This window comes from Oryctolagus cuniculus, chromosome 11 (genome assembly GCF_964237555.1).
Source record: "Oryctolagus cuniculus chromosome 11, mOryCun1.1, whole genome shotgun sequence".
In the NCBI taxonomy this organism is placed as follows: Eukaryota; Metazoa; Chordata; class Mammalia; order Lagomorpha; family Leporidae; genus Oryctolagus; species Oryctolagus cuniculus.
In genome coordinates, this window is record NC_091442.1 from 46,692,117 (window position 1) to 46,836,295 (window position 144,179).

Here is a 144,179-nt window from a genome sequence, read left to right on the forward strand (position 1 = left end):
TGCATGTGGCTACTCCTGGTTTCTTTTTCTATTCTAAAATTCACTCATTTGAGAGACAGAGAAATAGAGACAGACAGAGCTCCTGTCTGCTAGTTGACTCCACAAATGCCGGCCATGGCTAGGGCTGGCCCAGGGCCAAAGCCAGGAGCTGATAACAATCCACACCTCCCAGATGGGTGGTGGGAATCCAACACAGCTGCCTCCCAAGGTGTGCATTCCCAGGAAGCTGGAGTCAGGAGCCAGAACCAGGAAACAGAAACTCAATCCCTCTGATATAGGACTTAGGTATCCTAACTGCCAGGCCAAATGCTTATTTCTGTCTCTCAAATTTGTTAAGAAATACCACAATGGGTCAGGTAGCAGGTGGTTGGCACGACAGTTAAGTTGTCACTCAGGATGCCCACATCCCATATTAGATCACCTGTCTTAAGTCCTGGATGTGCCACTTCTAATCAACCTTCTTGCTAATATGCATTCCGGAAGGTAGCAGATGATGACTACAATACTTGGGTCCCTGCCACCATGCAGGAGACATGGATTGAGCTTTGTGTTCATGGCTTCTGTCTGGTCCAGCCCTGGCTGTTGCAAGCACTGGGAGAGTGAACCAATGGATGGAAGATATCTCTCTCTCTCTCTCTCTCTCTCTCTCTCTCTCTCTCTCCCCCCAACCCCTGTCCTTTCCAAATAAAATGAAAATAAGCAATTTAAAGAAGAAAAGAAAGAACAAGGGCTTGAGGTGTGGCATAGCAGGCTAAGCCTCCATGTGCAGCACCAACATCCCATATGGGTGCCGGTTTGTGTTCTGGCTGCTCCTCGTCTGATCCAGCTCCTTGCTTATGGCCTGGGAAATCAGTCGAAGATGGTCCAAGTCCTTGGGCCCTTGCACCTGAGTGGGAGACCTGGAAGAAGCTCCCGGCTCCTGGCACAGCTCTGGCCATTGCAGCCAATTGGGAAGTGAACCATCAGATGAAAGACTTCTCTCTACTCTGTCCTTGTGTCGTGAGGTCAGACGGCAGGACAGAGCCAATTCTTGGACATCTGTTTCTTAGATGCCTGCAGTTGGTTGCCAGCTTCTATCATCATATTTGTGCAGTGACTTTGCCAAGTACATGGAGGAGATATGATAATCTGAATTTTATTGTTGATGAAAATAGGACTCCTATGTGAATAACAATAACCCCAAACTTTATTTTGTACAAGTTAATCCTGGACAGAGCTGGCACAGGATGACAGGCTAATCTTCTAGTGGGCATTCCCTGCTCCTTGATCTGATCCAGTGTTACTCACTGGGTCGCAACACCAAGGTATTGCAAAGTGAGCTGTGTCTTTGAAACACTCCAGACTTGCATTGTGATCTTCCTCTACCAAGCACAGAGACTTTGTCTGGAGTTGTTTTCTGTCTCTCTGATAGAGAGAGAGAGAGAGAGACAGAAAACTCCAGGGCCTTCTGTTTCTAACTTCATAAGCATGCCTATAAATTTCACATAGCATTGTTTGGTATCACGGTTCACTGGAGTTTTATTGAAACGGAATACAGATGTGGGAAAGTGCCATACCCGAAGCTCCATGTACCTGTGCAACAAAAAGCACAACAGCATATACATCAGGAATGTATGATACCAATCTCCAGGCAGTTTTCCCAGCATCGGCCCTGCCACTCTTGTCTGGAAAGTGTTGGGTAACATCCGATGTGTTCCAGCAGTTCAAAGTGGGTGATCCCCAGAGCTACTCATTCCAAGCCCTGGCCCGGCTTCTCTGTATGTGTTATCTCTTCCTCCAGAGGCAGCTCAGACCTGCAGTCCTCCTCTCTAGGTGGTCTGTCAATGCCAGAACCTTCTAGAGTTTCTCTTCTTCACCATGCCAAGATGTGAACGTCACGTGTTGCTATTCCCATACAGTTTCTGGTTTTCACCTATTTCAACAAAATTTAAATCTGTCAGCATTTGATCATGCCCTGCACCAGTGGGTGGTATTTGGATTTTCAAACGTAGAAGGAATATTCGACTCTAAAGTCAATAAACAAATTCCCCACTGCTCCTCCAACTGGGTTTGTGTAACTGTGTCAGCCAAAATTGAGTGTGCACGTGAGTGCATGGAGCGTACGTGGTGAGAGATGGTTTCCACACACACTGAGGGTAAGTTTTGAGCGCTTTATGGTTTTTATTTATAATCAGAGGAGCCAACCGTCTAAGGAATCAGCACCTCATACTTTACTGCAAGAAACTAAAGTCAGGAAGATCTGGGTATGTGTGGGACGGGCTTCACCAAAAGGCAGTGAGGATCGTTCCTGGCTCTGACCACAGGAAAGAGTTGAGGAATGCGTCCCCAGTGGTGCGAGCACGTCTCACACATGGATCTCAATCATGACAAACCCTTCTCCCCAAACACTGTAGCTCTGTTTGCAAGGTTGGAACTTTCTGTCCATGAGTTGGTGCCATACTGATAATTCTGAAATTGTTTTCAACGTGTGAGCTTTATTTGTGCTCATATATAAAATCCAAGCTTATTTCAGTTTATTTGACAACTCTCCTTTAGTGGTTATTTAGTGTCTTTAATTTTCCCTATTACAAAGGTATGATCGTCAGGTGTATAAACATTCCTGGCATGCTGTTCCATCCTATAATTTCTTAACTTAAAAAAATATTTTCTTTGAACCATTTGACCTGTTTTTGTCGCTTGTGTTCCTCCGTTAACTCTCATTATCTGATCCTGGTACTAATTAGGCTTGTAGCACTAAGTAAAGCTCCAGCCTTCTAAACACGGCTGCAAAAGTTCAGGTGCACATATTAGAAAGTGAGACAACAATGCATGAAAGGTCATAATTTTCATCAAAATCAAGTAGTGGGGAGGGACAAATGACTAAAATGGAGAAAAGTTGAATTATTCAAGTGGATTGTTTATTTCTTGAGCTGGTTGCCATAAATCCAATTGTTTGTTTGTTTGTTTTTTTCCAAGTGGTTATTAACATACACACACAGTGTAAGTGTTGGGGAAAGTCAATTTTATATGCGATTTTGAGTGTGATATGTGTTCCATATCATGCAAATAAAGCATTTTTAATACTAATTTTAAAAGTTTTGGTAAAAGAAAGAAAACAGGCATTTGTTTTTAATTTTTATCTTCTGCTTTTTTTTGGGCCAATGGACATCAATCTCACTTCTGAGTTCTATCAATAGGTTCATTTTGTCTGGTTTCCATGTCCTGTAACAGGTTTCCATTCAATAGTACAAGTTTATAAGTTCATAAAGATTCTGGCTCAAAACAAGCAAACAACAAACAAAACAAAATCCATTCTCCTCTGAAAGGAACCAGGGATCTCTGGAGAAATGGTTGGACAATGAGGAGCCAAAGTGAGCCTTGAAGGAAGGAAATACTCAGAGGATGAGAGGGGATGGGCTACATTCACCTGCTCAGGCTTCCGTAACAAAATGGTGCAGCCTCAGTGGCTTCAATGGCACAAACCTGTTTCTCGGAATTCTGGAGGCTGGAAGTAAGCATTGCCTTCTGGGGAGGCCTTGCTCCTGGTCTTGGACTTGCAGCCTGCTCAGTGTGTCTTCATTTGGTCTTCTCCTGTGTGCTGCACACACTCCTGGTCCAATTGAATTAGAGCCCTATTTGTATGACCCCATTTAAATGGAATCACCTCCCTAAAAGCCCCCTCTCTCCAAATACAGTCACCTTGGGAGTTAGAACTCCCACATATGAATCTTGTGGGTCACAATTTAGCCTATAACACACACCAGCACGAGGGGGCTCCCAGTGGCCAAGCCTGGAACCCTTGGAGCATCAAAATAACGATAGCAATAGAACGTAGGCTTGAATAAAAATAAGAATCCATGCACTCATTCTGATGTAATGATGAATGGATACTTTTTTTAAGATTTATTTAATTTATTTGAAAGAATTACAGAGAGAGGAGAGGCAGAGAGAGAGAGAGAGGTCTTCCATCCACGGGTTCACTCCCCAGATGGCCACAACTTCCAAAGCTGCACTGATCCGAAGCCAGGAGCCAGGAGCCAGGAGCCAGGAGCCAGGAGCTTCTTCCGGGTCTACCCATGTGGGTGCAAAGGCCCAAGGAGTGGGGCCATCCTCTACTGCTATCCCAGGCCATAGCAGAGAGCTGGATCGAAAGAGGAGCAGCCAGGACTAGAACCGGTGCCCATTTGGGATGCCAGCACTGCAGGCCAAGGCGTCAACCCACTGTGCTACAGCACTGGCCCCGAATGGATACATTTAACAGTAAGGGAGCTAGAGAACTCTTCCTCCCAGTGGATCAACATGTAAGTGACTATGAAGGTAGGTAATCACAGCTGTCACTTAGTGATTGATTGATTACCTGAATTGATACCAAAATCAGGTAAAAATGTCTGATAGGTGATAGCAGTAATGAGTAAAATTTTAATGAGGCATATTAACATGGTCTCTCAGTATCATCTCCAAGTTAGATAAGGATATTTAGGGGAAAAATAGTACTTTATGGTGGAGAAACCACTTGGACTGCAAGTTCAAAGCTAGCTGATGCTGTATTGGGCCATCAATATCGTGTACCTCCTAATATGAAACATCAAGTCCTGTGAAAATCTGCATAAACCGAATCCTATCACTAGGGGGTATCAGACAATCTCAAACTGAGCAAATTCTACAAAACAGCTGACCTGGACACTTCAAAATTGACAACACCGTGAAAGACAAGGATCAAGGACCGAGGAATCACTCTATAAAAATAAAATTGAGGCCGGCGCCGCGGCTCAATAGGCTAATCCTCCGCCTTGGCGGCGCCGGCACACCGGGTTCTAGTCCCGGTCAGGGTGCCGGATTCTGTCCCGGTTGCCCCTCTTCCAGGCCAGCTCTCTGCTGTGGCCCGGGAGTGCAGTGGAGGATGGCCCAAGTGCTTGGGCCCTGCACCCCATGGGAGACCAGGAGAAGCACCTGGCTCCTGCCATCGGATCAGCGCGGTGCGCCGGCCGCAGCGCGCCGGCCACGGCGGCCATTGGAGGGTGAACCAACGGCAAAGGCAGACCTTTCTCTCTGTTTCTCTCTCTCTCACTGTCCACTCTGCCTGTCAAAAAAATAAATAAATAAAAATAAATTAAAAAATTAAAAAATTAAAAAAATAAAATTGAGACATGACAATCAAATGCAATACAAGATCATGGGCTGGATTCTGGGCAGCAAACACACGTGCACATACAAAACATACATGCACATGAGTGCACACAAAGATTCTAAAGCGATTGAGACATCTGATCAAGTTTAAATATGGACCATGCATTGGGGAACAGTATTGTACAAATGTTAAGTAGCCTAATTGCAATAATTTTGTGGTCATGTAGGAAAATGTCCATGTTCTTAGGACATGCATTACAATATTTAGGGATAAAGAAAAACAATATGATTTACTCTCAAATGACCTGGAAAAATGTGTGTGTGTGTGCATGTGTGTGTATAGATGGAAGATGGATGGACTGATAGGTAGATTAAGGAGGTAGGTACTTAGATACAGAGGTAAGGTAGATAGATAATAAGTCAATAACAGATAGAGATAGATAATGGATGATAGATGATAGTTAATGCAAGTGGAACAACATGTGAGCTGCTTGTGAATTTGACTACAGGATTTATAAGAAGTTTTGGTACACTTTTTGCAATGTTTTGCAAATCTTATGTACCAAGAGAAAAAGTCGAAAGCAATTTGTGCGCAGAGATACAAAGTGACTCACATGGCTGAAAATGGCAAAACAGGGACTGGAGCCGGGATAAGGTGCTGTTCTGCTTCCCAGTTTCACTCTCCATGCAGATGATGGCAGTGGTGGACATAGCCAAGACTGGTTTTCACATCTGCCTCAGTTTCCCCACCCAGTAACTCTGGCCACCCTGAAATACTCTCTCCTTTCTGTTTTGTGCATACTGAGAAAAGTAAGTTCTTCTTACTGCAAACCTGATCACCACATTCTAATCACACTTCCAGGAGGGCTCCCTGCAGACAACCTCACCCACAGAGGGTAGAGTGATGGTCCATCTTACACGAAATTCACCAACACGATGGTTGTTTCCTACCTTCCTGTGTGTGCACCCTGACTCGTCGTAGATTGAAAGGAAGATTCAGAATACACTAGAATCACATCACTAGAGATGCTGCTTCCTCCGGTTCACTTGGACAGTCCTACGGCCCAGTCCATGTCTGTGCTTAGCACGTATCAACTTCCTAAAATAAAACACAGAGTTAAGCAGTCGGTACAATCTGAGAGCAGTTTTGGTAAAGCTTTTGCCAAATATATTGACCATCGCTGATCACTGTTCTGTCATTTTCACTTTATTCTTTAAGTTCTTTGGATCCTGAAGTTCTCTTTCAACTGCAATCCCTAAACGCTTTCCTCTCCAAATTTAATTAGCCAGTATGTGTGCAGCTAGTGAGTCAGCATGGTTTACCGTCAAACCAGTCTAGATTGAAAATATTCAAAAGATAAAGTTTTGTTGGCTTGGGAAAGAGAACATGAGAGGCTGAATAAACCAATTATCTGGACTTTCACAGTTTTGTTTAAGCCCAGGGTTGGCATGGGCCTAACCCAACAGAAGCCGTCTTAGGTATGTACTTGTGTCAAAACTCATCAAGTGGACCATGCAGGACTTGTGCTTTTTACTCTACATAAATTTTAACGTCAGAGAGGGAAAAGAAGGATGAGGAGAGAGAAGAAGAGGAGGAAGGTAAAAGGAAGAGAAAGAAGAATTTGAACAAATGAGCTCTAGCCCATGATATGAATGCTAAAATATGTAGGGATGAAGGATGTTGGTGTGTATAACTCGCTTGGAATGCATCCAAAAAGTACGATGGACTGGTGGATGGGTAGAAGAATGGATCTGTGCTTAAGCAAACAGGCAAATGCAAATAAATGTTCATTCCAGGATAATAGGTGCCGGGTAGATTATTCTCTATAATTTTTAAAGCTTTTCAGTATGTCTAAAATGTCTGTTTTGAGGAAAACAGAGATGTTCTATTAGGGTAAAATATTGAAAGTTCATCCCTTTGGGCTCTCACAGCACCAAGCCATGTGTGTCGTTTGTCCAAAAGCAATCTCAGTTCCACAGAGCTCATCCCTAATATCAGATTTTTCTGTCTTTCTCTGCTCAATTTTTTTTTTTTTGGAGGACAGGCAGAGTGGATAGTGAGAGAGAGAGACAGAGAGAAAGGTCTTCCTTTTTGCCGTTGGTTCACCCTCCAATGGCTGCCACGGCTGGCGCGCTGTGGCCGGCGCACCGCGCTGATCCGAAGGCAGGAGCCAGGTGCTTCTCCTGGTCTCCCATGGGGTGCAGGGCCCAAGCACTTGGGCCATCCTTCACTGCCTTCCCGGGCCACAGCAGAGAGCTGGCCTGGAAGAGGGGCAACCGGGACAGAATCCGGCACCCCGACTGGGACTAGAACCCAGGGTGTTGGCGCCGCTAGGTGGAGGATTAGCCTATTGAGCCGTGGCGCCGGCCTCTGCTCAATTTTATTATGAAATTCTGCTCAAACCCAGAGATCTTATGATATTGTGACTTTTAATTAGAACCATAACCCATATCCCTTCTGCTGATAAATTTCATTTTTATGATGCCACACTAGTAAGAATAAAATTCCCTAAGCCGGCGCCGCGGTGCGCTGGCAGCAGCGCGCCAGCCGCGGTGGCCATTGGAGGGTGAACCAACGGCAAAGGAGGACCTTTCTCTCTGTCTCTCTCTCTCACTGTACACTCTGCCTTTCAAAAAAATAAATAAATAAATAAAACTCCCTTAAATACATGAACCACTGGGCAGCATGTCTCCCTGCCATATTCCTGGTGACTGGAATAAAACCTGTAACCCAATGGGGAGGAAGAAAGATTGGCACTAAAAATTAAACAAAAACAAGAAAAATGGGGCTCCTGATAAGGTCTACATGCTATCTGTTAACCAGGGTAGATCAATAATCACAGCTTGTGTCTAGCTGAGATGTCAAACCAATAGAGACATATAAAATCATTCAAACATATTTATTGGCAGGCATTCTATTGTGTACAGGTAGCTTTGTGAGGGTCACCTCTTCGGCTGTGCCATCAAACAGACTGAATTCAGACCCTGTCCTGCCACTCAACGACCACGTATTTCATTATGGGTATGCATTAATTTTCTCACCTGCAAAATGGAAACAGTAAGAATTGGCTGAGTGTTGTTTTAAAGGCCCATGAGTTATTTCCATGAATCACGAGGCAGAACCAAGCACTGAGTAAGAATTCAGAACTGGGGGCCAGTGCCGTGGCTCACTTGGCTAATCCTCTGCCTGCAGTGCCAGCATCCCATACATATGGGCGCTGGGTTCTAGTCCCGGTTGCTCCTCTTCCAGTCCAGCTCTCTGCTGTGGCCCGGGAAGGCAGTGGAGGATGGCCCAAGTGCTTGGGCCCCTGTACCCACATGGGAGATCAGAAAGAAGCACCTGGCTCCTGGCTTTGGATCGGCGCAGCACCGGCCATAGCGGCCATTTAGGGGGTAAACCAACAGAAGGAAGACCTTTCTCTCTGTCTCTTTCTCTCTCACTGTCTAACTCTACCTATCAAATTAAAAAAAAAAAGAATTCAGAACTGATGATTGTTTATATATAATTATTTTTTAGTAATATCAAAGTTCTGACCCACAGATGAGTCATGGTGAATTTCTAAGATGACCACTTAGAATCAGGATGTCCTGGGCTGTGTGTTTAGCCATCTCCAGGGGCAGAATTGGGGAATGCAACAGATCTGCAGACAATGGCCATATGGCACAGCTGACAGACCTGCCCTAGCATCTTCCCCACACGCCTTGGTTGTGCAGTGTGGAAGATGGTCCTTTGTACCGCCCAACGACATTCTTTGCAATGATCACTAACAGCTCAGATTCACAAACAGACACCTGACTGGATAAAGTTTGTCCTTAGCGTTTATTTCCCATCTTCCCTTTCAGTCCCCCCTTCTCTTTCCTTCCATAGTTCTTGCTCTGAATACCTGATACATGGAGGAGAAACACTGATTATTCAAAACAGGATTCCTGGAAAACTGGGGCTATGCATTCTATGTTAGCAATCTTCAAACTAGGATTCCAGCCTTCCTGGAGGGACGTACAACACCTTCCCACAACAGCTCAGGCAAGAGCAGGGCAAGAAATCAACTTCCTAAGAAACACAAAGAAATGCAAGTGGAATTAGTCTGGCTGCAAATACAGTGTTTTGCCAAATTTTGCTTTAAATATTTGTCAGTCAAATTACTAGGAACTGTATGCTACTATAGATTCAATGATTTTGTGAACATGTTAAAATTTATATGGATGAAGTTGAATGTGTTTCCCTTTGATTATTGTGGATAGCCTTGCCTATTATCCTGCTGGACTATGGTTGTTTTTACTTCTTTATTTGTTGAACTCTTTACTTAGTGGGGCAAATAAACCTTTCACTATAATGTCAATTAAAAATACACTGCCTCAAAAAATAAAATCAACTTCCTTAAATTTATTCTCATCACTGTATTTCCCTAGATCAAATGAAATTCTCATCTCAATACCCTGTATCCCACTTCCCTATCCATGCTGCCCTGCTCCAAGGCAGAGAGCTCACCAAGGCATCAAGCTGAAAAGGAACTTCCCTTATGATTGAGCAGTCACTAAAAAATTGGTGCGGGGGGCGGGGGGAGATGTGGCTGTGTGGGTTAGCATTAAGAGGGCTTTCTCTTCACATTCAAACTTCCTGCTCATGCACACTGCACCCTGCGAGGCAACAGGTGATGGCTCAAGTACTTGGGTCTTTGCCACCCACATGGGAGACCTGGGTTGATTTCTGCTTCCTGGCTTTGGCCTTGCCTAGTCCCAGTTATTGTGAGCATTAAAGGAACCAATAAGCACATAAAGCATCTTTATATATCTCTCTGTTTCTCTCTCTCTCTCTCTCTCTCTCTCTCTTCCTCTCTCTTTTTCTCCTCTCCTTCTCTCTGCTTTTCAAATAGAAATGAAAATAAATAATAAATACATTTTAATAGCAATTGGGGTGGACCCCTGTCTTGCTTTGGCATATATTTTTTCTAAGATTTAGTTACTTATTATTTGAAAGTCAGAGTTACACAGAGAGAAGGAGAGGCAGAGAGAAAGGTCTTGCGTCTGCTGATTCACTCCCCCCAAATGGCTGCAACAGCCAAAGCTGGACCAATCCAAAGTCAGGAGACAAGAGCTCCTTCCAGGTCTCTGACACAGGTGCAGGGGCCCAAGGATTTATGCCATCTTCTGCTGCTTTCCCAGGCCATAGCAGAGAGCTGGATTGGAAGTGGAGCAGCCTGGACTCGAACCGGCATCTACATGGGATACTGACATTGCAGGCGGTGGCTTTACCCACTACACCACAGCACCGGCCCCAACCTTGTCATATCTTAAGTGTGAAACATGTTGTTCAAAACCTTTCTGGAACCTTCTAGAGAGATTAGAATCACAGATGATACAAGAGCATGACACCCTGGTGGAGCTGTGTGATGCGACAAGTGTTTCAGCATGGATGGACATACCAACTTTGACTATCCAAAAGAAAATAAAAAACCTCTTCCCGCAGAGCTCAGGATTGTGTTTGCTGAGTAGAGCTCCAGGGACCATATTTTGCACAATGCCCAGAATCCAAGGAAAGCTGACTTCCTGGGTTCTTTGCCTCTGATGCTGATCTGCAGACGAGGGAGGGATCTAGGACCCAAGCCTATTGATGTATTGCTCTAACTTGATAGACTAGGGTTAGCGTTAGTCTCTATGAACACACAGTTGTATGTGTGAGTTAAGAGACTGTAATCATTAGACAGGCACAAAATAAGGTCTAACTCTTTTGACAGAAGGATTTGTTCTTATTTCACCTGGTTTCCTGCAGTGCTTGGTCCTCAATGAACCGTCATGAATGAATTAATGGATGGATGAATGAATGGATGGATGGATGGATGAATGATCAACCTAGCAGTCAATGTACCAGAGTCCCTATCACACATCCCACATCCCAACTCATCAGACAGTAACTGAAAAAAAAAAGTTTTATAGTCCGGGTCAATTTTACTTGGGTTAAAACAAGATTCCACACTTTTAGCCCATGGATAAATGGTCCCCATTCATCTTTGTTGCAAGGAAGGTGTTCTATTTCTATTAACTAGGAATTTTCTGAGGATGCTCCATCATCACTCAGTCAAAATTTCTCCAGGATCAGCTGGGAGTCACTGCCAGCAGAGATGGCTGTCAACATTGGGCACTAAGCACATGCACACTGAAGTCACACAAGAGCTAGAAACTGCTGGCTGAGAGTGGAGGTGATGTGGGTTGGGAGTAAAACAAGTTTCCTGAGATCCTATCTGCCACAGTGTTGAGCTGTGTGGACTTTAGGGGTTGGCAAATAACCAGGAGGAGTGCTTGCCTTCTTGTTTGTTTCATTTTGTGTTTTCCTAAATGCCAGCACAGAGTAGAGAGAAGACTCGGTGCAGCTTGAAAATCACTTCTGACCTCACGGCACGCTAGGGGAGCGGTGAGAAGCGAGTGAGGCTTGCATCTGGGGTTCTGGTTGGCCTCCCTAAATTATTTTGTGAACTCAGGTGTGTTTTTAAGCTTTTCCAACCCTCCATCTCCTCATCTATAAAGTGAGACTAAGCAGTGTAGCTTTCCCCGGATGCTTGGCAGCCAGTATCTGAGGCACAGCCTGGGTTTGTCTCATTGGAATCTTGCAGCTCCTCCAGTACCCACTTAACCTTCTTGGACCCTCCTGTACCTCAACTGGGCAAACTCTGAGGACAGCCACAGAATGCACGCAGCAGAATCTAGCACATCACGGCTGCTACTGTTAATGATCTTAAGAGTAGTGGGATCATCACTATTCTTGTAATTTCATGTATCATGAATTAATACCAATGCTTGCCCTGGCAGTTCTAAACTACATCAAGACTCAGTGTGGCGGAGGGAGGGAGAAGATGCAGCTGACACCCAGACCTGGTCCTGCAAAACCAATATTAGGAGCACACTTGATCATTTTTTTTGCATCTTGCTTAGCAAATGGAAGTGGCCTCTGACTGTTGCCTCTTCCATTCTCCTCTGTCCTTTGGAGGCTGCTCATCTTCCATTTCCAGATAGATTCTACAAAGCAAGCCTCGTGCCAGTGCCTGCCCTCGTTCCTCTGCCGAAGTGATTTCAGTTTCCCCTAAAATATTAGATTTTCCCCCTCTCTCTTATTTACTATGCACAGATGCAGAAGGAGAATTACTCAAGTTTTGCAATAAAAATAAGCTTGGCCTTGCCAGCACCTGCTTTCCGCTGTTTAATAACGCTGAGCTCTCTTCCTCTCTGTTTACTCTTCTACAAATTATTTTTGTTCTCAGTTGACAAAGATAAATGACGGGATTAATATATATTGAAGAAGTCCCTGCGAACAGTATGCCAGCAATGAGGAGGGATGGGTATTATTTCCCCCAGGTAAGGCAACACAGCAAACTGGATTAGGAGTAATTTGCTGTGGGGCTTATAGCTGATCATGATCCATTAGCGGTACAGCATTTATGAAAATTGCTTTTTCTTAAGTAAAAATTAGAATGACTTTCATTACCTTGTCAAGACTGAGCCAAGCCAACTGCATTTTTCCCCTAAGGGAACAGCAAATACCAATGGCGAAGCTTAGATTTTTTTTTTAATTTAACCTCACAGCACTCTCCAAACTGTTGAAAGTAACAAGGAAAATAATGAGCAGCCAGGAACTTTGCAAGGCGCAGAGATGCTGTTGGACAGTGCGAGCTGAAAGTAGCAAAGGAAATATTCGTAAGAAAAGTGAGGGCAGCGGTCTAGCATTGGGCTTTTGGATGATTCTTTTTAGAAGCATGCAAATCTACAAGGAGCCTTCAAAAAGTTCATGGAAATGCATATTATGGAAAACATCCAGTATTTTTTTTTGCCGGAATACACTTATCATTTAATTCCGCGAAGCCATGAATTTTCTTGAAGTCCTCTCATGTGTCATTTAAGTAGTTGTTTTTTATTTTGTTTTTTTTGGTTTTTGTTTTTTTGGCACAATGTGGTCTGAATGAAGACTTTCAGGATCTTGCATTTTTGTTTGAATCTTATGGAATCCAGAATTCATCTAAGCATCTCCATCATCAAGGCCACAACTCACACAGTCGCTATGATGTGTGGTAAACACTTGTGTGCATTTCTGGGCTGTTCTGTGACTCAGCACTTTCCCCTTTGTCAGACATTCACTGTGTGAAATCTAAAATAATCATGAAGACTTTCTAATATTGGGATCCCTTTTTTAAAAAAACTGCATTAAGAATGATAATACAAGGTGTCAAAGAAGCTCATTATTTATGGTTAGGTGTGCAATTTTTTTTGGTCTTTCCTATTTTATTTTGGATTTTTTGTTGTATGTTGTATGTATGTATGTTGTATGGATAAAATTGTGTCTTTTAATATTTTATTTCCAGTTTTCATTGTGAGTGGGTGTTTCTATCCAGCTAAAACCTGCAGAGTGAGATAGAGAGAAGGCAGGGACCAGTTGGACCCCACATGATACTGAGCCAAACTCAGTCTTGCCAACATCAAAGGCAGCCGTGGATTTGGTACAAGATTATTTCATGGCTGGTTGCAAAGACATGGGTCTCCTACAGGAGAATTGGGGTGTGGATTGCACGCATGATTCAAAAGACTGAAAGAAACACTTGTGTATTCAGAGCCTTTGGGTGAAACTTGACTAACACACATTTATTATCCACCTGGGAACTGGCCATCTCTAGAGGGGTGATAGAAGCCATCCGTCATCTACATGAAAAATGCAGACTCCTCAGCTTTCTTTAGGCCCTGACACTTTGCTGGGCCACAGACTGATCAGTTCCTCAGTTACTATTTCTGTGGAGTGGACGATAAGTGTTTGCTAGGGCACCCTTAGGAATGGTGATGGTGACCACCTCGTACAATGCCTTGCTCCTGCCTCTCTCCATATTTATCCAGCTCACAGGTGCGTAACTCCAAGTCACCAACATCTGCCCTGGCACTTGGAATCAGGTGAATACAGATTATGGAGACCTTGTTCGAGAGACTCAGTCAACAAAAGGAACTGGATGGAAGGATTATATGGACTACAAACCCCACAATATTTAACTTTATTTTGTCTTTTTTTTTTTTTTTTTTTTTTTTTTTTTTGGTGTGGGGACATCCAATTGAACCAATGGGTCCTTGGCATATCACCTGAAGTCAGATTTCAAACAGGCTTTGCCTGTAATTAGTCTTCTCTTGCCCAGTTATCCACAACTGAATCTTCCATGCCTACCCTAAGTGATTGGGCCAATACCCACATGAAGCAGAAGTCTTCATGTTCTGATTCCCTACATCTCCCCCCTCCCTGGTCCTCCAGGGGCCGCTCTCCTGGGCTCTCATTGCCAATTTGGGTGGACTCAGTGCTGAGCTGAATTCTCCATGGCTCTCTATGGCTTCTTCTCAACCTAGCCAGTCAGGGTTTCCTACTCCCTCGCACTTCCCTGGGCCTGCTAAGTGAATCGTGACGTTTACTGGACTCACACTCTGATAATAAACATAAATGCAGTGTCCGTGGATAATTGAATCAGAGGATGTTTAGTTGAGTGCAAAAGGCATTGAAATCCAGCCATCTAAGGGGTCCTGAAAAACTCTGTGGGAAAATATGAATATTATGGAAAAACTATGTATGGATTAAATGATTTTTAAAAACCAAAACAAACTTATCTTGCAATTCCAGTGTTTCACAGATTGTTGAAGCTTCACACTTTAAGTGCTTCCATATAGGAACTCCATAGCTGTTGTCTTCTGTCTTGCCTCCTCTTCATTCCTTCTGGTGACAGAACTTCTTTTGTCCTTTGGTGGTAGGGGAGGACACCTGGCTTGAGTAGGACTCAAGGGTTAACTCTTGAGCTAGTCCTGGACAAGGACAGCCCATGGTCAGAGATTTAGGTTCTTGGGTATCCAAGCCACAAAATCAAAGCTAAAGCCACTGGTAGTCTTCTCTCCCATGGTGTAGAAAGACTAACTCAATGAATTCAATACAGAGGGGCAGAGGGGATGGACAGGGGGAGGTGAAAGGGATTGGTGGGCTGCTGGACCCTTCCATGCCTGAACTTCCCCTTTGTGTGACCCAATGAATTTTGCTTCTGCTTCTACAAACTTAAATTGAGTTTCTCTCTCTTGTGGTTGAAAGAATCCTAACCAATACCCAATTTGACATCTATTTATTAAACTCCTATTGTGCATCTCATATAGTCCTACCTGTGTTGGTAACAGAGCCACCTAAGTTATGTTTTCTTAAAGCCTGGCACTTTAATGGCCCTTTGTGAACAGCCACCTGGGACTCCAGGAAGTGATTCTCTACATTTTAACAGAGCAGGGAACCGAGGCTCAGAGGGTTTAGGTGAGTGCCCCGTGTCACACAGCCAGCAAGGAGGCTGAGCCGAATCTTGGGTTCCTAACCCTGAACTCCTGGTGCTACAGAGCCAATTTGTTATAACAGACACACTCCACTGTTAAAGAACTCTTAGTCTCCTTGTAGAGCAATAACTTTAGGTACAGCACATAAAGAATGGTGCAGACCACACAACCTTTTACAACTGAGTACTCACAGTGTGACAGTGGCCGTCCTAGCGAGGGGTTGCCCCAGCTGGCTTTTAGCCCAGGTGAAAGAATGGACAAACTTGGAAAGGCGAGATCAAGAGGAAAGAGGGGGAGGCTTGGGATAGCAGGGGCTTGTCAAGAACACAGAATCCCAACCTTTCCTGCCCTGGACTTTTTAACTGGGGGTCTGCGTTGTTTTCAATGTATTCATTTATTTGAGAGGCAGAGAGAGAGAGAGAGAGTTCCCATCCATTGGCTCACTCCCCAGATATACACAACAGCTCAGGGTTGGCGAATGAAGCTAGGAGGTGGGGACGCAATCCAAGTCTCCCAGGTGGGTAGCATTAACCCAATCACTTATGCCATCACCACTGCCTCCCAGGAAGCTCCAGCAGGAAGCTGGAGTCAGAAGCCAGAGCCAGGAATGGAACCTAAGTACTCTGATATGGACCACGGGTATCCTTGCCAGCTTCTCAAACACCAGGCAGAGCACCTGCCCCTCAAGGTCTATATTCTAACCAAATCTCAGAAGGCAGGCTTGGGCATCAAAGATGGACATGCTGTGTCCTGATGCTCCCAGCTTCTCCCTGCATGAGAGCCACCAGGCCCACAGCTCAACAGCTATCCTGCCCCCAGCTGACTCCTTCATCTTCCCATTGGTCACAAATGCCCACCTCCATGACCCATCCACTGACCTCCACCCTGGGTAAGTCTTCCAGTTACCTTTCCCCCTGGCCCATGGATTTGTCTAGGTAACAAACAAGTGTAATGAATATTTGTGTAAGTTCTTAAAAAAAAAAGATTTATTTGAGAGAGAGAGAGAGAGAGAGATCTTCCAATCACTAACTCAATCCACAAATGGCCACAATGGCCAGGTCAAAGCCAGTACCCCCATCCAAGTCTCCTACGTGGGTGGCAGGGACCCAACCAGTTGAGTCATAATCTACTGCTTTCCAGGTGCATAACCAGGAGGCTGGATTGGAAGAAGAGCAGCTCAAACTAGAACTGGCACTCCAATATGGGGTGATGGCATCTCTGTCAGTGGCTTAACCTCCTGCACAACACCAGCTCCCCAGGTTAAATTCTTAGGCAAGGGGCTGGAGCTGTGGTTCAGTCGGTTAAGCCTCCGCCTGCGGCACCAGCATCCCATATGGACACCGGTTCCTGTCCCAGCTGCTCCACTTCCCATCCAGCTCTCTGCTGTGGCCTGGAAAAGCTGTAGAAGATAGCCCAAGTCCTTGGGCCCCTGCACCCACATGGGAGACCTGAAAGAAGCTCCTGGCTTCAAATCGGCGCAGCTCCAGCTATTGAGGCCATTTGGGGAGAGAACCAGTGGATAGAAGATCTCTCTTTCTTTCTCTCTCTCTCTCTCTCTCTCTCTCTCTCTCTCTCTCTCTTTCTCTCTCTCTCTCTCTCTCCCTCTCTCCCTCTCTCCCTCTCTGTGTCTGTAACTCTGCCTTTTGAATAAATAAATAAATAAATAATATTTTTTAAAAATTCTTAAGCAATTGTGGAGATAAGACTTGCCTGTAAGATTCATCACATGATGCATCTACATTATAGGTTCTCAACAAATATTTATTTAATAAAGTAAGAATGAGTACATGGATGGATGAATACGAATAAAGGCTCCAGTGTGTGCAGATATCTGAGATGTAAGAGACAAGTAAATGTGCATTTTCATTTTTCTGCAGATACCACAAGCGCACAAACTCACTTGACATAGATGAGGGTCCTTCAAATAGTTCATGGACAATGGAATAAAAAGAAAATGTGGGTGCAAAACTGAAAACCATGTATAGAAGGACATTCAAAAAGTTTGTGGAAAATGCATATTAAGAAAAAATATACATGATTCCTATTTTTGCATCAAAAAATTATCTTTTAATACAATTTTTTTTTATTTTACCCTGAAATTTCCATAGCACTTGCACATCATAAGCTAGGCTCTTGGCTGGGTGCTGCGTGACACACCAAGCCACATGGCCACCTAGTGCTGGGACTCAGAAAACTGCTTCACAAATCAATGTGCCCTTCCACCACTGGTATACCCAGTCTCAATCACCCAGCACCAGTCAGCATATGTAAATGGTCAAGATGTGCAGTGTGTTCTCTGGGGTCCTGTCCACCAAGACCATAACAGAGACCATGTATACCTTGACCCAGCCATATGTGGAGGATGTGCTACTGTCACAAGGCACCACTGGGAGATGACAGCTGGCCATGGGCGGTGGTCATCACCAGATCAGTCCCTGAGAGTCTACTTTGGCTTGAAACAGAGAATAAGGTCTTCAGAGAATATTCTGGAAGTTTTCAAGGATTCAAACCAGCGCCCATATGGGATGTCGGCACTGCAGGTGGCAGCTTTACCTGCTACACCACAATGCCGGTTCGAGGCAAAGGAGTCTTGCTTCACACAAGTCTACCTGGGATGGCCCTATGCGGAGTCCTATCCAATGTCCATTCTTTGATTTTTTTCCTTTTGTGCAGATTTTGCCTTATTTATGTTTACCTTATTATACTAAGAATGTCTCATATTGCCCCCTCAAAAATTTTTATCTTTATCAAGGAATGTCATGAGGGCAAAAGAATCAATTTTAAAAATCTGTAGAATTTAAAGAATCTGGGTTGACAGAACCTTGCTGTGACCCAGCTCCACCGCCTGGGATTTAAGGTCATGTTCAGCAAAGTGCTAGAGAAACTGAGGAAGAGAATGAAGACCAGAGCCAACCTTGCCGCTGTTCCCTGGAAAGTCAGTGACTCTGAACAGTGGGCTTCGTTTTAATTGGCTTTCTTGACCGCTCCCCTGGCCATGAACTCCCAGAGGACAGGGAGATGTGTTCACCTGCAGGTGCCCCACAGCCAGAAGCAATACTGGGCACCTGGCACAACCCACACATGCTGGCTATCAAGGGGGCTCCTGGGTAGGAGCATCTATCTGCCACTGTGAAAACCAGTCTCCATCTGGGGTGGTGGGAAAGTTCTACACCTTGGTCAGATGGTGAATCCAGGGTAGGTGCACTCATCAAAGCTCATGAACTGATTTGCCATGTGTGAATTGTGTCTCCACGCAGTTGATGTAAAGATGAGCACACACACTTTGCCCCTTCTGTGCACCTGCGGCTGTCAGGAGTCTGTCCTCTCTCAAGCTAGCAGGGACATGCTGGCCAATCTGCAGGGGCAGGAGAATCAGTGGAATTGGGAAGTCTTCCCGTATGCCTGCACTCTGAAAGCTAAGAAGCATTGATAAGCTACAGATGAGCCAATTTTAGGATTCTGAATCTGTGGAGTGGATATTGAGGAGATATTGAGATTTTAGTGTGCTGCAATTACCAGGATCAGGACAGCTGGTGGAACCTCCACAGGGTGTCAGGGTGAGAACATAGATCTGTAGCTTGGAAAGCAGAAGCAAAAAAAAGTGGACACAGGTCCAGCGGTGTCCCCCATTTAATTCCTCCTCCTGTCCTGCTAGGTCTCTCATCTCCTTGAACCATGCAATAACCCCCCACAGTGGCTGGCCTTCTTACCCTAAATCCCACCCATTGACCTGAGCCTCATTGCCTTAGCACTTCACCGTGGTTTGAACCTGGTATTTGTGGTACTTGAGTCTGCTGCCTGACTTTTATCACTTGGCATACTATCCTCCAGGTCTAACAAAAGATAGGATTTCCTGGTATTCTGGTATTTATGACACTTTTAAAAATCCGCTCATTCCTTGATGGACACTCAGTTAATTGCATATCTTGGTCATGGTGAGAGAATGTGGGAGGGTAGGTATCTCCACTACATACTCATGTCGATTCCTTTGAATGCATACCTAGTGCTGGGGTTGCTGGCTCAGATGGGAGTTGTATTGTCAACTTTCTGAAGAACTGCCCTACTGCTTACCAAAGTGGCTGCACGAATTTGCATCCCCACCAACAGTCCATGGAGGTTCCCTTCTCCACTCCTCGTCCATTGTTACTTTTCTTTTCTTTTTTTTAAAGATGTATTTATTTATTTATTTGAAAATCAGAGTTATACAGAGAAGGAGAGACAGAGAGAGAGAGAGGTCTTCCATCCACTGGTTCACTCCCCAGTTGGCCGCAACAGCTAGAGCTGCTCTGATCCAAAGCCAGGAGCCAGGAGCTTCTTCCAGGTCTCCCATGTGGGTGCAGGGGCCCAAGGACTTGGGCCATCTTCTACTGCTTTCCCAGGCCATAGCAGAGAGCTGGATCGGAAGTGGAGCAGCTGGTACTCAAACCGGTGCCTATATGAGATGCTGGTACTGCAGGCGGTGGCAGCTTTACCCAATACACCACAGCGCCGGCCCCTCCAACCCTTACTTTTCATCCTTTTGCTAGTGGCCATTCTAATGGGTGTGAGGTGCTATCTCATTGTGGTTTTCATTTTCATTCCTCTGATGATGAGGGTATTGAGCATTTTCTCATGTATCTGTTGTCCATTTGTATGCCTTGTTTTGAAAGCTGCATATTCAGGTCTTTCACACATTTTTTTAAATAAGGTTATTTGCTTTCTTGTTATTGACTAGGTTGAGTTCCCTCGTGTATTTTGGGTGTGAGCCCTTTATCCTGTGTATCATTTGCCAATGTTTTCTCCCAATTCATGGGTTGTCTTTTCATCCTACTAAAGTATTTCCTTTGGAGTACAGCAACGTGTTAGTTTGATGTGATCCTGATTGTCTACTTGGACTTTTCATTGCCTATGCTTTTGGGGTCCTGCCCAATAAATATCACATGACCTCACTTATATGCGGAATCTAAAAACGTTGAGCTCATGGAAGGTAGTGAGTAGAACAGTGCTTCTCAGGCAAGTTGGGAGGGAGTAGACAAGGAAAGACAAGATGTTGGTCAAAGGGCACAAAATTCCAACTACACAGAGGAGCAAGTTCTGGTGATTCATTGCATAGTGCGGTAACTAAAGTTAATCACAATGCGTTGTTTATTTCAATACAGCTGAAAGGAACGGATTCTGAATATTTTCACTACAAAGAAATCATCTGAGATGACAAATGTGTTAATTAGCCTGCTTTGACCATTCTACAGTGGATACATGGATGCACATTTCACATTGTAGCCCATAAAAACAGGCAACTAGTATTTGTCCATCACAAATAAAGCTTTAAAATAAAGCTGATATGGAAGACCTACTCATTCAAACATTTCAGCAGCTTTCTAGGCACTGAGAGGCAGGCACGGTGCTTGCTGTGGTGGATGCTGGGGCCCAGCTGTGGTCAGGTGGAATCCTGTGTCTTTCTCAATGACCTGCCTGGGTGGGCAGCTTCTCCCTGGGCTGGCGCAGCTCCCCTCTGAATTGTTCGGGCAGTCTGGTTGGTGGCTGCTGCCAGAGTTGGGGGCACACACCTGCCTTGATTTGTCATTCCCTTTGCCTCCCATAATTCCACCTGCTCGCAAACTCCCATTTGCTTTTGGCATTCCAGAGGGCAACTTCACCCTTGCCCAGGTACAGCAAGAGAGGAAAGGAACTGAAATCAAATGGCATCCTTTGATGGGACACAAGGATAAAGAGTTAAGTTTCTGTTATTGCCCTCTGCGGCCTCAGACCCAGTGACATCCTCCAGAAAGACAGGCACAGGGGGCTTCCTTGTGGCTCCTCCTCCGGGATCATTCTTTAGTGGTAAAGCAGTCTCCCACTCCCCTCTAAGAGGAGCAGCAAGGAGCAGCAGAAAGAGCAGAGTGCAGGCAGTGAGAAGGGGCGGGAAGCAGCCAGTTCAGGTAAGAAGACAGCACCGCTGGTGTGCACTGGGAATGAGTTGCAGACTCCCCTCCTTGGTGGTAGGGAAGCCGTCAGGACATCCACTGTGGCTGCAGGTGCAGAGCAGAAATAAGCCGTCTTCCCGCCCCTTAGCAAAGCCTGAACCCCCTCACTTGGGAACAGAGCTCTGGAGCTCCTATCCACTTTTGCCTTTCATCACGGAGTAGATTCGTGTGAATAGAATGTTCTAAGGCTGTAGCTACAACACTAAGAAGGGGTTTTTCTCAATGTTGGAGAGTTAACCTTTGCTCCAGCTTGAATTCCCTGGCTACAGATTGAGCCCTGATACCCAGGCCGGATTCCTGTCCTCTCCATAGTCAGTTTCATCAGCCCCACTGACTAAGACTCTGTATGGGTATGGGCGGCAGTGGACAGCGGGGCCAAGAGGCCCTTTCTGGCCCCCTAAGATTGCATCGCATGATGTGGGTGTTTGGTCTAGAGGTGAAGGCACTGGTTTGAACACACCTGCTCCACATTGGAGCACCTGGCTTGGGTCCCTGACTCCAGTTTCCTGATGATGCAGGCAGTGATGATGGCTCAAGTTCAAGTAGAGATTGTGGGAGACCTGGATTGGGGTCTCAGATGCCAGCTTCAGCCTTCCTGCTGTTGAGGGCATTTGGGGCGATAACCTACAGATGACAGCTCACTCATTCTCTCCCCCCAGCTCCTGTCAACTACAAACATTTTTTAAAATTTTTAAATATTGCACAATATGTAGATGAATTTCCATTCTAGTGACCAAAAAGAAATCATGAAATGAATTCCTAGTGCACCAGGTCCACCTCCAGGTAGCACCTGCACAGCCAGCCTGGGGTGGGGGGTGGGTCAGCTTCCACAGGACATTGAGATCAGGGTCTCTCCCAGCATCCTGCTGAGGCACCCCAAAAAACCCCAGGGAACTGCTGATGCATTGCTTTACCAGACATAAGAGTTTGAGCAAATTTCAGAATTGCAAAATAAAAAAAAAGCAGCTTCCGGGTTTGTCCCCTTTAATCCACGCTAACCAGTGCCGCTCCATCAGTCTCCCTAGCACCACTGGCCTTTGCCTCCTCACTGGCCCTCTTTCATGTCCAGGGTCAAGCCCGAGCTCGCCAGCCTCTCATTCTTGCTGGTCCCTGCACACCAATGCCTCACACCACTGCCCACCAAACCGTCCAACGTTGCTTCCCAAATTCATCAGTTCACCAGGATTCTCTGCCTTTGCTCATAATCATTTCCCAGCATGTAGAAAACTTGACTCTCTTGAGACCAGCTCTGTGGTGTAGCAGGTAAAGCCGCTACCTGCAGTGCAGGCATCCCAGATGGGCACCGGTTCGAGTCCCGGATGTTCCATTTCTGATCCAGTTCTCTGCTTTGGCCTGGGAAAGTGGTAGAAGATGGCCCAAGTCCTTGGGCCCCTGCACCTGTGTGGGAGACACAGAACAAGCTCCTGGCTCCTGGCTTCAGATTGGCATGGCTCCGGCTGGTGTGGCCATCTGGGGAGTGAACCAGCGGATAGAAGACCTCTCTCTCTCTCTGCCTCTCCTTTTCTCTCTGTGTAACTCTGACTTTCAAATAAATACATAAATCTTTGAAAAAAAGAAAAGAAAACTTGACTCTCCTAGCAGCGTATCTCTGCCCTTCCTCTTTCCATGTCCCCACAGAGCCCCCATCGCCAGGACACATCCAGCTCTGGGTGGCACTTCCTGACCCAAATCCCCCCCATCATTATTAATTGTCAGTTTCTGCCTCAGGGTTATTGCATTTGCATAGCTGTGCCATCTCCTTAACTCCTTCTCTTCACCAGATTTTTTTCAAAGACTTATTTATTTTATTTGAAAGAGTTACAGAGAGGCAGACAGAGACAGACACAGAGGTCTTCTATTCACTGGTTCATTCCCCAACTGGCCTCAATGGTTGAAGCTGCACTGATCAGAAGTCAGGAGCCAGGAGCTTCTTCCCAGTCTCCCACATTGTCGCTCCCCTTCTTCGTGGAGGAACGACACAGGACCCTGCGCTGTTCTTTTGTCTGCTCGGCCCTTCCCAGGTTTGCTGCTGGTCCTTCCCGGGTTGGCTGCAGTCCCTCCACCTCCGTGGAGGGGCGGGGGCGGGCCCCCCCGCCACTTTCCCCACTTCCGCGGGGGAGCGGCACACCGCCGGCCGGCTCTCTCGGGGGCTGCTCAGGTGTTCCGGATGTTCCCCTTAGATGTTCCTGGTGCATGTTGTCTCTCTCCTCCTTTATAGTCCTCTTCTACCAATCCCAACTCTGCTACCCACACACCGAGTACGCTGCTCTCCTCCAATCAGGAGCAGGTCCTGCAGTTTATTGGTTGAACTGGAGGCAGCTGCGTAGAAGCTGTTTACTCCTCTCCCAACGCCATATTGTGGGAGAGCAGATGCATAGAATAAGTCTTAATTCCAGTAATTTAGTCTAGTCCGAGTTGCTCCCCACACACATGGTTGCAGGGGCCCAAGGACTTGGGCCATCTTCTACTGCTTTCCCAGGCCATAGCAGAGAGCTGGATCGGAAGTGGAGCAAGCAGGACTCGAATCAGTACCCATATGGGATGATGGCACTGCAGGCAGCAGCTTTACCCACCACTCCACAGAACTGGCCCCATTCATCTGCTCTTTCTACAGTCTCAACCCCTCCTTTAGTCCCAGTGTAATTGTCCATCACCCTATTTTTCTTCCTTCCAGTACATATTAACGTGAAATCTTGTTTTTTTGTTTGTTTGTTTGTTTTTTTGTTTTGTCTACCAGTGCCTATTTTCAAAGACTTATTTATTATCTAGCCTGCCATGCCCTACTTGACTGTGACTTCCATGGAATCCAGGACTTTCTCTGTCTTGCTCCCAGCCCCCGGGCAGTGCAAGCACACAGCCGAGCCTCCCTCAGTATAATGTAGTGAGCCAATGTATGAAGGTGATTATTTGTAGTACACTCCCCCATTCTCCAAGTGGCACCCTGGAGCTTATAGTCCAGTTCACAGTCTGGGTTGCTATCTGTTTATTCATCATCTCTCAGAGGAGTCCCCTCCTTTTCCCAGTTGGATGGCCAAGCCTTAGATGTGACTTCACTCTTGCATGGCAGGTGCCTAGAAGGCAGGCATGGCTGGGATAGGACCCTGACTGTGGCCCAGGAGGTCTAACCCTGTGCTTTATGGCCAAAGGATGATCCTCATTCTGCCCAGTGTGAAGGGAGAATATTTTGAAGACCAAGGAGCTTCCATGTTTGAAATAACATTGAAGGGCCAGTTAAAGAGGGTTAAGCAGCCACCTGTGATGCCAGAATCCAGTATCGGAGCTCTGCTTTGAGTCCTGACTGCTCTGCTTCTGATTCAGCGCCCTCCTAATGTGCCTGGGAGAGCAGTGGAAGACAGCTGAGTGCTTGATTTCCTGCCACTCATGTGGGAGACCCAGATGGAGCTCCTGGCCCCTGGCTGCAGCCTGGTCCAGCCCCAACCATTGTGGTCATTTGGGGAGTGAACAAGCAGATGGAAGCACTCTCTCTCTCTTCTCTGTCCATGTCACTCTTTCAAATAAATAAAATAAATATTTTTTTAAAAATGACACTGAGTCACTAAATGTTGCACATTAAACCTCTAAGTAAGTCCTTTTCTAGATCAGTGATCAGACTAGGACCAGGGAAGCCAACTCAGCCAGAAGTGATTTTCCCACAACAGGGAAGCTTGGAATGCTTTTTAGGTTTTAATTAAATGGTTCCATTTAAAATGGCTACAGAAGCACCCACATACTCTTCCGGAATTTTCCCTCTCGACTTACAAGTCTCATATAGTTCCTCTCTGATTCCTGACCAACACCTGATTTAGAGCAAACTTGAATTCTCTTACCCCAAATCCTACAAAGCACAAGTGGCTGCTCCACAGTGGGATTCAGAAGGGAACGGTACATGGGAGCCAGTGCACCTGCAGAGAAGTGGTAGGACAAGGTAGCTCCCTGGGCTACCTGATGGTCAAATGCAAGGTAGCCGGTCAGCTCCTGGCCGCCCAGCCACGTGGGCCTGGCAGGGTGCCCCCTGCCACCTCAGAACGTTTTCAGACCTGTGTGCATCTCAGACTGTAGGTGGCAGCCTCAGGGTTAGCGCCAAGTCTTGGCGGTCAGGCTGTTGAGCTCGGCATTGGTATCCTGCTGCTTTCTGTCACTGAAAAACCACAGCTCTTTCTCTGTTGACACGTAATAATTGTGTGTACTTATGGGTGCAGTGTGACAGTCTGACGCATGCATATATTATGCAATGAACAAATTAAAGTATTTGGTATAGCCACCGCCTCAACATTGGTCATTTCTCTATGATGAGAGCATTCAAAAACCCCTCTTCTAGCTGGTTCAGGATACGCAGTCCACGGTTAACTGGGGTCCAGATTCCTGCACCATCAAAGACAGAGCATCTCCCTGAGACTTGAACTGGGTGGTCAGCATCTCCTGATCCTCTTCCTTGCTCCCCTCCTGTCTGCCTGTAACTCCTCTTCCACTCCTAGGCAGTGAGAACACACAGCATTTGTCTTTGCCATCTGGTTTATTTCACTTACGTCCCCCAGGTCCATCCAGGTTGTGGTTACGTGGACATCCTCAGATCCAAACTCCAAGACCAGATTTTTCCTCCGTGAGCCCAAGGGGCATTGCACAGACTGGACATATCCACCCGTGTCCACTTGGGGGCCCCATAGAACAACTTCTGGGTTCCGGTGCACTTGGATAAAATGAAAACACCCCATGGGCTCCCTGCCAGCTCCAGCCAAAAGGAATCAGCAGCTTCCTGGCCTGTCTGCATTTGTAGCTTTTGCAATTACAATGATAAAGACAAGCTGATGATCTTGTTACTGAAATCCAAGGGACTTTCAGCCGACAGTTTTCTAGCCAGAGAAACCATCTAGGAGTTAGACAAATGTGTCATCCCCTTTTCAGGGAAGGATCTGACCCCTTCCTGACCTGGAGAATCTGCTTGGAGAGTGGGGGCATCCCCCCTCCATTGCCTTTAAAGGAACAGACACACTGTAGGGTGCACCAGGCACCAGGCACTCATCGTAGATGAGAGTGGTCAGAAATCCAGTTTCTGGAGCCAGTGTTGTGGCACTGGGTATTTCCACCTGCAGCACCAGCATCCATTTGAGTTCCAGTTCCCCAGCTGCTCCACTTCTGATCCATCTCCCAGCTCATGGCCTCCTAAAAGCAGCAAAAGGTGGCTCAAGTGTTTTGAACCCTGCCACCCATGTGGGAGACACGGATGAGGCTCCTGGCTCCTGGCTTTGGCTTGGCCATTGCAACCATCTGGGGACTGAACCAGCATATGTAAGTGCTCTCTCACTCTCTCTCTCTCTCTCTCTCCCTCTCTCCCGCTCTCTTTCTGTAACTCTGCCTTTCAAACAAATAAGTAAATCTTTAATCTAAATGATGTCTCATCTGCAGTCCAAAAAATTCTGAAGGACTCCAGTTGCTACAGAAGTCACATACACTTGTTTTTTTTGTTTTTAGCGTTTTTGTGTGTGTGTGTGGTTTTTTTTAGGAGGCAACTGAGCTACTAATGTCGTCAGGACTTCTTCATGGCCTGGGAGACATTTATTAATGATTATGCACTTCAGTTTTTTAAAAAGATTTATTTATTTATTTATTTAAAAGTCAGAGTTACACAGAGAGAGAGAGAGAGAGAGAGAGAGGTCTTCCATCCACTGGTTCACTCCCTAGTTGGCCGCAATAGTCGGTGCTGAGCCAATCCGAAGCCAGGATCCAGGAGCTTCTTCCAGGTCTCCAATGGGGGTGCAGTGACCCAAGTACATGGGCCATCTTCTACTGCTTCCCAAGGCCACAGCAAAGAGCTGGATCAGAAGTGGAGCAACCGGGTCTCGAACCAGCACCCATATGGGATGCCGGCACTGCAGATGGCAGCTTTACCTGATATACCACAGCACCGGCCCCTGAACTTCATTTTTACAGTTTTGTATCATTTCGCAGACTTTGCTTGCACATCTCAGTTTATCTCATGGAAGAAGATGAGGCATTTGGCCAAGCAGTTAACACACTGCTTGGGACATTTGCATCCCCTACTGGAGGGCCTGGGTTCAAATCCTGCCTCTGCTCCTGCTTATAGCTTCCTGCTAATGCTCACTTTGCGAGACAGCAAGTGGTGACTCAAGTAGTTCAGAAATTTGGATTCAATTCCTGGTTGCTTGGCACTTGGGGTGTCAACCAGCAGATAAGAACCTATCTCTCTTTCTTTCTTTCTCTCTCTCTCTCTCTCTCTTTCTCCATCCATCCATCTCTCCATCTCAAAATGAAATGAATCGTTTTTTAAGTAGGCTGACTTTTACAAAAAACTACCCGTGTCAAACATAGAATGACCAATTTCTTGCTATGTGTTGCCACTCCTTGGATACACCCCAGAGAGCTGAGCCGGTTTCCTTTAAGCGTTTGTATGCTCTCCTTTCAACAGAGCAGGCTGCTGAAACAGCCAGAGCAGAGCCGTGGGATGTCAGCACTTGAACCTGCGCAAAGCCGTCCCTTGTTTGGGACCTGGGGCTGTACAGACCTTGCCCTGCTGCAGCTGGCCCGAGAAGTTCCCCAGGAGCTAAGGTGGAGCCCTCTTATTGGGGGTCCTTGCACATTTTTTTCTGGGAATAAAAACAAACATGAGATAACTCCACTTAAACTCTTGTGCTGGGTCCCAGGCATGCAGTGCCCTGCCAGGGTCTCAGGCTTCCCTTCCCCAGCTTGGACAAACAACTTTCCGCTGTGGTGTGACGGCCAGACCCTCTGGGTGCAGAACGAAATCCTCGAGGTAAGCCGAGCCTGATCTCCTGCTAAGCCCAGATAATTGCCTTCGGGTTGCACGGGGAGGCTGCAGCTCACTGAACAGGGGCCGCCTGGAAGCGAGCTTTGGAAGTGCTCACCTCCTCTGCGGGCAAGTCTGTTTTTGGCACCTGTGCTGTGGCAACCTCCCCTTGGCTTCTGTGGTGTCCCAGCAGCTGCCAGCCCTGGGAAGCTCAAGCATTGTCACCGAGGAACTCCAAGACACCTAGTCGTCTACACTCGCTGTGGAGGCGGGGCTTCCCCGGGGAAATCCAGACTTGGAACTGCCCCCACCCACCCACACACACACTTCCTATGTGTGCCACACAGTGCCCCTGTCTGTCTGTCTGAATTGATCTAATCTACGTCCACCTGGGTACTCACTGGGCAAGGGATGAGCTCCAGTGGCTCGCTGATATGTAGTTGGCTGCCACCCTCAGCTGGGATAAGACTTTAGGTCTCTTCACTGGGAAGCTTCAGGCAGGCAGCTTCAAGGGATGGCAGTAAATAAATAGAAAGCCAGAGCTCACTGAAATGGCCATGATACAGTGGGTTAAACGCACCTGGTGCCGAAAATTAATTTTGAGGACTAACACGTGCAACTGAGAATGCAATTTAATTCTCTTAGAAAATACGCAGGTGGGGACTAGTATGTTTCAGTTAAGTTCTGTTTTCAACTTCTTAAATGTTTATTTGTTTCTCGTATACTTGAAAGGTAGAGAGAGAGAGAGAGAGGAATCTTCCATCTACTGGTTCACTCCCCAAATGGCCACAACGTCTGAGGCTGGGACCAGATTAAAGCCAGGAGCTCAGAACTCCATCAGAGTCTCCTGCAAGGGAGGCAGAGGGGCCCAAGCACTTGAGCCATCACCTGTCGTCACCCCTCCCCCCACCAAAGATGCAGTAGCAGGGAGCTGGATCAGAAGTGGAGTGGTGGGGCCGGCGCTGTGGCACAGTGGGTTAAAGTCCTGACCTGCAGTGCCGGCATCCAATATAGGCACCAGTTCGAATCCCAGCTGCTCTACTTCTGATCCAGCTCTCTGCTGTGGCCTGAGAAAGCAGTGGAAGATGGACCAAGTCCTTGGGCCCCTGCACCCATGTGGGAGACCTGGAAGAAACTCCTGACTCCTGGCTTCAGATCAGCTCAGCTTCAGATGTTGCAGCCTTTAGGGGAGTGAACCAGCAGGTGGAAGACCTCTCTCTCTGTCTCTACTTCTCCTTATAACTCTGTCTTTCAAGTAAATAAAATAAAATATTTTCTCAAAGAAGTGGAGTGGTATTAAACCTTGGAGAGACTGGGCAAACTCTCCAGCGTCACAGAGCTGGGATGGCACAGAGACAGGGCCCACAGGAAGGCTCATCTGACTGCCTGTCAAGGAAAGGAGATTGATTTTGCAAGAAAAGCCCAGTCCGGCAAAGCAACACCTGTTTGCCGACGTCTCTGTATTGGAGATGCCTGCCATAGTGTACCTGGCAATGCCAGAAGGAACTGTTGATCCAGCAAAACTATGTCTCTGCACCTGCTACAACAAGGGAGACAGTGCACGGCAGGGGGTGGGGGTAGTCAGGAAAGCTACTTACTAGGTCTGGAGGTGCAGGTGGGAATCTTAGGGCAGATCTTGAAAGACCAGGAGCTGTAAGGATTGGCAGAATTTTTGGATTTGTCACTGTGGGTTGAGGGGGTCTAGTGAGCTTGGGGACATGCAATGAGCCAGGTGAGCTGCTTTGTGAGTCAGTGTGTAGCTGGATTGGAGTCTTAATTCCCAGGAGCAGACGTCTCCTGGCTGTGTCCTCTGCTTGCACGCAGTATTGTAGGTGAGTTTCAGTTCTCAGGCACCCGGGTCAAAATGCAGACCACTGTCATGAAAGGCCTGCCCCCAGGTGGCTGGGACCCCAGCGGGCAGCCACCAAGTTTCAAAGGATGAATAATTGTATTTCCATGTCTGCAGGCCAAAGGCAGCTGGGCCTACTGTTAGATATGAGACTTAGCCTCAGGGTTCCTTCCGTCTGGAAGATTCCTCCATTTCTCTTCTCTCCAACTCACAGAGTCAGCCCCATGCTATATCCAGAGAAGAAAATATCTGCTGAGGTCTGGAAGAGATACCTGACCTCCTGTTCACAGCTGCCTTTCCAAGACATGCAACCACCCCATAGATGCATAGATATACCCGTGAATGTGGTATGCCCCTGCAGTGGAATACTACTCAGCCTTGAAAAAGAGACGGATCCCTGCCATTTGTGACAGCATGGATGGACCTGGAGGGCTGTATGTGAAGTGAGATCAGACTGTCACCGGAAGACAAAAATGTCTTCACTCATTTGATCTCACATGTAGAATCAAAACGGAAAGTTCTAGTTGTGTGAGATGAGCAAGTGCCAGGATTTTACTCTCCAGCATAGCACCTGTAAATACATTGCTGTCCACATGCTAAAACACAGATCTTAGCTTTTTAGAAGATTTTATATAAATATATAAATTAATAAAATATAAAGAATGGTTTTATTTATTTGTTTGAAGGAGAGATCTTCCATCTGCTGGTTCACTCCCCAAATGGCGGCAATGGCCAGTGCTGGGCCTGGCCAAAGTCAGGAGCCAGGAGCCAGGAGCCAGGAGTCAGGGACAAATCAGTTCCCTACATGGGTACAGGGGCCCAAGCATTTGGGCCATCTTCTGCTGCTTTCCCAGGCTGTAGCAGAGAGCTGGATCAGAAGTGGAGCAGCCGGGGCTCGAACCAGCGCTCGTATGGGATGCTGGTGCTGCAGGGAGAGTCTTAGCTACAACGCCACAGCCCCGGCCCCAGGAGTGTTTTTTTTCTTAGAAAAGCATTGTCTCTTGTGGAAATTTACTCAGAGGTGAGTTCCAGGAAAACACTAGATCAAAGACAAATCTGAGAACACCAGTTACCTAGCTCTCCAAACTTCTACCGGGAGTTTTTGTGGACTTTATTACTTTATTAACCTATAGTTCCCTATATTTTAATATTTCATTGGTTTATAAGAAACCCTGGGGGAGGAGAGTGTGTCAGGACATTCATTTCTTATCAACCTGGAGGTCACCCTGTGCCCTTGCTTTGACCTTCGATTTGCTGCTCAGAATCCACACCTGCTCAGAATCTGGCTGGAACCAACCTTCAGCACTGCATGGCCATAGCAAGACGCTGTGAATCAGCCTGGACAGTGCGGCCTCAGGGAAAAACGGCCAGCATATGTGAATAACCAAACTAAAAAGTGCAGTAACAGAACGAGAGGAGTTTGGTTGATGTTAAAGAAACATTTTTATCCTGAAAATCATGACATTTATTTCCTGAATTTCTTATTGTTAATTGTGCTGTATTCTGGATTCACATTTTTTTAGAATTTATTTCGTTTTCCTTATTTAAAAACAAAAGCAAAAACAAACAAACAAACAAAAAAAAACCCCACAGTCCTGAAGGGCACAGTGGACTTGGATCTGGAACGCTTTGAATGGTTTTGGCCACCAGGGGGCGCGTTTGACCAGCAAATGGACACAGGTCCCTCCAGGAGCAAATTAGTGGAGAAGCTGTTGTTTTCCACCTGATGACAAGATCAGTAAAGACAGATCGGATGTCTCTGCAGGGAGGCAGAGAGGGGAGAGAATAATCTAAGAGGAGCTCAGGTCTGCTTGTTCATTTCTGCTCTGATCGGGGCTGGGCGTGGGAGTTTGTCCCCCTGTCCATCACCCACCTGTGGATCTTGGGTAGAGGCCAAGGTGTGGGTGCTCTCCCCGAGCTCCATTTTTCAATTTGAGAATCAGAGAGACAGGGCTTCCATCCACCAGCTCATCGTTCAGCCAAGGCTGGGCCTGGCAGAAGCCAGGAGCCAGGAATGCAATCCATGTCTCCCACGTGGGTAGCAGGGGCCCAAGGACTCCAGCCATTGCTGGCTGCCTGCCCCCCAGGGTGCTGACAGGCAGGAAGCTGGTGCCTGGGCTTGAACACAGGCACCCTGGTAGGAGCTGTGGGGCCTCCCAAGCTGCGCTGTAACTGCTGTGCCAACCCCCAGCCCCTCTCGAAATGTAAGCATAGCCCATGCGGCTGGCGCTGTGGTGCAGTGGGTTAACGCCCTGGCCTGCAGTGCCAGCATCCCATATGGACGCCAGTTCAAGACCCGGCTGCTCCACTTCCAATCCGGCTCTCTGCTATGGTCTGAGAAAGCAGTAGAAGATGGCCCAAGTCCTTGGACCGCTGCACCTGTGTGGGAGACCCAGAAGAAGCTCCTGGCTTCGGATCAGCATCGAGAGAGAGAGAGAGAGAGAGAGAAATTGATTTTGCATCTACCAGCTCACTCACTAAATGCCTACAACAGCCTGAGCCGGGGCCAGACCAAAGCCAAGAGCCAGGACAAGCCATCAGCTGCTGCCTTCCTGGAGCTGGGCTGATGCAAATCCAGGAGCCAGGAGCTTCCTCTGGGCCTCCCCCATGGGTACACTGACAGGAAGCTGGAGTCACAGGCAGAGCCGGGACTCAACCCCAAGCCCTGCCATGCATCCCACGTGACATCTTCACTGAGGCACCCTGTGCCTGTCTCCAGAAGTGATGCCACTTATGTACAGTTGTCTCTTGGGTCCAAAACCACCTTCCTATCCCCTGCCCTGTGATGGAGGCTCTGGGACTCTGCCACCCACAACTTCTCCCTGCTGGAGGGCACAGCACCTGCTCTCCCAAGGGTTTCTCTTCCTGTCCCTGCCCCTCCCCATCAAGCTCCTTCACCTGGTAGTGACCATGCCTTCCTGTCGCAGCAGCCCAATCTTGTCTGTGGTTGTCCAACACTCAGAGCAGCAGCCCTGGGGTCAGCTTTCCCTTCCTCAGAGCCCCAAGTCCCAGGCCCATGCAAAACAACACAGCTGGGAAGCTGGGACTGGCGCTGTGGCACAGCAGGCAAAGCCTCTGCCTGCAGCACTGCCATCCTATATGGGCACCGGATCGAGTCCTGGCCACTCCACTTCCAAACCAGCTCCCTGTTAATGGCCTGGGAAAGCCGTGGAGGATGGACTAAGTGCTTGGGCTCCTGCACCCACATGGGAGACCTGGATGGAGTTCCAGGCTGCTGGCTTCAGCCTGGCCCAGCCCTGGCTGCTGTAGCCATCTGGGGAGTAAATCAACAGATGGAATCTCTCTCTTTCTCTCTCTCTCTCTTTCTTAAAAATGCCAATGTTAAGTCACACAGGAAGACCAAAGATCTTTCGAAACTGCAGGTGGGCTCATGAGACAGACAATGTTCTGCAGGACGTGAGTGGGGAAAGGGGCAGAAGCGCAGTGTGGCTGCAGACTGAACACCAGCACCGTGCCAGCATTCCCTGTGCCATGTGGGACCTGTCTGACAGCGATGGAAGGCAGGGCCTCCATCTTTGCAAACAGACACCTAAGCTTCATAGGCTCGAGGGTGGGCGACTTCCTGCTTACTTTCAAATGGCTCAGATAGGCACATAGACACACACACACCCCTGCACACATACACACATGCACGCACACACATACCTGTACACGCACACACACTGCACAACACATATGCACACACACTGCATACACACATACCTGCACACACATTCAAACATGCACATACCTGCACACATGCACATGTCTACACACACGTATGCATACGAACACACCTGTACATCCACGCATACACATTCACACATGCATACACATGCACATACATGCACACATGCACACACAAGGGGGCTGCAGGACATCACACTGATGAGAGGACCCAGAGACCTGAGCCTGTCCTACTTCTCCCGTGAACCTGCAGCAGGGCCAGGCCTTGACCTGGGTGGCCTCGTCCTCCCCTTGACAGAACGCAGGGAAAGAGTGAGGGAACTTCCAGAGCCACCTGTGCCTTGGCCAGGCGGAGTGCAGCCAGGGAAGTGGAGAGGAGTCTATCTCCATGAGCTCCCCCTGGCTCAGAAGCCCCTGGTGGTCACCATCACCATCATCACCATCACCATCACCATCACCACCATCACCATCATCACCACCATCACCACCACCACCACCATCATCATCATCATCACCTTCATCATCACCATCATCACCATCATCATCATCATCATCACCACCTTCATCATCAGCATCATCACCATCATCACCATCACCATCACCATCATCACCACCATCACCATCACCATCACCATCACCACCATCACCATCATCATCCCTGTGAGTCCTGGCAGTGCAGAAAAGGCAGAAGGGGCTGGTGCTCCCCATGCTCTGGCCTTGGCTTCTGCATCTCTGCCTCCATCCACTCGGGGGAGGGAGGGCTGAGGGCTTTGTGGGCGTGGTTTTGTTATTTTCCCATAGAAGTCAGAAGTAAAACTAAGCTCCAAAAAGTACTGACACCTGAGCTGTAAAGCTTAAACAGATGCTTTTCTTTTAAGAATTATTTATTTATTTGAAAGTCAGAGGTACACAGAGAGAGAAGGAGAAGCAGAGAGAGAGAGAGAGGTCTTCTATCTGAAGGTTCACACCCCAGTTGGCCTCAATGGCCGGAGCTGTGCTGATCCAAAGCCAGGAGCCAGGAGTGTCTTCCGGGTCTCCCATACAGGTACAGGGGCCCAAGAACTTGGGCCATCTTCTACTGCTTTCCCAGACCACAGCAGAGAGCTGGATTGGAAGTGGAGCAGTCAGGACTCAAACTGGCACCCATATGGGATGCTGGCACCGCAGGCAGCAGCTTTACCGGCTGCACTACAGTACCAGCCCCCAGGTGCTCTTTTTAAATCAGTGAATGCTCATTAACTCTACAAGGTAGAAATTTAACAGCAATAACATTATAGAAATACACTTATGTTCTGAGGAAGTCCTTTTCTAAGTTTTATTTATTAATTATATTTATTTGAGAAGCAGGGGGGGGGGGAGAGAGAGAGAGTGCGCGCGCTTCCATCTACAGATTCACTCCCCAAAATGTCAACAACTGGGGCTGGACCAGGCTCAAGCTGGATGCTGGGAATTCTGCCTGGGTCCCCAAACATGGGTGGCAGGAATTCTGCTACCCTAGCTATCGCCTGCTGCCTCCCAGGATTCACATCAACAGAAAGCTAGAACAGAAAGCTGGTGTTGTGATGAAGCTGGTTAAGTCGCCACCTGCAATGCTAGCATCCTGTATGGGCAATAGTTTGAGTCCCAGCTGTTCCACTTCCGATCCAGCTCTCTGATACGGCCTGGGAAAGCAGTGGAGGATGGCCCAAGTCCTTGGGCTCCAGCACCTACGTGGGAGACCCGGCTCCTGGCTTCGGATCGGTGCAGCTCCAGCCATTGCAGCCAATTGGAGAGTGAACCATCAAATGGAAGACCTCTGTCTCTGTCTCTCTCTCTCTGTCTCTCTTTCTCTCTCTCCCTCTGCCTCTGCCTCCCTGTAACTCTGCCTTTCAAATAAATAAATAAATCTTTTTAAAAAAAACTTTATTTGGTGGCAGATTGTCAAGGCCTGCACTGAACAGAAAGAAAGAAAGAAAGAAAGAAAGAAAGAAAGAAAGAAAGAAAGAAAGAAAGAAAGAAAACAGACAAGTACATTTACAGCAACACAAGCCTGTGAATCCCCACAACAGTAAATTTTATGAAATCTAAGCACAGATCAATATTCCTTTTTTTGAAGAAGATTTTCTTGTTTATTGGAAAGACAAAGTTATTATATATAGAGAGAGAAAGGACTCGAACCAGTCCCCATATGGGATACTGGCACTGTAGGTGCCACACTGCTACGCCACAGCGCCAGCCCCTATATGTTTTCTTTTTCCTTTTTCTTTTCCTTTCTTTTTTCTTTTTTCTTTTTTTTTTCTGACGGGCAGAGTGGACAGTGAGAGAGAGAGACAGAGAGAAAGGTCTTCCTTTGCCGTTGGTTCACCCTCCAATGGCCGCCGCGGCCAGCACACTGCGGCCGGCGCACCGCGCTGATCCGATAGCAGGAACCAGGAGCCAGGTGCTTATCCTGGTCTCCCATGGGGTACAGGGCCCAAGCACTTGGGCGATCCTCCACTGCACTCCCTGGCCACAGCAGAGAGCTGGCCTGGAAGAGGGGCAACCGGGACAGAATCCGGCACCCCGACCGGGACTAGAACCCGGTGTGCCGGCACCGCAAGGTGGAGGATTAGCCTAGTGAGCCGCGGCGCCAGCCTATATGTTTTCTAATGACTGAATTTGTACTAGTTCTTAAATTTAAAACAATTGATTAAAATGAATAAATTACAAAAGTTAAATCCTGAGTCTACCGACCACATTTATTTTTTTAAAAAAGATTTCTATATTTATTTGAAAAGGCAGAGTTACAGAGAGAGGTAGAGGCAAAGAGAGAAAGAGATCTTCTGCCCACTGGTTCACTCTCCAAGCGACCACAACAGCCAGGTTGACACAGGCTGAAGCCAGGAGCCAGGAGCTTCATCGGGGCTTTCCAGGTGGGTGCAGGGGCCCAAGCACTCAGGCCATCTTCTGCTGCTTTCCCAGTTGGACTTGAAGTAGAGAAGCCAGGACTCAAATCAGCATTTGTATGGGATGCTTGCATTGCAGGTGGTGGCTTAACCCACTGCACACCATGCAGGCCCCAGCTGACTACATTTCAACTGTCTAATAGCCCCATGTGGCTGGTGTGTGGGGGAGGGCACTGGGCAATGCCCTGTTTCCATGGAAACTTCAGGGATCTCACAATGGTCCATGTGGATTTCACTGATTTTCCACTGAAGGCAAACTTTAAAAGTCCCTGTATGATACAAAGAAGGTTAAATAGCTCTTTTTTTCCCTTTCTTTAAGAGATTGATTTATTTATTTGAAAGGCAGAGTTACAGAGAGGGAGCGACAGAGACAGAGAGGTCCTCTATCTGCTGGTTTGCTCCTCAAATGATGACAAAGGCTGGGGCTGGGCCTGGCTGAAGACAGAAGCCTTGAAGTCCATCCAGGTCCCCCACCTGGGTGGCAGGGGCCCAAGCCCTTGGGCCATCGGCTGCTTCTTTCCCAGGTGCATTAGCAGGGAGCTAGTTCAGAAGTGGAGCCTTAGGAATACAAACCAGCGCCCATACAGCACGTCAGCATTGCAGGCAGCGGCTTCACCTGCTGCACCACCACATCGGCTCCCTAAATATCTCTGTATTTTCTGACTGACAGATAGAGACCCACACTGAAGATGTGTCTAACCCAAGACAAAATCTCTCTAATTCTTTTTCACTCAGTCCACTGTCCACTAATTCATTACCCATGACTGTGTGCAGCATGGAACTCCCAGAAGTACATGCAAGTATCTGACAATGTGAAAAGGAGGTGCCACCCCAGCACCGGAAGAGGAGGCACTTGGCAATGCACCATGCATCGTTCAGCGTCTGGTCACCCCTCAGGGGGTCGACATCTCACCCAGGGCCATCTGGGAGGGAAGTCCCCATCAACACGTACAGCCGCTCCTCACCTGGCCCCGTCCTAGGCTTTCAATGAACCAGCCCCAAGCGGTCTTCAACCTTCCCATTGATCGTGGAAGATCCAGGAGCCCTGAGGACTCAGACGCAGGCTGTGCAGAGGGCTGGGTGGGCAGCCTGAGGGAGCTCTCCTATCTGGTGAACTTCCTCTGGGGGAAGTAGGGCAGGTGCCTGTGAGCTACACACATGCACACACACATTCACACATGCACACACTCACACATGTGCACTCATACACACAAGTACACTCACAACACTCTCATGCATACACACACATGCACACACAAATGCACAGACACATGGTGCACACACACATACACACGTATACACTCACACATACACATACTCACATGCATGCACACACATGCATACACTCACAATCATTCACATACATGCACACACATGCGCACACACATACATGCACGTACCCCCACTCACACACACGCACGCACGCACACACACTCACACTCCATGAGTCATCACGAGGGAGCAGCATGTCTTTAAAATCGGTACAGCAGGGCAGAGACAATAGAGAAGCTCTGTAGTGGACTCAGCATCCTTGTGGCTGTGATGTTGTGGCATTCATGCATTCATTCAACAGATGTTTACTGAGCCAGCAACTGCAGTGAAATGTTAACAATGTTCCTGCAAAAAGAAAAAAAAAGATACAGCTCCCGCCCTCCTGAAACTCACAACTCCCCCTTGTCACCTAGGATGACTCTCTGAAGAGGTTTATCCGTCGTCGTGCCCAGCAGCATTTACTTACAGTTTAATAAAAGATCAGGTTAAGGCATATGGAATAACCTCTCTTCAAAGGAAAGGACTTAGACATTGATCATTTCATGAGATGTAATCCAATAAATTCCATAGCATTAATTGTAACCCTGTGTTTTATTCAACTTAGGTCAAAAATGTGACTTCCACCCCCCCCAAGTGTATACAAAATAGATGCAAAAAAAAAAAAAAAAAAAACTATTTCTGAGTCAAGTTTTCTTCAAAAGAACAACTGCTCCTGTCCTTATTTCAGGGACCTAGCTAACTGGTGTGCTGCTGGCGCGGAGTTGAACTTGAGAACAAACCAAAATTTCCTTACTCCAAGGTCTCTGCTCCTCAACCATGATGGCCGTAACCTGGGATTAGCCAATCAAACTCCAATATGATGTCAACCTCTGAGTCTGATGATATCCTTGCAGGATTCTTAGAGTGCTTTCTCATGTCTAGCAAAATTCAAATTGCATGTCCTTTGACTCCTAGAGAACAGTATATCCTTTGCATATTGCTAATCCATATGATCCAACTCAGATACTGAGTTAAAAATCCTGTGCAGGTTATATTCCTGGCTCAGGGCTAGACACATGCTTGGGGTTCAATATTACTATTTTCTTCTTTTCCCCATGCCAGGTGCCCATGCATCTGCCTCCCGGGCACTGCTCCTGGCCAAGTCTGGCTCAGGAAGTCTCGAGACTGTCACTCTCTCTTGCTGAGTCTCCAGGGGACTCAGGCAGATGCACACAGCTATGCAAGAATGCCTTTGCACATACCTGTACACACTCACCCCCAGTCTCTCCTACGACCCCCCCCCCACCTCATGCTGGTAGGCATGAGCGCTTGTCTGTGCTGGGGCTGAAAACAAATGAGAGCGGTAGCCCCTGACACCACTGTGCACCTGTAGGTGCTTCGGAAGCTGCTCTCTGGAACAGAAGGAGCACACATCCAAGAATCCAAAGTCCTTATTCCGCTGCGAACCCTCAATTCTCTGGGTCAGAGTTCCTCATTTGCAAGAAGCAGGCGAGGAAAATGCTGCCGTCTCCTGCAGCCCGAAAGCCATCCTCAGAAAAACTGAGCCACAACTGTGGATCCCAAAACCCTGCAACCAGAGCCCAGTTGCGTCCGCACGGTAGCTCACTCATTGGAAGCCTGCCTCCCCTCGGTTATAGCAGGTGCAGCCAGCTCCCCGTGGGTCGTTGAGGGAGAATTCAATGAGATCCAGTAACGATTCTGACCTCTCTGGGGGAGTCAGCGATCTGGGCTCTGTGCAGATCGACAAAGGACCACCATGCCCACCGTCTGACAAAAGTCCTGGTCTCTTTCTTGCACTTCCATCTCCCAGAGCTCCGGGCAGATTCCTACTTCCTTACACTGATGGTGGGGCACAAAATCTTCCTACCTCCTTTGAGGGAACTCAATGCTAGGTTCAAACATCATCTAAGAAAAAAAAGTGAGGCAATCCCCTCACAGTGACTCTGGCACAACGTGGTGTTTGCCGTTATTAGAACAGCAAACGGAATGCTATTGATTCAGAGGGTTTGTGGTTTACCAGCCTAAGGAAGTCAGGTTCCTCTTTCTCCCCTGCCCCACCCCCACCCCGCATGACTCACAGCAAATCCCAAGTAGTTTATTTGCCATTGGAACCATTTTTCCCCCTTCTTGTCCTGTTGCCCTTTGGACAGATAACTCAAGATGCTTCCTTTACCCACAAAAGCAAACTGGAAAACAAGAAACACTATTTTAGGCATAAAGGACCATGACTTTTATGAAAAACAGGGGAAAACATGGGGGGAAAAAACCGTGTTGCAATTAATACAAGGGCGCCCCTTTCTATTCGGACAGTGTTTTGGATCGGATGAGACGTTAGGTAGTAACCTCTCATAGAAACAGAGCACTTAACTCAGGTGGGATTGTAGCAAAGACAAGAGGAGGCAGGGTCTTGCCCAGATGTCTGATTTGCAGGTGAATGGGAATCGGGGGTGGGGGGATGCTTGGGACTGCTTATTTACCTGCCTAGTTCACAGGCTGCTTGAGGTATGCCCTGGATCCAGAGTCCCCTGGAGACTCAGCAAGAGAGAATGACAGTCCCGAGACTTCCTGAGCCAGACTCGGCGAGGAGCAGCACCTGGGAGGCACCTGTGCGCACTCAAGTGAGACAGCAGCGCCTTCCAGCAGCTTGGCCAGGAGGACTGTGAGAGGTAAGCACCGGGACTCTGCCGTGATCCCCTGGAATTCACAGGCTCACTTCTCCAAAGTCTTTACAATTAGAGGATTTCAGAGTTGAAAAGATCTTCCCTCAACCGTAGTTAATGCACGAATTCCCTCTGAGCAGCCCCACTCGGCTGGCTGTTTTGTGTGCTTCCGGGGCTTTACCCTCGAAGACCTTTTCAAAAGAGGGCACGTTGGAACTCGCCTCCCTGAGCTACTCCTCGCCGCCCATTGTCTGTGCCCAGAGAATGTCAAGTACCTTACTCTGCGATGGATTTTTTTGGGGGCTACTGAGACCCATCCTATAAATCCTGTTGCTTTCTGAAGGGCTGTGGCAGGCAGGTGCAGAATCTTCTGATTAAGGACCAGTGTCCCCCAAGTGTCCCTGGCCCTACTTGTCTGCTAGCGGGGGCCACATGAAACCTTCCCAGCAGGATGAGATGCAGGTCTCTTATTATTTTTCCGACATGGTAGTGCTATATTAAAATCGCTTATCTTGGGGCCAGCACTGTGGTGTAGGGGGTAAAGTCATCGCCTGCAGTGCCGGCAACCCATATGGGCACCTGTTCGAGTCCCAGCTGCTCCACTTCTGATCCAGCTCTCTGTTATGGCCTGGGAAAGCAGTAGAGGATGGCCCGAGCCCTTGGGCCCCTGCACCCATGTGGGAGACCTGGAAGAAGCTCCTGGCTCCTGGCTTCAAATCGGTGCAGATCCAGCCATTGCAGCCAATTGGGGAGTAAACCAGCGGATGGAAGACCTCTCTCCCTCTCTGCTTCTCCTTCTCTCTCCGTGTAACTCTGACTTTCAAATAAATAAATAAATGTTTAAAAAGAAGAAAGAAAGAAAACTACATCCGAGTGCTTAGGCACAAAGCAATGCGTCTAGGACACAGGAGGATGGGAAATGAACTTTATAATAAACACAGAAGGACCTAGATGTACAAAAGATATCCCCAGACATAGAAATGCACAAACGTGTACTTTCGTACTCTTTTGGGCCAGAGAATAAGATCCATGTGGTGCATGAGACTAGATCCGCAAGTCGCTCAGACCACTTCCTTCACTACTGATTCTCCAAGAAGTCCAAGCTGAAGGCTGGGGCATGAGGTCAGTAGTTGTTAAGAGAAATGCAGGAAGCTCTGTGTTTAGAATATCCTGGACCAAGGGCTCAAAAATGAACCAGAAAAAAAAAACAGCACTGCAGAACACAGTGTGAAATTAGAACTGGACAGGTGATGATGGGACATCGGTTTTCGGCTGAATAACAAGGATCCAGAAACATATTTTTAAATTTATTTTATTTATTTGAAAGTCAAAGTTAAATAGAGAAAGGAGAGGCAGAGAGAGAAAGAAAGGAGAGAGGTCTTCCATCTGCTGGTTCACTCCACAGTTGGCCACAACAGCCAGAGCTGCGCCAATCTGAAGCCAGGAGCCAGGAGCTTCTTCCTGGTCTCCCATACAGGTGCAGGGCCCCAAGGACCTCGGCCATCTTCTACTGCTTTCCCAGGCCATAGCAGAGAGCTGGATCAGAAGTGGAGCAGCTGGGTCTCAATCCGGAGCACATATGGGATGCTGGCACTGCGGGCAGTGTCTTTACCCGCTATGCCATAGCGCTGGCCTCCAGAAACATTTTCTGAAAAGGGTGAAATAGGAACTAGGTTTTCTGGGCCATACGGTTTCTGTCCCAAGTATTCAACTCTGCTCTTGTAACCAAAAAAATAATAATAAAAGACAAACAGTAAAAGCCAATCCATGGCCGTGTTCCAATAAAACTATACAAAAATAGGTGGTCAGCAGACATAGTCCCAGGGGTCATACCTTTTCATGATAACATTTAAAAAAAATCTGTAATCTTATTATCAAGAAATACACCACAGTGCTGGCCCTGAGATAAGCGATTTTAATAAAGCACTACCAAGAAAAATCATGAAGATCCTGAAATCTAGCCCAAGAACGTTTATAGGAAGCGATGATTTTGGCCATGAAAAATAAACGTGTTTTACCACCTTAGAAATGCCTGTCAGAAACTGAAAATATCCCTCGAACAGACCGAAAATATCCCTTGAACAGAAAAATTCAAACTTGTGGAGACGCTGCTTCAGGCAAACAGAGGTAGCACTTTGGAGAGTTGCAGTGACTCTGGTGCCAAAGCCTCCTGCCCCACAGAGAGGCTTATGTTTGAAGAGAGTGGAAACCATGCCTAGTTCTGGCGTTGGATTGGGTTGGCAGCTGACAGCCCACTCGCAAGGAGCTGGGCGTCCCAAGGCAGGGGCCAGCACAAGGAAACCTTCTTTTCCTCTACAGGGAAGGGAAGCTTCTGGGATTTCATGAGTAGCTTATTGAGAATCTGTTGGACCGGTTTCACACTCAGAGTTCCTCTTAAGGCATTCTAAGGGGGTTTGGATCTGCCGGGCAAGAGGAGAAACTGAGCCAGCTTCTGAAGAGCTTGGGAGAGACATGGTTGCCAGCAGCAGACCGAAGAGCGACTGGGGGTGGGGGGTCAGGACTCCCAGGCCCCCCTCTTTGCATCTCCATTATGAGGCTCGAGGGCGTGGACAGGAGGCGCCCTGTGAGGTCTGCTGGGTTCGGGCAAGTTGCACCTCACTATTCAGTGGTATTTCTGGCTCTGCACAGGGTGGAGGAAAAGACAGCGTCTGTGGTTGGAGGATGGGTGAGCAAGCATGGCAAATGCAATCATTTCTTCCCGCTGGGCCCTAAGAGAAGAAGCAATGTGCTTTGATGCCTGCTCCATCTTGGAGTTGGGCGAACACTGGGACCCAAGGATGGTGGTGCGAGCAGCCCAGCCGGCCCAGTGGCCTTGGGCATCCTTGTCCAGGAAGCTTTTGGGAAACTTTCCACCAGGTTTTCTGCTGCTGCAGATGAGGCTGGTGCAGTTCTGAATCTTCCCGGGAATCTCAGGGACCCCAGCTGGACCACCTGCAGTAACTCATGGTCCTGCCCACTCTGTGTTCAATTCGAGGAAAGAGAACTGCCATTTTCACAGTTTAGTGAGTTCTTGTTTTAGCTACATGGTACTTTATTCTTCAAAATGGTTTATTCCACAACTATTGTTTAGCCAGAATGAAATAGGCCTTAGAAGGGATCTAAACTCAGGGCTTTTGATGGCCACTTAAATGTTGGCTTCCCACAAGTACATGATGGAGTGGTTGCATCACAGTTTTACTACAAAATGCTATAAATTCATATTTCTTCATTCACTCTTCCAAGTGTGTCATCTCACGTTTCAGTAGAAAGCTATCCTATGAGGAAATATAATTATAAAGGCAAGTATTCGCCATATCCTTGTGTATGGTGTACTTTTTCCTATACCATCTAATTTTTACATTTTTTAGGTAAAGCAAGTAAAACTATTTCACTTTATGTCTACAATGATGACATTTTTCAAACAGAATTATGAGTTTTTTTAATGACTACTGAGTCCTATGAGTAGCTCTATAACATATTTTCAGTATATTTTGACTTTGAGTCAATTTGAAAGCAGCAATTTAAAACACACTTGAATGCTTAGTTTAACCTAAACAACAACCCTATAAGAACAATTCTACAATCAAATCAGTAGTCAAATAACCAACGGCAAGTGGAAAATTGGTCAATGTATTATTTCTTCTGTAACTGAATTTAAAATGTGACATTTAAAAATGTAAATCTCTCTTTTCAATGTTAAAGAAGCATCGGTGAATATTTCTATGAGTAGGAAAATATTTATTGAAATAGTGGCCACTCATTGGGACTGGTCATAGTCTTCTAACCGTCAACTCTCGGAAGAGACATCTGGGGCAGATGAATTCAGGGCAACGGGAAATTGAACACAAAATTCTGTCTACCTGGGATCAGCCCATACAAAGTAGGGAAACCACAGTCCAGCGTCTTATACTAGCAAAGCGGAGAACAAAATGATACGTCCATTCTTCCATCAGAGAAAAATTGCCACAAATGCATTGATGAATTGAAGGGTCATTTCTTAGCTATGGAAGCTTGGTCTTGCCTTCATTTTTTTTTTTTAAATAAAGTTGATCTTGATAAAATTCTAAGTGCCTCTTTTTTTTTTTAAATGAGAAATGGTTAAAACTTAATCTATCTTTCCAGTTAGGCACTTTCTCCTTATTTTCTGTTGTCTTCACCCCAGAATTTTATTGACTATAACTGTGTCACTTTGCACTTACTTCCGCTGGGGATCTCATACCCACAGATGAATTAGTAACTCTATGAAAATGTAAGAAGTCTTACCAAACAGAGCAAGCAAGCAGATGGCCACATCTAGAACTTCTCTGTAGGCCAGATTTGGGCTCCTAGCCAAGAAGGAGCCAGCCCATAACATGTTTATAACCTGATAAACCCAACTCCCAAGAACAGTTCCAATGAGATCAGTGGGAAAAGCACTGTGTTTGGGGTTAGGAATCTTACTTCTGATATCACAGGTGTCACACCACAATTTGCAAACCTGAGCAAGTGACTGACTCTCCAGGAAGCAGATTCCTCCTTTGTGACATGAGAATTCAACTACCATCTCTGAGGTCATCTCTAGAACAGAAAGGCGAAGATTCTACATCTTATTCCCAATCCAGGTCTGGATGAAACACTCTGCTGGGCTTCTAGCAGGTCCAGGAGATTATGTGAATGCCTTCACAAAGCATGAGATCTGCTTTATCAAATATGCTTCCCATGCATTTCCTCAATTACCTGCTTCGACAGGTACACTTGGTTGTAACTTGAGATGCATTCTTCCACCAGAAGTTCTTTCTCTTGGAGAGGCTGTTGTCTGGGTCTCTGGATCCCTTCAACCAAGCAGCAGTCTCTCCAGGAGCCATACATCTCAGACTGCATCGGCTGACCCATTTGCTCAAAGCCCTGTGCATGCCTTGCAAATGTGTGAAATCATATTTCAGATGGTTGCTACCAAGAGAAGAGCTATGGCATATAAAATGAATCTCTATCAAGTCAGGTTGGAAATGGAAAATGATGATTGACAAATAGACTCATTTCCAGAATAATATTTATTCTCAGCCTTCATGTCCACATTTATATGAGAATGGTAATACTTTTCTTCATGGTGTTGGCAGTATTCAATGAGCTCATGTATGTGCAATGCATATAAAAGACTTGAGAGCTATAAAGTGGCATGCGGAAATTCCTACATGTTCTTGGGTAGTGAGCTCAGAGCTGTGGATCCGTGCTGTAGCTCTTCTTTGACCCTATTGGTGGCTGTAGGCCAGCAGGCAGTCTTTTGCAATGTATTTGTCAAATGCATTTATCAATTTTGAGACTGGACTTCCACTGTGATGTCCTTCAGTTTAAAAAAAAAAACTTATATTTCGGTAGAAGAGCTATCATAATCTCCATTTAGTAAGTTAATCTCTTCACGAGAGGTGTTGGGTGACCTGTCTGAAGTCACCCAATGACTTCAAAATTCTCAAACTTTGCTTCTCCGTAGGTCTTCTTGTCTTGCCTTTTGCATTTCTCCACAAGGACTCCTGGAAGACTCTCATCAGGGTCTTGAAATTCAACCTAGGGTCTCTGAGAGTTCCTAGTGATGGCCCCACTGTTCCTCCCACTGGGGCTTAGGCCAGAATATTTTGTCATTTCTTATTCATTTTTAAACTTATCAGCAATGACCTTAGAATACCTAGGTGATCATGGGTAACTTTTATTCTCCACCCTGAGTTTATGAAAATGTAAGTGTGCTTCCTAGCTCATGAGACCACTCCAGTGCTAGAGGCCAACACTGCCTGATACCAAATGGAGACAAAGGATCATCCACCATGACCAATGGGATGTATTCCCAAAAGACAAAGATGGTTCAATACAAGATTAATTGATGTATTATACAGTGATGGAATGAAGGAAAGAAACAATACATGAGCATCTCTTTTTTTCTATTTTATTTATCTTATTTGAAAGGCATAGTGACACAGAGTAACAGACAGAAAGAGATCTTAACATCCTCTGATTCACAGGAGCTGGATTGGAAGAGGAGCAGCTGGGACCCAAACCGGTGCCCTTATGGGATGCCTGAATGGCAGGTGGCAGCTTTACCCTCTATGCCACAGCAGCCACCCAAACAACATGATCTTAAAGGTACAGAACCCTGGCCGGTGCCGCGGCTCACTAGGCTAATCCTCTGCCTTGTGGCGCCGGCACACCGGGTTCTAGTCCCGGTCGGGGCGCTGGATTCTGTCCCGGTTGCCCCTCTTCCAGGCCAGCTCTCTGCTGTGGCCCGGGAGTGCAGTGGAGGATGGCCCAAGTGCTTGGGCCCTGCACCCCATGGGAGACCAGGAGGAGCACCTGGCTCCTGCCATTGGATCAGCGCGGTGCGCTGGCCGCAGCACGTCGGCCGTGGCGGCCATTGGAGGGTGAACCAACGGCAAAGGAAGACCTTTCTCTCTGTCTCTCTCTCTCTCACTGTCCACTCCACCTGTCAAAAAGAAAAAAAAAAAGGTACAGAACCCTAAAGATCACACACACACACACACACACACACCAAATAAAACTGGTAGAAATAATAACCAAATACAACAAATCTGCAAGACAAAAACTCAATGCCAAAAATATCAATTGTTTCTCTGTACACTAACAATGAACAATCTAAAATGAAATAAACAGTTTTGTTTATAGTACTATCAGAAAGAATTAAAGAGGCCAACACTGTGGTACAGCAGGTTAAATGCCATCCTGCAATGCCCGCATTCCACATGGGTGCCTGTTCAAGTCCAAGCTGCTACACTTCTAATTCAGCTCCCTGCTAATGCAGAAGACGATGGCCCAACTGCTTGGAGCCATGACACCCATGTGGGAGACCTGAATGGAGCCCAGCCTCTTGACTTCAGCCTGGTCTAGCCCTGGAAGTTGTGGCCATTTTGAAGAGTGAACCAGTGGATAGATGATTCTCTCTCTCTCTCTCTCCCTCTCTCCCCTCTCTCCCTCTCCCTCTCCCTCTCCCTCTCCCTCCCCCCCCCCCCCCGCTTTTCCCTCTGTCTCTGGCACTATGTCTTTCAAATAAATAAAATAAGTCTTTTTAAAAAAGGAAACAAGATCAGGAATCTCGGAATGTTACTGTGAAATAATTAAACCAACTGCTCACAGCATTCAATACAATCTACACAGCGACTGCATAAACATACCTGAGTTTCTTTTTTTTTTTTTTTTTTTTTTTTTTTTGACAGGCAGAGTGGACAGTGAGAGAGAGAGACAGAGAGAGAAAGGTCTTCCTTTTGCCGCTGGTTCACCCTCCAATGGCCGCCGCTGCAGCCGGCGCACCGCGCTGATCCTGGCAGGAGCCAGGATCCAGGTGCTTTTCCTGGTCTCCCATGGGGTGCAGGGCCCAAGCACCTGGGCCATCCTCCACTGCACTCCCTGGCCATAGCAGAGAGCTGGCCTGGAAGAGGGGCAACCGGGACAGAATCCGGCGCCCCAACCGGGACTAGAACCCGGTGTGCCGGCGCCGCAAGGTGGAGGATTAGCCTATTGAGCCACGGCGCCGGCTTGAGTTTCTTGGAACTCATGTTTCTATACCACATTTTTTTTTTGACAGGCAGAGTGGACAGTGAGAGAGAGAGAGAGAGAGAAAGGTCTTCCTTTACCATTGGTTCACCCCCCAATGGCCGCTCTGGTGGCGCGCTGCGGGCCGGTGCACCACGCTGATCTGAAGCCAGGAGCCAGGAGCTTCTCCTGGTCTCCCACGCGGGTGCAGGGCCCAAGCACTTGGGCCATCCTCCACTGCCCTCCCGGGCCACAGAATCCGATGCCCCGACTGGGACTAGAACCCGGTGTGCCGGCGCTGCAGGCGGAGGATTAGCCTATTGAGCCATGGCACCAGCCTCTTATGCCACATTCTTACACACACATGAGGTCAGTGATTTTGCAGACAGTGGCTGAAACTGTGTCTCCTAAAACACTCCACCATGTACAAAACACTCCACCCTGCACTTGCCTGCCTCCCGCAACACCCTAGATTCCCCTTCTGTCATCCTCACTTTGCAACTAAGGTGCTCGAGAGCCCAGGCAGCGATCACAGCTGCTTCTTCCTTTGCACGTCCTTCTTCCTTTGTGCTGCCTCCACAATGGAGCTCCAGGGTCACACAGAATGAAAATCTTGATTCCAAGTGCAAGGGCTGCCCTGCCAGTCTTAGTGTTGGAGTTTGGTTTCATTTTTTTTGTCTGTGTTTCCTTCTAGGATCTACTGACGGAGTTGTTCAGACTTCCCGCGCAAGAGAGAAAAAACAGCCAAGGACTCTTGTCTCTGCATTTGATCTTAGCCAAAAGGCCGAGAAGCAATTGGACTCTTGTCTCTGTTAAGAAGAAGAGGCTGTCCAGAATGCAGGGTTCTGGAAAATTCACCTGCCACAGACTCACAGAGAAAGCAAAGTCGTGTTCCATGTTAGTCCAACCTGAAGTCAGTCACCTTACAGCTGGAGACACCGCGTTCCTGTCTTGGATTTCCCAAAGACGTCTTCCTCCCCGCTTTGTCTGCAGAGGGTCCTGCAAGCAGGTGCAGGCAGAGAGCCAGAGGTGCCAACGGAGCTCTGCTCTACGGTTTTGTCCCCAAGCTGATGAGAGCGCTCCACAGGGCACACTGACCCACGCAGACAACTTGCGACCTCTGCCCTCCCTCCGTCCGCCCTCCCAAGGTGAGTGAGGCATTCAGCCTCGTCTTCACACAGCTCCCGCGAGTCACAGGGGCTGCGTGTTGAGTTACAGCGAGCCCTGCCACCTTGTCCGTGACCTGTTATGTTCTTCTGCACGATGACCATGCTGAGTTCACTGCGGACGTCAAACAGCAGATACTGGTATTTACTTTTGGGAGGCGGTTCCCGTTGTCTTCTCCACTTCGTCCCTGGGTGTTTGTCAAGCCCTGTTTTACCTTTGTGCCTTGTTTTGTTTTCTCAGAACATAGCTGTGAGGGTGGGAGGTCAGATGAGGAAGATAGATTTTTTTAAGATTTATTTTATTTAGCTAAAAGGCAGTGATGAGATAGAGACAGTGACACCGAGATAGGGATGATAAAGATAGAGATGAGAGAGAGAGAGAGAGAGAGAGAGAGAGAGAGAGAAAGGTCTTGGATCTGCTGGTTCATTCTTCAAATGGTTGCAAAGGCCAAAGCCAAGCCAGGAGCCAGGAGATTCTTCCAGGTCTCCCATGTGGGTGGCAGGAGTCCAAGCATTTGGGTCATCTTCTGCTGCTTTCCCAGGTGCATTAGCAGAGAACTGGATGGAAGTAGCACAACCAGGACTTGAACTGGCACCCTTAAAGGATGCCGGCATCACAGATGGCAGGTTGGCTGTTGTGCCATAATGCCAGCCCCAAGAGGTAGCTCTTTAATTCCTGGCACAGGCAGCATTTATGAGATGCTAACAACATGCCCCGCAATGTTCTAAGCCATGCAGGAGGGTGGATAGACTACTGCAGCCCCTGCAGGAGACTTCTAAGAGAGAAACTGTTTGCTTCTTCAGAGACCCTTGCACTGTTCACTGTATTATTGGCTTTGCTGCACTGACAAACCCTACATCCCACAGGCTCCCAGTAACAAATGTGTATCTCTTGCCTATGAGCTCTGGTGCTGTTCCATAGGGCCTCCTGTCCCAGATCTTGAGTGAAGCACCCTCTTCTGTGGAGGAAGGGAAGTGACGCTTATAAAAGCATTGTAACGCAGAACAGGTTTATGCTAACATGCTAAATGAAAACAAAACAAAGATGCACAGACTCTCACATGTTTTATTCTAGTAGATAAAAAAGATTTGTCCAAAAGAGTTTGGCGGAGCTGGAAGCACCACACTTGCCTAGGACCAGGCTGCTCTGCCAGCTGCCTAAGCTTCAGCCGACCTCTGCTGGAGTTGGGATGCATTCAGAAATTCACCTGGGAGCTGGCACTGTGACACAGGAGGTCAAACTGCCATTCGTTGCTGCGTATCTGAGTGCCAGTTCTGATTCTGGCTGCTCCACTTGCGATCCAGCTCTCTACTTATGTGCCCAAGGAAAGCAGTGGAAGATGGCCCAAGTGCTTGGGTCCCTGCACTCACATGGCAGACCAAGTTCTAGGCTGTTGCTTTAGCCTGGCCCAGCTTTGGCTGCTATGGTCATTTGGGGAGTGAGTTAGCAGATGGAAGATCTGTCTGTCTGTCTGTCTCTCTCTCTCTCTCTCTGTACGTGGGGTGATACTCTGCCTTTCAAACTAATTAATTAATTAAAAAAGAAATTCACTTGGATATAAAGACACCACCTGGATGTCTTTAGCCCACAATACATTTCTATACAATGGTTTCTGTCTCTCCCTACTGCAGTGGTAGCATCTAGCGTGTTTAGAACAGCTGGCAAGAGACAAACCCGTCCCTAAGTTTAACAGAAGGACACAAAGGCTTCGGAAGCCTGTGCTGTGGTCTCCCTCTGCCTGGAGAGAATACAGGAGAACAATGGGTGAGCCAGCTCAGGGAGGCTCAGAGGCTAAGTCACTTTCCCTCTGCCTCAGGGCTAGCAAGAGCCACTACAGCAAAGGCGGCAGGGCCAGTTAGGATGGCAGCCAGACACCTGCAGCTCTCCATGATCACACCCTGTTCTGCAGCTGTGGATGGAAGTTTGGTTACCTTACTTCTGTTTCAGCCTAACACAGAGCTGCCGGCTTTGTACTTTGAGGATTTTTGTATATTCTGGAAGTTAATGGGTTTATATCCTAGAGATAAAAAGTAGAGGGATGGTAACCTATGGAAACTGACTACAGCTATCATATTTTCCGCCAAAGCCAGACACTCTTATACTCGCATCTCTACCTGCTTCACAAGGTGACATCGAGTGTGCAAAGGACAACATTCATGGTGCCTTGGGCAGGTCACTGCTGTGCTCTGTCCCATCTCTATCAACGGCACCCCAGGAAGAATGTCTCATGAAAACACTGAAGATAGCTGTGATAGGATCAACAACTATGAAGAAGACAGCCTAAGCAAATAACAAGTCAGGCAGAAGGGACCATGTTCACTCCCTGCCTTTGACCTTGTGGCTGGTCCAAGGCTGAGGAAGCTACAGAGATGTGAGTCACAAGATCAGCAGTGGATTCCTGGAACCACAGACCACAGACTCTCCATATGCTCTGTTTTTCTGGGACACGCCCACCCATAATAAGGTGCCTTCTAGAGGTTAAGCACACGGTGGGCATTTGGTGTGGCATTTACGGTGCTGATGGAGATGCCCAAATCCCCTATCCAAGTGCCTGGGTTGTTTTTTTTGTTTTTTGTTTTTTTGTTTTTTTGTTTTTTTTTTTTTTTGAGTCCCAGCTCTGTTCCCCATTCATGCTCTTTGTATTGAGCCCCTTGGGAGGCAGTAAGTGATGGCTCAAGGAGTTGAGTCCTGCCACCTACATGGGAAGAAAAAGATGGAGTTCCTGGCCCTGGGCTTCAGCCTGTCCCAATCCCTGATAGTTCGGATATTTGGGGATTTGGGGAGTGAACCAGTGGATGGCAGCTCGCTCTCCCTCTCTCTCTCTTGCTCTCACTCTCCCCCCCCCTTTTCTGCCTCTCAAATAATTATTAAGCACAGTAAGACATGAACAATAATAATTAATAATAACATATAATAACACTCCAAGAAAAGCTATGTGAATATGATCTCTCTCTCTCTTTCCCTCCTCGAAATGTGGAATTTTCCGTTTACTATTTTTGTAGAACATAGCTGACTGTGATGGACTGAAATTCTGGAATGCAAACTGTGGATACAGGGAACCACTATGCAGCCACACAGAGGAGCAAGGAGACAGGAGCAAGGAGCTGGACAACACAGCTACTGGCAATTTTATACTTTTTGCACAAGAGTTTGCCAATTTTTTTTTTCATTCAACGGGGTCTAACCAACAGTTACTTTTTAACCCAAACCCTGTTCTCTACCTGTGAGTTCACTCTTGCCTGAGTACTATTTTACTGATATTCCTAGCAACTTACTTTGGCATTGGAGAATGCCAGTGTCTCTGCATGCTTGTTCTAATATGCAATAAACAGTAGAGAAAGTGCTGAATGCGTTCTCATTTAAAAGGGAACATCTTGGGACTGGTACTGTGGCATGATAGGGTAAACCTCCGCCTGTGGCACTCACATCTCCTATGGGCACCAGTTCATGTCCTAGCTGCTCATCTTCCAATCCATTGTGACTGGGAAAACAGCAGAAGAAGGCCCAAATGCCTCTGCACCCACATGGGAGACCTGGAAGAAGCTCCTGGCTCCTGGCTTTAGATTGGCGCAGCTCCGGCCATTGCAGCCATTTCAGGAGTGAACCAGCAGATGGAAGACCTCTTTCTCTCTATTCTTCCTCTCTCTTTCTGTAACTCTGCCTCTCAAATAAAGAAATAAATGTTTAAAAAGAAAGTGGGCATCTTTTAAAAGATAACACATTTATCTGCCACTCCCAGTTTGCCTAGTGTTACTTTTTCTAGAAGGAAAACAGCTCAGCTTATATCCTGCAGTGCAACCATTCTCCACTGGAGACGTAGGAGAGCTCCTCCCCTTTTCTCAGTGGGGAGGGTGGTTCTTGGTCGTGAGTGAGTTCTCTGTGTCCACTACCATTGTCTACAATTTGTCATGTTTTCCAGCACCTGCTTTTTGGACAACAAATAATGATCAACTTTTTTTTTTTAATTTTTAAGCCCAGGTGAAAAGAAATAATGGGGCTTGAACCCCAGTGACTGGCCTGGCAGCTCATAGTGGCCCATGCCTCTCTCCTGCTGTGGCTGCTCCTGGCCCTATTGTGAGGCCCAGAGGAAGCACCAGGGTGCACCTGCTCTGACTCAGTGCTTGTGAAATGAGGGAGAGAGCAGGGTGGGGGTGCGGGGGTGGGATTGGACCCCTCCCTGACAAATACCATTTTTGCTAAATCTGTTAGTGGCTACCAAGTCTTACCCACCTGAATCAAGAGCTCAAAAGTCAATACGTGACCCAAACCTGAACCTCTGCAAAGCCCTGCTGGGAAGAAAGGGCAGGTGTGGTGTTGCAATGCATTTCTCTTTGCCACAAAATGTCCCAGTTGTTTCAAGTGACTCTGTTTGAAGTGTGCTTTGCTGTGATGTCCCTGTGAGTGCCGCATCCTGAGAACAAGCTCTCAGTGGATTTGTCCCAGAGGAAGAAGTCCCCCCTCCAAGTGCAGGCTGCTGCTCGTCGCTTCCCTTCTGTTCCCTCTTGCTTCCCTGACCCCACCTATGCTGCCCAGATTCTCTCCCAGGTGAATTCCCTGCCCTCAATTCCCTGTCACAGGTCTCTTCTGGGACGCCCCAAGTTAAAATCTCTCTCTCAGGGCCAGCACTATGGTGTAGTGGGTAAAGCTACCACCTGCAGGGCCAGCATCCCATATGGATGCTGGTTCGAGTCCCGGCTACTCCCACTTCCAATCAGCTCTCTGCTGTGGCCTGGGAAAGCAGTGAAAGATGGCCCAAGTCCTTGGGCCCCTGTACCCACCTGGGAGACCCAGAAGAAACTCTTGGCTCCTGGCTACTGGCTTCGGATCAGTGCAGCTCTGGCCATTGCAGCTAACTGGGGAGTGAGCCAGCAGATGGAAGATCTCTCTCTCTCCCTCCCTCCCTCACTGCCTCTCATATTTATATGTTTTTAACAAATTCAAGGCATACAAGCAGGTATGTGAAAAGTACTCTTTTCTTGATTTTTAGAAACCATTGATTGTTTCCAACCCCAAATCTTTTGGCATCTAAAGAGCATGCAGGGGCAGATGCTGTGGCACAGTAGGTTAATCCTCTGCCTACAGTGCCAACATCCCATATGGGTGCCAGTTCGAGTCCAGGCTGCTCCATTTCCAACTAGCTCTCTACTATGGCCTGGGAAAGCAGTGGAAGATGGCCCGAGTCCTTGGGCCCCTGCATTGGCATGGCTCTTGGCTTCGGATCGGCTCAGCTCCGGCCATTGCAGCCATTTGGGGAGTGAACCAACAGATGGAAGACCTCTCTCTCTCTCTCTCTCTCTCTCTCCCCCTCCCCGTCTGTAACTCTACCTCTCAAATAAATAAAAATAAAATCTTTAAAAAAAAATAAAGAGATGCAAGTTTGCTCAGCTCAGGAGGGGCCATATTTGGGAGCCTCTGGGGCTGTGTCAGCAGTCTGCCTTACTAACTCGGTCAAGTGCACCAGGCTGCCTTCAGGGTCTGCTGATTTCTCTGAGTCTGGGGTCATAAGCATAGCAGCCTTTCCTAGTCATCATCGTTTTCCACTGTCTGGCAGAACAACAAGACATTCACACCCATTTGGAGGAGGATAGCAATCATTTTAAAACCACCCTGAACACCTTTTGGTCTGTGGTTTCCTTTGGGTCTGAATGGGTCTAATAACCAAATTGTTAGAACCAGTCTTATTCACTGATTCAACAAAAACTGGCTGACCGCCCAGGCTGTGCCAGGCTTGGCTTGGGAACCCAGAGAAACAATGGGGAAATAAGATCTTTTCCCACCCCCCCAGCCCTGATGGAGCTCCATACACCAAGTAGAGCCATCCATTCACGAGGGCTCCTGAGTCTCCCGTGTGAAATCTGACAAGGGCACCCAGCATGGGCCTCACCACGGTGTGCCAGGCTTTCCTGCTGCAGTGCCAGAGGGGAGCCAAGGCCGTCTGTGCACTCTTAGTGTGTTAACAGTGCTACTTTATTTCTCTCCTCCATTCCCTCTCTCCTTCCTGCGATTACGAGATAAGTATCTCCGTGTTACGATGCAAAGAAATTGAGCTGAGGGCAGGACAAGGGAGATAACATTTCAGAAATAACTGAGTCACTGGGTCAGGTTTCTGAACCTTGAATACACCATGAACATAATCTCTTCCAGTCAAGAATTAGTTACTTCCTGCAGATACTTGTGTCTTTACCACCAGCTCTATTAGCTCTGTCTGGTGGAAGGGATTTTATTTGAATTGGTTTTTTTTTTTTTTTTGACAGGCAGAGTGGACAGTGAGAGAGAGAGAGACAGGGAGAAAGGTCTTCCTTTGCCGTTGGTTCACCCTCCAATGGCCACCGCGGCTGGCGCGCTGCAGCCGGCGCACCGCGCTGATCCGATGGCAGGAGTCAGGTGCTTCTCCTGGTCTCCCATGTGGGTGCAGGGCCCAAGGACTTAGGCCATCCTCCACTGCACTCCCTGGCCACAGCAGAGAGCTGGACTGGAAGAGGGGCAACCGGGACAGAATCCGGCACCCCGACCGGGACTAGAACCCGGTGTGCCGCCCCTGCAAGGTGGAGGATTAGCCTAGTGAGCCGCAGCGCCCGCTTTGAATTGGTTTTCTTTTTCTGCATCTGCATTTTGAAACTTATCAGAAAAACAGCACATCACTTTTTATATTTGTACACTCGTTTGTTCATTCTTTTATGTGACAGGCAGAGAAATGCAAAAAACAGATACCCAGAGGGAGAGCCAGCATACACTGATTCACTTCCCAAATGCCCACAACAGCCAGGGCTGAGCCATCCTCAAGTCAGGACCAAGGAGCTCAATCCGGGTCTCCATCATCACTGCTCATCAGTCAGGGTCTGCATGGTGGGAGGCTGGGATCAGGAGCCAGAGCAGCAAACTGAAACCAGTCACTCTGATACGGGCATCTTAACCAGCATCTCAACCACCAGACCAAATGTCCACTTCACATGTCACTTTTATTTTCATTATTATTTTTCAAAGATCTATTTGTTTGAAGGGCAGAGTCATAGAGAGAGGGGGGGAGAACTTCCATCACTGGTTCACTCCCCAAATGGCTGCAACAATCACAGCTGGTCCAGGCTGAAGCCAGAAACCTGGAGCTCCATCCAGGTCTCCCAGGTGGATGCAGAGGCCCAAGTACTTGGGCCATCTTCCACTGCTTTCCCAGGAGCATTGGCAGGGAGCTGGATTGGAAGCAGAGCAACCAGGAGTTGAACCCCAGTGCTCCAGTGTGAGATGCCAGTGTTGCAAGTGGTGACTTAACCCACTGCCCTCACAATGCTGGCCCCACCCCATACATGTTGCTTTTCAACAACCAAATGTGTTCTCTTCTGTCCTCCTGTCTCTCAGGTTTGGGGAGTGACTGTGATGATTAATAATTGCTCATTCCACAATGAGGGTGCAACAGATGTTCCCCTTGCTTCTCCATCTCTGCCCTGCAGGGCATGGATTTCCTGAATCTCCAGGAGTGACCCTGGGACTCTGGCTCAGAGAGCACCTGTATCCAGAAGCTTCCATTTCCTCCCCTTTGAGAGTGAAAACAGACCTGATTAGATTTTCCCTGGGACTGCTAGATGGGGGTTGATGTGGGCAAACGTTGATGTGCTGTCACCCCAGCTAAGGTCCCTCCCAGCTGAGACCTCGTAAGTTCTAGAAACCAGAGACCCCCTTCTGTATCCCACCAGGGTCTGAGTAAGCTCCCTGAGCCCTCATAAGCTGCCAACCTTTACATGCAGAAGACAAATGAGCTCTGCAGGGGACATATCCAATTCCGATTCAAATTTAATCTGTGTGGTCAATTATTTGTATAATAATGGAGGAAAATAAAGACTATTTCACAAAAGTCAACTCTGTAATTTTAGAGCCTTTAAGACATTTGAAAATGCCTTGTGCAATTATGTGGCGCTTAATACTCAGATAATGGAACAATGAAAGATGTATGTTTGCATTTTGTAAAATTAAACTGTATGCAGTTATTTATCTTTTACCTTAATTGTTTGAGCTTGTTTCTTATGTAAACTGTTGTAATTTTAAATAAATATAATAGAAAAAACTTTCATAGGTATCAAGAATCCAGAGTAAATTTACTTTGCAAATAGGCTTTGTAGGTATGTTCTATGCTGAGGATCTTAAACTGACACTTTCATTCAAAAATATTTTGAATTACTCATTGTTTGCCTCCCTGAGATCAGACAGCTTTCAAGCAGAATGGATTTTCCAATGGAGTTTGGGTGACTTCCTCTTAGCCCAGAGCCCGAAACAGGATAAATGTATAAGATCAGCGTGAGGGAAGGTTGGAAGTCCAATTTTGGCTGACTTCCGTGAAGAATCTTGAAACTTACATTTTCATTTCCATTTTCTTCATTCTTGGTTCCATTTCACAGATCCATCTACTTACACCTTGCTCGCTTGGTCTCTCAGGGAGACTGCAGATTGGGGCACACATATGGCGAGTTATGGTCTAGAGATCTATTTGATGTTGTGTAAAATCACCAAGAGAAGCCAAACACAAGGGTAATCCAAAAAGTTTGTGGAAAATGGCACTAAAAGTTAAGTTGATTTTGGTGCAAATGCAATTGAGCTCCATGCATAGTTATTTCAGAACATACATGTTCCTTGAAGTTTTGAACACTCCCTGTGTATCTTGTGAGTCTTTCGGCTGTGATTCTACAAACTTCTGCCTGATAAATTTAAAAAAAAAAAAAAAAGTAGAGGGAAAAGTGAAAATGATTGCCCTTGGGCTTCGGGCCGCTGTAGGATGGTGTTGGGTCACACTCCTCCCAGCCTTCAGCTCCACTTGGCTGCACCTCACCTGCCTGTCTGTGAGTCAGCAGGGCACAGTGAGTGTGGGCTTGAAGCTGGATTCAAACCCCAGCCCTGCCATTCACCTTGTGCCCTGGTTTCCTTATCTGTGTAACACATCATGGAGGATGGAAGGTGGCTTCTTTGAAATAATAAAATGAAACATAGTCACACATTAACAATGGGACATCTGACACATAGTTACGCTCTACATGTGATCCATAGCTGGTGACATTTTGAATTAATTTCAGATGTACAGAGAAGTTGCAAATATGGACAGGGGACTCCCTTAAGCTGTCTTTTGAGATTCACCAGCTGTTTATGTTTTGATGCATTTGCTTTAGATGTTACCTTTTGCAGTGTAACATTAGTTGTCTTTTGCGAAGTAACATCTTACCATGAATTTAGCAGCTTAAAGCAATACACTCATTACCTCTTAATTCCTGGGGGATTAGAAAGGGTTAGCGGCAGGATCCTGTGCTCAGGGCTCTCCAAGTTGAAATCAAGATGTTGATCGGAACTATGACTGCACAGGAGGCTCAGGGTTCCCTCCACACTCTCTGGTTTTGGCAGAATTCAGCTGCTGATGGTGGTGGCATCTCCCTCCTTCTTGCTGAATATCAGCCAGGGTTCACGCAGGCGTGAGGCTTCCTGGCGTTTCCTACTGTGGTCCACGCCACTCATTTGGCTCTCCTCCAGAGGGCATCATCCAGAGGCTTCAGCTTGGGTTAAGGAGCTGCTCTGGACGCAGGTGCTCAGTGTAGTGGGCCAGATGTCAGTTGGGATGCCTACATCTCGCATCAGGGTGCCTGGGTTCCAGTCCTGGCTTCTTCACTCCCAGGTTCCAACTTCCTACTAACGCAGACCCTAGGGGGAAGCAGGTAATGGACCAAGTAGCTGGATCTTTCCTATCCATGTGGGAGACCTGGATTGAGTTCCTGGCTCCTGGCTTCAACCTGGCCCAGCCCTGACCTGGCCTAACCCCAGGCTATTCCATTGCAGGAATTTGGGAATAAACCACTGGATAGGAGTTTCTCTCTCTCTCTCTCCCTCTCCCTCTCTCTCTCTCTCTCTCTCACAAGTAAATAAAAAGAAAATTAAAGGCCACATCTACTTAGGCTGGGATAATTCCCCTTTGGATTAATTAAAAATCCTCTAACAAATAATCTGATTATTAATTCTCACTCATATTCACACATTCTCTCCATATTTAACGGGAAACAATTGAACAGGGCATGGATATTATTTCCCTGAACCAGCTGAGAGTAAGAAACACAATGCTTCATCCCCTAAATACACTATCTCGTGTGTTCTCTGTAATTAAGAACATTGTCTTACAGTGCTACAGTATATACTATGCTTCTATCCTCTTCAGTGCCCCATATCAAGAGGCACATAGTTTGGCTGTGTTCTGGTTCTGCTGAAGGCAATCCTGATCACGTGGTGATGATGCTGTCTGCCAGGTTAGTTACTAAAAACTTAGTTCTACTGGTTACTACCAAAGATGTGCACTGTCCAGAAATAAAGAGTTCATCAGGATACATGAAAATAAGAAACCACCGTTGCATGTCTCTGAACAGCTCATAAGCACTTTGGCAGTAAACGGAGCTGAGCTTGGGCTTCTGTGTGCCAGGCTCCCAAGTCTTTGTCTTTCAAGGGCTCTGGCCCTTAATGATGATGGACTTCTTCCTTACAGCAACACTGTCTGCCTGTGGGTTGATTCTCGACCACAGATCATTTTGTGACCTTTTGTTTTACCAAAATGTGTACCAGTGACCTACTCAAAATGGTGTTCTGTCTTCACAGCCTTAACCTCCTTGAGAGAGTTCTGACCTGGCTTCTGTGCTTACCGAGCCAGTAAGAAAACTGGTCTTGCCCAGGCCACCAACAGTGCGATGAAGGCAAACCCTATAGAACTGCTTCTGTCTCCATTGTGTTTGCGTGCACCATGTCTTGATGGGAAGAGTTGCGATTTTACATTACAGAGGATGTAAGCACAGGGAGTTGTGGAAAACCGGTGCCCCATCTTCAACAGATCCATGTACCCTTAATCTGCCAGGACCAGCCAGTGGGAGAGCGGTGTCCACTGCCCTCGCTCCACTCCCCCTGCTTGTGTGGTTTGGGTCAGAAGCCAGTTCCGCGATTTCTGTAGCTTTTGGGACACATTCGTGACACGTGCTCAGATCTTTCCCGCGCCCTTCTGAAAAGACCTGGGATTCTCCACGTGTCTGTGGTCACTTCCTGACCTTGAACTCTCTTGATTTCCCTTTTTGCCACCCCACATCCTACCAGGTTCCGAGGGTTCAGATAACAGGGATGAACTGCAATGGAGGAGGCATCCGAGAGGCACCTGGGAGACTCCAGCATCCCCCAGATTTGAGCTCCCTTTCTGACTGTGTCTCCCTTCATCTAGTTCTGGCCAATCATTTCCTCCATCACGATCTTGGCTCATAGAGGGAAATCTGGATTTTCTTTCCGTTGGTTGAGTAATTCTCTGTCTTTGTAATTTTTCTAGCAATAGTTTTTTTTTTAAAAAAAAGATTTATTAATTTGAAAAACAGAATTACAGAGAGAGAGAGAGAGAGAGATCTTCCATTTCATGGTTCACCTCCAAATGGCAGGAAAAGCTATGTTTGGGCCAGGCTGAAGCCAGGAGCCAGGAACTCCATCCTGGTCTCCCATTTGGATGGCATTGGCCCAAGCACTTGATCCATCTTCCGGTGTCTTCTCGGGTGCATTAACAGGGAGCTGGTTCAGAAATGGAGCAGCCAGAACTTGAACTGGTGCGCATATGGGATTCTGGCATAGCAGATGGTGGCTTAACCCACTGTGCCACCGTGCCAACCCCTCCCTCTAATTTTTTTTTCATTTCTTTCTTCTCTATTTCTAACTGATTCCTTGACTAAGACAGGTCTCCATTTGCAAACCAGCTAGAATTAGAGGTGATTATGTTCTTCAAAGTTGGACGAGAAGAGGGTACAATCCAACAGTGCGTGTACTCAGAGAAGAGCTATGCATCCTCTCGTCCTACTGATTGGGGCAGCCTTGAAGGCTGTGAGACCCACCTGGGCATCTTCATCCTGGGGGTATCACTGGACTCTCCTGGGGTGCTAAGAAAGACTCATGCTTAATGACCCTCACAGACTCTGGGGATCAGAGTGCCAGGCTGGGTGGAACCCAAAGGATATGTGATTTTCAAAAGCACTGAAGTCCCTCTGAACTATGAAACACAGCAGGATGTGGAACCAATGCCACTTGAATTGTCCATCAAGCACAAGGAACCTGCATGCCACGCAGGTGGGACAGCTCCCTGTTCTGCTCTGTCACCCAGACAGCGGTGTCCATGTGAGCTCATGACAAGCCCAGAGCATCAGGATTGATGACTAAGATTCAGCAATGTTTTTACACCTGGTATTCTCAGGATCCAAATTTTCACCTGATGCTTCCAGACCTGTTGAGAGCATTGACCCTGACGCTCTCACTGACTCTCTGCCCTGGAGTTGTGGAAATGAAGAGTGAAACTCCGCAGGAGGCTCTGAGATGCAGGGTGATTCAGTGGGAAGTAGGAGGAGGCAGCCGCTCCTGGGAGGCAGATGGAGGGAATGGTAGCAGGGCGATGATGGAGTCCCAGCACCTCCAGATGTGTTCAGTGGGCATTGAGGAAGGTGGGGAGGAAGAATGAGTGTGGGATATAAGACCAGCAGCATAGTGAACAGTCTGTTATCTAGGGGGCATCTGCCTGTGATGTTGAGCTGTGTGAAAGTGAAGAAAGAAGCTGGCGCTGTGGCTCACTAGGCTAATCCTCCGCCTTGTGGCGCCGGCACACCAGGTTCTAGTCCCGGTTGGGGCGCCGGATTCTGTCCCGGTTGCCCCTCTTCAGGCTAGCTCTCTGCTGTGGCCAGGGAGTGCAGTGGAGGATGGCCCAAGGCCTTGGGCCCTGCACCCCATGGGAGACCAGGAGAAGCACCTGGCTCCTGCCATCGGATCAGCGCGGTGCGCCAGCCACAGCGCGCCAGCCGCGGCAGCCATTGGAGGGTGAACCAACGGCAAAGGAAGACCTTTCTCTCTGTCTCTCTCTCTCTCTCTCACTTTCCACTTTGCCTGTCAAAAAATAAATTAAAGAAAAAAGTGAATAAAGAAAGATAATAGCGCAGTGGCCCCAGAACACAAGGTGTAGAAGATATTCGCTCTTTTACAAGATGATGGCAAAAACCTGGGCACTCCCATGACAAAGCAATAACAAGGACCAGGCAAGCTGACCTAGAGGGTCTGGGTAGATGGGTGACAGGGGATGGAAGGAACGGTATTTTGCCCCTCTGTCTTTTTGATTTTTGAACCATATGCATACACTGCTTGTTCAAGCAGGTTTCTAAGTTGGTGAACGTGCATGTAATAATAGCTCTACTCTTACTATTCAAAGAAAATGCCTAAAGAGAGACTATTACAGGCCAGTGCTGCGGCTCACTAGGCTAATCCTCCGCCTTGTGGCGCCGGCACACCGCGTTCTAGTCCTGCTCGGGGCGCCGGATTCTGTCCTGGTTGCCCCTCTTCCAGTCCAGCTCTCTGCTGTGGCCAGGGAGTGCAGTGGAGGATGGCCCAAGGCCTTGGGCCCTGCACCCCATGGGAGACCAGGAGAAGCACCTGGCTCCTGGCTTCAGATCAGCACGGCGCGCTGGCCGCGGCGGCCATTGGAGGGCGAACCAACGGCAAAGGAAGACCTTTCTCTCTGTCTCTCTCTCTCTCTCACTGTCCACTCTGCCTGTCAAAATAAATAAATAAAATAAAGGCTGCAACTATACACTTATCTTTAAAAAAAGAGAGAGAGACTGTTACTGTGAATTCAGCAAAATGTTGATTCACTGCATTTTTAAAAGATTTATTATTTATTTATTTGAAAATCAGAGTTACACAGAGAGAGAAGGAGAGGCAGAGAGAGAGAGAGAGACAGAGAGACAGAGAGAGAGGTCTTTCACTTGCTGGTTCACTCCCCAGTTGGCCGCAATGGCCAGAGCTGCACTAATCTGAAGCCAGGAACCAGGAGCTTCTTCCAGGTCTCCCACATGGCTGTAGGGGCCCATGCATTTGGGCCATCTTCCACTGCTTTTCCAGGCCATAGCAGAGAGCTGGATTGGAAGTGGAGCAACTGAGACTTAAACCTGCACCCACATGGGATGCCAGCACTGCAGGTGGTGGCTTTACCCACTGTGCCATAGCGTCGGGCCCCATTCTTTACTTCTCTCATGAACACAATCAGCATTTTGTAGTTCAATGTTTTGGAGAAACACAGACCTCATAGCAGCAGCCTCCTCAGTCCTTCGGCCCCTTTGTCTTTTCCTACAGCCCCTCCTATGCAGTGCTGTGTGTTAAACACTCTTTGAAAGCACCACTTGAACTGTGACAAACGTGTCAGCAGATTAAATGTTCTGATAAGTCCTGCAATGATCCGTTTGACTTCATATCAGCTGGGACATCCCAAATTTACTTGACTGCCAATCTCTTTCTCAAAGAAACGTCTTTCATATTCAGAAAAACTCTGGCCTCCATCATATCGACCGCCTCAAAGAAGACAGGACAGGGCCTGCTTATACTGTGGGTCCCTTCAAACATCACTAAAACACAGATTCATAACTCCAAGTCTTCACTTCACTTATTCCTCTCTGATTTCTAGTCAGTGGATTATGGCTGGTGCCATGGGGCAGCAGGTAAAGCCCCCTGCAGCACGGGCATCCCATAGGAGTGGTGGTTCAAGCCCAGCCTGCTCCACTTCCAATCCAGCTCCCTCTATTGCTTTTGGAAAAGCAGAGGATGGTGGCTCAAGTGCTTAGGCCCCTTCTACCTATGTGGGAGACCCGGATGGAGTTTCAGGCTCCTGGCTGTGGCCTGACCCAGCCTGCACCCTTGTGGCCATCCGTGGGGTGAACCAGTGGAATGAAGAACTCTCTCTCTCTCTCTTTCTCTTCTCCCCCCCCCCCACTCTGTTTCTGCCTTTCAAATAAATAAATAGTCTTAAGGGAAAAAAAGAGTTTAGTGCATCATCACTTCTGTCTTGGATCTGTAAGCAACTAAAGGGCTTGCCCTTCTTCCTTTTCCTAAACCCACCAGTGACGTTGCAGCCGGGACAGCTTGTTTATAGAGTGGCTCTCTGGGAGGGCGGAGTCACGGTGGCCCCTCCTGGTAGGGGATGGTGTTGGAAACCCGCCCCTGTGCAGACAGCACAAGCAAGCCAGCTGGGGAGTGAGCAAAGGAACACCAGCCAACTAACAGCATTCCCTAGCCTGCGCTATTGGAGGGAGGCTGCTCTGGTCATTAAAAGGACTCAAATGACTCCATTGCCTGGTGCCAAGGGTATAAAACACCCTCCATTCAAGGAATGTTCCTGTGGTTGGCCACATTCGGAATTCTCAGCTACTTTGGAAATGCTATATTTAGCCTCAAACCGCCCCGTCCATTCAATGCTCTTAAGCAGCTCTCCAGGGTGTAGCCTGCAGTTCAAGTGCATGTGTGTTCGGATCTATTAATACCCCCTGAGCACCAAGTGGCATTTGTTTCCCCCCTATCACCATGGAGCAGAACAGCAAGGCCAAGCTTCCCCCGGTTTGTGAAAGGGACCTCGGCTAACTGGGGCAGTGTGTCCAAGTGTCAGCTAAAATACCAGTGGTCCTGCTGCCCTCTCATGAATTTTTGATGCATGATGAAGTCACATTTTAGCAGCGTGTAAGGGGGTAAAGTAAGGATTGTAACTGCTGCTCTGGGTGACTGTGCATCCGTGTAGCTGCGTGTGCGCGTGCATCCGTGTGAGTGGGGCTGTGCGTGGGACGGTGGCAGGGTGTGCTTCTTGCTTCTCCCAGCCTGTGTATCGGGGAGGTTTAAGGAACCCTTCCTCGGCATCCCCAGCCCCAGAGGAGACCACCCACACAGCGCGATGAGCGTGTGGCCACTTGTTTCTGCTCATGACCCCACACCTGCGGAAGTGCCATGGTTCTAGAAGCAGCCAGAACAGCTCCGTGGCTGCCAGCTGTGCCACCTGGGGGTGATTTATTGCTCCTCTCTGTTTCACTTCCTTAGAGGCAGGCAGGAAGGCCGTGGCTGGGGAAGGCAGCAGGCTGGGTTTCACCCAGGCGAGTCTGAACGCAGACAGTCTGGCACCAAGCAACCCTTCCACGGCGCTTTGCTCTCTCCTGTCTGGTCCCTCCTGTCTGGTCCCTTTCGTCACCTCTGTTCCCTCTCACCTCTGACTTTCCCCTTCCTCCCTCTCCCACCCCGCCCCCTTTGCAAGCCCAGGTGGCCACGTGGAGGGGGATTCAGAACAATTGGGAGCAGCTGTCCCATCCCCCAAGGCCGCCACCAACCAGCTGCGCCGGCGACACAGGCGCCTTCCAGGCTGTGCCCAGGGGTCCACGTGCAGGGAGGGACCCAGCTGTCCCCGCAGGCCGGCCAGAGCCGTTCCTCTGCGGCCACGGCAGCCACCACCCCGTGGCCTTTAGGTGGCGCTGTTCTACTGCAGTGCGACCACCTGAGCTCCCGACTCCAGCAGCAATTAGTATTCCTGGTGCAAAAATAGGAAAATTCCTTCATTACGCCGGTGCCCGGTGGCACTCTGATAATTAAGCAGCGCGGCAGCTTTTCCATTATCAAGCCCGCTTCTCGCACAGAGTTGTGGCTCAGCAATAAAAACTTGCTGGCAAGGTCTTCACCTTAGGACATTTTAAAATAAACATCACATTCAGCACTTAAAGGGCCTGCCTTTTTCCTAATTATACACGTCAGGTCTGAGAATTTTTCATCACTCCACTAGACAAAAAAAAAAGGGAATTAGGAGTTTATCCAGGCTTTTGGTCATTTCGGGGAGGATCAGTTTGTGCTTTGTACCTGAGCGGATGGATGTGCCAATTACCCTGAGATCATTGCACCAGATAAACTCGCACTGAAACTTCAGCACCTTGCCCCGCATCGCACATCTGTACTCCTTTCTTCCTTTCAAATCATTGAACTAAAACTTGAGTAAGTTAATATTCAGGAGCTATGTTTAAAACGACCATTAAATAAATGAAAAGTAAATAGAACCAAGTAACTAAAAATGAAAATAAAAGTTAAAAAAAATTAAAAACCTGAGAGAGAAAAAGAAAGCAATAAATAAATAAATAAATAAACCATGAGATGTGAATATCGTTGAATACAAAATAGACAGGGCTACCAGCCTTTGCATTGGGAGATTCATTTTCCCAAGGATCTGAGCGCTGCCACAATAAGGCACAGCTAAATTGCAGACAGTTGACCAGAACTTCAGAACTTTGAAGTGAATTCCCTTCAAAGCTACCTAAAGAATTGCTGCAAGGGACCAGGCGCTGTAACACAGTAGGCTAAGTCTCCACCTGCAGTGCTGTCATCCCTTATGGACACCAGTTCGAGTCCCAGCTGCCCCTCTTCCCATCCAGCTCTCTGCATATGGCCTGGGAAAGCAGTAGAAGATGGCCAAGTGCTTGGGCCCTTGCACCTGTGTGGGAGACCAGGAAGAAGCTTCAGATCAGCTCAGCTCTGGCCATTTGGGGAGTGAGCCAGTGGATAGAAGACCTCTCTCTCTGTCTCTCGCTCTCTCTGGCTGTCACTCTACCTCTCAAATTAATAAATAAATAAAAAAAAAATCTCTGCACTTTCTTGATCCACTTTTTCAGTAGAAACTTGCTTATAGAACCAGTGCATGGGTAAAGACTCTGGTATCTAATGAGTCATACAACCCTGGGCAGGCACATAGCAGGAACCGCTCCCTCCAGGTACTAATATCAGGACTCATGGCCACCAGGGCCAGTGTTGTGGGCACAGCAGATTAAGTCACACCCCCTGCAACACTGGCATCTCAACCACTTCAAGTTCTACCTGCTCCACTTTGGATTCAGCTCCTTGCTAATGTGCCTGAGAAAGCAGCAGAAAGTAGCCCAAGTTCTTGGGCCCCTGCACCCATGTGGGAGACCTAGACAAAGCTTCTGGCTCCTGGTTTGGGCCTGGACTAGCTCTGGCCATTAAGGTCATTCAGGGAGTAAGCCAGTGGACAGAAGCACTCTTGCTCTTGCCCTCTCTCTCTCTTTCTCTCTGTCTTTCCTTCTCTTTCTAACTCTGCCCTTCAAATAAATATTTTTTAAAGGAAAAGATTCATGGGTATTTCAGAGCAATCCTCATCTTGGTTCTCCTGTCCTGTTTTCTCAGCAATTATATCCGATCACACATCCTATTTTTGGTCCAGTTGAGTTTTCCAGTCTGTTGAAAAATACCTGAAACTTTTCACACCCTGCTTCTACACGAACCAACCAAAACCAAAATCTCAAACCCATGGTGTTTTCTATTATCTATGACCATGCTTCTCCCTTTAAAATCATTGGCAATTGCTGGCTACTGTGAGAGCCTGTTTTCTGTTGCTGTTACAAGATACCTGAAGCCAGGTACTTTATAGAGAAAAGATGTTTAGATGTGGACATTTGGTGCAATTGTTAGGTTAAAACACTGCTTGGAACTCCTGCATCCAGTACCTGAGGACCTCATTCAAGCCCTGACCCTATTCCCCATTCCTAGGGAAGCTAATTTCCTAGCGATGCTAATGAGCACCCTAGGGAAGCTGCAGTAATGGCTCCAGTGGTTGAGTCCCTGCCACGCATGTGAAAAATTCAGATTGAGTTCCTAGCTCCTGGCTCCAGACTGGTTGACTGTTCACTGTTGTAGGAGGGGTGTGTGGGGGGGGTGGGGTGGGGTTGGGGGTTCTGTCTTTCATATAAGTAGAAGAAAAGCAAAGGAGTTTGTGTAGCTCACAGTTTGGGAGGCTGAAAGTCCAACACCATGCAGCCTCAGGTGTACAACCTCAGGCGAGGACTTCCCTGGCAGCCTCACAATGGATGGCAGCAGATGGCGCGATGGCTGGAACACAGGCAAAGGGTGGGATAACACAGCAAGACAGGAATCAGAGAGATCCAGAGGCCAGGCTCCTTTGTCTCGTGACAACCTGCCCACGAGGAACCCTACTGCTAGGACTATGCTTCCACTGGCCCCACCCCTTAAAACAACCATCTCTGAAAGCCACCACCCTGAGGAGCCAGCTTCCAGCACGTGAGGTTTTGGGAGACCTGATCCAACCACATCCAACCACAGCAGTTACTGAAATGTCCCTAGCCTGGAAAAAGTTCTTATCCCCATTATTACCCCAATTCACTTTAAGTGCATAGCATAGTGTTAAGTACATGGTAAAAGCTCAGTATTTGGTGAAAACACAAAAAAACTAAAGTTGCACCTTAGTATGGCCTTGGGAAGTACATGTGTGATAACTAATGACATTAGTTCTGAAAAAGAAACTCATCAACATAAGGTCATATAAAGTTAATGCCAAATATATTTCATCATCAAATTCATATAGGACATTCAAATACTAGATGTATACTTTTATGGTCTCCTGCAACTATACATATAACAAGAAAAAAGGAAAAAATATTCGCACTAATACATTAGCATAAAATAGCACAAATGCAGGTTTCCATCATGGTTTGTATTCCTCTGCCCTGGGCTCACCTTGTGTGATTGGAAGAAAACATTTCAGTCTGCTCCAAAGAGTGACATGTTGAGTATTTGTGACCGACCTCCTATATGCTACTGGTCATTATCTGGTCATTATCTATGTTACATTGCCACTGTGTGTCCAACTGAACAGCAGGTTTGGGGTTAGACCACAAGCAGGTCACAGTTATATAAAGAAGGATGATCTAGAATATGCACCTCTGAAGAGCCCCACCTTGGGTGCCAAGACAGGAGTCCTGTGTACTGGAGATAGAGGTAGGACCAGGAGAGAGAGGGTTTTTTTTTGTTTGTTTTTGTTTGTTTGTTTGTTTTTTGACAGGCAGAGTGGACAGTGAGAGAGAGAGAGACAGAGAGAAAGGTCTTCCTTTGCCGTTGGTTCACCCTCCAATGGCCGCCGCGGCTGGCGCGCTGCGGCCGGCGCACCGCGCTGATCCGATGGCAGGAGCCAAGTACTTATCCTGGTCTCTCATGGGGTGCAGTGCCCAAGTACTCGGGCCATCCTCCACTGCACTCCCGGGCCACAGCAGAGAGCTGGCCTGGAAGAGGGGTAACCGGGACAGAATCCGGTGCCCCGACCCGGACTAGAACCTGGTGTGCCGGCGCCACAAGGTGGAGGATTAGCCTAGTGAGCTGCGGCGCCGGCCAAGAGAGAGAGGTTTTACAATGACCCTGGGAACTTCCTGAGGTGCTAAGTCAGGAAAACCTTGGCAGAAGGAAAAGAGGGGGATCCTGACCGGGAGGATGGAGTAAGATTTTTTCTCCTGAGGGGGACAGAGCCGCATGACTCACACCTGCCCAGAGACTGATGTCACTCTCCAATGTTGGCTTCTTGTCAGATCCTAAATTTGGGTTAGCTTTGTATTGTTTTCAGCCTCGAAGAGCCAGCTGTACTTGAACTGTAGACGACTCATAGAGGAAGACATAGACAGCCAGGGGGTTCAGAGTGACTTCTTTGAAAGGAGAGAGCCTTGAAGGCCAACCCTTGAGGGCCCCTGGGCATCAGGAGGGAGGAGGTCTGGAGCCCGATGACCTGCGTATGAGGGAGGGGCTGGGATTGTGCTCACTCTCTGACAAGCAGTCACAACACAGCCATTTCCAGCAACTTGAAACTCAGACTGACCCAGGACTCCATAACCTGCCCAGTTCAATCATTGATCAATGACTCCAACCCTAGAAAATACAAGAGATTGGAACTCAGACTTCGGGGTAGCACCCATGCTTGTAGCAGCAGGGTGGACTTAACTGCTGCTCTGTGCAAATGAGACAACTAAGGACAAAAGAGAGAGGTGAAACACAGAAAGAAGGGGCCACAGACACAGGGGCTATGGGCAGTGCTGCTCCCCCAATTATATTTGATGCCTTTCAAAACCATTCACCTGTGAGTCATGGCAATGCGAGTAGAATTACTTTGTGTAACTGATACATATATGGAAACACAATCCCTCTTATGTTGGCTCAGATCCTCAACCTTTATTTCCCATCATTAAAAAAGAGCTGGATTTTGAAATACTAATTTAGTTGTAAATCAACGTGGCTCACCAGGAAGCTTCAGGTTGGTAGGACCTACCCAAAGGGAAATGGGGATGGATCTGGACAGACAGGTTGTCCCAGAGGAGGTCCTGATTGGTGTGGTGGATGCAAACTGACAGTCAAGTGCCCTGCTGTACTGCAGAGAAGACTTGGACAAAAGCTCTCACTTTCAGCCAGGACAGTCCTGAAAGGCAAAGGACTGATGGCAAAGACAACTCCCGGGCTCAGAGCCTGTTAATCAATCAATGAAGCAAGTTGGAGCACACACCTGGAGACCTCCCAACACTTCGGCATTTAAGCGGCTACAGGAAGGACACTTTTCATCTAGAAGCTTCAACATGAGAAAGTAGAACCATGGTTATAGGCTGTGATATAGTGACTTTAGAGCAAAACAATGTTGACAGTGAAATTTATCTGTGACCTTGGGAGTCACTTGGGGATCGAAACTGTTGACTATGAATCATGTAGGGGGCTCCACCAAGCAGTAACAGAAGGGCAGGTGGTTGTCAAAGTCAGAAATGAACCTCAAGCCGGTGCCGCGGCTCACTAGGCTAATCCTTCGCCTTGTGGCGCCGGCACACCGGGTTCTAGTCCCGGTCAGGGCGCCGGATTCTGTCCCAGTTGCCCCTCTTTCAGGCCAACTCTCTGCTGTGGCCCGGGAGTGCAGTGGAGGATGGCCCAAGTACTTGGGCCCTGCACCTCGTGGGAGACCAGGAGAAGTACCTGGCTCCTGCCATCAGATCAGCGCGGTGCGCCAACCACAGCACGCCGGCCGCGGCGGCCATTGGAGGGTGAACCAACGGCAAAGGAAGACCTTTCTCTCTGTCTCTCTCTCTCACTGTTCACTCTGCCTATCAAAACAAAAAAAAAAAGAAAGAAAGAAAGAAAAAAGAAATGAACCTCGCCTCCTTCTCTGCCCAATAAAATCCTATTCACTGTTAAGATGTAACTCCATGGAACCTGGCATCTGGTAGGATGACTCTTAATCAAAATACAAGAGCACAACTGTGGTAAAAAAGGAACCTTTGGATATTATTGGGAGAAATGCATATTAGGTGCAGTCATGATAAAAAATGGTACGGAGGTTCCTAAAGAAATTAAAAATGGAGCTACCAAATGATGCAGGAATCTCTCTTCTGGATGTATGCTCAAAGGAAATGAAATGACCAACTTGTAAAGATATTACACTCTACTATTCATTGTAGCCATATTCTTTTTTTAAAATATTTATTTTATTTATTTGAAAGTCAGAGTTACACACAGAGAGAAGGAGAAGCAGAGAGAGAGAGAGAGAGAGAGAGGTCTTCCATCTGCTGGTTCACTCCCCAGTTGGTCGCAATGGCCAGAGCTGTGCTAATCTGAAGCCAGGAGCCAGGAGCTTCTTCTGGGTCTCCCAGGCGGGTGCAGGGGCCCAAGCACTTGCGCCATCTTCTACTGCTTTCCCAGGCCATAGCAGAGAGATGGATTGGAAGTGGAGCAGCTGGGTCTCAAACCAGTGTCGATATGGAATGCTGGCACTGCAGGTGGCAGCTTAACCTGCTATGCCACAGCGCTAGCCCCACTGCAGCAATAGTCACAATGGCTAAGATACAGAAACAACTTATGTATCTGGTGATGGTGGAATGGACAAGAAAAATGGTGAATAAACCACACACCCACACACATATACGCACACACAATGAAATATTATTCAGCCCTAAAAAAAGAAAATTTCACCATCTTCCAGAACATGGATGAAATCAGAGGGTCCTATACTAAGTGAAATAAGCCAGACATGGGAAGGAAAATGTTTTCATGGTCGAAGGTCAAATGAACAGAGATGGAGAACAAAATAGTGGAAGAGGTTACCTGAGAGGTAGGTTAAAAGGTGCAAAGTAGTGGATGTGCAGAATGAACAAGTCTAAGATCTAATGGGGGTTGGGGGGGCCAGTGCTGTGGTGTTGTGGGTCAAGCAGCCACCCGCAGTGCCGGCATCCCATATGGGCACTGGTTCAAAACCTGGCTGCTCTAATTCCAGTCTATCTCTCTGTTATGGCCTGGGAAAGCAGTGGAGGATGACCTGAGTGCTTGGGCCCTGAACTTATGTGGGAGACCCAGAAGAAGCTCCTGGCATCTGGCTTCAGACTGGCACAGCTCTGACCATTTCGGTCAACTGGGGAGTGAACCAGCAGATGGAAGACCTCTTTCTCTCTCTCTCTCTTGCTCTCTCTCTCTCTCTCTCTCTCTCTCTCTCTCTCTGCCTCTGCTTCTCTGTAACTCTGCCTTTCAAAAAAATAAGGAAATCTTTAAAACAAAAAACATCTAATGGGCAATTTGAAGACTATAATTAATGATACTGTGTTGTATCTAAAGTAGTAGTTTTAGCTGCTCTTACTATCAAAAAGGGGGTGATTAAATGACAAGATGGGTATGCTAATTTGCTTAAATCTTCCTAACGAATTTTACTGTAAGAAGAGAGAACAACAGAAACAGCCATGTCCACTTGTCCCAAGCCCTCAATGAAAACAATTCTTTCGTCATACTCTATTCCTTCCACAACATCTTGTCCAGATCTCTTCTATGTCTAACTTACTACTCTGGGATACTCACTAGCTTAGAAGGTGATTCTTCCTGCTTACACTGAGGTTTTCAGAACTGAATCTTAGTTATCTTCATATTCTCCATGCTTGGTGCAAGCCTTCCAGGTAAGACCAGACAACAGACGAGCTGTTAGCAAGGGCTGGACAGATACCTGCCTGTTGGAAAGATCGTGGTGGTTATGTACACCTGACCAATGTCAGGAAGACAAGTTCACCATGGCTATGGCAGATGCTTTGGGCCCGGTTCAACAGGCTAACCTAGTTTAAAGAGAGAGTGGGGTAATCAACCTGTGTTCCACAGTGAGTGCTTGAGTGAGTCTTCTCCAGGTGGGAGGAGGGGCACCAGCCTTCAGCCCCAGGGCTCACACCAACTCTGCTATTCTCGGTAGTGAATTGTTCAGATGCCCTGTGCCTGTTTCCTGAGAGACCACAGGACAGGCACCTGCTGAACCATGAGTCACTAGGTACCTGCTGAATCATGAGTCACTGCTGGGTAACAATGGACCACTCTAACCAGCTGCAAGCAAGGCCTTGTGGGAGCACCCTGAGCTGCCCACGTGCAACTTGACTTACTGAGAGTGTGTTATTTGCATGGGAGCTGCTTCCAAGGAAACGGTGTGTTCTCAGGTCAGAAAGGAGCTGCATTCATTTTTTGGACAGGTGCTCTCGCACCTCGTCTGCTTCTACCTGTCATCGTGTGATGCTGGTGCCACTTTATTCTCACATCATAGGCACCACGTCTCCTAAATGGGGGGGCAACTCCAGCTGCTGCCTGAAGAGGAGCTGAATGTCAGTATGTGACATACACGATTAAGGGCTGGTCGCAACAAGACAAGAGGAAAATATTCAATACATGGGAAGAAACTGAGAGTTCACAAATGATAAAAATTTATTGTTGACGTTTAAATATAAACATGCATTTCTAGTCACACCCCAACCTCCCCTTAAATATCCATGATAATCTTCTCTGATACTTGATGCTATTAAAGTTTCAAGACCCTATAAAGAATAACAGTAGGAAGCAACCAGGTTTCTAGATGCCTTACTATATAGTTCTGCTGATTAAATGATGCTTAAACCTTCGTTTGAAAAAAAAAATCTGTTTCTGCAGACTGGCACTGTGGTGTACGTGGGTAAAACTGCCATCTGCAACACTGGCATCCCATATGGGAGCAGGTTAGAGCCCCGGCTGCTCCATTTCTGATCCAGCTCCCTGCTGATAGGCTGGGAAGGGCAGCAAATGATAGTCCAAGTGCTTGGGCCCTTGCACCTATGTGGGAGACCTGGAAGAAGCTCCTGACTGTTGGCTTCAGCCTGGCCTACCATGGCAGTTGCAGCCATCTGGGGAGTGAACCAATGGATAGAAGATCTCTCTCTCTCTCTCTCTCTCTCTGCATGTGTGTGTGTATGTGTATGCATTCGTGTGTGTGTGTCCTTCTCTGTGATTTTACTTTCAAATGAAGAAGCAATTAATTTAAAAAAAAGAAAACCTATATTTCTGCATCCTAAAATATGCAAGGAATCATTTTATTAAGAGGTATTTTAAAGGCAGGAGTCCAGCTGGCCAACTCAGGAGAGAAAAGGGATGAAGCATGGAACCAGGATTTCAGTTACTGTTAGAGCTGCCCTTGATGCAAGATGATTATTCCAGGACTAAGTTCACCTAGGAGAACACAGCTGGCTAAAATCTGTAACACAGGGCTTTTCTTTAAAAATACAAACCTTCTACTTGCCCCAAATGGTAGAGTTAGAAACATACCAGGGGATTCCAATTCAATCCCATCAAGGTGGCATGTACCAATGCCATCTCACTATTCCAAGTGATCAATTTCAGTTCACAATTGATCATAATGAAAGGACTAAGAGTCAAAGGGAGCACATAAACAAGTCTAGTACCTGCTAACACTAACCGATAGAATAAATAAAGGGGAGAGTGATCCAACATGGGAAGTGAGATACTCAGCAGACTCATAGAATGGCAGATGTCCTAAATAGCACTCTGGCCTCAGAATCAGCCCTAAAGGCATTCGGATCTGGCTGAAAAGCCCATGAGAGTATTTCAGGCATGGAAAGCCAAGACACTCTGGCAAAAGATCTCTGTGAGTGAGATCCCAGTGGAAAGAACAGGTCTTCAAAGAAGGAGGTACCTTTCTCTGAAGGGAGGAGAGAACCTCCACTTTGACTATGACCTTGTCTAAACAAGATAAGAATCGGAGAACTCAGAGGGCTTCCATAGCCTTGGAAACTCATGACTGGAGCATAGGGAGATTACTGATGCCATAGACAGGAGTGTCAATTGGTAAAGTCAACAACAGGAGTCACTGTGCACTTACTCCTCATGTAGGATCTCTGTCCTTAATGTGCTGTGCATTGAGATTTAATGCTATAATGAGTACTCAAACAATATATTTCACTTTGTGTTTCTATGGGGGTGCAAACTGTTGAAATCTTTACTTAATGCATACTAAACTGATCCTCTGTAAAAAAAAAAAAAAAATTATCAACTCCCAACTTGACTCTCACTGGGATTAAACATGACAATAGGTCTGATCTGATTTCATCATCATTTAAAAAAAAATCATCTATTATACTTCACTTTATGTTTCTGTGTGGGAGCAAACTGTTGAAATCCTTACTTAATGTATACTAAGCTGATCTTCTGTATATTAAGATAATCGAAAATGAATCTTGATGTGAATGGAAGGGGAGAGGGAGTGGGGAAGGGGAGGGTTGTGGGGGGGAGGGACGGTATGGGGGGGAAGCCATTGTAATCCATAAATCGTACTTTGGAAATTTATATTCATTAAATAAAAGTTAAAAAAAAAATACAAATCTTCATCCACCTGTCCCACCGTGGAGCTGTTTGCCTTTCTTCTTGGATTTTCCTTATCCTCACACACTGTGACTTAATATCTGCATAAAGCTCAGGAAAAACCCACACAGCTCCTCACAGCTCTCGGTGTGGCCCAGGCCTCTGTCTCTCTGCAGGTGAACTCTGTTTACAGGGAAACATGGTGATCAATAGACTCCTCAAAAGACAAGGACCCCTGTAGCCCTCAGGTCTGCTACAACAATTTATTTGCACTGGCAATTGAAAAGCTGGTAGGAGGCAACACTGTGGTATAGCGGGTAAAGCACTGTGGCACAGCGGGTAAAGTCACTGCCTGCAGTGCCGGCATCCCATATGGGCACTAGTTCAAATCCTGCCTGCTCCACTTCTGACCCAGTTCTCTGCTGTGGTCTGGGGAAGCAGTAGAAGATGGCCCTGCACCCATGTGGGAGACCCAGAAGAGGCTCCTGGCTCCTGGCTTCAGATTGGCACAGCTCAGGCCATTGCAACCATTTGGGGAGTGAACCAGTGGATGGAAGACCTCTCTCTCTCTCTCTCTCTCCCTCTCTCTTTCTCTCTCTCTCTGCCTCTGCCTCTCTGTGACTCTGCGTTTCAAAGAAAATAAACAAATCTTAAAAAAAAAAAAAAAAGAAAAGCTGGTTGTAAAATTGTACGGTTGTTCATACAATAGCACACTGAATATATGTTATTCTCCCTAAATAAATTGATGGATTTCACAAAAATAATCTGTTTCAAAAAAAATTTACTAGATACTGTTGAGTACTGTAAAATATGCTAAGTTATCACAAATGTCCCACTCTAGATTTTTTTAAATTTATTGATTTGAAAGGCAGATAACCAGATACTCTCCAAATGCCTGCAATAGCCTGGGCTGGACAAGGCTGAAGGCAGGAGCCTGGAATTCAATCTGGGTCTCTCACATGTACTTGAGCCATCATCTGCTGTCTCCCAGGGTACACAGCAGGAAGCTGGAATCAGAAATGGAGCTAACAGTTAAACCTAGACCCTATATAGGATTCAGGCATCCCAAGAGGTGTCGTAACTGCTACACCAATGCCTGTCCCTAAATGTTTCACATTCAGCAAGCATTAAAAAGCTTATTTTCCAAGAATATTTAATGTCATGGGAAAATTCTCATAATATATTATTAAGGAAACAAAGGAGAAAGCAAACAAAAAGATTCTACAGTCTGACCTTAAATATGTAAAAATGTATGTGTGTATTTATATATCAAATCTCTAACAGTTGTGACTTCTAAGCTATCTTATCAAATGATTATGTATTGCTTATACAAAAAGAGGATGATAAGCAATGCTCCCTGATTTTAAGGAATTATTTAAAAAGTTATGCCATGCAACTTTCTGAAGCTCTCCTTCCAAAGGATGCTGCTCAATAATTGCATGACATCCCATCATGAGGATTTGGCTTACAAAAATACATACAAATTCTGCTTAATATTTAACATAAAAAATCATTTATTCTAAAACATCTGGCTGTGAGACTACATCACCTGCACGAAAACACAAGAGTAAAATGCAAAGAATGTCAGACCTATGAGGAGATTTTTAAATACGGTCTTCCCCCTACCTTAATTCAGAATGTGAAATTTCAGAAAGGATGAGTGAATAAGAAACCAGTTCATCAAGGAAGAAAAGCGTCAACCCGTTTGCTTCGTTAGCTCAAATGCATGTCCATTCTGTAAAAATCACATATACAGTCTCTCTCTAAAATGCATCACACCATGATATTCAAAGGCTGAGCATTTTCTTGAGAATATTCTAGTTCTCCTATGAATGAGAAGTAGGAATTATCTCCTTTTTTGATAAGTCTTCCATGAGCCATAACCTATGTGACCCCATTTCTTTGGAAGATGGCTTCATCTTCCTGTGCCATTGAGACCCATGTGTGAAAATGCGACCCGGCCTTTGGTGAATAAAACCTCATTGGGATGGGTGCACACTCTCGATCAGCTACTGAGATATGTTTGCATAAGAATGTACTTATGGCTGAAAAGGTTTGGGAGGGATTCCTCCTTCTCGCTCCCTCAGGATTGATGATGCATTTCCTGCATTGATTCTGTCAAATGAGCTCACACTCTTGAGCCTCGATTTCCCCTTATGTGAAGTGGTCATCCTGCTCCTCTCCCCTCCCCAAGAGAAATGGAAATCATGGTGACACAAAGCCCGTGGTTGACAGACACATCTTATACCGTTGGCCTGGTATTTGCAGATTTAACATTTATAAGTGGCCATGCATTAATTGTTCATTTTGCAGAGGGACACATTTGCATAGAACAAATTAGGAAGCCTGAATGCAGAAGCAAACACTCAAACTACTGAATCAAGGCAGCCACACACTCCATACCCTTGCCTGCCTGACTTGAGCAGAAACTACCAGGATTGGAGCGCTGGTCTCATGGAACCAACACAGGAAACAGGGGTCTCCTATGGAAGTGACAATTATCAGACTTTTATTATAGTTGCTGTTCCTCTTCTGATTATAGGATTGTTAAGGAATTGATAGGAATCAGCTTATACTCTGAGTGCCACAGTATTAATTGCCTTGGTGGTATTTTCAAATTCAAGGGATGAATGACCACCTTCAGACCATATATATCAGATAGGAAGGGCCTATAATAAATGATTCCATTACTGGAATAGAAAAGAAATGCACTCCCCCCCCCTTCCTACCCTCTAGCCCCTGAAAACTGCTCCCTGTGCAAGGTTCTAGCTTGAAGTAAATAACTACATCTTGGGGCCAGCATTGTGGTGTAGCAAATAAGGCTGCTGCCTGCAATGCTGGCAATCCATATGGGTACCAGTTTGTGTCCTGGCAGCTCCATATCCCATCCAGTTCCCTGATAATGGCATGGGGAAAGCAGTCGAAGATGATCCAAGTGCTTGTACCACTGGCACCCATGTGGGAGACCTGGAAGAAGCTCCTGGCTTTGGTCTGGCTCCTCCCTGGCTGTTGAAGCTGTCTAGGGAGCCATCTCTCTTTTTCTCCCTCTCTCTCTATAACTCTGATTATGAAATAGATAAATTTTTTTAAGATTTATTTATTTATTTGAAAGGCAGAGTTACAGAGAGGCAGAAGCATAGAGAGAGGGAAAGAAGTCTTCTGTCCACTGAATCACTCCCCAAATGGCTACAAAGGCTGCAGCTGCTCCAATCTGAAGCCAGAAGCTAGGAGTTCCCTCCAGGTCTCCCATTCTGGAGCAGGAGCCCAGGAACTTGGGCCATCTTCTATTGCTTTCCCAGGCCATAGCAAAGAGCTGGATCAGAAGTGGAGCAGCCAGGACCCAAACCAGCGCCCATATGGGATGCCACCACTGCAGGTGGCGGCTTTACCACTAAGCTGCAGCACCGGCCCATAAAGCTTTTGTTTGTTGTTTAAATAAATAATTACACCTCATTAGCAGCTCCTTCTTCTACTGGCTTCCAAAACTGCAAATTTCATCTGTTCATCCATGCAGAATTGATTTCTGCCTTGTCTTAGTCTCAGTGAATGCTACGTATACCTGGATGGCTACAGCTTATGGACATGTTGGAGCCCCTGCCCACTTACTACAGGCCACACAGGGCAGCCAGAGCGGGCCACTGAGTGATGTTAGAATTGAGCAGCTGGGTCATTTCCCCAGGTTTCTTATCAGTCCTAGGCTTCCCTGGCTAAGGGGCTTACGGCTGGACCTGTGGAGGTCTGTGTTTGGGCTTGGGGATATTTGATCCCTGCACCTGCCCTTAAACTTCCAGCTTTCATTTCTGGACAAGCGATGATGGCAGAATAACCCCATTGCGTGGAAAGGCATCCCTAAAGAATGGGCTTGTTTCCCTGCTCTGCTCCACCCCACTCTCACCCCTCCCCCAAGCCTGGTCGGCATCCTGAGGAGGATGAGGCTGGAGGCAGAAGATGGTGGAAGCAGGCTAGCTCAGCCAGCTGTCTAAACGGAAGGCTTTCCACCCATCTGGGGTGGAGGGGCCATGCCTGCAGCTCCCTTGGTGGGAACCCCAGCCTGGGTCAAGGGAAATGGTTCCTGGCACTGAGGTGGGCGAGGCTCTGCCTAGGCCACAGGAGGCTACCCCTTGGAGAGGAGGTATTGGCCTTGAAGTGCAGCCTCCCAGGAGCACACCCTGCTGGCAGAATAAACAAGGAGGGGCAGGGTGTTTGTGCTGACAAATAGGACCTGGCCGGAGGTCTGCCTGTGGGAGGAGCCTCAGCCCCTTTCATCCAGGGTGGGATCCGAGGCTCCGAAACCGAGGTTGAGCACTGAGAGTTAAGAAGCAAAATTCCATCTTCCTCTTTGCAAAGGGTAAACATCTTTCATGTTCCGATCCTGAATGCGGGACCACCTGTGCTGTCCCCACCCCCCACCCTGCGGTCAATCCCTTCCATTCATTCTAGCAAGAAACCCTGGCTGAAACTCCGGTCCATGGAGGACACCGGCCTGTTTGTGCTCTGTGGAACTCAGAGCCAGCCTCCCCAGCACAATGCGCCTCCATTCCCTCCATCCGCTTGTCTTTCTACGCGATGTGATTCCCAAACCTTGGAGAACAGGTGCAGGGGGCTGCTCCCACCTGACTCCAGGGAAATGGGGGATGACTGGGACCAAAGCATTGGAAGCTAGAAGAAACTGGGGAGATAACCCAGGCAGCACCCTTGCAGGGACACCCAAGCCTCGGTCTGCGCAAAGCACACAGAATCAGCTTTGCCCTTGACCATGATGCATACTGCCTTGGGAGCCTTTATCCCTCCTGTCCAACTTGCCTTTCTGGGGCTGAAGGGTTTTATCTAAGTGTTAAGCCGGAGAAAGCATTCATCTGGACACTTTCTTTTTTCTTTTCTTTTTTTTTAACGATTTATTTAATTATTTGAAAGTCAGAGTTACACAGAGAGAGGAGAGGCAGAGACAGAGAGAGGCCTTCCACCCGCTGATTCACTCTCCCGATGGCCCCAACGGCCAGAGCTGCTCCGATCTGAAGCCAGGAGCCAGGAGCTTCTACCAGGTCTCCCACGTGAGTACAGGGGCCCACGCATCTGGGCCATCTTTCCACTGCTTTCCCAGGCCAAAGCAGAGAGCTAGATCGGAAGTGGAGCAGCTGGGACTTGAACCAGTATCCATATGGGATGCCAGCACTGCAGGCATCGGCTTTACCCACTACACCACAGCACCAGCCCCAACTGGACACTTTCTATTGCAGCTACTAACAAATAAAGCTTTTTGAGAGCACCACCTTGCCTCATCTCAGTAGGTAGTGAGTCACCAAAACCAGAGGTACCTGGATCCCAGCCTTCAGGATGAACGGTTGCCTTTGAATGGGGTTTTCCAAGGCCAGCGCTGTGGCATAGCGGGTAAAGCTGCCACCTGCAGTGTCGACATCTCATATGGGCACCAGTTCAAGTCCCAGCTGCTCCACTTCCGATCCAACTCTCTGCTATGGCCTGGGAAAGCAGTGGAAGATGGCCCAAGTCCTTGAGCCCCTCACCCCGAACTCAGGTGGGAGACCCAGGAGAAGCTCCTGGTTCCTGGCTTCGGATCGGCCTAGCTCCAACCATTGCAGCCATTTGGGGAGTTAACCAGTGGATAGAAGACCTTTCTCTCTCTCTCTCTCTCTCTCTCTCTCTCTGTCTCTCTCTCTCTCTCTCTCTGCCTTTCTGTAACTCTGCCTCTAAAATAAATAAATCTTTAAAAAAAAAAAAAAAACTTGAGTCTTGGGGCTGGCACTATGGTTGTGGGTTAAAGCCCTGGCCTGCAGCACTGGCATCCCATTAGAACTCCGGTTCAAGTCCCAGCTGCTCTATTTCCAATCCAGCTCTCCACTGGGGCCTGGGAAAGCAGTAGAAGATTCCACAAGTGCTTGGACCCCTGCACCCATGTAGGAGACCAGGAGGAAGTTCCTGGCTCCTGGCTTTGGATCAGCATAGCTCTAGTTGTTGTAGCCATTTGCAGAGTGAACTAGTGGATGGAAGACCTCTCTCTGTCTCTCTCTGTCTCTACCTCTTTCTCTGTAACTCTTTCAAATAAATAAAATAAATCTTAAAAAAAATAAGTTGGTTCCCAGATGTTTATGCTAACTCATATTAAATATATTGTTATCATCTTACCAGTCTTGTTGTTTACAGATTGTTGCTGGTTAAGTGTACTATATCATTATGACAGTATGACATCAATATAAAACCTCTAGAGGTGAATGGAACAGAATAGAAACCCAAAAATCCGACATATGCAAGAGTTTGATATGTGATAAGAGTAGCTTTCAAGACAACAGAAAAAATAAATAAATAAGTAAACACTACTGAGACAATTTGTTAAATCTTTGAAGAAAAACAGGAGTAGAGCTCTTCATATTCTCATACACATATTCACATTTCAGATGAACTTTAATTTCCCAAAGTTAAAAGATAAATGCATAAAATTCATATAAAAGAATTAGAATTAGAATCAGAATCAGGAGTAGAAGAATATATAGTTTTAGGATAGGAAAGTCTTGACAGTCAACAAAGATACCACCAAGTAAATAAGCATTACCATTATATCTGATTACCTGAAAAAATATGTTTCAAAATGCACACGTTCATCCACAAACACACATCGCACAATATACAAGGCAAAGACTACGATCTTGGCTGTATAGAGTGATTTTATAAATAAATAAGAAAAAGATAAATACATCAATAGATCCATAGAAAATCTGGCAAAAGATGTGAACAGGCACCTCATGGCAGAAATAGAAATGGGTAAATATATTAAAGATTTTGTCTAACCTCATTTGTACTTGAATCAAACAATAAGTTCAAAAAATTGATCGTATTCTATGGTAACTTTTTATCATGTCATATTTTATACATATACATTTGACATGCATCATGTAAACTTGCAAACATTTTTCCTTTAATGAGTACGCCCAGCACTTAGTAAAAATGTAGGAAAATGAGCCCTAATGCAAGTTCATGGAAATGCAAATTGGAAACCACTCTAAGAAGAAATTGGACAATGAACACAAGAGCCTTAAAAATGCACGCCCTGTAAAGGAGGATACACAATGTTAGGATATCAGATTATCCTAAGGATAATTATAAGGGCTTGTGGAAATGATCTTCACTGTGGAATTAGACGTGATTGCAAGAAAGAGAGAGAGGAAAGCAATCTAAGTACTCATTAGCAAAAAATCTAAATAAATCATGGTGTGTGTGTGTACAGGGCTGGAATAACAGAGACGATACAAGCCATGTGTGAGACAAATACATTTAATAATGAGAACAATTTCTGTTGTTTCCCAGCAGAAAAAAAAATCACAAGTAGATGCATTAATTCATTTATTAAATACACTGGGTGCCAGACTTAATTACATACAAAATTATACACCTATGTGTATGTATAAAATGAATACAGAGAAGATCTAGGGACAAGAGTAATGATTATTTTAAGTGTGGAAAATTATAAAGAAGAAAATGAAACGCATTCATTATCTCACCATTGTCCACTCTAACAAACATGAGGTACTTGGGAAATCAAAGAGTAATGATGAAGTCATAGCATGTTACGTCATGCTCTTTCAACACATCATGTTTTATCGTCCTGCTTTCACCCCCTCTGTTGTCACATGTCATGCTTTTTCTTTTGCAAAATCCCTTTTCTTCAGAGCTTAATAATGATGACACAATGGAATAGCCAAAGGGTACCCACTGGGGATTTTCAGTTTCTTGGTTTCCTGTGTTATTCTACAGAATTCGAGGAGCTAATTTAAGACCTTTGACACATGTTGGGAGTTTCAGTCACAGCTTTCCAGATGACTCAGTGACAGTAGAAGAAAGAGACTTGAGACTCAGGGTGTGGCTCCAGGACCCCCTTGTCTACTGGGTCTCCAAGTCACTCTGGGTCAGTCGTCAAATTCTAGACTGTGCCATGTTCTTCCACCCCAGGGAACTGGCTGTAGGAAGGGGGACCATGGACCACACCTGGTGAGTTGCTTGCCCGCATTGCGATGACCCACCAAAACGTGTCTTCTCATTATTGGGAGAGAAAGCTTCCCTCCTGGTCCTTCAAGACCAAACACATAGTGTTATTTTTGCACACCCACACAAATGAGGTCTTGTCATTTTAAGTGCCTGGACTGGGGACTATGGAACACCATCATTCAGCACCACGTTTGCAGTAGATATCATAGTGATACGTATGTTACAGCTCATGTTTGCAAAGGATTTATCATCTATTGTCAACATATCTGCCCGATGCTCCACCCCAAAAAATTTCCTGTGATTTCCTCTTCGATGCCTCCTTCGTGACTTACAATTTCTACTTTCTGAGCGGCCAGTCTCCCATGATCTTTCAGTCCTAGTTTGATTCTCCATCACTAAGCCACTGAATGCAGCCCCTCAAGGCCCATGACCATGTACAATGAAATCCTCCACCTTCTCTGAACTCCCCCTTTCTGTATCACCTGCTGCCTGCAAGAAATTCTTTGTCTCCTTACCAGTGACTTCACACTGCCCAGGGCTCTCTTCCTGCTTGTGGTTTCTTCTGCCTTGGTCTTTCTCCTGTAGACTTCCTAGTTATCTTAGCTTCAACTACCTTTCCCTTCTCAGACCTATGGCTTCTTATCTTGAGTCTCTAGCCTGGCTCTTTCCAAAACTGATACACATTTTTTATACATTTATTTATTTATCTGGAAGTCAGAGTTACACAGAGAGAAGAAGAGGCAGAGAGAGAGAGACAGAGAGGTGTCTTCCTTCCTCTAGTTCACTCTCCCCAACTGGCTGCAACCTTTGGAGCTGAGCCAGTTCGAAGCCAGGAGTCAGGAGCTTCTTCTAGGTCTCCCATGTGGGTGCAGGGGCCCAAGGACTTGGACCATCTTCCGCTGCTTTCCCAGGCCATAGCAGAGAGCTGGATGAGAAGTGGAGCAACCGGGACTCAGACAGGCACCCATATGGGATTCTGGCACTGCAGGTGGTGGCTTTACCCACTACGCCACAGTGCCAGCCCCACTGATACACATTTGAAATAGCTTCCTTGGTCCTCACCATTCTCCTACCTCCATCCCCATCCCTCACCTTTTATCACAGAGGTGAGCAACACAACCCATAAGGGCCCAAGGTGGAAACTGGAGACACATAAAGATTAGTTGCTCTTGGGACCAGCGCTGTTGCTCAGCGGGTTAATGCCCTGGCCTACAGCACCGGCATCCCATATGGGCGCCGGTCAGAGTCCCGGCTACTCTACTTCCGATCCAGCTCTCTGCTGTGGCCTGGAAAAGCAGTGGAAGATGGCCCAAGTCCTTGGGCCCCTGCACTCACCCCAGAAGAAGCTCCTGGCTCCTGGCTTTGGATCGACACAGCTCCAGCTGTTGCTGCCAATTGGGGAGTGAACCAGAGGATGGAAGACCTCTCTCTCTCTCTCTCCCTCTCTCTCTCTCTGCTCTCCTCTCTCTGTGTAACTTTCAAATAAATAAATCTTTTTTTAAAAAAAAAAGGATTAGCTGCTCTTAAAACCCTTTCAAACCTCTTCACCAAAACTGTCGTAATCAATATTCAAATCCTCACTGCCTGTGATTGTGAACCTTCCCATCCAGCTGCTCCCCGTCATCCGGCTGCATGGCCATCCACAAGGGCTCTGGCTCTTTCCAGAGGATTCCACGAGCACCCCAGCACAGGGCCTCGGTTAACAGCTCCCATTAAGGGCACTAGGCCCAATGCTTTGGAGCATCCACACTTCCGGCCTCTGGTCTTGTGGTTCCTACACAAGGATCTTTAATCACTAAGAACACACCGCTTTGCAAAGAATCTCTATGTTCATTACAGAATTCAGAAAAACACATCTACTGGCTTCTTGGCAAAGTTGCGATGTTTTTGTCTAGTGGACCCAGAAAGCAGAACAGCTCAGCAAGGACTTGGGTAGTCCGCAGATCTGTGTTGGAGTCCTTAGCACTTTATTAATTAACCTTAGACACACCCACATCCCTGAATTTTTCTGCTCCTTCGCTTCCTCATCTGTAAGATGGGAATAACATCTTTGTTTATCATCTCGTGCTGGGGATCAAGGGAGGTGCTGGGTGTAGTTATCCCCAGTGTCTAGTTCACAGCATGAGCTCAATGAGGCTGGACATTGGCCCCACCTGGCTGGGTGTTCCACACTTCCTCCCACCTCGCTGCAGGCTGTACAAGTGGTGACCCCTCCCTAGTGCAACCCAGCTTCCTGGAAGCGTGCTCTTCTCGATTGGCAGTGTGGGTACTTGAACCCCGCCCTGTGAATGGGATCTCCAGGTTGAGTGGTGAATGCACTCAGATCTGTGCAGGGGAGATTCACGGTTACTCACACAGTTGATAATCTTGCCAAGTGTTTGGAGAGCCACACAGTACCTTCAACTTACAAAGCTCTTGGAAAGAAAGAAGCTGTCAGGTGCTTCCACCAGTGCCGGAAGCTTTGCTAAATCATTGCGTTTCAGGCCTGCATTCACTGTGCCCACTGGAATCCAGCACAGGGACTAGAACTCTGTTTCAGGATTTCCCTCTGAAAATCCTCTGCAGGCTCCTCCATACTTAGAATAAAAACTCACGCTTAGAAATTGCGTCACCTACTCAGCAGCAGAGATTCCTGGGGAAACCTGCAAATTCCTCACCTTTCCAAGGTCGCTATTCATTAAGAGTGCACAGTCGTCTGCTGGTGGTCAAGTCCATTGTACATGCTGGCCTTTCTCCTTCCAGACTGTGAGTTGCACAAGGAATCTCGTTCTCCCTTGTGGCTCACCATGCCCAAATGACCAGCAAATATTTCCCAAATCTAGGTGTACTTGTGATGCACTCACTCCCTTCTCCTGGTGGGAAAAGTCCAAGGTGATGGACATTGAGTCAAAATCCTTGGGCTGTTTAGCCCTCAGCAGCCTACCCAATTTTCTCTGATAGCTGTGATCTTTGGCTCTGGCTGGTGGCTTTCAGGGTTTTTTAAAAATAGTTGTATTGAGATATATTTCACATCACATAAAATTGGCCCATTTACACTGTACAAAGTTCCTTCCAAAAGTTTATGGACAGGCCGGCGCTGTAGCTTGTCCAATCCTCCGTCTGTGGCTCTGGCACCCTGGGTTCTAGTACCAGTTGGGGAGCCGGGTTGTGTCCCGGTTGCTCCTCTTCTAGTCCAGCTCTCTACTGTGGCCCAGGAAGGCAGTAGAGGATGGCCCAAGTCCTTGGGCCCTGCACCCACATGGGAAACCAGGAAGAAGCACCTGGCTCCTGGCTTCAGATCTGCGCAGCGCGCCGGCCGCAGCACACCAGCCATAGCAGCCATTTGGGGGGTGAACCAACGGAAAGGAAGACCTTTCTCTCTGTCTCTCTCTCTCTCACTGTCTAGCTCTGCCTGTCAAAAAAAAATTAAAAAAGATTTTTTAAAACGTTTATGGACAGAAGAACGGAAAGGTTAAGTTTACGTCCGGGGCCCGCGCTGTGGTGTAGCGGGGAAAGCCGCCGCCTGTAGTGCCGGCATCCCATATGGGCGCCAGTTCGAGTCCCGGCTGCTCCACTTCCAATCTAGCTCTCTGTTATGGCCTGGGAAGACAGTGGAGGATGGCCCAAGTCCTTGGGCCCCTGCACCCGCGTGGGAGACTTGGAAGAAGCTCCTGGCTCCTGGCTTCGGATTGGCGCAGCTCCGGCCATTGTGGCCAATTGGGGAGCGAACCGGCAGATGGAAGACCTCTCTCTCTCTCTCTCTCTCTCTTTCTCTCTCTGCTTCTCCTTCTCTGACTTTCAAATAAATAAATAAATCTTTAAAAAAAAAAAAAAGTTTACATCCAGCATGTGGTGCGGTGGGTTCAGCCGTTGCTTCCACAACCAGCACTGGTTCGAGTCCTGGTTGCTTCTCTTCCAAATCAGCTTCCTGCTAATTTCATATTTTTTTTCTTTACGAAAAGGTCAGCTTATTTTGACACCAAAAAATCTGAAATCCATGCATGCAGAGGGGCTTCAAAAATTCACAGAAAATGTGGATGGTGAAAACACAATGTATGAATTTCAACACCTTTTGCACCTAAATAAACTTCTCTTTAAAGCTCATTTTCTATTAACTTTTTAAAAACTATTTTATTTATGGGCCAGCACCGTGGCTCACTTGGTTAATCCTCTTCCTGCAGCACCGGCATCCCATACGGGCGCTGGGTTCTAGTCCTGGTTGCTCCTCTTCCAGTCCAGCTCTCTGCTGTGGCCCGGGAAGGCAGTGGAGGATGGCTCAAGTGCTTGGGCCCCTGCACCCGCATGGGAGACCAGGAAGAAGCACCTGACTCCTGGCTTCAGATAGGCATAGCTCCAGCCACAGCAGCCTTTTGGAGGGTGAACCAACGGAAGGAAGACCTTTCTCTCTGTCTCTTTCTCTCTTACCAACTCTATCTGTCAAATAAATAAATTTACTTACTTACTTATTTGTTATTTATTTGAAAGGCAGACTTACAGAGAAAGGAGGAGGGAGATCTTCCATCTGCTGGTTTATTCCCTCAAATGGCTGCAACAGCCAGGGCTGGGCCAGGTGGAAGCCAGGAGCCAAGAACTTCATTCTACTCTCTCTACCACATGGGTGGCAGGGGCCCAAGCTTTGGGCAGTCTTCTGCTGTCTTCCCAGGCACAGGAGCAGGGAGCTGGATAGGAAACCTGATACGGGATGCCAGCATTGCAAGCCAAGACTAACCTTGCTGCACCACAATGCTGCCCCCACTCCACCAAATATTTGAAGTCTCCTCAGGCTATTTAGGGATTGTAGCATTTTCACTGACTTGTGCAGCCATCACCTCCATCTAATTCTAGAACATTCAGATTACCCCTGAAAGAAACTCTGTACCGGTTAACAGCCACTGTTATTCTCACCACCACCACCCCCCACCCGAAGCCCCTGGTCACCGCTCGATTTGTGTGCTTTGGACACTGTGTATGAATGGAATCACACAGCTGTGGCTTTCTGTGACTGGCTCCTGCCTCTGAATGTCAGGTTTGCAGGAGTCACCCGGTTGCAGTATCAATGGGAGCTTTGGTCCACTGCACTGCTGCGTAAGATTCCCCGGTATGGAGATGCCACAGCTCATTACCTCATTCATCGGTGGAAGGTTTCTCCTTTTCCAGGCGATCACGCTCGGGGCCATGTGGATGGAGTCTAACTGAGGCTCACAGAAAGGGTGATTTTTCTCCGTGAGCACATCAAACACATGGAGGAACATCTCAGGCTAGGGACAGTGCAGGGTCTTGGCACATGCGTCACACCATAGCCTTGTCCTGACATGCAGGTCCCAGTCACGCAGTGGCAATTTCTTCCCCTCTTCATCATAGTCTTCAGATTCCTGAAGCATCAATATTCAATGTCCTATGGGCACGGTTTGCCTTCTGATAGTGCTGATCAATCTTAAACATTTTGGCACTTTTTCTTAAGATTTTATTTTTATTTATTTGACAGGTAGATTCACAGACAGAGAGAGGAAGAGACAGAGAGAGAGAGGTCTTCCATCCACTGGTTCACTTCCAAATGGCTACAACAGCTGGAGCTGAGCTGATCTGAAGCCAGGAGCCAGGAGCTTCTGCCAAGTCTCCCACACAGGTGCTGGGGCTCAAGGACTTGGGCCATCTTCTAGTGCTTTCCCAGGCCACAGCAGAGAGCTGGATCAGAAGAGGAGCAGCCAGGACTAGAACCTGCACCCATGCAGGTGGAGGACCAACCTACAGTGCCACAGCGCCAGCGCCTTGGCAATGTCCATGAGGGCCTTTAATCAGTGGTGAAAGCCTCTGTTTTTCTGGAATTTTCCATCACTGCAGATCAAAAGCAGTATTGCATGCGCCACAATGGGTTCATCCTCACATGACCCCAAGACACTGAAAAAAATCTCAGTAGATTTATGTTCTCAGATACATCCAACATCTCCCCAGAAACACATGCAATTCCCATGCACTCTCCTTCCAGAGGGGGAAGCAAGGCAATCTCTTTGCAAACACCATTTGGGACAGGTATTTCCCACCGCAGTTAAGACCCCAGAGGAGACACCCATAACCCGTATCAGAGTGCCTCAGTTCAGGTCCTGGCTTTACCCCTGACTCCAGCTTCCTGCTAATAGGCATCCCATTAGTCCAGGTACTTGGGTCTCCCTGCCGGCCATGTGGGAGACCTAGAATGAATTCCCAGTTCCCAGCTTCAGCCCAGTGCAGTCCTGGGCATTGCAGGCATTTGGGGAGTGAATCAGCAGAGAGGGGAGCTCATCCTCTTTTTTCCTGTCTTACAGTCTCTCAAATAACTAAAAATTAAAATAAAATAAAATAAAATAAAGGAAACAGCTTTGGGAGAACCTGGTCATGGTTTCGATAATACTAGTTCTGACCTTATCTATATTGGATTTGAACCCATTAGGTTAAAAACCCACGCATAACCTTGACTGAAGAAATGTAAGGTTTGCTGGTGAACTTTGTCACTCAGATGCAGACTGTATTCAGACACAAAGTTCCCCAGGGCCTCTTCTGCAGAAGCTTTGCCTTATTCTATGTGGCTCTAAATGTATCTTTATTTATTTGAAGAATAATTATCTCGGTAGTCTGTAAAAGTACAACCATATAGGAGGAGTCTTCAGAATATTCCTGGAAACTGGTTATTATGAAAAATTGGTTTGCATAAATTTCCAAATCTTTTTACATCAGAACAAGCTTACTTTTTTAATTCCATTTTCCCACAAACTACTTATTTATTTATTTATTTATTTGAGAGGCAGAGTTACAGAGAGTAGGAGAGTCAAAAATGTCTTCCATCTGCTGGTTCACTCCCCAGTTGGCCTCAATGGCCGGAGCTGGGCCGATCTGAAGCCAGGAACCAGGAGCTTCCTCCAGGTCTCTCACGTGGGTGCAGGGGCCCAAGCACTTGGGCCATCTTCTACTGCTTTCTCAGGCCATAAGCAGAGAGCTGGATGGGAAGAGGTGCAGCCAGGACTCCAACCAGTGCCCATACGGGATACCAGTGCTGCAGGTGGAGGCTTAGCCCACTACACCACGGCACCGGCCCCACCACAAACTTTTTGAAGTATCCTTGTTTACACACACACACACACACACACACAAACGCACGCACACACACACACACGTACACACACACAATGGGAATTCTGCAGTTGTGACCACATGGATGAGCCTGAGTGAAATCACCTTGGCACAAAAAGACAAACACCGTGTGATGGCACTTATACGTAGAATGTAAGAAAGTTCGCTTTACTTAGTGGAAGGTTAATCTTCTGATTATGAAATAAACTGAAAGTATGTCCTTGTAAATGTTAAAAGTGAGAATAAGAAAGGAAGAAGGAGGGAGGGTAAGAGACTAGGTGGGAGGGAGAGTAGGGTGAAAGGGTCCCTGTGCTCCGAAATCTGCATATATGAAACAAATGGAACTTGTTCACCTTATATAAGTTTGAAAAAAACAGTTCTAGCCGGCACCGCGGCTCACTAGGCTAATCCTCCGCCTTGCGGCACCGGCACACCGGGTTCTAGTCCCGGTTGGGGTGCCGGATTCTGTCCTGGTTGCCCCTCTTCCAGGCCAGCTCTCTGCTGTGGCCAGGGAGTGCAGTGGAGGATGGCCCACGTGCTTGGGCCCTGCACCCCATGGGAGACCAGGATAAGCACCTGGCTCCTGCCGTGGGATCAGCACGGTACACTGGCTGCGGCGGCCATTGGAGGGTGAACCAACGGCAAAGGAAGACTTTTCTCTCTGTCTCTCTCTCTCACTGTCCACTCTGCCTGTCAAAAAAGAAAAGAAAAGAAAAAAAAGTTCTCTGATTTTCTAATTATAACTATTTACAAGAGCCAAATATTTCCACCATTTATTTTATGCAGGTTATTTCTTCTGTTCTACAGCCGGCAACATTTTTAAAATAATTTGACTTTTTTTAGAATAGCATATATATAAAATCCGCCATCACCCTGATGTATATTTGTGCCATCCACTTTGTTTCATTAAAGTCATCTTATTGGGGCCCCTTCTGGGGGTGAGAAGTGGAGGTGATGCATCAGCAGAGAAGCCTGCAAGAGTCTCGGAATATTTTTCTACACCTGTAGAAGTCTCTGTTATGTTCTCTCATCACAGTGATGAATACTGACTTAGCTTGAGAAAAAAGTAATTTAAAAATATTGTGGGAAATGCAGACGTGCTTGATTTCAACAGCTGAAGGCATTATTCTCCTGTCATATAAACTCCTATGGAGTGTGGAAGTTCTTTGAATCAATTATGGTTTCTAGAAACCAAACAGAGGATGATCTGACTCTTGTCCCCAAAATGCTAAACCAAAGGGCTGGTGAAGGAATATTCCACATCACGGTGCAAAATCTGGCTTTGTAAGGTTTTTATGCTTTTAAAAAATTCATTTATTTTTTAGATCACTAAACTACAGCTAAGGGCCAGTACTGTGCCACAGAGGGTTAAGCTGCCACCTGCAATGCCAGAATTCCATATGAGAGCGCTGGTTCGAGTCCCCGCTGTTCCACTTCCCATCCAGCTCCCTGCTAATGCACCTGGGAAAGCAGCAGATGAAGACCCAAGTTCCTGGGCCCCTGCAATCCATGTGGGAGACCTCGATGAAGTTCCTGGCTCCTAGCTGCAGCCTGACCCAGACCCAATCACTTTGGTCATTGGAGACAGATAGAAGATCTCCTTTTCTCTGTCACTCTGCCTTTCAGACACATAAAAATAAATCTTAAAAAAAAAAAAAACCCTACTAGCTAAAAAGAGAATTTTAATTAGTGGTGATTATCTAAAATTCACGAGATAGGGTTTTGTTTTTTTTTTTTTTTCCCCTCTTCTTTTAAATCACCCCTCCCTCCGGCATCCACCCAGAATTTCCTTTTGGAGGTTTGACAAACAGAACGCTAGGCTCCCCAGGCCTTTCGGCAACCTCCGTAGGGTTTGTGCCTGAGTTCCACTGGAGTAAATCCTATTTCGACGGCCGTAGATTTCACCAGGACCTTTTGCAATGACTGGGCCAAGGTCAGTTTTATATTCTACTGAAATCATAAAGTGACACTTGAGATAAACAGAATGTTTACTCTCTCCATGTGAGCCCAGGCTGATATGTAAATGTATCCTTATTCTCCCATCAAATTTGCATTCACTCTCTTAACCAAACACGACAGGGCTCCAAATCAAACAGTTTTAGCGATGGTCAACTCTTTACAACCAATGGCCATATCAGAGCCAGAGAAACAGCGATTTAGATTAAAATGGAAAGCACTGTAGGCCACAGGCCTGCTCTCTAGGTTAGTGGTAATTGGATGAACTTTCCATAAAGATGTGTTTTGATGCTTCACTGCTTAACCGTAATTACCACAGTCTTCCGGCTTTGTGTGTGCCGGCCGTGCCCCCTTTATCTGCTACAGACACACCGTACTCACCTATCAACATTAGTTCTTTTCCCGGTCAAAGAACCCAAGGACCTCTAAACAGATTCTTGACGTTGAAAAGGGAACAAAGAAGAGCACTCTTGCCAGAATCCAACTGAGAAGTCGACAATACAGGACCACGGAGTGGCAGGGCGGGGGGGAGGGGTGCGGATGGGTGTGTCACAGCTCTGTGCTTTGTAGGCTAACTTCCTCCCTCTGAGGGGATGCTGTTTCCAAGGTGTGTCTCAGCAGTGGGTGGCTCCCTGGGGCGAGGGTGTGTGTCACTCACCCACTCCCGGGGCCAGTTGCCTTCTCCTTAGGTAAGAAGCCCAGGGTATCTAAATAGCCCCAGGATCCGTGAAAAGCCACTACAGAGAAGGAGGCTTAAGTCTCTCTGATGCAGTTAAAACAAGGGAGCCTCCCCAAGGGTAAAAATTAGTACCTGTGTTTGCTTTCCATTCTTTGGAACAAAGGGAGCTCTTTCTGTGTTATGAGTTTGCAGAGCACAGAGGGGATTAAGCCAGAGGGGACCACACAACTTCTTCCTCTGAGAGCTGATGGTGGGTTAAAGCCCAGGGCTGGGGTTGGGGGTTGGGGACTGGGTGGGGGTGGGGGAGCAAGAAGAGTTAGAGCCCACTGGGTTGTTTATTATTATTATTATTATTTCCTCCAGAAACTTGGGCCCTTTGGGCTTTGCTCCGGGTGCACGGGGGTGGAGAAAGAAGATGGGGGCTGGGGTGGAACATGGGGCTGATGCTGGCCGCACGGCCTCTGCTTGCCTTAGGTTTTGTGTGAGTGCCAAAGGCAACATTAGCAAGAAGACGAGGAGAGTGGCATTCTTTCGGGGACTCGCGGATTCTGCTTCCCGGAAGGAATAAAACAGGAAGCCGGTGCGCGCTCGGCCTTGCTAGGTTACTGGAGCTCTCGCACTTGGAATGTCAGAGCACAGCCGCGAACTGGCCTGATGCGGCAGCCCCAGACCTCGCACCGCGGACACAAAACGGGACGGAGGAGGAAAAAGCAGAGAACGCAGCAGAGGCAGCGGCGAGGCGCGCGGCGCGGGGCAGAGAGCCGAGGACACAGTTTCCTTTTCAGTGTGACTGTCAAATGGCGCTCTAATTGTGGCCAGGCTGCGGGAGAGCAGATAGCTTTTCTGAAGCCGGCCTGTCTTTCTGCCATTCACAGGGCCGGAGGACGCCACACACACAGTCTGTTTGTTCAACATAAGCAAACAGATTGTAAACTGGCTGATAATTTTTGTACCGACAATGTCATTTACAGCTGTCAGCCTTCCGTCTGCCTTGTTTGCTTTATTCAAATATGAACCAAGTGGACCTCCCTTCTAGCGCTTTCTTCTGCATTAAAATCACATCCATTGCCTTCCAAGCTGTCTTATCTAAAATTCATTGGAGGCCAATCAGTTGGTTGAATGCTTTCTTGTTTCCATGGAGGCAAGAAGTCCAACGTACACTTTGGGGGCAATAGGAAGTTTCAGGCTCACAGCCTCCAAGCGCACGTCTTTCGAGTTGGCTTCTTGGGGGATCGCCCAGGAAATAAAAGTAAAGATAACTGTTTCGTTGCATCTTGAGAAGCGATGCTTTGAAAAGCGTCATCGTGCCGCTCTGCAGCTCCGTTGCGTCCAGGCTCAGCCTTGGTTGTGCTGGTTGTGAGGTCCCTGGAATGGGCCACCCGCCTGCGCCGCGGGGGTGGGCGGGCACCGTCCTGGGGTCACTGCAGCTCCTCCGAGAGCGCGGACTGGCACTGCTGAGCCCCACAGGTTTCGATCCTGCACCCTGGCCAGGGTGTCGCCCGCAACTCTTGATGCTTCTGCTATTGTTAACAGAGTCTGCAGTCTTTTCTGTTCAATAATTCACATCAGACTGGCTGGCTGGCAGCGGGAAGACATCTATAGATACTGCCATCTAGTTCAGGCACGGGCATCTTAAAGGCACTAATGTTGGTAAGGTTGAGGCCCCATGTGATGAAGCAATGGTAATTGCCTGTGACGTCAGCATTCCACATTAGCACCAGTTCGAGTCCCGGCTGCTCCGTTTCCGATCCAGCTCCATGCTGAGGCACTTAGGAAAGCAGCACAAGATGGCCCAAGTGCTTGGGCACCCATGTGGGGGACCTGGATGGAGTTCCAGGCTCCTGGCTTCAGCCTGGTTCAGCCCTGGTCGTTGTAGCCACTTGGCAAGTGAACCAATGGATAAAAGATCTCTCTGTCTCTCCCTCTCTCGCTGTAACTCTGCCTTTCAAATAAATAAACAAATAACCTTAAAAAAAAAAAACTAAGGCAACGGGCCCCTTGCCCATCTTGCTGCGCCTGGTGCTAACAATCATCTCTTGCAGAATATTCTCAATTTCAGGGTACACTCAGCTCTCAGAGCTTCAGCCTCCTATTTTCAGGCCAACATCAACCCAGAGGCTTCTGTTCCCAAAAGGAAAACCTGACCCCTTTCTTGGGCAACAACTGCTGCTTTGGAAAACCTGTGTTTCCCACCTCTCGGTGCAGCAAAGAATATCCTAAATGCTGTCTGCTATGCATTGTGCAATTCATTACATCAACTGGAACCTTTAATTCAGAGCATCATTGCCTGATGTGCTCTGACTTGAATTAGGAAAGTGGCAATTTATTTAAACTCATTCTCTCAATCCTTAAATTGGGTGTAATGTGAATTGACCCAAGAAATGAATATTGGGAAGAAGCTAAATGTAACAATGAAGTAATCACTTGCGGCGCTGGCACACCGGGTTCTAGTCCCGGTAGGGGCACCGGATTCTGTCCCGGTTGCCCCTCTTCCACGCCAGCTCTCTGCTGTGGCCAGGGAGTGCAGTGGAGGATGGCCGAAGTACTTGGGCCCTGCACCCCATGGGAGACCAGGATAAGTAGCTGGCTCCTGCATTGCATCAGCGCAGTGCGCCGGCCGCAGCATGCCGGCCACGGCGGCCATTGGAGGGTGAACCAATGGCAAAAGGAAGACCTTTCTCTCTCTCTCTCTCACTGTCCACTTTGCCTGTCAAAACAAAACAAAACAAAACAAAAACAAACAAAAAACCAATGAATTAATCAGATCCCTGGAATACTTACTAGGTTCCACTCCCAGCTCAAAGGTTCCATTTTTCCTCCAGATTTATTGCAACAAGCCTCAAGTATTTATTTGGCACCAACTCATAGCTTAGGAAACATGGCTAGTAGAAGCACCCAGTGAATAATGCTCTGGAAGTCATTTGAGATGAGAAGAGCGGGAGATAGTGGACAGAATCTGGTATGAAATACAGCACAGGGCCGGTGATGTGGCGTAGCAGGTAAAGCCGCCACCTGCCTTGCTGGCATCCCATATGGGCACTGCTTCAAGTCCCGGCCACCCCACTTCCTATCCAGCTCTCTGCTATGGCCTGGGAAAGCAGTGGAAGATGGCCCAAGTCCTTGGGCCCCTGCACCCACGTGGGAGACCCAAAAGAAGCTCCTGGCTCTGGCTTTGGCTCGGAGCAGCTCCGGCCTTTGTGGCCATCTGGGGAGTGAACCAGAGAAAGGAAGACCTCTCTCTCTCTCTCTCTCTCTCTCTGCCGCTCCTTCTCACTTTATGTAACTCTGACTTTCAAATAAATAAATAAATAAATAAAATCTTTAACAACAACAAAAAAAGAAATACAGCACAATTAAAGTCTCAGAAAACAGAGTTCTCAGGAGAGGCTGCCCAATGCAGGAATGAGCATTCTGTGTATTTAGTGATCCTATGAAGTATAAAAACATTAAGGAAGCTGGAGATTTTAAGTGATAACCAACCACCGTGCTATTAGAAAACAGACTTAGCCATTGACTGTTACATGACCTAATCTGTTGTAAGGATGCTGATCTGGTCCCTGCCTATTTGTAAGTGTAGGATCTTGCTAGCAGTCTCTAGTCCCGTGGTTTCACGTGCCCTGCCGTCTTCCTTGACATCCTTTGCAACTGAGTCCTTGATTCTCTGTGGTTTCAAAGAAGCCCTTCTTATTGAGAGAAAGCTAGTCTTTGTTTGTCTTTAAGAAGTTAATTTGGGGCTGGCGCTGTAGCATAGCGGGTAAAGCCACTGCCTGCAGTGCCGGCATCCCATATGGATGCCTGTTCGAGTCCCAGCAGCTCTACTTCCCATCCAGCTTTCTGCTATGGCCTGAGATAGCAGTAGAGGATGGCCCAAGTCCTTGGACCCCTGCACCAGGTGGGAGACCCAAAGAAGCTCCTGGCTCCTGACTTCGGATTGGCGCAGCTCCAGCAATTGCGGCCAATTGGGGACTGAATCAGTGGATGGAAGACCTCTCTCTCTCTCCCTCTCCTTCTCTCTCTGTGTAACTCTTTCAAATAAATAAATAAATCTTTAAAAAAAGTTAATTCTACTCCGATGTGTGTGTGTGTTTGTGTGTGTGTGTAGGGGTGAGATGTAGATATTTAGCTATGAACATCCAGTTATTTTAAGTATAATTCCCATTAATCTCATTTTTACTACTGTTAAAATCAGTCCAGTCAATTTACTAAGTTATCTGCACAATTAAGAGGCTAAGCAGTTGGCCAATGACTAAGGAAAGCTTCCATCCAAAGCCCATTTTCTAAGCAGATCTGAATACTGAAATTTTGACACCAAAGCTCAGTGAGAGGCTACAGCCCATGCTAACGGAACTCAGACTATGTAAAGTCTTTGTTTATTCTGCTTGCATCTTCTGCAGAAATATTTGTGTTTGATTATGGGCTTGCTCCCCTAGTCTCCACTGGGGATGCTCTTAAACACGTGTAGTCCTCATGCTTACCTTTCAAAATTCTGGATTCTAAAACACATTTGGACGCCCAGAGTTTTGACCAACGTAGTGCATCCCTGTCTAAGGTGTGTTCCTTGGTGACTCTGTGGGGAGTAGGTTAATATTCTTGCAAACCATTAAAAAAGGTAACTGCCAGAACTCTGCAGTGACCAAGGCAAGGAGAAAAATTGGAATCAGGAAATGCAGATGGTGCTGTATTTAGACACAAGAATACAGACAGGAGTTGAAGCAATAAGTTGTAAGCATAGGGCCAGGCCAGTGGGTGTTTGGCACCTGCCAGGTGGGGAAAAGACAAAGAGACAGGATGATCAAACAAATGGGACCAAATAGGAACTAACCTGCATCTGAATAAGAGACACAGCACCGGACAGGCATTGCCATTCTCCTGTAAGTTTGAAGTGACACTGAAATAATTTTTCAAAGGCCAGCAAAACCCCTAAAGGGAGGGACGCATTCACCAAAAGAAACAAGGCTCTTGTTCAATCTCTCCTCTCTCCCTTTGCTGCCAGGTGACTGAAGCCCAGGTGAAGGAGGCTGAAATGCAACAGGAAGGGAAAACTGGAGAAGATGGAGGAAGAGAAGAGGGAGGGAAACCGCATCTGAAAATCTTGCTTTAATGTTATCTAAGTTTTTTTTTATAAAGATTTATTTATTTGTTTGGAAGTCAGAGTTACACAGAGAGAGAAGAGGCAGAGAGAGAGAGAGAGAGAGAGAGAGAGAGAGAGAGAGAAAGTCTTCCACCCGCTGATTCACTCCCCAATTGGCTGCAATGGGCGGAGCTGTGCCAATCTGAAGCCAGGAGCCAGGAGCTTCCTCTAGGTCTCCCACATGGATGCAGGGACCCAAGGACTTGGGCCATCTTCTACTGCTTTCCCAGGCCATAGCAGAGAGCTGGATCAGAAGAGGAGCAGCTGGGACTCGAATCAATGCCATTATGGAATGGCGGCACTGCAGGTGGCAGCTTTACCCACTACACAACAGCACTGACCTGATTATCAAAGTTTTTGAGAGTAGATGACTACACATTCCCCGACTGTGGGGCCCTGAGTGTGTTTCTCATGCTGTCTCTACCTCAGTTTCTCTACCTGTAATAAGGGTCATTGTATAACACTCTTCCTGGGGTTGCCATGAAGTGTAAGCCCACAGAAGATTCCAGAATACAGTTGGCATGGGGTAGGGGTGATCTGATCAGTCCTCAGCAGACATTTGCCATGTTGATTATGGTGAGGTTCACGGCTGTGATGAGTGCCTAGTGCCCCTACTTCTGTGCCATACGTTTCCCATGCAGGTGCTTCCTTTCTCTATAATGACTCTGTCAGGTAAGCTATGGGTGCTGTTCCCACTTCACAGACAGGGAAACTAAGGCTTAGAGCGATCGCCATGGGGCAAATATGTAAGGACTTGGCTAGAATGAGAACCCGGCTAGGATTACAGTGATGAAGGAACAGGGTCTGCGGGGAGCTCCTGCCGTGATAACCACAGGGGAGACTGCAGTGGGGAACAGTGGGGAAAGCAGCACATCAAGGTTGGTGGTGCATTGTAGGTAGGTGAGCTGCTCAGCCCCTCCCTTCATCTCCCACTCCCAGCATCCCCCATGGGACTTTTCCCCGCATCCAGAGGTGTTCTGGTAACTTTCCAACAACTGCACTCTGGGAAAAAAAAAGCATTTGTGTGTCTATATATTTTCTATAGATACCTAGAGGAAAGAGCTCCTTGACATTGGTCTTGGCAATGATTTTTTTTTTTTTTTGGATATGACTACCAAAGCACAGATAACAAACAGAAAAATAAATAAGCAGAACTACATCAAACAAGAGCCCTGTGCACGGCAGAGAAAACAATCCACAAACTGACGAGGAATTTATAGAACAGGAGAAAATATTTGCAAACCGTATAACTGATAAGGGGTTAACATCCAAAGTATTTAAGGAACTCACACAACTCAACAGCCCAAGAACAAAGAACTTGATTCTGAAAATGAGCAAAGGACCTAACAGACATTTTCCCAAAGATGACTTACACATGACAAACAGGTAAATGAAAAGGTGCTCACCATTGCCCATCGCCACGGAAATCAAAGTCCAAATCCCAATGGGATATCAACGTGCGCCTTGTAGGATGTTGCTATGCAAAAGGTGAGAACTAGTGAGTGCTGGTGAGAGTGGGAAGAAGAAAGAACCTGTGTCGGGGCCGGCGCTGCTATGTAGCAGGTAAAGCCTCTGCCTGCAGTGTTGGCATCCCATATAGGTGCCGGTTTGAATCCCAGCTGCTCTACTTCCCATCCAGCTCTCTGCTATGGCCTGGGAAAGCAGTAGAAGATGGTCCAAGTCCTTGGGCCCCAGCACCCACGTGGAAGACCCAGAAGAAGCTCCTGCTCCTAGCTTTGGATCAGCACAGCTCCAGCCATTGCTGCCAGTTGGGGAGTGAACCAGCGGATGGAAGATATCTCCTCTCTTTCTCTCTCTCTCTGCCTCTCCTTCTCCCTCTGTGTAACTCTTTCAAATAAATAAATAACTTTTTTTTAAAAAAAAAAAAGAGGGAATCTGTGGACACTGCAGATGGGGACATAAATTGGTACAGCCATTGTAGAAAACCACATGGAGTTTCCTCAAAAATTTGAGCAAGGAATCACCATGTAATCCAGCAATCCCACTTTGGGAATTTACCCAAAGGAAATGAGATCAGAATCCCATTGAGAGCCACGTCCTGGGTTCATTGCAAAATCACTGGCAATAAGCAAGATACCGAAAGAATCTAAGTGTCCATTGTGACAAATAAATAGACAAAGAAAACGTGATCTAGATGGTATTTGTGTATTTATATTTTTCATATAATGTGATACATATATAATAAATATATGCACAGATCTGGATATACACACACAAAAGAGTACTTCAAAAACTTCATGGAGGGTGGGTGTTTGCCTTTGTGATGAAGATACTGGTGATGGTGCTTGCAACCCACATCAGAGTACCTGCTTTGGACTCCTGGCTTTGGCCCCTGATTCCAGATTCCTGTTAATGTGGGCCCAAGGAGGGAAACAGGTTTAGGTAGCTAGGTTCCTGCCACACATGTAGGAGATAAGGATTTAGTTCCTAGCTCTTGACTTTGACTTGGCCTAGTCTGTGTTTATCAGCATTTGGGAGTTGAACCAGTAGATCGGAGAGTTTCTCTCTCTCTATCTTTCTCTCTCTCTCTCTTTCTGTCAAAGAAATAAATGAAAAATTTTTATAAAGTTAGTGGAAAATGGAATTAAAAAGATACGTTTATTTTAATACCAAAAAAATTTGAAATCCATGAATACCAGAGCCATTTAAAAAGTTTGTTGAAAGTGTATACTATGAAAAATCCAAGCACGGGATTTCAAAAAATTTTGTGGGCCAGAGCTGTGGCACAGTAGATTAAGCCTCTGCCTGCAGTGCCAGCATCCCTTCTGGACACCAGTACAAGTCCCAGCTGCTCCACTTCTGATCCACTTCCCTGCTCATGGCCTGGGAAAGCAGCAGAAGATGGCCCAAATGCTTGGGCCCTGCACCCACGTGGGAGACCTGGAAGAAGCTCCTGGATCCTGGATCCTGGCTTCAGATTGACAGCTCTGGCCATTAAGTCCATATGGGGAGTGAACCAGCTGGTGGAAGATCTTTCTCTCTGTGTCTCCCTCTGTCTGTAACTCTACCTCTCAAATAAATAAATCAAATCTGGAAAAAATTGCACCAGAATAATTTTGTCTTTAATTGCATTTCTCTACACTCTTTTTGAAGTGGTATATATGGTGTGTATGTGTGTGTGTGTGTGTGTGTGTATACACATACATAAAACAATTGTTCAACCATCAAACAAAAATTCTGCATTTGTGACAACATAGATGAGCCTACAGAACATTAATGCTAAATGAAATAAACCAAGCACAGAAAGACAAATACTGAGCATTTGGCTCAGCAGTTAAAACTCCACCAGGAGCCAGCACTGTGGCACAGCAGGTAAAGCCACCACCTGCAGTACCGGCATCCCATACGGGCACTGATTCGAATCTTGGATGCTCCTCTTCTAATCCAGCTCTCTGCTATGGCCCAGAAAAGCAGTAGAGGATGGCCCAAGTGCTTGGGTCCCTGCACCTGTGTGGGAGACCCGAAAGAAGCTCCTGGCTTCAGATCAGCACAGTCTGGCTGTTGCGGCTATTTTGGGAATGAACCAGTGGATGGAAGACTCTCTTTCTCTGTCTGTCTGCTTCTGCCTCTCTGTAACTCTGCCTTTCAAAAAATTAAACAAATCTGCACCCCATATGGAAGTGCCTGAGTTCAAGTCCAGACTCTGCTTCCAATTCCAGCTCCCTGCTAGTGCACACCCCGGGAAGCAGCAGATGACCGCTCAAGTACTCGGGTCCCTGCTACTCACATAGCAGACCTGGGTGGAGTTCCAGGCTCCTGGTTTCAGCTGTTGAAAGTATTTGTAATGTCAAGAAGAACATAGGAAATTGTGCCCCCATCCTGCTTTTTAATAAAATAAAATAATTTTTAAACAGAAAGAAAAGTTCTAAATGATCTCACTTATATGCAGAATCTAAAAAAACTTGATCTTCCAAAAACAGATTATTTCCGACTGGGTAGGACATGAGAAAAATGAGGGGATGATTGTCGAAGGGTATGAACTTTCAATGGTAATTGAATCAACTTGGAGGATCTAGTGTATAATATGGTGACTGCAGTTGCTAATAATGTCTTTTTTTTTTTTTTTTTTTTTGACAGGCAGAGTTAGACAGGAGAGAGAGACAGAGAGAAAGGTCTTCCTTCTATTGGTTCACACACCTAATGGCCACTATGGCTGACTCTGCGCCGATCCGAAGCCAGGAGCCAGGTGCTTCCTCCTGGTCTCCCATGTGGGTGCAGGGCCCAAGCACTTGGGCCATCCTCCACTGCACTCCCAGGCCACAGCAGAGAGCTGGACTGGAAGAGGGGCAACCAGGACAGAATCCGGCGCCCCAACTGGGACTAGAACCTGGGGTGCCGGTGCCTCAGCTGGAGGATTAGCCAAGTGAGCTGCGGCACCAGCCAATAATGTCTTGTTTACTCAAAATATAGTACAAGAGTAAATTTTAAATGCCCTCACTATAACACTTAACAAATATAAACCCCCAAATGGTTAACTCTGGGCAGTCATGGATGTGGCCAATAATTTGACTGCAGTAATTAATATACAATGTATACATTTATCAAATCATGATATCCTAAAATCCTTCGTATATAAAATTTTTATTTTTCCCAAAAAATACCCCTTGTTCTAAATGCCATATAACAAACCGATTCTAGAAGAATGCTTTTGCTGAATTTTGGGATTGAGAACTAATCGATGGTTGTGATTCTACTGTGCTTTTTCCAGGACCGTGTGCAAATCAATTCCCAATTACTATGAGCTCCAGCAAAGAATCCGCTTGCTTCATTGCCCAACAGAGTCGTAACTTCATTTGTCATCAACAGTTTCTGTTCTGAATGGTAGCTGGTCCCTTGTTCACTAATTTTAATGCACCTGTGCTTTGGCTTGAGCTGTATCACATAAGGTCACATGTAGAAGTTTTCATTTGTGGCATTACATCAGCGCTTTAAAAGTTTCTGAGTGGGGAGCATTGCAGATCGAGGATGATCAGATTAGAGGTGTTCAAACTGCAGGTAGTTGTGAAGTCACATGGAGAATTTCACAGTTTTCTTAATCCAGATCACGGCTCTAACAGACACCTTTCCCCCTGTCCTGTCCTTACACTGCTGCCTTCAATCTTTGTCCACGCTCCCTCTTCAACGTGTCAATCATACAGATTCTACTAAATGCATCATGGAATCTCTTAGTTAAACAGCGCTGCCGAAAAGTCCACCTGGGGAACATCTTGGAGAATTTTTTTTATTGAAATGCTTCTTTTTTCTCATTAGAGAACAATTGGGAAGAGTCATGGTGAGCCACGGGAACTTGCGCTGAAGTCTACTCATCACTAAGCACACCCTCATCGGAGCACAGCGCATGACCAGGGATGAAAAGTCCTGAGCTGCAGGATGACAAGAGGTCTGTGTCCACACACCATCCCATCAATCCTTACAGGCATCTCCGCTATTCACTGCAGTGGGCTGGCCATAGGTGGAGTGGGGGTGGGGGTGGGGGTGGGGGATCGAGGGATCCCTTAGGCTAGGCAGGAAAAAGCTCCACTGGTCTTACTCTGAAGCCCCTGGGAAATAGCCCACCTGTCCTTGCCCTTATCACTTTGTGCTCTTCTCCTTCCTTAAAATCAACAAGACAATAACTTGGTCATGGCAACTGTTGCCAGGCCTATTTGTGCCGATCCAGTCTGAGTCTGGCTGACCGGGGAGGAGCACCAGGGGAGGGAGACGTCAGGTGTCCCAGTCTGATGCAGTAATTTAAACTGCCAGACCCTAATGCCTACCTTGAACTGGAACGCATGCAACACGCCCTTGACTGTTCCATTGTGTTTAGATCCAAGGGCTGAGCTCATGAAGACCACCTGTTAGATAATCCCCCTCTTCACAAAGAGATTTCTGTTCTGTAAAAATTGTATCTGGGGCCTGCAGCATGGCACAGTAGGTTAATCCTCTGCCTGCAGTGCCAGCATCTCATATGGGCGCCAGTTCGAGTCCTAGCTGCTCCACTTCTGATCAGGCTCTCTGCTATAGCCTGGGAAAGCAGTAGAAGATGGCTCAGATCCTTGGGCCCCTGCACCCACATGGCTCCTGGTTTCGGATCGGTGCAGCTCCGGCCATTGCGGCCATCTGGAGAGTGAACCAACAGAAGGAAGACCTCTCTCTCTGTCTCTCCCTCTGTCTGTAACTCTACCTCTCAAATACATAAATAAAATCTTTAAAAATTTGTATCAAAGTTTAACAGGCAGAAAAGTGAACATATAATGAAGATACTAGCCAGTGGCTTCTCACGAACCAAGAACATTCTGTAGCCAACGCTCAGATGGAAAGACAGAACACTGTCAGCTCCTGGGATCACTTCACTCCTCAGGGGTCTCCTCCTCCAAGCATCAGCACAGATTAGTTCCTGACTCTAGGTAAGTGGAATCACATTGCATTTACTCTGTGTTACATGGCTCCTTCTACTCAATTTTATAAGGTCCAATCATATTTATAGCCATGTATTCATTATATATATGGACCTGCCTCTTTCACTCCTGTATACTATTCCTTTGTGTGAACACACCAATATCCACCCATGCTTTTACTTTCAAAATATCTGGTAGAGGAGTTCTGACCTCACACCAACACATGCCAACTTCCAACACTATTTTTTAAAGGTTTATTCAATTTGTTTGAAAGGCAGACTTACAAAGAAAGGAGAATGATAAAAAGAGATCTTCCATCCCCTGGTTCACACCCACTTGGCCGCAATGGCTGAGGCTGGACCAGGCTGAAACCTGGAGCCAGGAGTTTCTTCCGGGTCTCCCACGTGGGTGCAGAGGCCCAAGCACTTGGGCCATCTTCCACTGCTTTCACAGGTGCATCAGCAGGGAGCCGGATAAGAAGTGGAGCAGCCGGGACTCGAACCAGCGCTTTTATGGGCTGCCAGCATCACAGGCAGTGGGTTTAACCCATTAATGCCACAACACCAGCCCCTCCAACACTACTTTTGAATCCTCTTTTTATTGTTTTTGCCTTCTCCTAAATCCAATTACCCTCATAAATTTCCAATGATTTCATGGATTCATCTTCCTGCCATCAGATTCACCTTACAAACATCACTGAGAACAGCCTTCTGCCTTCAAATCCGTTCCTGCTGTGACCTCACCAGGGCACACCGGGTCCTCCATCGCTTGGTCCTTTCTTAAGTCTACTCTGCTTTGAAAGCTCATGACTTCCATCAGGAGCTCCATCAGCCTTTCCCTGCCTCTGGGCACCTGTGTAAGGGTTCCCTCAGCAGGCAGTCACTTTTCCTCCATATACAACTGTCAGAAGCTGCTCACCCACCCTCTTGTGTTTTTTTTTTTGAAGATTTTATGTATTTACTTGAAAAACAGAGTTACACACACACACACACAGAGAGAGAGAGAGAGAGAGAGAGAGAGAGGTCTTCCATCTGCTGGTTCACTCCCCAAGTGGCTGCAATGGACGGAGCTGTGCTGATCTGAAGCCAGGAGCCAGGAGCCAGGAGCTTCTTCTGGGTCTCCCAGGTGGGTGCAGGGGCCCAAGCACTTGCGCCATCTTCTACTGCTTTCCCAGGCCATAGCAGAGAGCTGGATGGGAAGCGGAGCAGTCAGGACTCGAACCGGCGCCCATATGGGATGGCGGCACTGCAGGTAGAGGTTTAACCTGCTACACCACAGCACTGGCCCCTCACTCATGCTTGAAGACCCAGTTCATTTGATCCCCACCTCTGATCCCAAGGTTGTCAATGTCCATTCTGTGAAGATCAGACGCTCCCAGTTGACCGTGAGCTACTGAGACCTGTGGCCAGCCTCCACCTTTGTTCAAATCGCTGCTCAATGCCAGTAGCCTGGGTGCCCTGGACCCCAGCTTCCTGCTCCTTCCCATGTTCCCTGGTTATTTGAGAATCTGTCTTCCACAGCAAGGCAGGGAGCGCCTTTCAAGAGCTGTAGAGGGGCTGGTGCTGTGGCGTAGCTGTAAAGCCACTGCCTGCAGAATGGGAAAGCAAGTGTGTTTGGAGGTACAAAGGAAAATATCTAACCTAGATTATTTTTTTTCTTGATAGGGCTAACTGCATGCACCTGCACGTGAACATAATGTAGAAAATCCTAGCCCAGTGGAGTTTTCATCTACTTTTGCGAGTTATGTCCACCCTCAGCCATTTACCATCATGGCCCTGCTGGCTGCGGTCTGAGTTGCTTGGGCTCTCTCAAGGCGATAGAAGCTAAGAAGAAGATGAAAGAGCAAAAGATTTGGGGCTGGGATTGTGGTGTGATGGGGAAAGGCACAGCCCAAAAACTGGGTGTCTCCTAACAAAGATTCCACAGGACAGGATTAGTTCAAACAGAAGGAGTGGGCCTGGTGCTGTGGCATAGTGGGTAAAGCCACCTGCAGTGCCGGCATCTCATTTGGGCACCAGTTCAAGTCCCAGCTGCTCCACTTCCTATCCAGCTCTCTGCTATGGCCTGGGAAAGCAGTAGAAGATAGCCCAAGTCCTTGGGCCCCTGCACCCACATGGGAGACCTGGAAGAAGCTCCTGGCTCCAGGCTTCGGATCGGCTCAGCTCCAACCATTACGACCAATTGAGGAGTGAATCAGCAGATGGAAGATTCTCTCTCTCTCTCTCTCTCTCTCTCTCTCTCTCTGCCTCTCCTACTTTCTCTGTGTAACTCTGACTTTGAAATAAATTAATAAATCTTTAGAAAAAAAAAAAACAGAGGGAGTCTTCCACATTCTGTAACTCCAAAAACTAAAATTGAAAGTGTCTTCATTTCTTACCTTAGGAAACTTTCTGAGATGTTCTCACTTCTTCAATGCCAATCCCGAGTTTCAAGCTAGGCAAACGAGGAGTCAGGAAGACGAAGGGCCCATGTCCATGTGACTGATGATAACTCACAGCACCGTGATGAATGGGTCTCTAAACCAAACACATCGATACCTGATGGGTGTGAGAAGGACGGTGCTTGTTACCTTCTGCGAGGTTAAATCCCTTTTCTCGCAGACATCACGTAACAACAGCCCGGATAGTTACAGTCTGATCCCAAGACAAAGAAATAAAGGTCAATGACAGAAGCCAATTCTTTACCATCAAATTAAGACGCGATCAATTTGTCTATTCTTCCCTGGCCATATTTTGCTTCTTCTGCAAAACCAAGACTATAATGAAAGAAAAAAAAAGACTAAGCTTTTCAAAAATTTCCTATTGCAATTCTTGGCTTGCTTCTCTCTGTTACTGTGGATAGTCTCCATAACTGTTTTCAATGTAAGACATTGCAGCATTTAAACACACACACACACACACACAACAGCATGGTTAGTGTGCTTATCCATCAGTTGGCTTAGCATGAAAACCTGAGAAAGCCATGGTTCTCTATACTGGATTGTAAGCAACAGGGCATTTAAATCCTCTCTCTGAGACATGAGATGTCCCCTCCTACCCCGACACACACGGTGGATACAGGATCACGAGAGCTCCCATTATAACTCCAACTGTCATCAAGAATGTTTCTTGCTCTTGGCTGCTGGTAGTTTCTTGTGCTTTCTTATGGCCTAAAATATGCTCACGGCCGGCGCCGTGGCTCAATAGGCTGATCCTCCACCTGCGGCACCGGCACCCCAGGTTCTAGTCCCAGTCGGGCACCGGATTCTGTCCCAGTTGTCCCTCTTCCAGGCCAGCTCTCTACTGTGGCCAGGGAGTGCAGTGGAGGATGGCCCAAGTGCTTGGACCCTGTACCCCATGGGAGACCAGGAGAAGCACCTGGCTCCTGCCTTCGGATCAGTGCAGTGCACCAGCCACAGCGGCCACTGTAGGGTGAACCAACAGAAAAAGGAAGACCTCTCTCTCTGTCTCTCTCTCTCTCTCACTGTCCACTCTGCCTGTCAAAAAAATAAAATAAAATATGCTCACAATAAAATGGTTATCTGTGGCTCCTGAGACTTGAGAAGCTAACTTAATAGTAGTAATTTTTTTTTTTTTTTTTTTTGACAGGCAGAGTGGACAGTGAGAGAGAGAGAGACAGAGAGAAAGGTCTTCCTTTTTGCCGTTGGTTCACCCTCCAGTGGCCGCCGCGGCCGGCGCCCTGCGGCCAGCGCACCGCGCTGATCCGATGGCAGGAGCCAGGAGCCAGGTGCTTTTTCCTGGTCTCCCATGGGGTGCAGGGCCCAAGCACCTGGGCCATCCTCCACTGCACTCCCGGGCCACAGCAGAGGGCTGGCCTGGAAGAGGGGCAACCAGGACAGAATCCGGCGCCCCGACCGGGACTAGAACCCGGTGTGCCGGCGCCGCTAGGCAGAGGATTAGCCTAGTGAGCCGCGGCGCCGGCCAATAGTAGTAATTTAAAGGACCAAGAGTGCATGTTGTAGGGCCCTTGAGGGAAGTTCTTCAGTCTTATCTTTGTAACCCAAGCAGGGGCATGCAGCCAATACTCAATATATGATCAGTGGGTGAGTGAATGAGTGCATGAAATTACGAGACCCGGAGAGATCCAATGACTTTCCCAAGGCTACTGAGAATAGAAACCAACATAACTCCATGAACCTCTGTTAAGCAGTATTGAAATTAGTTACTCCTTCTTGTCTGTGGATTACTGCTGAGACTGAACCAAAGCAGCTTAACTGCTTGTTCCAGGAATACCTTTTTCTGGAAGATCATACCATAAACCAATAAGAAATTAAATTATGAAGATGAATAGTGTCCTCCCAAGACAGGCATCAAGAGCTTTGCTTGGTTCTGCCCATAGATCCTAAGCTATGATGTCATAAACTCTGTGTAACCCAAGCTAGATTCCCCACCCAGCAAGAACCACCTTGCTGTTGACACTCCACGCTTAATCTTCACCGTCAGCTACTATCAAATGTCATCCAAGCAATGTGCTCCCTCACTATAGCAGGTCTTAGATACATAGTTTCACTTGATAAATAGATATTTTCAGCGATCTTCTGGGAAGTCAACAACCAATATAGCACAGCCAACATGTGGTTATTTTATTTTCTTTTCTCAAGCATGATGACACATTTCTTAGAATGTACAGAAATCCCCTAAGCACAGAAGTATGACATCACTGGTTAGCTTGCAGACATCAAAGCAGGAATTTAAGAAGTTGTTGGCTTTGTCGAAGGAACAAAATAACTGGCCTAGGCGTTATTTTAAAAACCTTCCCAGTGCTAGGATTTGAGTTTCGGCAAATCTATGGAAGTGCTCATCCGATTCTGTTTTCAGCAAAGGTCTTCATTGTTTGCCACTGTGCTGAATACAGACGAAGTCCAGCACCGTCTCGAGTCTGAAAGAGAGCGTAGCTGTTAGCGCTTGGCAAAAAATCTGGGAAGGCGCCGTGGCCCATCAAATGCCAAGTTTAATTTCTCAGCTATGCACAAAAAATGCACAGCTCTGGACTTGCAGTAAAGTATCTGTCAGGAGAGTCCTTTTAGCCCAAATGACTCTGAGAAACGGCTGTCACTCCCAGACGTTTTCGACTGCCTGGGACAACAGCTACCACATGTCATACAATGCAGCACACACAATGTAAACATACCATTCACGCCCACAACTCAGATATTTACGGCATTTTCCAGTGTTGCCATGTCAACCCAGCCAGTCACCGGGCCATTCAATCATGCTCTCAGCAGGCCAAGACAGTAACACTGCACACAAATTCCAGTGGCTGACATGCAACATGACATTTATCATTTCAAGACTGTGTTTTTATCCAGCTGCCTTTTCCTTTATGCTTTTCTTTGCATTTGAGCGAGTGCTTCAGGGTCCAAGGAGAATACAAATGAGCTATTTAGAATGAGATAGAAATCCCGACCAACTTCTGATCACTTTTATTTTTATAGAACTTCTTTTTTTTAGGATGACAGTTTGGAGGTCACACATCATGAGAAGAAGGGGTGGGTTGAGGACTGACAGTTGATTGATAGAAGTTGGTCAACTTTTAACTTCCTAATAGGAAGCTTTCTGGCCTCTGCATGAAATTGTTTTCAAAAAAAAATCCTAGATTTTGAGTGGGTTTTTTTTTTATTTCTTTTGAATCTAGCTTGGGAGCCTGAATTTTTTTTTTCCCCAGGGCCATGGAGAAAGTCTCAAGCTATGAGACACTAATTCTGTAGTGGGGAACAATATGATGAGTCTAGACTTTGTGGGAACACAGGATCACATTTATTCCAGAAGAGACTATTTATTGAAAGTATGACTTGATATAATACAAATAATGCAGCATTATAGTACTTTTCACATACATTCACATCTTGGAAAAGAAATGGGTATTCGGTCGCATTAAGTGCTTGGGATGTCAGAAAATCAGGTTAAGTGTGATATTTGAAGGTAAACAGTGATAGCATGCTCAGACCAAGAACCATTTCACAGAAACAGAACCAGGAGGATCCAAATGTGCTCTTCTGGTTTCTATCTGCCTCCTCTCCCACGTATTTTCTTCCTGTTAGCCACCTCCAGCCACATTCAGTTCATATGATTATTTTAAAGATTGGCTTATTTGTTTGGAAAGGCAGAGTGAGACAGAGAGAGAGAATCCCACAGGATGGTTCACTCACCAAATAGCCACAAACAGCCAGGGGTAGCTGCTGAAGCAGAGCACGGAGCTCCATCTGGGTCTCCCACCTGTGTGGCAGGGACCCAAGCACTTGGGTCATCTGCTGCTGCTTTCCCAAGTGCATTGGCAGGGAGCTGGATCACAATAAAAGAGCAGCCGGGACTCAAACAGGCACTAAGATGTGAGGTGCCGGCGTCCCAAGAGGCAGCTGACCCCACTGCGCCATGATGCTGGCCCCTAGTTTGTAGGATTCTGGGTAGTTAAGAGCATTTTGGCTGCTCCTGTGTTCAGGGTTATGTGCAGAACGATGCTCAGACAGTACAGTGAGTGAAAGCTTTCACAGAGAACAAGCCTGGCCATGCGTCTTCTCTAAGGGTCATCAAAACAGCTCTCTACTCCCCGCCGCTCCCTCTAGGATCTACAGCTATTTTTTTTTTAAGATTTATTTATTTATTTTAAAAATAAATAGAGTTACAGAGAGGCAGAGGCAGAGAGACAGAGAGAGAGGTCTTCTATCTACTGGTTTACTCCTCAGACAGCTACAACAGCCAGAGCTGTGCTGATCTGAAGCCAGAAGCCAGGAGCTTCTTCTGGGTCTCCCACATGGGTGCAGGGATCCAAGGACTTGGGCCATCTTGTACTGCTTTCCCAGGCCATAGCAGAGAGCTGGATCAGAAGTGGAGCTGCCGGGTCTCGAACCAGTGCCCATATGGGATGCCAGCACTGCAGGTAGAGGCTTAACCTGCTACACCACAGCGCTGACCCCTGGATCAAGTCTTCTGAGGTTAACAGATGGGATTCTCTGGTTGTTCTATGCGTTTCCTCCTCACACATTCTGTGGATCCACTCATATTTACAAAATAGGGCTATGATTTCAGAGTTTTGGAAAACCTCTCATACCATAATCTCTGGGCTCAAATTATGAACTTGGGATCTAAGGACCTGTTGAGAAAGCTGAATGCCTCCAGAGGACTGAATTCAGCTGGCCACAAATGCGCACATACCCCCACACACAGGCACTATGGATGAGAGACACTTTTCCAGATAATTCTTAGTATTTGTTGATGAAAAGAGGGAAACCACCAAAGCCACTCACATTTCCGTTTGGGTCATTTGTCAATAGTGGAAAAAAAAAAAAAAGAAGGAGGGGCCAGTGCTGTGGCATGGTAGGTAAAGCCATTGCCCACAGTGCCAGCATCCCATACGGGCTCTGGTTTGAGTCCCAGCTGCTCCACTTCTGATCCAACTCCCTGCTAATGGGCCTGGGGAAGCAGTGGAAGATGATCCAGGTTCTTGGACCCCTATACCCATGTGGGAGATTGGGAAGAAGCTCCTGGTTCCTGGCTTTGGGTCAGCCCAGCTTCAGCCACTGCAGCCATTTGGGGAGTGAACCATAGATGGAAGATCTCTCTCTCTCTCTCTCTCTCTCTCTCTCTCTCTGCCTCTGTTTCTCAAATAAATAAATAAATCTTGAAAAAAAAAAAAAAAACAGAGAAGAAGGATAACACAGGGCCGAGGTGGTGTGGACATCAATGAGTGAAGTTCAAGATGTAAGTCAAAATATTTGACCTGGAGACACATGACAATTCTGGTGGGAAGACTCACATTTTCCTGGCATCAGTCCTATGAACTGGAATTTAGTTCAACATTTAGTTTGCTGAACACACATACACATACAGATGCACATATAAATAAAGCCCACAGTTCAACATAGGCAACCTACCAAAGATGAAAGTTACGGGAAATGAATGAGACCCGATATAGGCATGTTTATCCGTGTAAGTGTCTGTGTATGTGCGTGCTCTTGTGAACAAAATGTCATTTTTAAGTGAATCTTTCTCAAAAAGGCTGTTCTTTTTCTTTTTTTTTATTTTGTGATCAGTAAAATTCAGTTGCAGATTTTCCAATCATTTTTGATTTATTCTAATGCTTGCCTAGTGCCTAGGGAATATATCTGGGAATCTGTGGGTTTCCTCCAGAATGTACCATGTGCCTCTAAGTCAAATAGTTTGACTTAAATTATTTTTAAAGACTTATCTTATATTTGAAAGACAGAATGACACAGCAGAGAGGGATACACAGAGAGATCTTCCGTTTGCTGATTTACTCTCCAAATGTCCACAACAGCTGGGTCTAGGCCAGGCCAAAGCCAGGAGTCTGGAACTCCATCCAGGTTTCCCACATGGTTGGCAGGGGCCTAAGCACTTGGACCGTCTTATGTTCCTTTCGCAGGTGCAATAGCAGGGAGCTGGATCGGAAGTGGAGCAGCTGGGACTCGAACCTGCACTCATTCGGAATGACAACATTTCAGATGGTGCCTTAACCCATTGTGCCACAACAACGACCCCTGACCTAAATTCTTGAACTTTATCCATGTCTAGTGTTCACACCATTTCAACCCGGTCTTTCCCTTGTCAATTTTTGCACCACCACTGACAAATAGTGGAAATCGGAAAAGCGAATGCTTTGGTGATCTCTCTCCTTTATCAACAATGCTAACAATCACGTTGGAAAGTATCTCAGAAGTGTTCCCTTCTCTCTGTCCCTGGTGCTTGTCCGTGCCTTCCCTCGGGCTTGGGAGAGAATCTCTTCCTCATTCCCCACCCCTCGGTCCTCACACGCCCCTCCTTGTCTTTCTGAAGGGCACAGCTGATCCTTCCAACGCCTGCTCCTGCGTGCACTATCAGATGGCTCTTTCCTCACCTCCTCCAGGAAGACCTCCCCAGCTGTTGAGCACAGGTCAGGAGGAAGTCCTCCAAACCCTTCTCAGCCCCCAGCCTCCATTCTTGCTCAACACCACATGACTGTCTGCAGCTTTCACGTCTTTGCACTTCTACCTCATGTCTCTCCCTTGCTGGGAGGGGGTCTTCTGAGGCTTTAAGTCTCAGCTTAACAATCACATCTTCAGAGGCCTCCGTGATGACGTCAGGACAAGCTGATCTGTATCTCCTGGGCTTCTGACGCACACCTTGCTTCTGCAATGGCACACCTTATGGGTGCAGTACACGCTTACCTACGTCTCTCTTTCTGCAGGGAAAAGTATGCTCCCCGAGCTGGGGCTGCCTATGGAACTGATTCTACTGATTAGCCTGTGTTTTCCTGCTTCCCAGCAGATGGTAGGTATCCCCAATATATGTACTGATGGAGTAAATGAATGAATCTCCACATCTCCTTAAAAGAAGTGTCAATCCTTTAGTCACTCTTCAGTGTACCTTAAAACAAATGACAGGGTAACTTTAGTGAATTACCTTTCACACGTCTTTAACATGTCTATGACATATGTTATGAATTTCCTGAGGACAGGGCCAGCCTGGATTAAATTAGGATACAAGGGAAGCTCTGTTCTACTCAATCCCTAAGACTCTCTTGCAACTCACTTCCCTGGGCTCACCATTGCCCAGGTCCTCTGCAGACACCCAGGTAACCACACATGCCTGCACATGGATGCATGCATGTGGAGACACACATACCTGGACACACACCTGTGTGCTGGACATTTATGTATGTGTGTGTGCATATGCTTGCACATGCCACTATGTATGCATGCCTGCTTGCACACCTATGTGAGAGGTGCCTTACATACATGCATTAATGGAGCACTTAGTGTCTGCTAAGCTAACTGTCTCACATCCAATATTAAATTAGAGGGGCTGGCACTATAGCGTAGTGGGCATAGCCGCTGCCTGCAGTGCCGGCATCCTGTATGGGCGCTGCTCCACTTCTGATCCAGCTCTCTGTTATGGCCTGGGAAAGCAGTGGAAGGCGTCCCAAGTACTTGGGCCCCTGTATCCATGTGGAAGACAGGGAAGAAGCTCCTGGCTCCTGGCTTCGGATCAGCTCAACTCCGGACATTGTGTCTATTTGGGGAGTGAACCTATGGATAGAAGATCTCTCTCTCTCTCTCTCTCTCTCTCTCTCTCTCTTTCTCTGTCAGTAACTCTAGCTCTCAAATAAATGAAATAAAATTTTTAAAAAATAAAGAAAAATCTTGGCCAGCAAAAAGAGGTAGTGCTGGATGTTTGCTGATATTCCAACTCTGCAACTCATTCTCTCCCCAGCCTACTCTGCTTCCTGTTTCTGCACACCCCCCACCCTTCACAGCGTCTGTCTGCTGTGTTCCTGGTAACCCACACAAATTACCCTCTTCGGGGTAACAACAGGTCTACCCTTTGGGGAGAAGTAACTAGCAAAATGATGACAAGCCAGCCAAACAGAAGCTGTCTTTTGGAACAGGGTTCAAAAGACATTCTAAAGGGAGAAAGCAAATTTGCATCATTATCAGGGTTATGATAAATTGGCATTAATTTATTGTGATACACATTGGGATGCTGATGTCTGAGCATTTAGGAATGGTGAGTGGTAACATGCAATAGACCTAAACTTTACTTGCAAATAAATTCTAGAACTATCTGAACAATCAATGTGTGTGCGTGTATACATAGACAATGTTTCGTCCATATTTTCTTCAAAAAGTAAAGTTATCAAAAAGTTTGTGGATATAGCTGGTGCCGCGGCTTACTAGGCTAATCCTCCGCCTAGCGGCGCTGGCACACCGGGTTCTAGTCCCGGTCGGGGCGCCGGATTCTGTCCCGGTTGCCCCTCTTCCAGGCCAGCCCTCTGCTGTGGCCAGGGAGTGCAGTGGAGGATGGCCCAAGTGCTTGGGCCCTGCACCCCATGGGAGACCAGGAAAAGCACCTGGCTCCTGGCTCCTGCCGTTGGATCAGCGCAGTGCGCCGGCCGCAGCGCACCGGCTGCGGCGGCCATTGGAGGGTGAACCAACGGCAAAAGGAAGACCTTTCTCTCTCTCTCTCTCTCTCTCTCACTGTCCACTCTGCCTGTCAAAAAAAAAAAAAGTTTGTGGATAACATATATTATGAAAAATCGATGCATAGGCTTTAATTTTTTTAAGATATCTTTGTTTGAAAGGCAGAGCTACAAAGTGAGAGAGAATAAGAGAAATCTTCCATCTGCTGGTTCACTTCCCAAATGGCTGCAACCTCCAAGTCTGGGTTAGGACAAAGCCAGGAGCCGGGAACTCCATCAGGTCTCTGACATGGGTAGAAAGGGCTCAAGTGCTTGGATCGCTTTCCACTGCCTTCCCACGTGCAATGGCAGGAAGGTGGATCAGAAGCAGAGCAGCCAGGACTGGAACCAGTGCTCCGACGTAGGAAGCTGGCATCACAGGCAGTGGTTTAACCCACTGGGCCACCAGGCCAGTGCACCAAAGTGAACTTATCTTTGAATCCCATTATTCCATGCATGCACTGAAGCCCTCTCGTGTTTGCACACCAGCTATTTTTTTCCTTATCAGTACTCCCACATCCAGCCCCAAATTATTTTTTCTAAAAAAAAAAAATTGGCCTAATTTCCCACCAAATTCAAGGAAAGCCTTTTCTCATGATATAGATCAAATGTGACTTCCTTCTGTGAAGACCACCACCTGTTCCCACCGCAGCAGATCAGAGACACAACGCAACGAGGCTGCTTCACCAACGCAGCAGGGCGGTCCCCGACTCGCTGACGTCACAACTTTGTACCTTAATGAGGGGCACAGCAACCCTGCAGCCACGGGGAAGGAGTAAAACTCTAGAATCCATGTCTCCACTTAGAAAAGAAACAAATGCTGGTGAGCTAAGCGATGCAAAAGCAGAACCTGGGAGAAGCTGAGGAAGCCGGAAGGGGACCCTGGGTCTGAAATGTTCATGAGTTAATCACTGCGGAGCTGAGCCTCTGCTCCTGTTTTTGTGAATGGCCCCAGATCCCTCCCTCCAGGCCAGGGCAGCCCCGCCTCTCCAGCCCACCTCCCAATACCATCTCCAAGGATAGCAAAGCGGGCTGGGGAGCCTGTGGGTTATGGAGGTGAAAAACAGAAGAAATCAGGTCTCCTGCCCACAGGAGAAGAGGAGCTCACAGCAAGCCCTCTGTTCCCAGCGTTTCGGGTTTTTGTTCTGTAGCCCGACCTGCTACCTGTGTGCAGAGAAACCATTTTGGTCATTGTCTTTGTCCTGAAGTCACAAAATGGGGAGTGACAGGGAGCCCTGGGTTCCAGCTCCATCGGGGAGCTGCATTACACACGTCTCCTCCTCTCAGTTACGGGGTGAACTAGATGACAGAATAGCACCCACGCCCACCCCATCGGCTGTAAAAGTTTCACTCTCTGCTGCCCCTCCTCCAACCCCCTTGGTTGTACCATCAGGAAAGAACTGAAACTGTTGTTGACTTGAACCCAGAACCTTAAGAGATAAATGTCTTTTCTTTATAAATGACTGAGTCTCAGGTAACCAGTTATACAGGGGTGGAGAGTGTCCCATCTGTGGGCCATGGACAAGTTCTGCAAACCATTTGGTCTGCCCTCCCCACCAAAGCTGCTGCAGGCACAACCCAACATTGTCAATGAATCTACAGCAGGCTAATTTGTAAGCTGACCATTTTTCGTGGCCCAGAGATGATGTGATAAACATCCACAGGGCAGTAAGTGGGTAGTGGGTAAAGCCGCCGCCTGCAGCACCTGCATCCCATACGGGTGCCGGTTCAAGTCCTGGCTGCTCCACTTCCGATCCAGCTCTCTGCTATGGCCTGGAAAAGCCGTAGAAGATGGCCCAAGTCCTTGGGCCCCTGCACCCATGTGGGAGACAGGGAGAAGTCTCCTGGTTCCTGGCTTCTGATCAGTGCACCTCTGGCCATTGTGGCCAAGTGGGGAGTGAACTAGTGGATGGAAGACCTCTTTCTCTTTCTGCCTCTTCTCTCTCTGTGTAGCTCTCACTTTCAAATAAATAAATAAATCTTAAAAAAAAAAAAAATCCACACGGCCCTTGGCAGAAAAAAAGTTTCCCCACCCCTGAGACTAGCAACGGAAAATGAACTCAGTTTTCCCTCCAGTGGGGCGTTCATTAAGGAGAGGTTTGGGGGCCCACACATGCAGGAAGGATCCACAGTGGGTGCTCCTGGGCCAACTGAAATAAGATGCTCCAGTCCTGAGTGGAGCTGAGATGCTGGGCCTTTGTGCCCACGCACCTGTCACTCATTGGATGCCCTGTGTAAAGGGGCATGAACTGGGCTCTCAGACAGCTCTTGGGACCTGACCCATCCTTGCCAGAGCTGCCAGTGCAGCCGATGACATCCTCAAAAGCCCTCCTTTAAAAAAAAAAAGATTTATTTATTTTTTTTTACTTGAAAGGCAGAGTTACAGAGAGGCAGAGGCAGAGAGAGAGAAAGGTCTTCCATCTGCTGGTTCAGTCCCCAGATGGCCATAATGGACAGAGCTGCACCGATCTAAAGCTAGGAGCCAGGAGCTTTTTCAGATCTCCCACATGGGTACAGGGGCCCAAGCACTTGGGCCATCTTCCACTGCTTTCCCAGGCCATAGCGGAGAGCTGGACTGGAAGTGGAGCAACTGGGTCTCGAACCGATGCCCAGACAGGATGCCAGCACTGCAGGTGCCGCCTTTACCCGCTGTACCACAGCGCTGGCCCCCCCCTCAAAAGCCCTTTTCAAAGAGGGTGTGGGCGATGCCACATCACAGAGGAGTTGTTGCTATTGAATCAGATTCTGATTCAATAGCTCTGGGGTCAGGCCTGGGTGAGTCTCAGTACCATCCAGGTCCCTTTGCACTGGCCTGGAGTTCTGAGCCCCTCCTCCAGGGCAATCAGGTTGCCCGGATGCTGTGTGAAGGCCTGGCCTTGAGACAAGTAGCAGAAAGGGGGGCCGTCAGCAGATCGGGATGCCGCAAAAGTGGCCGAGAGCCCCTGGGTTGCTTGGGAGTCCCCAAGTTCATCAGCAGGCTGTCTGAGCCAGGATGCGGCCACTCCCACAGCAAAGTGAGCAGGCGGGGCCCCTCCTGCTGCTGGCAGGCTCTAGCCGGCCTTGTCCCTGGGAGCGCCCGCTCCATTGGCTCAGTCCCCTACCCGAGAAAACAGCCACACTATAAACGCAGAACTGGAGTTGGGAGGAAGCCGGGAGGGAGCCAGTGGGAGGAGGGGGCGGGGATGGCGGCCCGTGGGGGGGGGGGGGGGGCGGTTCAGGCCCTTGCCCTGTCCGTCTTGCAAAATTGACTTTTCTGTCAATGAGAACACAGCTCTGCTTCTACTCCTCCTGTGTGCTTTGGCAGTTCCAGCCGTGGCTGTAAAATTTATCCAAGGAAAACTGGCATTTATCTTGGGTTCACCCACACCCGGCAAAACTGATAAACAGATTGGGGGGTGGAGGGGGACGGCCAGACCATGGCTAATTTGGTTAGCTCTTCACAAAATCCTAATGTCACCCTTTATTTCTGCTGGGATGAGGATCGTCCACACCATCTCCAGAATCTGCTTTCTCATTTTTGGGGGGGCGTTAGCCCTCACGATCTACGATGGGGGAACTCAGTGGGAAAGGGCTTGTTGGTATTATTGGCAATAAATAAAATAAAATAAAAAAGTAAAATCATCCCGGCTGAGTTTGTGTATGCACACACAGGACATGGATCTGTAATGGTTGTGAGAAGAAAAACGAGAGAAGAAAGAAAGAAATCAACAAGATCTGATGGAGTAACTTGCAAAGGAGATCAGAATTCAGACCAGATGTCCCACCAGAGTGTCTCCCGAGTTTTCTTTCTTTTGTGTCCCAGCTAAAGGCACCGCGAGGATCAGAGAGCTCATCCCAGCTCTATTTACTTAGGGAACAATCGGCGATGTATGAATAATAATGCCTCCCTCTGACCATGACTAATTGAATTGCAGCAGGCAGAGGGGTGGGGGGAGGAGGTTAGGGTTTGCTGATCCACTGCATCCCTGCAGCTCAGGCAGCAATGGATGCTGCCCAGCCAGCATCCCTGAGCACCTGATAGCCTGGAGTATGAACCTACAGTTCACGTTTCTGGTACCCAGGGCCTCCCAAGTGGCAAGAGTCAAGAACCAGTTTGGTTCTGCAAGGCAAGAGGGAAGACAGACCGTTCCTCCCACCCCCTCATCTGGATTTCAGTGAGTGTTGTCCAGGGAAGAGGTTGGGGGCTCAGGACAGCAGGTTAAGTGGCCACCTGCAGCACTGGCGTCCCGTGTGGGTGCTGGTTCAAGTCCTGGCTGCTCCACTTCCGATCCAACTCCCTGCTAATAGATCTGGGAAGCAGCAGAGGAGTGATGGCCCAAGTACTTGGGCTACTGTCACTGGTGGGAGAGATCTAGCGAGAGTTCTTGGCTCCTGGCTGGCTTCTGCCTGACCCAGTCCTAGTTGTTACAACCATTTGGGGAGTGAACCAGACATGGAAGATCTCTCTCTCTCTCTCTCTCTCTCTCTCTCTCTTTGATTCTGGCTTTCAAATAAATAAATACATACATAAATAAATAGATAAATAAATCTATAAACAGGGGACAGCAGCATTGTCATACAGTGGGTTAAGCCTCTGTCTGCAACGCCAGCATCTCATACGGGCATGGATTTGTGATCCATCCAGCTTCTTCACTTTCGATTCGGCTCCCTGCTAATGCACCTGGGAAAGCAGTGGAAGATGGCCCAAGTCCTTGGGCCCCTGCACTCATATAGGAGACCCAGATGGAGATCCTGACTCCTGGCTATGGCCGGCCCAAGTCTGGCCAATGCAGCCAGGGAATGAACCAGTGGATGAAAGACCTCTCTCTCTCTCTCTCTCTGTCTCTCTTTCTCTCTGTCTCTAACTCTACCTCTCAATTAAATAAATAAATCTTTAGAATAAGAAATAAATACGCAAAAAAAAAAAATAAAAAAGAAGGGGATACTATGGGAATCCTGGGTTTGGAAGCAAAAAAAAAAAAAAAAAAAAAAGGGTAAAACAGCCAAAGCTGTGTCCTATGAGAGACTGTTTAGAAACCAACAGGGGAGGTGCAGGGAGAGAGGAGAGCTGTACGGAGCAGTTGGAACCGGAGTGGGTGACCATGTCCCTGATCTGACAATGGAGCACACGAGGATCTGAACACGTGGCTGTGCCAGCTCTCCGTGCTGTGTTTACACAGCAGAACCACGCAGCTGGGACCCCGGGCTCAGGGGGACTTTGTTCTCCCAGCATGAAACTGATCCTGGGTGAATGGAGATCAATGAGGCCATGCTGTTCCCCCGCCTCCCTCCCCGTCTGTTGTGGGCTGGACGCAGCGCACATGGACCAGCAAACAGACAGAACCATTGCTTCTACCTCGGTTGGATCTGGTGTGGCACAAGCCCTGCTGGCCCCTTTTCCTGTGAGCCCTGCCTGCCACCCTTGTCTATTTTTGGTCGCAGAGGCTGGTTGCAGGTCCAGGAGGATTTTTCCAGGTAGTTTGTGTTGCCTGCTCTGCCACTTGGCTGGTGTCCCAAACTTCAGTGTACCCAATCCCTCAACATGGGTTCTTACTAATTTGCTCATCAGCTTACTGTGTTTTAAAAATCACTCACAGGGGCCAGCATTGTGGTGCAGCAGGTTAAGCCACCACTTGTGATGCTAGCATTCTGTGTCGGAGCTCTGGTTCAAGTCCCAGCTGTGCCACTTTCCATCTGGTTTTCTGCCAATGCACTTGGCAGAGCAGTGAAAGATGGCCCTAGTGCTTGGGCCCCTGCCCCCAACATGGGAGACCTAATGGAGCTCCAGGCTCCTGGCTTTGGTCTGGCCCAGCCCAAGCTGTGTAGCCATTTGGGGACTAGAACAGCAGATGGAAGATCTCCTCTTCTCTGTGTGTCTCCCTCTTTCTCTGTCAATTTGCCTTGCAAATAAAATAACAAAATGAAATTATAAAAATTATCCCTAGGTGTCATTACCAGTAGTCATGTTACTACACGCACGTTTCTGAGTTCTATTTTCCCACGTAAGAGTGAGAGAAAATTTGTTAAATACCTTCATGGAGAGGCATGAGTGTTTAGCCTAGCAGTTAAGACATCAGCATCTCCTATCAGAGTGTGTGAATTTGACTCCTGGCTCTGGCTCCTCACTCCAGCTTCCTGCTAATACAGAGCTGGGGGGGGGGGGGGCAGGGGGAGACAGCAGATGATGGTTCAAGTCGCTGGGTTCCAGCCTGTGCACATGGGAGACGCGGTCTGAGTTCCAAGCTTCACCCTTGGGCCCCGTCACAGCTGTTGCAGGCATTTGGGAGGTGAATCACTATCTCTTTCTGTCTCTAATTATTTCTCTCTGCCTCTACATAAATAAATACAGAACTTTTATAAAAGAATGAGTTGTTCTTTGCCCATTCTGAGCTTTATAGAAGTCACTGGAGCATCTTCTCATAAATAAGCTTTTATAAAAAAATTACCTAAAATGTCTATTTTATCTGTCATCTTTCTGCTTATTATCTACCATTGCAATTTATCTACCTATCCAATTATCTTTCAATCTATCATTTCGCTGCCTAATAATCATCTATTTATTTATCTATCATCTTCATTGATCTACATACCTATCCATCATTTATCTATGTGTCTTTCTATTTATCAGTTATTATTACTATCTACTTTATCTATGCATCTATTTCTCTATCTCTACCTCTCTATGTTGATGAATAAATAAAACTGGGAGAGAAAGGGGCCACGATAAAGAAGCAGTCCCTCCCCCAGCAGGAGTGGGGTGCAAGGTGTTAACCGGGCTGCTGCAAGTCCCCTGATTTTCTGCACAAAGGTGGTCTCTCCACTCTATCCTGCTTCCTAACCCCACTTGACCAAATGGGTGAGAAGATATTCGAGGAAAATAGCAGTTTCCCGGTGCTTATACTGCCGTGAAATATTTTCAATCCCTCAAATCCAGGCTGTTATAGCATTTTAGTCCCTGGTTTTCAATCCCCAGCCCAAACTACTAAACAAACAGTGTGACCACCCTGGCGTAGGCCACACTCCTGGGGTTAAGATATTCCACCTAAAATCCTTTTGCTCTTTCTTAGCTGATATTCATGGCCACCATTCTTGTGCTTTGAATACCAAACAAAGGCGGACAGGGCTGGCTTAGCGGCTGCACAGGCAAGCAGGAAGAGGTGGGTGAGCAGAAGCATTTGTATTTCGCAAATAATAAATATTCCAAACCCTCACCCAGGAGCCCGGTTCTTCCCTCTGTAATGAAGCAGCCGCATTTATTAATAAAAGGAAGCAAAAACCAATCTCGTTTCTAGAAAGACTGCAGAAGGCAGCCTGTCTGGGTTCAGACCCTAGTAACTGCTCGGTTTGGTTGGGATGCCAGGAGGCAGGGTTGCGTTGGGATGGAGATCCAATGGTGCCCCATCAGAATGCCACACATGGGATCTGGACAGCATCCCATGCACCCGTGCACCGTGCACCACAACTCCCACTGCACTGAAATAAACCCCGAAGGGGTAGAAAATGAGCAGGGGAACATGTGCTACAGGGAAGAAGGATGGGGTCTCCCAAGAGAGCCCATGGGAGTCACAGGGACACCTCTGGGGTGACCGTTTAGCACCGTGGTTAAGAGGCTTGAGACATTCGCTTCTAGTATCAGAGGGCCTGGGTTCAAGTCCCGCCTCTGCTCCTGATTCCAGCTTCCTGCTGATGCACATGCTAGGAGGCAGAAGCTGTTGGCTCAGCAGCTGGACCCCTGCCGCCCATGTGGACCTCACTCTCTCTCTCTCTCTCTTCTTAAGATTTTATTTTTATTTATTTGAGAGGTAGATTTACAGACAGTGAGAGGGAAAGATAGAGAGAGAGGTCTCCCATCCACTGGTTCACTCCCCAGAGGGCCGCAATGGCTGGAGCTGTGCCGATCCAGAGCCAGGAGCTTCTTCCAGGTCTCCCACGTGTGTGCAGGGACCCAAGGACCTGGGCCATTTTCTACTACTGTCCCAGACCATAGCAGAGAGCTGGATTGGAAGAGGAGCAGCCGGGACTCGAACTGGCACCCATATGGGATGCCGGCGCTGCAGGTGGCGGCTTTACCTGCTATGCCACAGCACTGGCCCCCACGTCTTGTTATTTAACCAAGCAGAAAAACTCATAGAACAATGCTACATGTTGGTCAATGGATGTAATGAGAAGACCAAAGACTGGCAGGAACCTAACCCTGTACTTCCCTGACAACAAGGGTTCAGTGTTCACAGCAACTTTATATAACATTAACAGGCAGGAGTTTATTGCAGTGGTTAAGATGACACTCAGGATGCATGTAGCCTACATCAGAGTGCTGGACTTTCAGTGCTGGCTCCACTTTCAAGTTCAGCTTCCTGCTCACATGCACCCCAAGATGAGGTAAGATGATGGCTCAAGTGATTGGGTCCTTGTCATCCACATGGGGGACCTGGGTGGAGTCCCCAGCTCCTGGCTGCAGCCTGGCCCAGCTCCAGCTGTTGTGGGTGTTTGGAAAGTAAACCAGTGAGTGGAGGATCTCTGTCTATCTGTGTCTGTATCTTTGCCTTTCAAATGAAAGAGGAAAGAGAAGGAAGGGAGCGAGGGAGGGATATAAAGGGGGAGGAAGGGGGGACCACAGCAGGCCAGAGGAGGCTGCTGAGAACACCAGATGGACCAGTGCCAGAGGCCATGTTGCACCACATAGGGAGAGCTGGAAGTGGGAGGCATCTGTGCAAATCCTCTACCAGTGGAGCAAAGCCCATGTCCTGGCTCTTAGGCACAGCACCGGGCCTGAGCTTGCCCGAGCATTAAGGAGAAGGTATCTGGGGCCTGGGGCTGACTCTCCTGGGACACTGTCACATCTGCCCCGAGGGGCGTCCCCTGCAGACATGGGGACACCTAAGAAAAGGGTGAGCTGCGAGTGTTTGCGACCCTTGCTGGGAGCACCCTCAGGGAGTGTTTGTGACCATTGCAGAGTGAGAGGAAGAAAGGTTCTGACTGCCTAGGAGGGCTTCCTGTGGACAGTGTTTGCAGCCTCACTTGGCAGCTGGCATATCACATGCGAGCAAGGTGACTCTGCTCACTTGGTGACCTCCACTTGGAGAACTCAGGCATTGCTCTGGCCACACCAGCCCTTGGGGGGCAACCTGTTTGAAAGCAGTAAAATCAAATTAGATGCAAATGAGCATCCCCTTCCAAGTGTTCTCCAGCTGGTTCAGTGGGAGGAGCTTGGAGTTGCACTGTGCATGAACCAGGGCAAGTGCACACTACTCACATCCTAATGCGATATCAATCTACTCCTCTCCTACAATGGACATTCATGCAAGGCACTGCCAAAAGTCCACGGCAAAGGGAATTAAAAGATAAACTTGTTTGGCTGCAACCACATTTCGGAATCATATACATGAGGAGGTCTTTAAAATGCCCGTGGAAAATCCATACTTTGAAAAAACCATGGGTGTCAACGTTTTATGCATCCAAATACGCTTATCGTTTAATTCCAGCTCTCCACCAACATTTTGGAGTACCTTCCTCCTACGTCAATTTGGATACAAATTATGTAAATTTACATAGAATTGCTATTATTCATATGCTGCATTAAAACTCAAATAACTTAATACTAATTAAATGAAAATAGCTGCGACTAAGTGGAAATTCAAATTTTATCTCCCGTTTCTGGTGAAAGGTTCCAACAGCCATCTTCTTGCTTAAACTGTCAACTGCCCTCACTGGCTGAATCTCAATGCTTTCTCCAGTCTCCAGGACTTCTGAGGGAAACCTAGTCTCTCTCTAGAAAGATCCCTTCTGCTATCTCCCCAACTAATTAGACCTGGTGGGGGTGTGGTGACAGTCTATGTGGGATGCCTCCAGGCACATATCACCTTGGTCTCTGCGTGGGGACCCTTAAGGAACCCCTCTGTTTCCCACAGTCCCTGGCCTCAGGTCTCACCCTGCCCCACCCCAGAGCCTGGTAGTTGTGGGTAGCAAACAAGCGTGGGCATCTTGGTTGACTGAGGACCACCCTAAAGGGTCCTCCCAGGATTTGCCTGTATTTATATGGTTCGGTTATTTTTTTCTCCTCTCAAGATCTTGCAAAATAGCCATTTCAATCCCCTGGGGATGAGGAGGAGCTGAGTTTTTGTGGTTTCTTTCTCCCCCATAGGATGAGTCTTGTATGATAAATTCCTGACCCTTTCCTTCAGAAAGCCAGCAACTTTTCCCGTGGGGGGATATAGCCAACAAGAGTTTATGGCCCTTGGTCGGATGATTGAATCACCCATCCACTTCCAGAAAGTACATTTGTCTTAATGAATTTCTTTGAATCCTTCTTATGTGATTTCTTTAGAAATTCACCAGCTTGTCTGACCTGAACATGGAAGGCAAATGTGAACTCTGCTCTACAAAGGCACTTGAAAAGATTCATAGAGGGGCTGGCGCTGTGGTGGAGTAGGTTAAGCCTCAGCCTGCGGCACCAGCTTTCCATATGGGCACCAGTTTGAGTCCCAGCTGCTCCACTTCTGATCCGGCTCCCTGCTAATGCAACTGGGAAAGCAGCAGGAGACGATATAAGTCCTCAGGCCCCTGCACCCACTTGGGAGACCCAGAAGAAGTTCCCGGCTCTTGACTTCAGCCTGACCCAGTCCCGGCCATTGTGGCCATTTGGGGAGTGGACCAGCAGATGGAAGACCTCTGTTTTCCTCCCTCTCTCTGTAACTTGGCCTCTCAAATAAATAAATAAATCTTAGAAAAAAAGAAAAAGAAAATATTCATAGTAAATGGAATCAAAAGACAGGTTTATGTGGATGCAAAAATTTTGAAATTGATGCATAATTTTTTTTCTAACATGTATTTTTCTGTATGTACTTTGTAACATTCTGGATTCCAAACAATTTGGGGCCAAAATAAACATCTTTATTTTTCATCTTCTGGGATAAATTTTGTAATAGCTTAACATTGTGTGTGAGCATTTTTAACACATTTCCACGCTTGCTTTTCTGTTTTAAAAAGAAATTTGTGTATTTGAAGGACAGAATTACAGAGAGAGAGAGGAAGGGAAGAAGGGAGGGAGAGAGAGAGAGAGAGAGAGAGAGGTCTTCAGTCTGCTGATTCACTCCCCAAATGGCTGCAAAGGCCAGAGCTGGTCCAGGCTGAAGCCAGGAGCCAGGAGCTTCTTCTGGGTCTCCCAAGTGGGTGCAGGGGCCTGAGGACTTAGACCGTCTCCTGCTGCTTTCCCAGTTGCATTAGCAGGGAGCCTGATCGGAAGTGTTGCCACCAGATCTTGAACCGGTGCCCATACGGGATGTCAGCATCACAGACAGGGGTTTAACCTGCTGTGCCACAATGCCAGCCTCTTTACATTTCACTAGATTTCAATATCAGCTATCTTTCTACTGGATGAGTTTTCCATAATAACATAAAAGAATGTTTATCATACAAATAAGTAACACTTGATGGATTATTAATGATAAATAGATAATGCTTCACATCGTGATGAGGGTAATTGGCAATTTAAACTGGAGGCCTGGCAATTTTATCTTGGTACCTTAGATCAAGTGATATGAGTGTCAATAGAATATTAAATATTGGCACCATGCCATAACTGATAAGGTCTCTTAAATGTTTTGCAATTAAAGATCCTTGCCTATGAGTTCATTAGTCACAGAATCTATTTAGGAGCCCAGAGTATTTTAGGATGTCATTAGATTAAAAAAAAGATCATTTGATTTATTGTACTAATTCCTTAACTTAGAAAGTAAAGGGGTTGGCATTGTTGACACAACAGATTAATCTGTCATCCACCGGTTTGCGTCCCGGCTGCTCCACTTCCCATCCAGCTCCCTGCTAATGCACCTGGGAAGGCAGCAGAAGATGGTCCAAGCGCCTGGGCCCCTGCACCCACATGAGAGACCCAGATGGAGTTCCTAACTCCTGGCTTCAGGCTGGCCTAGCCCCCACTGTTGCAGCCAATGGGGTTGTGAACCAGTAGAGGGAAGAAGAACTCTTTTTCTCTCTGTCACTCTGCCTTCCAAATACATAAAATGAATCTTTAAAAAAAATTTAAAAAGAAATAAAAAATTGCTTTAGTTCCATCCTCAACATTGTTGTCGTGTGCTGACCTAATTGTGCCATGACATCTGTTTACTGTAAAACTTTCATAACAAATGTGTGATTATCCTAAGAGTCAATAATGTTTGAATAAAAGGATTTTTTTTTCAAAAAAAAATCAAAATAAAAAGGTGTCAGTGGTGTGTAGTGGTGTCCCCCCGATGGGAAGCCTTTGTTTGGGTCACAGCTTGAGCACACAGTGCCTGGTTGGGGTCAGCCCCAGCATCGCTCAGAGGCACCAATCGCAGTAGGAAAATGTGGCAATGTTTGCAAGACCCTGTGGTAAGCATGCAGTAAAGGTCACTTTCTTTATTCAGCTTTTGCTTTGAGAAGAGAAATCCCCTCTACACGTGGGTGCAGAGTCAGCCCCTCATTGGCTAGATTCGATTCTCATTCATTCTGTCATTCACTAAATTATAACCCACTCTGTTAATGGATGAGTGACTAAACAAAATGTGGTTTGTTTGTACAGTGAAATGTCAGTCAGCCTTAAAAGAGATTCTTTTTTAAAACAAAAAAAAATTTACTATTTATTTGACAGGGAGAGAAAGAGAGGGACAGAGACAGAGACAGAGACATATTCCAATTGCTGGTTCATCCCTTAAATGGTTGCAATGGCCAGGGCTGGACCAGACAAAAACCAAGAGCCAGGAACTCCATACAGGTACCCAGCATGGATGCATGAGCCCAAGCACTTGGGCCATCTTCTGCTGCTTTCCCAGGCCACAGCAGAGAGCTGGATCCGAAGTGGAGCAGCCAGGACTTGAACTGGCGCCCATATAGGATGCTGGCACTGCAGGCGGTGGCTTTACCCTCTGTACCACAATGCCGGCTCCAAAAAGGAAGGAAATTCTAACACATGCCATAACATGGGTGAACCTCAAGGACATTATGCAAAATAGATTAATAAAGCCAAAAACCACATATTGTGTGACCCCAGTGACATAACATAGTCAAGTTCGTAGAGAGAAAGTAAAACAGTGGTTGCCAGGGGTTTGTGGGGAGCAGTGGCAGGGAACGGGAGTTCTTGTTTAGTGAGTTTCAGTTCTGGATGATGAAAACGCGCTGGAGATCTGTTGCACAAGCAACGAGGATCTATTTATTTCCTTGAAGATGGTTAAGGTGGTGAAATGTTATGTGTATTTTACCGCAACTAACAGTTCTAATTAGAAAGTTACCAGAAAATTACAGAATTTGTCCAAGATGTTACTGAGAAAATGGGAGGGATGTGGGTTTTTAGCCTAATGATTAAGATGCCCATTAAGATGTCAGCACCCATCCTGGAGTAGCTGGGTTACCTGGCAGCCCTGGATACGGATTTCAGCTTCCTGATAACGAAGACCCTGGGTGACAACAGATGACGTTTCAAGTACTTGGTGCCTGCCACCTATGTGGGAGACCTGGATTAAGCACCCAGCTTCATTTCTCTCTCTCTCTCTCTCTCTCTCTCTCTCTCTCTCTCTCTCACACACACACACACACCTTCATTGTATGCATTTGGGCAGTGAATCAGGCAATGAGATCTCACTCTCTCTCCCCCCTCCACTCCCTCCCTCTCCTCTTTTTGTCTCTGCCTCTCAAATGAATGAATAAATAAATACTTTTGGAAAAGCAACCAGGAAGGGCAATAAGAGCCCAGTTGGAAGCACGGATTGAAGATAAATGCAACACTCTCCTGTGCTGAAAATTTAAAAAAGGAAAAAGGAAATTTGCAAGCATTTACTGCATAGCTGCTATGTGCTGGAGCCCCAGGACCCAGCCTGCTGTCAGGCAGCCGAGACAGACCTGGGGACCCAGCCCTGACAATGGAGGAACAGTGTGACTCCCACCAGCTACAGCATCCAGAGAAGGCTGTGATAAGGAGCAGCGTTACTCACAGGCCACGGCTGGCTGCTGTGACTGCTGGAAATCAATAAACCCTTCTCTACTCTGCCTTAAGCTCCCCCAAGTATCCCTGTGCACCCAGCACCATTGTCTTCATGGCACAGTTGACTCAAGGTCAAGGTTGAGAGGGAGCTAAGAGAGCCTCAGGTAGTCTAGTGCAGCTTGTTTGCAGGCAAAACCTGGGAGTAAGGCTGTTATTCAATCACCAGCAGTCCCATAGGTACAGCAATCGGTAACAAAGGGTGAGGTTCCTGGCGCCGGGGTTGGAGGGTCCTGCCACTCCCTCCTAGACCTTTTTGGGGACCCACAGTTCCCCCATAGATCTGGCACTCCACTCTCTTTCTAACTGGAAAAGCTGACTTTAAAAAGAGAATTTTGTGGGTCTGGGTGCTGCGGCACAGTAGGTTAAGCCTCCATCTGTGGTTCCAGCATCTCGTATGGGCACTGGTTCAAGTACTGGCTGCTCCACTTCCAATCCAGCTCCCTGCTGATGAGCCTGAGAAAGCAGCTGTACAAGCTCTTGGGCCTCTGCTCCCATGTGGAAGACCTGGAAGAAGCTCCTGGCTCCTGGCTTTGGATTGGCCCAGCTCCACCAGTTGCAGCCATTTAGGGAGTGAAAGAGAGGATGAAAGATTCTTTCTTCTTCTCATTCTCTCTCTGTAACTCTGCCTTTCAAACAGATAAGTAAATATTAAAAAGAGAGAGAGAATTTTCCTCTTTCTTTTTTGAATTTCTATTCATTTTGTTTTATTTGCACCAAGTTGAAGCAAAGAGCCTGTAACTCCATCTGGATCTCCCACGTGAATGGATGGCAGAGACTCAAATACTTGGGCCGCCACCTGCTGCCTGCTAGGGTGCGCACTAGCTAGCCACTAGAATCGGAAGCTGAGCTGAGACTTGAACCCAGGCACTCAGATATGCAACCTAGTATCTTAACCACTGAGCCAGACACCCTCTCCCAAAAAACAGCTTTAAAAAAAATCATAGGGGCCTGCGCTGTGGCTCACTTGGTTAATCTTCTGCATGCGGTGCCGGCATCCCATATGGGTGCCGGGTTCTACTCCTAGTTGTTCCTCTTCCAGTCCAGCTCTCTGCTGTGGCTTGGGAAGGCAGTGGAGGATGGCCCAAGTGCTTGGGCCTGCACCCACATGGGAGACCAGGAGGAAGTGCCTGGCTCCTGTCTTCGGATAGGTGTAGCTCCAGCTGTAGCGGCCATTTGGGGGGTGAACCAATGGAAGGAAGACCTTTCTCTCTGTCTCTCTCTCCCACTGTGTAACTCTATCTGTCAAATAAATAAATTTAAAAAAAAAAAAAAAACCATAAAGTTGATTGAACAGCTTGGGTGGCCGATCTAAACTGAATGACTGAAATGGAAGTGTCTGTTTCTTGCAGGTTGGGCACTAACATTTCATAAAGAAAAAGCTATGAGCAATGGTCTCTCGGGGGACTGCAGCACTCCTAGAGTTGGTATTTACTGAGTAGCCACTATATGCTGGAGTGGAAGACCCAGTCTGCTGTTAGGAAGCCGAGGCAGACCCGAGGGACCCAGCACTAAATATGGAAGGGCAGTGGTGACTCCCACCAACCACAGCACCAAGACAGCGCTCTGAAAACCAGCAGTGTTACTCAGCGGTAACTACACCTAGAGGTCTCCAAAAGATACAAATTAGCCTGAAGACGCAGGTGCAGTTAACTGCAACTGCCTGAGAATCCTCGTTTTTCACGCTGGCCTGATTTTATGAGCGGCTCATTTCGTTACCTGAGCTCTGTAGCCCTCTCGAAATCGATGGCATAGCAGCCCAGAGTTCCCAGGGTGGAAGACCCACTTGGAGGAGGCTTCAGCCAATGACAGAAGGAGGTAGCAGGTCCACACCCCGATCTCTCTCCCTCTTGGACCTCACGGTGGTCCGTTCTTGGTAGCACTCCCCGTACTGGTTGCTTCCCTTCTACACTCACCTCCAGGTGTGTCCTCAAGCTCCCTCTCCCAAATGAACTCCTAGCCTGCACTTCTCAACTTGGGACAGCTCTGGAGACACAGCGTGCCTTCCTAAATCAGTTCCACGCCGCTCCTGTTTCAAGCAACCAGGAATGGTAGATGAGTGAGGACATGGAGGAAGGGGGAGCATGGTTCAACACCCCAGCTTTCCAGCTGCTTCCATGCAAATAGCCAGCCGGAGTGCTTGCCTCTCCTTAGTGGAACTGGTATACCCAACCCACGTAGGGATGCAGAAAGCCCAGCCAACTCAGAATGCATGACAATTTCAGGTCTGTGTGCACTCCATAACTTAGCTCCGGGTAAAATTTCCACAGGGAAATCAGCGTCTGCTTCTCTATTTATTTGTTTGTTTTGGGGAGTCAGGTGGGCTGGCTGTGTTGATCAGCTCACAGGGACTTGCATATATATGGTAGATAAGGACTAAGGACACATCAGGGCTCTGCTTAGAATGACTTCTCTTTCTATGCGTTCCTCCTTAATATTTCCACGACTGGGAGGGAATTAGAGAGGTGAGACAAAGAGAGAGAAGAGGGGAGCAGTGTGGTCTTTACATTTGCAGCAGATATTTTGGCTTTTGAAGGGAATTTAAGTATCACAGAAGAGCAATATGGTTCATTTTTCTTGAAAGAGGAGGAAGCACACCTGCCCTTTATTTGAAATAACAGGAACAGGATGAATCGTAGGGAGGAGCTATAGCATTGGATGGTACACTCAGCATAGTGACAAACTCCCAGGACGTCAGACTGTTAAGCAGTCCCCAAGATGGGCCATTCATGTCACCAGGCTGACACCTGCTACTCTCCTATGCCAGAGTGGAGAATAAGATAGTAATGAGAGTGTGAAATGCTGACTTTTTAAAAAAAATATTTGAAAATCAGAGTTGGGGGAGAGAGAGAGAAGGAGAGAAACATAGAAACGGGGAGGGGGAGATCCTCCATCTGCTGGCTCACTCTCTGGATGGCTTCAATGGCCGTGGCTGAGCAAGGACAAAGCCAGGAGTCAGGAGCTTCATCCTGGTTTCCCATGTGGGTAGTAGGGGCCCAGACACTCAGGCCATCCTCTGCTGCTTTCCCCAGGCCATTAGCAGGTAGGGAGCTGTATCAGAAGTGGAGCAGGTGCAGGTTTTGCTTGCACAAATACTTGCTAAATATCCTCCTCTGAACCAGCTAACGCGTTAATAGGAAGAAAACACAAATGACAAGGACCTTTAATTTTTACTCAAGAAAACTACAATCTGGCCAGAAGAATAAAGGAAATGCATATGCAAGGAAAATGGTGAAAATAACATGGATGCCTAGCAATGAACATAGAAACAAACAAATATGCATGTTGAAGGAAGTTAATGCAGAGTCAAGAGGTGGAATCTACCAGGAGACATTAGGCAGAATGTTCTAGAAGAGTCTGTGCTGCGATAGGCATTGAAGGATGAGCAGGACTTGGTCGTACACAGGAGGTGGAGAACATTTCAGGGGCAGGGAGCAGCAGTGGGAGTAGCAGCTCCGTCCCAACAATCAACAAGCCACATGTTCCAGCACCCAAGTTCTAACCCGACTCTGAAAATAAGAGAACGGTTTTATTGAAAACCCACTGGAGCCAGCACTGTGGCATAGAAAGTTAAGTATCCGCCTGCCATGCCAGCATCCCATATCGGTGCCAGTTCAAGTCCTGGCTGCTCCACTTCTGATCCAGCTCCCTGTTAATGTGCCTGGGAAAAGCAGAAGATAACCCAAATACTTGAGCTACTCACTCATGTGGGCTACCCAGAAGAAGCTCCTGGTTTCTGGCTTTGACCTGGTCATTTGGGGAGTGAACCTGTGGATGAAAGATCTTTCTCTGTCTTTCTCTCTCTCTCCTTCTCTCTGTATTAAGGCCTTTCAAGTAAATAAGTACATTTTCTTAAAAAGAATAATAAGATCCACAACCTGAAATGTGGAGAATTCTGCAAGATGCAAGACCTTTGGGGTTCTACCCATAGCAAAGGCAGGAGGGGGTGTCACAAAACAGGGCATCTAGGGCTCCAAATTCTGGGCCAGCTGGCAGAGGGGTTTGAGGAAATAACAGACTTACCTAAACTATGGCTGCCCAGGAGCAGGAGCTTAGCCTAACAGCTAAGACACTTGCGTCCTGCATTGGAACCCCTAGATTTGATTTCAAGCCCAGCTCCTGGCTCCAGCTCCCTACTAATGCATATAGTAGGAACAAGCAGAGATAGCTCAAGTACTTGGGTTCCTGCTATCCCTATAGGAGACCCGGATTGAGTTTCTAGTTGCTGGCCAGTGTAGGCTTTTGGAAAGCTCTGTCTGCCTCTACTCAGTCCCTTTCCCTCTCAAATAAGTAAGTGAACAATTTTTTTTATAAATGGTCACCCAGAGGTGGAACCAGCAAGGTAAAAACCCCAACTCAAGACATGGGCAAGGCACAGGGAGCTGCTGATGCACTGGATGTATCCAGAGCCCTCACACCTGAGGGGTGTCCTAGCTCACAGTCTGGCCAGCAGGGTGTCCCACCTGTCCCACGTGGGCCCTGGAAATGCATGGGGCAGAAGCACTTACAAAATATGAGTTAGTTAGGAATTTTAAATCTGAGAAAAATATATAGCCAAGACTTGTCAACATCTAAAAGTATGCAATACAGTAAAAGAGAAACCCCCATAAAGACTCCCAGGGGCGTTGTACTACAACATTTGGGCAGCCCCTAAATACATCTCTGTGGTCTACAAGGCTAGAATTAAGGGAAGAGACTTAGAGGGTTTGGCACTGGGATTAGTCATGGGATGGTCTAGGCAGAGATTGGCCAGAATATGTCAAGGAGATGGGTCGCAAAGTACAAGTGGTCTTTTCTTGGGGGCTCAGGTATCCCAGTGGTGTTATGGATAAAACTAATGAGCCTGTGTTCTTGTCTAAACAAGCTGGAGTTAAATGATTTGAGAGCTTGTGTTGTACAACATGACCTGGCAAGGTTTATCCCTTCAAAAGCGATGGTGGCTTGGGTCATATTTCTCACAAGAGAGGACACCTACCTCAGCAGACAGAATCTATAATTCAAAAGTGGCCCATTTTCACAAGACAGAAATCCTCAGTCGGTGAGGAGATCACTCCTACAACACAAAAATGGGCTGATAAGGAAAAGACACAAAGGGAGCTCCTCAAAGTGAGGAATCAGTTCTATTACACGGAGCATGGACTGAACAAAAGAACAGAACAAGGGAGTTGGAAGCAACAATGAGGGAGAAAGATGGATTAACAGATGGCATAAGTGAAAGCGTACGTGTGGAAAACACTCCAAAGGATGAAAATTCCTTTCCAGATAGGACACAAAGAATAGCAAAATGGACATCGTAGAAGGCACCAGATAGGCAAAGAGGCAGCCCAAGAAGTTTCTCAGCGTTGTAAAACAAGTTACGGAGTCTCTGAGTCTCCGAAATGAAAACGGAGAAACACCTGCCCTGCGATTGAAACCGGAAAACACAAAGAGTGAATAGGAATTCCCAAAGTCTCCTAGCAAGGAAGATAGACTTCCCACAGAGGGAGCTAGGAATTGAAGACAGTCTGGTAACCACATCCGAATTCTGGGATTCTATGCCTAACTGGCTCGGTAGTGCTGGATTTGGACAGGGAACAACAGACCCACAGAGTAAAAGGGAAAACAAAGCGGAATGCAGGAAGTGGGAGGGGGAAACATCTGGCTACTGTTTGAAAATCAAACTGACGACGACCTGGAGCTGAAGTCCTACGCAGCTTTGGCGATAGCGACGTATTGAAAACAAGATGCTGAGCCACATCTGCATTTTTTATTTTCTAGGAGTTACTTTTTAAAGAGAGAGAGAGGGATCAGTGCTGTGGCATAGCGGGTTAAGCTACCACCTGCCATGCTGGCATCCCTTATAGACCCCGGTTTGAGTCCTGGCTGCTATACTTTTGATCCAGCTCCCTGCTAATGTGTCTGGGAAAGCAGTGGAGGACGGCCAAAGTGCTTGTGTCCCAGCACCCACATGAGAGACCAGGAAGAAGCTCCTGGCTCCTGGCTTCATCTTGGCTTAGCCCAGGCCATTGTAGCCATTTGGGGAGTTAACCAGCAAATAGAAGATCTCTCTCTCTCTCTCTTCCTCTCTCTCTTTCTGTCTCACCTCCTCTGTCTCTGTAACTCTGACTTTCAAATAAACAAATAAATCTTGAAAAATAATGAGAATAAAGAGAGAAAAGTAAAATAAACTTTAACAATGTATTCCACTTCAGCCAAGCTACGGTGTGAGTGTGGTTTAAAGGTCCTCCGAGGACCCACCGCAATTGCAGGCCTGGTTCTCAGGGGGGACGGATTAGGAGGTGCTGTGGCTCAGGAAGAGAGGATCCTGTGGGAGACCCTTGGGTCAGTTGGGGCATGCCCTTAGGAGGGACTGTAGGACCGCCTCTCTCTGCTCCCTGGCTCACCACGCGATCCTTTCTCCTGCGTGCTCAGCCCCTCACCTGTCACTGTGAGGTCCTCACCAGAACCAAGCCAATGCAGGTGCCCTGCAATCGGTGCTATGTAAACTTCACAAGCAGCCAGTGCCAGGTATTTTACAACAGTGATGCGAAGTTGGCTGGTACAAGCAGTTTATCTAAAACATTAGGTTACAGCAGTTAATCAATGGTACAAGGGTGGGTGAGCTGGTTAACATTCTTTTTCCCCTAAGTCTTTGAAACATGCACACGTTTCCCTCTCACAGCACCTGTCCGTCCTGACCAAAGTCCGCGTGCTCAGCCCGCCCCTGTGGCCAGGGCTCCCTGCCTTTCTAGAGGACCGCAACATGGCGGGAGATGTAGAAGGAGAACACGGGAAATACAATCTGCTGTGGTGTATTCAGAAGACAAAACAAATTTTTGACACTGGTAAAGATAAAATTGTAGGGGTTGGTGCTGTGATGTGGCAGGTAAAGCTGCCGGGCACTGGTTCGAGTCCCGGCTGTTCCACTTCTGATCCAGCTCTCTGCTATGGTCTGGAAAAGCAGTAGAAGATGGCCCTGGTGCTTGGGCCTCTGCACTTATGTGGGAGATCTGAAAAAGCTCCTGGCTCCTGGCTTAAGATCGGCACAGCTCCAGCCATTGTGGCCAATTGGGGAGTGAACCAGCACATGGAAGACCTCCCTCTCTCTCTCTCTCTCTCTCCCTCTCCCTCTCCTTCTCTCTCTGTGTAACTCTTTCAAATAAATAAATCTTAAAAAATTAAAATAAAATTGTAGTCCTTTTAAACACAGTATCATTATAAGATTATTCATGAAAAAATAGAAATAAAATATGTAGTTTCTAAAACATTGCCAAAAATAAATGGAGAATTTGACACATTGAATAAAAGCCTACATGCATTCAGTTTTTTTTTTTTTTTTTTTTTTTTTTTTTTGACAGGCAGAGTTAGACAGTGAGAGAGAGAGAGAGAGAGAGAGAAAGGTCTTCCTTCTGGTGGTTCACTCCCCTAATGGCTGCTATGGCTAACGCACTGCGCTGATCCGAAGCCAGGAGCCAGATGCTTCCTCCTGGTCTCCCATGCGGGTGCAGGGCCCAAGCACTTGGGCCATCCTCCACTGCACTCCTGGGCCACAGCAGAGAGCTGGACTGGAAGAGGAGCAACCAGGACAGAATCCAGCGCCCCAACTGGGACTAGAACCCGGGGTGTTGGCTCCGCAGGCAGAGGATTAGCCTAGTGAGCTGCGGCGCCAGCCGTCTGTGACATTATCTTAACCTATTGTCTAATAATTCTAACAACTTTCCCGAGTGAAGGCTTGGAGGGAGATCCAGAGACCAGAAGGGTCTGCCATTTCAGAGGAGGAAGAAGCCCTTGTTTCGGGGGCCTTGTGAATGAGGCAGTGTATTTCACATCCCATCACATCAGAGTTTCCATACTACAGACAGTCCGTGCCTTCGATGGGCTGACTTATGATTTTTCAACTTTGCATGGGTATAAAATGGTACACACTTAATAGCCACTGTACTTTGAGTTTTGACATTAGAGCTTTGATCAGTGCCCTCTCTCCAAGCATAGGCAGATGCAAGTGTTGTGAGAACATCCGGAGTAGGTTACACTAAACTCTGACGTGTGGTAGGTTCTGTGTATCAAATTCATTTTCAACTTAGAGATCTTGTCAACTTATGACAGGTTTATTGGGACTTACCCCATCATCAGTAGAGAAGCACCTGTACAGCCTTTGGTCAAGAGAAGTGTCCAGTTGGAATTCCGCAGTAGGACAGGACAAGATGAAGCAAGGATCCAGAGAAACATACATGAAATCTCTTTACAGTAATACAAAAATACATTTTTTAAAAGACATCATGGGAGGCCCAGAGGCAGCTCCTGGCTCCTGGCTTCGGATTGGCACAGCTCCGGCCATTGTGGCCATTGGAGAGTGAACCAGCAGATGGAAGACCCCTCTCTCTCTGCCTCTCCTCTCTCTGTGTAACTCTTTCAAATAAATAAATAAATCTTTAAAAAAAATAAAAATAACAGAGCGATTATTTATTGGAAAGACAGAGCAACAGAAGAAAGTGAGCTCCTCAACTTCTGTTTGGAAAACTACTTCACTGCCATTGACTGTAATTGGTGGATGAATGTAACTCAGGTTTGCTGTGCATTCTCTGTAGCAATTACACATTGCAGGTTGCTTAGAAATATTTCAAATAGTCATGCTTACACAATGTGGAGTGCTGACTTCAGAAATTATTAATTCAACCAAACCAAATAAGCAAACTTTTGATCGAGAACTGAAGTGATTTCATAATATGTCTAAATACTGGCCACAGTTCTTCAACTTTGGGGAGTTTCAATAGCAAGATAAGAAAACATCCACAAGGGGTCATTCTGTCCGTTACGCACTGTGGCTTGTGTAATAGCAGGGACGGGTATGGACGTAGTGAGCGGTAGCTACCCTGCCTGGCAACACCCCTTCTCTCCCACATCTCAGCTGGAGGAATTCCAGATCTGCCACCTATCACAAACAAATGTTCTTTCCTTCTCTCTACTCCAAGAGCATTTATTACACCAGGGGTCTTCCAAAGGTTCCTGGAAAATGCATGTTAGGAGAAAACCACACGTGGATCTCCATGTCTTTTACACCACCATAGAGCTGTCTTTTAATTCCATTTTCCATACACTTTTTGGCATTTTAAATTTGTATGCCTTGATTTTAAAGATTGAGACAGAGAGACAAAACAGAGAGAAAGGAGACAGACAGAGCTCCAAGTGCTGCCTGCAACGGATGGGGCTGGGCCAGGCTGAAGCCAGGTACTAGGAGCTCAATCTATGTCTCCCACCTAAATGATGAGGGCCCAACCTCTCGAGTTATCACCGCTGACTCCCAGCATGCACTTTGGCTGGAAACTGAAATTGAGCATAGAACACCAACGTTTGGAAGCCCCTTCCTTCACTCTCTGTCTTCAAACTATTTTGTATTCTGTCTACACTAAAAAAATCAGATATTCCAATTCTTAGTGACATAGACCAAATAGCCCAGAGTTATGCACAGTCCCAAAGAGGAAGTCTACCAGATGCCCAGAGTTATATACCGTCTTATGCACAGTCCCAAAGTGGAAGTTGACCAGATGCCAAAACACTGCTGGCATGGCTTGCTTTAAGGCCAACAAGATGTTTAAAGGATAGCAGATTGCTTTTGGAACTTAGATTTCTCTTCCCATATCCCCTAAGAGATGATCAGCGGCAAAGGAAGACCTTTCTTTCTGTCTCTCTCTCTCACTGTCCACTCTGCCTGTCAAAAAAAAAAAAAAAAAAAAAAAGAGATGATCAGCATAGTCGTGGGTCTCCATGTTTTGTTCAGTAACCAGTAACACCAGAACCGGATGGACTGCTCATTTCTTTGCTGTAGGAGTCCCCAGTTCCATAAATAAGTCACTGTCAGGGCCAGTGCCGTGACATAGTGGATAAAGCTGCTGCCTGCCGTGCTGGCATTCAATATGGGCGCAGGTTCAATTCCCAGCTGCTCCACTTCCAATCCAGCTCTCTGCTATGGCCTGGGAAAGCAGTAGAAGATGGCCCAAGTGCTTGGGCCCCTGCACCCATGTGGGAGACCTGGAAGAAGCTCCTGGCTCCTGGCTTCAGATCGATGCAGTTCTGGTGGCCATCTGGGAGTAAACCAGCAGGTAGAAGACCTCTCTCTCTTCTCTCTCTCTCTGCCTCTGCCTCTCTGTAACTCTGCCTTTCAAATAAAATAAACAAAAAATAGTAATAAGTTGTTATCCCTCAGATGCTCTTGTATTTGAAATAGTAGGTTATAGATTTCCTATATTTGCCTTCCTGTGATCCATACAAATTTTTTTTTTTTTTTTTTGCTAATGCTAATACCTGCAACTCACTTTCACCATAATGGTGAGACCTAGGTAACGGACAGCCATGTCTTCTGTAAGCATGGCTGACTCAGACACAGGGTTGTGAGTTTTACTCAGTCTGTTTTTTGTAAAATGTCAGAATGAATCATTGCTCAGTTGATCCATCAATAGGGAGACACAAATTCCTAACAAGGGCGTCACTAGAGATTCAACCAAGGCAGGTAACTGGATGTGTTTGGGGGTCAGACAAACAGTCACACTCCCTTGAGCAACTCGGAGAACGTGGCTCACTCCCAGTGGCCATCACCCGCACCCCATTGCTTAACGACCGTGGGTGCTGGAGTCTCTTCTGCCCATAGCAGCTCCAGGCATTAATTCCTCCCAGGAGCAGCCCTTGACTACTTGCTGAGAGAGTTAACCAGTAAACCAGTAAGCACCCCTAAGCTTCTTAACCTGGGTTGAGATAGCTCTGAGATACCCGGTCCACACTGGCTCCCGGAAGTTCCGGTAGGATTACGCTGCAGTTTTTCCCACAGTGGTAATTGCTCTGATGACTCAGTTTTTACCGGTCACCTCTCTGTCCCGTGTCCCACCCCCCCAGCCAGTATTTCCTGGGACCACCCCCAAACCCACCAGTCACACCCAGATCCTCCGTTTTGATTTGCTTCTGGGAGAACCCACGTAAGCAAATGTGATGGGACTCCACATCTCTCTTTAGACTGGCTGAGTAGGGTCAGTAGCTGGGGCAGGCAGGGGCGTTCTGGGAAGGCCAGAGGCCCCGCCCAGGGCTCACTCACCAACTCACTTTCCGAGTTCCAGTTGGGTGAGTGTGACCCACTTCTGCCTCCCTGCCAGCCCGGCACAGAGCGTGGGGGTAAACATGACATTTTCCTCCTGCTCAGCAAGACAGGAAGTTCATTAAATTTGGTATAAATCTTTGCCTTTAAAGTGCCAGTTGGTGATTTATTTTCTCCTTCTGTTTAGATTTTTTTTTTTACAGCGTAGGTGCCAACCTCTAGAATCCAATCCAAAACCCCAAGCGAAGTCCTGTTGATAAATCAACAAAAGCCTTGTTTGCACAATGCAAGCCAAATGCAAATCCCTTCTCCTTGAGAGCCAGGCTAATGATCATTTCTCAAAGTTATAAAAGGCGCCATGTCAAAGCAGCTCGCTAATTCTCACCTTGGCTTCTAAAAAACATCCTTCAAAGGAAATCCACAGATAAATAAAGCTCTGAAGGAACACCATGGGCGGCAAACACATCTAAAGGGAAGGAAAATTGCTTGGGGATGCAGTTAGCAGGCACAGCCCCAGCCTAGCCGAGCCCTGCATTTGGACAGTATAGCGACTAAGGGGTTTGAATGTGGGTCTTACCGAGGATCCTAAGAGAAATACCAAACGACATAGCTAAGACGTCATTAAGCTCTACCTGTTGTTAGCGGAGACTTGGGCCCGTGACAGAATCCACCTGGCTCTCTGCTTCCTCATTTCAGGATTGTTGAAAGGATTAAGTGCACCCGTTTGCTTGTTTCTTCACCCCAGAGGTATTTATTTAGCACCTGCTCTGTGCCAGAATTGGAGCAGGTTTGGGGCTGTTCGGTTGAAACAAGTGGTAATGGCCGATGCAAAGGTCAAGGGTGAGGAAACAGCAGAAACCAAGAGATGGAGAGGAAACGGAGGCTCCTGGTGTTGTCAGAGGCCAAACCACACCAGGTCTCAGGGGAGTCTGGTCTCTGTGCCAGAAACCATTGGAAACCACCATCAGGGGTAAAGCAAAGGAATGAGCATTATGAGGATAAGTTAGGAGGCAGAGGGGATAGAATCAGATGACAGACAACCCCATGAGGCCCCAAGGCTGGTGTCCGGCACAGCCCAGGCACCAACATGTGGAAGTTCTTGCTCCTTGTCTTGGGCACCCACTCATCAGAAGCCCAGAGTTACCGTCCTACCGGGAACTATCTCCTCCAAGGTAGAATCTCCTAGTAACTGCTAAGCTGTCATCTGCTTCGTGATCCAATTATCTGCATGAGGGCAAAGATCATTGATTCTTTGGGAGGAGGAAATTGGGAATTAAGTTTTATGAGCTAACGTCGCAGAGGCTTCTGTTTGACAAGAATCATCGTAAAGTTGTGACACGGTACTGCGACACAAGGGGAAGCTATGGAATTCTAAAAGTTAGAATACAGTGATCAAAAACAGGGCAAGATCCCGAGCAAGGGTGAAAGAACTAGGCTTTCATAAACACAGGAATGTGTCCTTAGAACCTTCTCAACAAGCTGGTGAAACTCATTTTGGGTAAATACGGTAAGTATTTGAAATAGACAGTTTATTAGGTATAGGTTCTATTCACAAAAAATGTACAATTAGATAAGACATAATAGTGGTTGATTTTAAGACTTTATCTTGGAAGATGTTGGAATATATAGAGTTTAAATATAAAAAGATTTAGGGGCTGGCACTATGTTGTAACCTGCAGTGCTGGTATCCCATGTGGGCGCCAGTTCGAGTCCCGGATGTTCCCCTTCCCATTCAGCTCTCTGCTATGGCCTGGGAAAGCAGTGGAAGATGACCCAAGTGCTTGGGCCCCTGAACCCATGTGGGAGGCCAGGAAGAATCTCCTGGCTCTTAGCTCCTTGCTCCTGGCTCCTGGCTTCAGATCTGTGCAACTCCGGCAGTTGTGGCCATTTGGGGAGTGATCCAGCAGATAGAAGACCTCTCTCTCCCTCTCTCTCTCTCTCTTTCTGCTTCTCCCTCTCTGTAACTCTGCCTTTCAAATAAATAAATTTTTTTAAAAAAAGAATTTATCAAGAATATACGATCTTAAAACTGGACATTTGAGAGAATCAAAACCCAGAATTGGCTAAGAAATTACAAAATTTTAAAATTGGAAACAGAAGATCTGACAGGTTAAACTATAAGGCTATCTACTTAGCAATTAAAAAATATCCCCCCCCCAAAAAAAAAAAAATCATGGGAATTTTCGGAAGGCTGACGACAAGCAAACGCTGTCCTGTTTTCCAGAGAATTGCGAGGCTGTGCTCTGAAAATGATAAACAAGGGAGCCTGCGATTGGCCCCTAGATGGGTTCAAGAACAAAATTTCTAAAGTGATGACTGGGCTCTTAGTGCAGAGGGAGCATCAGGAGCCAAAATCAGTTTGCTACGAACAAATCCCCGCGTGTGGCTGTTGATGTCATTTTTCATTGTGCTACCAGAGCGAGGACAGGGCCACACAATACGGCAACAGGTGCATTTTTGCTAAGTGGGGTCATGCTAGCTAGGAAAGCCTCATTGCCAAAGTAAACTCAGAGGGGCTGGCACTGTGGCATAGTGGGTTAAAGCCCTGGCCTGAAGCGCCAGCATCCCATATGGCCGCCTGTTCTAGTCCCGGCTGCTCCTCTTCCAATCCAGCTCTCTGCTAGGGCCTGGGATAGCAGTAAAAGATGGTGCAAGTCCTTGGGCCCCTGCACCCATGTGGGAGACCTAGAAGAAGCTCCTGGCTCCTGGCTTTGGATTGACACAGCTCCAGCCATTGCAGCCATCTGGGGAGTGAACCAGCAGATGGAAGACCTCTCTCTGTGTCTCTACCTCTCTCTGTAACTGTTTCTTTCAAATAAATGAAATAAATCTTAAAAAAAAAAAAAAAGTGAACCCAGCGTGAATGCTTCAGTGTGTGCTCAGTCTGCCTTGGATTCAGATTTTCATCCTGGATTTCCTTTGCACATGGGAGAAGAAAGCCGTGGCCAACATCCTTCCTAAAAATCAAATAATACACAGTAAAGACTTGCTAGAGGCTGGCACTGTGGCTCACTAGGCTAATCCTCTGCCTGCGGCACTGGCACCCCGGGTTCTAGTCCCAGTTGGGGCGCCGGATTCTGTCCCAGTTGCTCCTCCTCCAGTCCAGCTCTCTGCTATGGCCCAGGAGTGCAGTGGAGGATGGCCCAAGTGCTTGGGCCCTGCACCCGCATGGGAGACCAGGAGGAAGTACCTGGCTCCTGGCTTCGGATCAGCGCAGCGCTGCCGTAGCAGCCACTTGGGGGGTGAACCAACGGAAGGAAGACCTTTCTCCTCTCTGTCTCTCTCTCATTGTCTAACTCTGCCTGTCCAAAAAAAAAAAAATCTATAAAAAAAGACTTGCTAGAAAAATGCCATTTCATGCATTATCCTTACCAAGAGTTGAGGCTATGCTTTTCTAGCAGGTGCACAATATATTATGACTAACGCTAGATCAAGTAA